Source organism: Carcharhinus amblyrhynchos, chromosome 8, assembly GCF_965287045.1.
Source record: "Carcharhinus amblyrhynchos chromosome 8, sCarAmb.v2.hapA, whole genome shotgun sequence".
NCBI lineage: Eukaryota > Metazoa > Chordata > Chondrichthyes > Carcharhiniformes > Carcharhinidae > Carcharhinus > Carcharhinus amblyrhynchos.
This window is the reverse complement of record NC_137331.1, coordinates 42670533-42814711: the sequence shown is the minus strand read 5'-3', so window position 1 is coordinate 42814711 and position 144179 is coordinate 42670533. Positions and strand designations below refer to the sequence as shown.

The 144179-nt window shown below is 42.5% G+C and overlaps 3 protein-coding genes across 7 annotated transcripts; 1 reads left to right on the top strand and 2 right to left on the bottom strand.

Annotated features, from left to right (window-relative positions):
- Positions 1–8262: 8262 nt before the first annotated feature.
- abhd5a (abhydrolase domain containing 5, lysophosphatidic acid acyltransferase a) lies at positions 8263–35155 on the bottom strand. 2 transcript variants are annotated; one of them, XM_080193962.1, is made up of 7 exons: positions 35137–35155; positions 27713–27798; positions 24581–24953; positions 21518–21669; positions 20689–20803; positions 17359–17545; positions 8263–9933 (listed from the first exon to the last, which is right to left on the bottom strand). In XM_080193962.1, the coding sequence occupies exons 2-7, from the start codon at positions 27720–27722 to the stop codon at positions 9844–9846; spliced, it is 927 nt and encodes a 308-aa protein (XP_080050088.1). In that variant the 5' UTR covers positions 27723–27798; positions 35137–35155; the 3' UTR covers positions 8263–9843. The 2 variants fall into 2 exon arrangements, with proteins under 2 accessions (XP_080050088.1, XP_080050087.1); XM_080193961.1 differs by lacking the exon at positions 35137–35155 and adding an exon at positions 34359–34398.
- An 8266-nt stretch (positions 35156–43421) lies between these two features.
- LOC145346975 (interleukin-17C-like) lies at positions 43422–54346 on the bottom strand. Of its 2 annotated transcripts, XM_080194854.1 has the most exons (4): positions 54156–54346; positions 48650–48894; positions 46610–46780; positions 43422–45963 (listed from the first exon to the last, which is right to left on the bottom strand). In XM_080194854.1, the coding sequence occupies exons 1-4, from the start codon at positions 54171–54173 to the stop codon at positions 45792–45794; spliced, it is 606 nt and encodes a 201-aa protein (XP_080050980.1). In that variant the 5' UTR covers positions 54174–54346; the 3' UTR covers positions 43422–45791. The 2 variants fall into 2 exon arrangements, with proteins under 2 accessions (XP_080050980.1, XP_080050981.1); XM_080194855.1 differs by lacking the exon at positions 43422–45963 and having other exon boundaries at positions 46476–46780.
- A 13047-nt stretch (positions 54347–67393) lies between these two features.
- ano10a (anoctamin 10a) lies at positions 67394–143939 on the top strand. Of its 3 annotated transcripts, none has more exons than XM_080193958.1 (13): positions 67394–67485; positions 71582–71734; positions 75699–75881; positions 79977–80111; positions 82404–82523; positions 86782–87351; positions 90007–90062; positions 95931–96005; positions 98355–98537; positions 112633–112824; positions 116406–116534; positions 126470–126586; positions 143388–143939. In XM_080193958.1, exons 2-13 carry the CDS (start codon positions 71596–71598, stop codon positions 143466–143468), a joined length of 1980 nt encoding a protein of 659 aa, XP_080050084.1. In that variant the 5' UTR covers positions 67394–67485; positions 71582–71595; the 3' UTR covers positions 143469–143939. The 3 variants fall into 3 exon arrangements, with proteins under 3 accessions (XP_080050084.1, XP_080050085.1, XP_080050086.1); XM_080193959.1 differs by having other exon boundaries at positions 67436–67494; XM_080193960.1 differs by lacking the exon at positions 67394–67485 and adding an exon at positions 68046–68100.
- The last annotated feature ends 240 nt before the right edge of the window (positions 143940–144179 follow it).

Sequence of the window (144179 nt, the reverse complement as noted above, 5' to 3'; positions counted from 1 at the left end):
ACTATGTTTTTAATACTGCTACAGAGAGGCGGCACAGTGCTTAGCACTAGTGCCTTACAGTACCAGGCACCCATGTTGAATTCCCAGCTTGGATCACTGTGTGGAGTTTGCATGTTCTCCCTGTGTCTGCATGGGTTTCCTCTGAGTACTCTGGTTTCCTCCCATAGTCCAAAAGATGTGCAGGTTAGGTGAATTGGCCATGCTAAATTCTCCCTCAGAGTACCCGCACATGTGCTGGAATGTGGTGACTAGGGGATTTTCACAGTAACTTCATTGTAGTGTGAATGTAAGCCTACTTATGACTAATAAATAAATAAACTTTAACTTTAGGAAATGCTGCAAAGTGTATACCAGCCTAAATCTAACAGACGAGCAAGGATCACAGACAACAGAGATTTTGAAAGCCTTAATGCACATTTTGAACCCTGAGTGGATGTCACATATGAACGGTATGTATTCAGCACTAGAATTCAGAGTGAAAACAAGAGAATTGAGCAGTACATCATGGCAGGAATGCAGCTGACAGAATCATGGGAATTTGGACAGCTAAAAGGCAGTTAGTTGAAACATAGATTGCTCTTCGGTGTGAGAGACCCTTCAATGAGAACAACTCTGCTGAAGTATGAGAAACTGGTGCTAAAGAAAGCAATAGACAAATGTTGAATTGTAGAAGTTGTCAAACAATAGCTAAAGCATTTGTGTGGCAGAGCAGACCAGGAAATACATTATACACTGAGAGACAGTCCAAGCCAAAAGAGCTGAGGATTGTCAAAGAATAGGATATAAATCCTGCAGAAGATAGCATGCTCTGGAAAAGTAGCATGGGAAAAGCAGTGTTTTAACTGCAAGATGCAACATCATTTTGCACACAAGTGGATGACACAAAAAAGTGAAATAAACTGATACAGATGGCCACTGGAGAGATATCAATAGTTGAGTCTGATGAAGGACTGTACATGATACAACAGGGTAGTTCAGTCAAGTACATAGACAACAAAATGTTTTGTTACAATGAGGACTGAACAGATTTCAGAGAGGGGGAGATAATATTCAAGTAAACCACAAGATGTTACTGACCACATTAGTGCAATGAATTGTACAAGCCAAAGGTAAGTATTTGACAGGAAAATGTTTACATCAGAGCTGAACTGAAAGAGTTGAAGGGCAAGATTCCAGCTGAGTATATACCTTTGCACTATAAACTGAAGTCTTCAATGACCCAAGCTGTGTGAGATCTGACCAAGTAAATTTTAGAGACAACACAAAGGCAGCAAGAGGAAAGAATAATCCATAATTCCACAGCTGACAGCTCAAAACGGGAGTTGAAAAGATGCAACCAGATATACGAACACAGCCACAGGCATTTACGCTCGGAGCGAAGCTGCTCCTTCACAGCATTTGGGTGATCTCACCATCTACACTGAGTACAGAAGTACCATCAATTCCAGAGACCCACGAGTCGCCCAACAACCAAAATGAATAACAATGGTCGCCAAAGCCACAAATGCCATGGGAAAGGCATTCTCCAGTGGCAACATTACCCAAATGTGCAGCCAATGTCAAAGTGCACGTGTTAAGAGACCTGCTGGCTTAAAGACTATGGCCGGAATTTTACTGGCACGCCCGCCCTGATTCCGGAGGTGGACGAGGCTCGGAGAACAGCATTCTTTGTTGGCTTCAGGTGGGATCGTACAAACCACGGCAGATGTGTGCTGGTAAAATTCCACCCTATGTGTGCAGTGCATGTGCAGAGACTGCTCAGTACAACAAACAGTTGCCAGTGCATGAGAGCAGTGGATGTATAGTGGGTAAGTGGGGCAACTCACAGTCACACAGAATTGTGCATGCAAATATGTCTTTAGTTCACTGGGAAGGAAGTGCAATGTTTGTTTTTTTTAATCTGAAAAAAGGAACATTTGGGTTTTGGAAATGTACTAACTAACCGGCTTGCCATAATCATGGATTCTGCCATGAGCACCCTGCCTCAGGTAGCAGGCATCTTCAGATCTTTTCAATAAAGCCTCTCATAGAAACACACATTGAAGAAATACAACTGTTCTTACATTAGTGACACATACTAGCTAAACATTACAAATAGCTTTTCTCCCTTTCAGAACTGCTGACATCACATTCCTCTTCAAAACCCCATCTTTGACCCCTCTCTCTGTGATAACTGTCGACCCTTCTCCAATCTTCCCTTCCACGCCAATATCCTTGTTGTCACCTCCCAAAGTGACACCCATCTTTGTCATTGTTCCATATTTGAATCTGTCCGATCAGGATTTCGCCCAATGCCTCAGCACATGGCCCTGATCAGTCACAAAAGTCATCCTCATGTGACCGTAGTTTCTCTCCTCAGCCTCTGCAATCTTTGACCTCATCATTCTCCTCCAACGCTTGGAACACAGGAATTAGGATCAAAAGTAGGCAAATTCAGCTCTTCGAGCCTGCTCTGCCATTCAATCAGATCATGGCTGATCTCTCCCTGGTCTCAAATCCACCTCTGTACCTGTTCCCCATATCGCCTTATCCTTTTTTTTATTAGAAATATATTTATCTCTTTCTTAAAACCATTCACCGATTCAGACTCTTTTATTGTCCAACTCAGCAATGCTCCTTGTTTCCATTCATTTTTCCAACTGTTGCCACAGTGTCTGTGGCAATCGCTTCTCTTCCCACTCCCTTGCTGTTCCCTCTGGACTTCCCCAAGTATGCATCCTTGGTTCCTTCCTCCTTCTCTTCACTATTTACAGCCTGTGCCTTACAGCATCATCCATAGACTTTGGGTCGTCAGAGTACAGGAAAGAAAGAGAGAATCTGGTGAACTGGTGCGATGACAATAATCTCTCCCTCAATGTCAACAAAACGAAGGAGATAGTCATCAATTTCAGGAAGCGTAGTGGGGGACATGCCCCTGTATACTTCAATGGGGACAAAGTAGAAATGGTCGACAGCTTCAAGTTTTAAGATGCCCAGATCACCAACGACTTGTCCTGGTCCCCCCAGCTTGGCATAGCTCTTGTCCAAGACCACAAGAAACTACAAAGGATCGTGAATGAAGCCCAGTCCATCACTCAAACCAGCCTCCCATCCATTGACTCTGTCTACATTTCCCACTGTCTTGGTAAAGCAGCCAACACAATTAAGGACCCCATCCACCCTGGACATTCTCTCTTCCACCTTCTTCAGGAAAAAGATACAAAAGTCTGAGGACACATACCAAGTGACTCAAGAACAGCTTCTTCCCTGCTGCCGTCAGACTTTTGAATGGACCTACCTTGCATTAAGTTGATCTTTCTCTACACCCTAGCTATGACTGCAACACTGCATTCTGCACTGTCTCCTTTCCTTTTCTATGAACGGTATGCTTTGTCTGTATAGCATGCAAGAAACAACACTTTTCACTGTATGTAAATACATGTGACAATAATAAATCAAAATTTATACTGGCGACAAGCAATTACCTTTGTCCATCACATCATTCAACCTTCCAAAGTGCTGTCATATTTCATGTCCACTCTTTGCCCCACCATTGGTGGCCATGCCTTTAGCTGTCCAAGCCTTGCATTCCAGAATTCTTTCCCTCAACTCCTCTAATTCTCTCCTTTAACGTGCTCCTTAAATCCATCCCCTGCAGTCACCGCTCCTAACCCCTCTTCTGTGACTCAGCATCCATTTTTTTGCCTGATTATAACTCTGTGAAGCGCCTTGGGATGTTTCTCTTTGTTAGAAGCACTAGAAGGGCTCAGGCTGCTGCTGTTGGCCCTTCACACTTTGAAGTGGAGGTGGAAATTCAAGCACAGAGTGGTGAATTCCACTGCCATGATCCCTAGTAGGAATCACAGGAACAAATTAATAATCAGTCATTCCAATGTACAAATATCCCTGTACTAATTTTAAAATTAACATAACTGTCAACTTCAAAGACTAGAAAACATCAATCATCCTGTGATTCTTTTTACTCAGGAATAAAGTCCTTTTTAACCAATCATGTGATGCTACATCATAGTCTCTTGGGGAAGAGGGACAGAATGTAGATGCTAAAAGATGATAATGAACTTCTACAGAGCATCAATCTATGGTACTTTCTATTATTCTATTTGATTTGATTTATTATTGTCACATGTATTAGTATATATTGAAAAGTATTGTCTCTTGCACACTATAAAAAAAATTGTTCATAGAGAAGGAAGGGAGAGAGTACAGAATGTAGTGTTACCGTCATAGTTAGGGCATAGAGAAAGATCAACTTTGTGCGAAGTAGTCCATTCAAAAATCTGACAGCAGCAGAGAAGAAGCTGTTCTTCAGTCCGTTGATACATGTCCTCAGACTTTTGTATCTTTTTTGGCCTGAGTGCTGTACCATAATAAGTACATCTTGCGATAGAAATTGATCTGCATTGGATTGGGTTTTCAGACATAAAACAACCAGTTTAGCAGTGGGATGTCCCACGTTTAATCTACGTGGGTGATAGGTTAACATGGACTTTTACACACATGCTGTCATCTGGGTAGTGATGGTAGAGGCTCCAACATTCTTTCCATCACACAGTTGACCAGGAATCTCACTCACTACCTGCCATTAGCATGTGTTGAAAGAATTTATAGATTGATACACCAACTGTTTGGCCACATTATGAGTGCAGCTTCCTTGGCCATCAAGTCCCTGGGTGGGATTTGTTCCTGGAACTTCTGGTTCTGAGGCAGGCCATGACTCATTGCACCATAAGATCTCTCATGCAGGTATTGGACTCAATTCAAAATACTTGTGACCCATATAGCAGATTTTAGGCCACTTCATATCTTTCTCTTGAAAGAAAGAAGGCTGTTGGGTGACCTAAATTATGCAAAGTTTTGGAAGAGTGGATACAGAGAGAATGTTTCCTCTTGTGGGGAAGAGCATTTCTCGAGGCCATCAACATAAGGTGGTCATTAAGAATCCAAAAGGGAGTTCATATAAAAAAAAGTCTTTAAAAGTGATAAAAATGTGGAAATCACTATCATAGGTTCTAGTGGAAGCATATAGAACAGATACATTTAAGGGAAAGCTTGTAATGGGCTCATAGGTTAGTGTTTCTTAGTGTAAGTTCTTAATTGAATGGAACTGTATGCAAAGAGTTCCTCATGGCAGAGATCCCATGACTAAACTGATTGCATTCCAAAACCCAATCAAAGCTGAATAAGCATTCAAGGTAGAAGGAGATAGAGGGTGCCAGTAGTAGATATAAATGAGAAAAGATGTGAGGAGGGTCAAGTTGGAACAGAAACATCAGCTTGTACTGATTGGGCGGAATAGTCTGTTTTTGTCTTATATAACACGTGTAATCCTCTAAATATGTTTAAGTGGGCCCTAAGGCCTATTGAAGGAATCGTTATGAAATATACTATCGATCAGAGAAGCAGTGGTAAGATCTGCTGCAGCCCCTGGGGATGATAAGCAACAGAGAGGTTTTGAAGTGTAATAAACCTTCCGAGGAGGGGGAAGGGCTGGATGCTTACCTCCAGCACCCAAATTGAGCAATTCTATTAATTGAGGTCTATCCCATCCCACTCAGACCTCTCCCCCACCCTACCCATGTACTCTCCCCCTCCCCATCTGACACTCCCTCAGGCCTCTCTCTAAGGGATAGATGCAGGCCCAGATTAATATTCACAACCTAAGTGGCTTCGGCGAGGGATCAGTGAAAGACACTGGGCTGAGGCACCTGATCCATAAGGCAAGGCAAGCAGCTGGTCGATAATGCTAACTACTCACTTTGTCGACTGGGAAAAAGATCGGAGAGATGTTACTTAAGTGTTGAAGGCCAGCCGAATAATGGGAGAGAGTTTTCCTCCGAGTCCTACAAATAAAAATAAACTGTGAAACAGTTTACGATGGATGTGGGTTGTTGCATTCAATGCTCTGAAGAAATTTATGTTTGATGTAGTCACTGACTGTACAAAGTAAAGCTGATTCAAGGTGAAGGTAGAATCATGGAATGATACAAAACAAGGCCATTTGGCACATCATGCCAATGTTTGTTCTTTGAAATAGCTGTTCAGTTCATGCAATCCCCTGCAGCTTGGTATTCCCCCCCACACCCCCTAGTACTTATCCAGTTCTTCATTGAAAGTTACCATCTGTTTCCACCAGCCTTCCAGGCAGTGCTTTCCAGATCATAATCACTGATTGTGACGAACAATATTTCCTAATCTCTGTTTCTTTTGCACTCACCTTCAATCTGTCTCTCTCCAATTACCAACCCTCCCACCACTGAAAAAGTTTAAAAAGCTTAAATTTAATTGTTTTACACACAGGCTGATGAAGAGCATAATGTATCGTCCAGACAGGTGGATGTTTGTAAGTTAAAGCAGCAACGATAGGCTATTTGGCATGCACTGCTGCCTCGCAGCAACAGGGACCCGGGTTCAATTCCCAGATTGGGTCACTGTCTGTGTGGAGTTTGCGCATTCTCCCTGTGTCTGAGTGGGTTTCCTCCCACAGTCCAAAGACGTGTGGATTAGGGGGATTGGCCATGGGAAATGTATGCTCTCTTTGGGAAAGGGACGGAGCCTGGGTAAAATACTTTGTCAGAGTTGATGCAAACTCGACAGGGTGAATGGCCTTTTCTGTACTTAGGGATTCAATGAAGTGATTGAGAGCTAAAATATTTTCTAGAACCAAAACAGAAAATGCTGGAAAATCTCAGCAGGTCTGGCAGCATCTGTGAGAAAAGAGCTGATGTTTCAAGTCCATATGACCCTTTGTCAAAGTTAAAAGGCATAGCAAATGGGAGATATTTATACTGCAGGGTGAGGAAATGTTCTAGATTTGACTGCTTCTGTCCTGATCTGTACATTCCAATGTCACTGTCATCTTAGGGAAAGCAACTGCTGACAATAATAGTGTTTGATTAAAGTTTGCAGATTATTTGAGGTGACATGCAGATAGAGTAAGGTGCATTATAGCCTTGGTCCAAAGATGAGCAAAGGAACTGAACTCAAGAGATGAGGTGACAGTGACTGCCTTGACATGAAGGCAGCATTTAAGCTAGTGCAGCTTCAAGAACACATATCAAAATTGAAGTCAGTGGGAATTGGGAAAGAGTGTCCACGGTATGGAATCTTACCAAGCTTGGAGGTGGTTGGTGTGGTTACTGAAGGTGAATTATTGAAATCCTGGGACATCATTGCAGAGTTCCTCAAGGTGGTGTTCTAAGTCTAACAATCTCGGAATACTTTCTCATATCTTTACACCTGGTGTTAGCACCAAGCAAGCATTCTGTATAATTGATATTTTCATCTCAAAAATTGCAAAACAAAAAGAAAATCTGAGGGAAAAAAAGACAAAGCACCAGAATACCAAAGCATGAGAAATATATAAATAATGGTAGGTGAAAAAACATGCATTGACAATAGAATAAAAGTATAATGGAAATTGGATTAGTGTAATGTTTTAAAATTTGCTGCTACCAAAGTTGGAGATGTGATAAACAAAGTTGGAATTGATGCTAATGGACAGCAAAAGCACACAGGCTGGCAGCATGGGCAGATAAGTGGCATGTGGAACTTAATTCAGGGAAGTGTGAGATGATGCATTTTGGCAAGAGCCTGAGATTAACAGATGAAAAGGAGCAGTCAGCAACAGTTCATAACATCACATCGAAGTGAGACTCAACTCCATTTTGATTCTGATGCTGGGATCCTTTCTGTGGCTGGTTTTTGCTCAGATCTCCACTGCACCCACACCCAGGTTTTAGAAACATGAACCAAATGACACTTAACCTTAAAGGAAAAATAACACCACGTATAAAATATTAATGCCACAATGTCTTGAAAATTGAACTGCAGGAACATGGCTCCTGCCCTGCCCAAGACTGCAAGAAACTACAGAAGGTTGTGAATGCAGCCCAATTCAACAAACCAGCCTCCCATTCAATGACTCTGTCTACACTCGCCACTGCCTCGGTAAAGCAACCAGCATAATTAAGGGCCCATGCACCCTGGACATTCTCTCTTCCACCTTCTTCCTTTGGGGAAAAAGATACAAAAGTCCAACCGACTTAAGAACAGCTCCTTTCCTACTGCTGTCAGACTTTTGAATGGACTTATCTTGCATTAAGTTTATCTTTCTCTACATCCTAGCTATGACTGTAACACTATTCTGCATTCTTGTTTCCTTCTCTCTGAATGGTATGTTTTGATTGTATAGCGTGCAAGAAACAATACTTTTTACTGTATGTTAATACATGACAATAAATCAAGTCAAAAATCAATACAAGGCAAAAATTTCAGTGTCAAGGTTGGATGCTGAGCAGGTTTATAAATAATTTGATTCTGATAAAGAAACATCTTTAAGAGTTTAACAGGGAATGTGTCATAAACAATTCTCTAAGCATAAACATAGTGGTTAGCACTGTTGCCTCACAGCACCAGGGACCCAAGTTCAATTCCAGCCTTGGGTGATTGTGGATTGCATCCCTGCAATTTTCAACACGTTACTTTCCGAAATGTCCATTAAACACATCAATACAACATTTACACCACGAACCCTTTTGTTACACTTAATAGCTGGCTTACACATTATTGGGATAAAAGCAAAATACAGTGGATGCTGAAATCTGAAACAAAAACGGAAAATGCTGGAAAATCTCAGCAAGTCTGACAGCATCTGTGGAGAGAGAGAATAGAGCCAATGTTTCAAGTCTAGATGACCCTTCATCGCTGATGAAGGTTCATCCAGACTCAAAACATCTCCATAGATTTTCTCTCCACAGATACTGCCAGACCTGCTGAGGTTTTCCAGCGTTTTCTGTTTTGGTTACAAGTTACTGGACTTTTTCTTGTCTACACCGTCAAGCCCAAGGTAATGTCCCTTCATGGTCCCAATCACCTTACATCAATGATTGAGAAGAAACAATAACTACGGATCACTGCCTACAGATTTGCTTGTAGCGATATGAGTGAAGTGCTGTACTGCGACTGAAGATGTCAGTTAATTGTTTTATCTTCACTTCAACTTCATGCTGTGTGTATCGCTGTAATTATTGTATAATTCTGTTTGTTGACTCAGTGTTAGAACTATCGAGAGACCCAACAGATCAAAGTATTGATGCAACTTCATTCTTGCTGTGACTTCTCTAGGGGAGGGGTTTGAGCAGCAATGAGTAACCACAATTTTCAACTAAACATAGAAAGATCTGCACTGACAAAGCAATGCATCATGTTTCTCAGAAATAATTACCTTTTGGAGAGCAATAACTGTGAATATGAGCAAGCAACGTGGAGAAACTGAACAGAAAGCTACTGCCAAACAACTTTAAAAATAACCCATTGTCTAAAGTGGCTGGCTTTAAGTGTCACTTTAAATTTACAAAATTCTTTCAAAAGCACTTACATTTTCAATTAAAACAAAACTCTTTGCTCATAATCATAGTACTAAAATTATACAAACATAATATTAAATAGTTGTGATAGATTGAGATTAATATTGCACAATGAAATACTGTGATGGCAGAGGTAATCAAAAGTAAAACTCAGTATAGTAGTACTAAAAAGCATTTTGTTTAAACAGAGATAGAAGATATTGACACAAGTCTTGCTTTGAATTTCTAAGTTTCAGACAGGAATCATCATTAAATTCATCTTCCAGTGCAAAGCTGATGAGGTTAATATTAACTTTCCTGTTTGCATTCATACATTTTGAATTAAAAATGCAGAGATTAGTTGGCAATGCTGCAGAAATCCAACATTGATGTACATTCTGCAGATTCATGGTACTGTCTGATTGATAATGTACAGTAGTGCAGATTCCCAGTGCTATGATTAAGTACAGTACAGCAAATTCTCAGTACTGTCTGATTATTAGTCTATGGTACTGCAGATTCCCAGTACTGTTCGATTGAAGTCTTCTGGCTGATCAGCATACACATAATGGCCAGCACCTCGAATAGCCTATAAAGCAAAAAAAGACAACTGTGTTAACGCTGACAAAATACATTGAACAATTTCTTGATTTGATTTTTAATACATTTTTACATTAAGTTTTTTTCTGTTCTGGATTATTCAGTTTGTATTTGTGCGTGGGAGGCAGTGACGTAGTGATATTGTCACTGGACTAGTAATGCAGACACCCCAAGCAAGATCTGGGGACCAGAATTCAAATCCCACCACAGCAGTTGGTGAAACTTGAATTCAGCTAAAAAAATCTAGAATTAATGGTCTTAATGATGACCATAAAACCATTGCTAATTGTCATAAAAACCCATCTGGTTCACTAATCTCCTTTAGGGAAGGAAACTGTCATCCTTACTGTCTGGCTGACAGCTTCTTCCCTGCTACTGTCAGACTTTTGAATGGACCTACCTTGCATTAAGTTGATCTTTCTCTACGCTCTAGCTATGACTGTAACACTACATTCTGCACTCTCTCCTTTGTTTCTCTATAAGTAGTATGCCTCGTCTGTATAGCGTGCAAGAAACAATCATTTTCACTGTATGTTAGTTCATGTGACAATAATAAAACAGAGTCCAGATCCACAGGTTGACATTTAAATGCCCTCTGAAATGGAGGGCAGTTAGGGATGGGCAATAAATGCTGGCCCACATCCCATAAATGAATTTTTTATAATCTCAGAATACTCACTGGGTAAATCTTCATCCTCCAAAAAGCTTTTAGAGTGTCCACATCTTTAAGTTTTTGGAGCACTTCCAGATAAACAGTCAGCAAGTTCTGCTTGTTAATTGCTTTTACACAATGAACTGGCCTTATTCCTCTATAAGATTATATTTCAGTCCATTCCAGAAGACTTGATTAGAAGCATTAAAATGCAAAACAAACAACACAACTGTGATCAAATACAGTTATGTATTTTTAGATTTATCTTTCCTCTACCTCCTCAAGCAGACAAAATTAAAAGAACCCAAACTTAAGTGCCAAATTACATTTTTGTAGGTAACTTTTTAACACATGCAGTATTTCTCTTTTCTTTCAAAAAATATCAACTGCCTTCCAAAGTTGTGGAATATAGACAGCAGTCAGTACCACATATCCACTGAGAAAATTGCCACTATTCTGTCAATTTTGTGTAATAATCAGTCAGTCTGCTCAAAATTGGTGTTTGCTAAAAATATGGACTACTGCTACATTTCTTTAGTTTACAAATGTGGACTAAAAGAAAGTAAATAGCAATATCTGTGGCACATTTTCATGTAAGAAGCTGTGATGTTTTATACAATGTGAAATTGTTAATGTGTAATCACTTGTTTCTTCGGTGAGATACAGGGTTACTCACTGAACTCTTGCAAAGTTACTTTTTTCACACACTGCATTTCTGCATGCAGCTTTTTTGTATTATCAACCAACTATCTGTTTCTAGGTGTCAAGTTGGATGGTATTATTAAGGCATTTCTCATGGACCTTTTAAAAATTAAACTCGAGTATCCTTATGCAGCAGTGAGTCTTTCATGAGCTGCTTATACAAGTAGTCGCAGCGAAGTGCAGGATATAGGCTACTTCAAGACAAACGGTCTTTAGAAAGACATCATGTGTCGGCACAGGTTTGGTGGGCCGAAGGGCCTGCTCCTGTGCTGTATTATTCTTTGTCCGAGACTTTGAAACAGTGTCTTAACCTCCTTATGATTTCTGATCAGATTATCTGTATGCTTTAGAAAAATGAAAAACTTTATATTTCTATGGTGCCTTTCACAAACCCCATGATGACCCAAACCACTTACCGGCGAATGGGGAGCTTTTTGAAGTGTAGTTACTGTGATAATGTAGCAAACACACGGCTGCTATTATATACAACAAACTCCTACAAACAGCAATGACCAATCTATTTTGTGAGTTTGCTTAAGGGATAGATATTAGCCAGGACACCAGGGAGAATTCCCCTGCTCATCTTCAGAATGGTGTCGTGAGAACTTTTGCATTCACCCGAGAGGCAAATCGGTTTAATATCTTATGTGGAAGATGGCTTCTCTGGCAGTGCAGCAATCCCTCAGCACTACACTGGGACCATCAATCTAAATCTCATGCTTAGGTTCCTGGAATAGGACTCAGCCTTCTGACTCAGAATGCTACCCACTGAATCACAGGGTATGAGAAATCCAACAAAGAGAAACACACAGTTGATTAAAAGTGATTTCCAGGCAATAGTTCATTCTTAGAAGTGCATTCATTTCATTATTTCATCTATTTAAAGAGAATGTCTTCTGTAAGTGTGTAACCATATTTTGTGATTGTTGCATATTTTAAAATAAATTCACTTAGTATTTTAAACTTAGCCCCAGGATCTCAGATGATGCTCTACCACTCACAAAGACTACACTGAGATCTCATACACAGAATGTCTGCTAGCTAAGAGCAATTACAAGGCTGTGTTTGCTAATAGTTTCCTAAATATATTACCAAGAGCTTACTTGTAACTCAAGCCAAGAATAGATGCTCTCAAAGAAATGGTAAGTTAGTACTTGCCCAAGATTTAAAATATGACATGTCTTAAAAGATTCAAAAACTGTACCTCAGATATTGATAATCTCTCCGATGTTAATTATGTATCAGATATTGATAATAGATTTGAGATATTGATATGGCAAGAGAGAGGGAGGAATTTGGAATGATTATACTGGAGAAAAAGTACTAGGCAAACTAATGGAAGTAAAGGCTGACAAATCCCCTGGACCTGATGGCCTGCATCCCATGGTCCTAAAAACTGGCTGGAGAGATGGGGGATGAATCGGTTATCTTCCAAAATTTCCTAATTCTGGAAAGGGGCTGTGGTCTTAACTATCTATAATCTATATTAATGAATAGGATAAAGGAATTAAGTGAATTGCAGCCAGATTTGCTGATGATACAGAGAGAGGTGTGAAATATTCTCTGTAAAGCACTATAGATAGGTTAAGTGGCTGGACAAAAATTTTGCAGATTGGAGTATAAAATGGGAGAACGTGAGATTATCCAGAAGAATAGAAAACAGAATATCCATTAAATGGACAGTGACGATAAAATGCTGCTGTACAGAGAGGTCTTCGTGCCCTTATATATGAAACACAAAAGGTTAGCATTTAGGCACAGCAAGTAATTAGGAAGGCAAATGGAAAAAAAGAACAAAGAAAGTTAGAGCACAGGAATAGGTCCTTCAGCCTTCCAAGCCTGCACCGACCATGCCGCCTGACTGAACCAAATCCTCCTACCTTTCCAGGGATCATATCCCTCTATTCCCATCCTATTCATGTATTTGTCAAGATGCCCCTTAAAAGTCACTATCCTATCTGCTTCCACTACCTCCCCCTACAGCAAGTTCCAGGCACCCACCACCCTGAGTAAAAAACCTGCCTCGTACATTTCCTTTAAACCTTGTCCCTTGCATCTTAAACCTATGCCCCCTAGTAACTGACTCTTCCACCCTGGGAAAAAGCTTACTATCCATGCCCCTCATAATCTTGTAGATTTCTATCAGGTCGCCCCTCAACCTCTGTCGCTCCAGTAAGAGCAAACCAAGTTTCTTCAACTTCTCCTCACAGTTAATGCCCTCCATACACTGGTAAATCTTTTCTGCACCCTCTCCAAAGCCTCCACCTCTTTCTCCTGGTGACCAGGATTGAAAACTATATTCTAATTGTAGCCTAAGGTTCTATAAAGCTGCAATATGACTTGTCAATGCCCTGGCCGATGAAGGCAAGCGTGTCACATACCTTCTTGACTAACTTTGCCACCTACGTTGCTACTTTCAGTGACCTGTGTACTTGTACACAGGTTGGCCTTTATGTTAGTCTTCACTGCAAAGGGAATGGTGTATAAAAGCAGCGAAGTCTTGTTTAACTGCAAGTCTTGTCACAAGTGTATAGGCATTTCTGAGACAACTCCCAGTGCATTAGTCTCGTACTTACACTGGAGGCAGTTCAGAGAAGGCTCATTCCTGGGATGAGGGATTTGTCTTATGAGGAAAGGTTGAGCAGGTTGTGATAACAACTCATTGGAGTGTGGAAGAAGAATGAGAGGTGATCATGAAAGATTCTGAGGAGGACTGAGAGGATTGGTTCTGAGAGGAAGGTTCTTGCGTGGGACAATCTATAGCTGGGGACAGAGTTTCAAAATAAGGGTTCCCTTATTTAAGATGACAGTAAGAAATCTCACAACACCAGACGAGTGGTTTTTCTGATGATGGTCACCTGATGAAGGAGCAGCATTCTGAAAGCTCATGCTACCAAATAAACCTGTTGGACTTTAACTTGGTGTTGAGATTTCTTACTGTGCCTACCCCAGTCCAAGGCCGGCATCCCCACACCATAACTGAGATGAGATATAGGGGCAGAATTAGGCCATCAGGCCTGCTCCACCATTCAATCATGGCTGATATGCTCTTCATCCCCATTTCCCTGTCTTCTCCCCATAACCTTTCAATCCATTACCAATTAAAAATCTGTCGAACTCCTCCTTAAATTTACTCACTGTCCCAGCATCCACTGCACTTTGTGGGAGTGAATTCCACAGATTCACAACCCTTTGGGGGAAGTAGTTTCTCCTCAACTCTTAAATTTGCTTCCCCTTATCCGAAGACTATGATCTCTCATTCTAGAATGTCCCACCACTCCACATCTACTTTATCCATACCTTTTATCATTTTGTATACCTCCATTTGATTTCCACTTGTTCTTCTAAATTCCAGAGAGTCTCGGTCTAACCTGTTCAATCTCTCTTCATACGACAAACCCCTCATCTCTGGAATCAATCTAGTGAATCTCTGAACTGCCTCCAATGCCACTACATCTTTCCTCAAATAAGGGGACTAAAACCATGTACAACAAAGATGGAGATGAGGAGGAATTTCTTCTCTCAGAGAGCCCTTAATGTTTGGGATTGTCTTCCCCAGACAGCTGGGTGTGATGGTCATTGAATATATTCAAGGCTGAGCAAGGGGAGTCAAAGGTTATGAATAACAGGTGGGGAAGTGGAGGTGAGGCCAAAATCAGGTCAACCATCACCTTATCAAATGGCAGAGCAGGTTCAAAGGGCTGGAAGGCCTATTCTTCCTCTTATTTCTTATGTATCACATATAGTAACTGTGAGAAGTAATGTATCCTTTTAAAAATAATATATTAAGTCAGGTTCTGGGAAAATGCCTGGGATTAAAACAAGACCCGAGAAGTCTAGATCACATCCTTTGAACAAAAGGACTTTTAGAAGTGGCACATGATTCTAATTAATAGCTGGAACTAATGTGTTCAGATCTCCAAGGTCATTTCACTCGGCGATTATGTTTTCTCGAGAGATAAAAGTGTACATGAGAGGATTCCCGAGAAAGGCTGTTGGTAACGAAAACTATCACGTATGCTGATTGGAAAGAAGCACTCCATTTATAGTCCAACAAATCTGAGAGAAACTCTAAAACATCAAACAATCAGGCTGTCCTTGGATGGCTGATTAAAACTTGACCATAAAAATTTTCAAATATGCATCTGTCCAAATGACTGACACTTAAAAAAATTAATCATTGTGACCGCCTAGCGAAGCAAGCTTGGTGATCTGAGCATCTTAGCTCCAGCTGCTAATTAGAATCGTCTACCAATTCTAAAAGTCCTCTTGCTCAAATACTCCAATCTAAACTTTTTCGGTCTAATCAACGTACAAACATACATATTAGGAGCAGGAATGGGCCATTCAGCCTCTCAAGCCCCCTCCATGATCGCGGATGATCTCAGTTCAATATTCCTATCTACCTGTGATACCCTTTAATTCTCTTGTCAATCAAAAAGCTATTAGGACATAGGGGGATTATCTACATTTGGTCTAATGTTAAGCCTTTTGGTTCAATGTACTTAAAGAGCTTGACAGAATCTTTGATGGCCTTGGAGTTTGGGGCATCTGACACTGGGTCTCGCTGACAAAAAGATCAGTGATGTGAGTGGGGAAAGGCTGGGCAATATCCTAACATTTGCAGCATGGAATGTCAGCCTTTTGCTCATGTATTAGTGATAACCTTCCTTCAATAGGAATAGTCATAAAATCATTCTGGAATGTGTACCTATGGAATTCTTGACTTGTTTACTCTGAGTTAAACAGGAAACATTCGGCAAAGCTTGGGACCCTTATCATGCCAGACAACACTCCCATGTTTTATGATTTTAATAAAGCTCTTACCTGTTTCAGGTGGAAGCTTCCTATGTTTGCCCTCCTCACCCTTCACCACCTCCCCCCACCACCCTCAAACACAGACACACCTACCCACAGAAATGACTAAAAATGGAGGTTAGCCACAAATTTCACAGGATACTGTCCCTTTTCTAGTCCAATGCTCGATGAACTGTTGCACATGCGCCTAATAAGCTCTCAAACTGATTTGATTTATTATTGTCACACGTAGAGTGAAAAGTATTGTTTCTTGCGCACGACAGACAAAACATACCATTCATAGAGATGGAAAGAGTGAAGAATGCAGTGTCACAGTCACAGCATAGCACAGGATGATTGATGTTTTGTAATCTTTGAACTTAACAGTTGTGTTAATTTTAAAGTACGGGGTATTTGTACATTGGAATGACTGATTATTAATTTGTTCCTGTGATTCCCACTGGGGATCATGGCAGTGGAATTCACCACTCTGTGCTTGAATTTTCACCTCCACTTCAAAGTGTGAAGGGCCAACAGCAGCAGCTTGAGCCGTTCTAATGCTTCTAACAAAGAGAAACATCCCAAGGCGCTTCACAGAGTTATAATCAGGCAAAAAATGGATGCCGAGTCACAGAAGCGGGGTTAGGATCAGTGACCAAAAGAGATAGATTTTAAGGAGCATCTTAAAGGAGAGCGCTAGAGGGGTTGAGGGAAAGAATTCTGGAATGCAAGGCTTGGACAGGTAAAGGCATGGCCACCAATGGTGGGGCAAAGAGTGGACACAGCATTGTGGAGGGTTGAGAGATGTGATGGACAGAGGTAATTGCCAGTGTAAATTTTGATTTTTTTTATTATTGTCACATGTATAATGAAAAGTATTGCTTCTTGCGTGTTATACAGACAAAGCATACCGTTCACAGAGAAGGAATGGAGAGAGTGCAGAATGTAGTGTTACAGTCATAGCTAGGGTGTAGAGAAAGATCAGCTTGATGCATGAATAAGTCTATTCAAAAGTCTGATGGCAGCAGGGAAGAAGCTGTTCTTGAGTCGGTTGGTACGTGACCTCAGACTTTTGCATCTTTTCCTGACGGAAGAAGGGGGAAGAGAATATGTCCAGGGCAGGTGGGGCTCTTGATTATGCTGGCTGCTTTTCCCGAGGCAGCAGGAAGTGTAGACACAGTCAATCGATAGGAGGCTGATTTGCATGATGTACTGACTCTTGAGTGTGTGGGTTTTCAAAGAAAATTCATATAATTTACTTACTATTATGTTGACTGAAGATTTTGGCCTGAGAGCTTTGATCTGTTTTCCAGAGTAGCCATCAATGCAGGAGCGAGCTCCATAGATTGCTGTGATGGAGATGTCCTCTTGTATCTGACTCATCCTCAATAGCATTGGCTGTTTAGCCCAGCCATAAGGTATGGTCATGTTCTTGAAAGCAACTTCACCACTAAAAACATGGAGAAAAAGAAAACTTGGCAGGATGTTCCCACAATTTTCTTTCCATTCTCATGTAACCCACACAACTGGGATAAACTGAAAAGTCGGCAACACTTTACAATAGCCGCCTGATTGACTGTTGAAAGAGACTTGAGTGGGGTGTTAAGTTCTCTCCATTTTTGAGATGGAGCAATTCATTGCAGAGAGCGCTCTGAGTTCAATCAGCATTTGAATGAAAAAGCGTCAACATTTAACCCAGCACTTCCCAAACTTTTTCCCAATATGATCCTGTTTTAATGTCTCGGACTTTATGGGACACAAGAGTGAAAATTGGGGGTGGGGGGGGGGGGGTGGTTTAATGGTTAGAGAGTTGCAGAGTTGTTTGCTTGGGGTGCGGGGGAGAATGGCTTCAGGCTGGTTTAAAAGCTACTGCATTTGTATAAAAATGAAGGCCCACTGTTTTACATAGTATCATGGAACCCTACAGTGCAGAAAGAGGCCATTCAGCCCATCAAGTGTGCACCAACCACAATCCCACCCAGGCCCTACCCCCACATCACTATATATTTTACCGCTAATCAATGCATCTCAGGACACTAAGGGGCAATTTTAGCATGGCCAATCAACTTAACCTGCACATCTTTGGAATGTGGGAGGAAACCAGGGCACCTGGAGAAAATCCACGCAGACGAGGAGAATGTGCAAACTCCACACAGCCAGGAATTGAACCCAGGTTCCTGGAGCTGTGAAGCAGCAGTGCTAACCACTGTGCGCCCTACTGTAGCTATAGCAATAATCAGAGCAGAAAATTAAGCCTTGCCCAACAACAGGGAGAAAAAAACACCAAAATTTAAAGGGGTCTCACAGAACTCCAGGGCTAGCATTGCTGCCTCGAGCTCATGACCCCAAAATTGTGTCCCTCTGGGGGTTCCAACCCAAAGTTCTGGTGCGCTTGAGGAAAGCATATCAACAATCGAGTTTCCTAAATCGGTCCTGTTAATGGCACCCAAGCTTAATCCTATTATTTTATGTTTCAAGTCATCTTTTTATTGCAAAGACAGCAACAAATTTCAACAGCCAGGATTCATGGCCAGTGGCAAAGCAACAACAATTGCAAAAGACCTTGCAGAAAGCTGCTCACAAAAGTTTAACAATCTGTGCAGCATGGATGTCCCCTTTCCCCATGTTAATTTGAATATGGCACCAAGTGAAGAGGATCACAAGGCAACAAACAGGCAGGATAGACAGCTAATCAGACTGAAGTATTGACAGATGAATATCAGCCACCACCACATCAGGGACAACTCCACTGACTTCTTCAAAATGGTGCCTCATGGTTCCTTACCCCTACCGGGAGGGGGCCTTGGTTTTATGTCTCATCTGAACGACGGTACTTCTAACAGTGCAGCACTCTCTCAGTGCTGCACTAGAGTGTCAGCACAGATTTTTGTGCTCAAGTACTGGAATGGGATTGATCCACTAATTAAATCTGAACCCTCTGGTTCTCAATCCTTCCACCAACAGGAACAGTTTCTCCCTATCTGCTCTGTCCAGACCTCTCATGATTTTGAATACTTCTAAATACTTGGGTGACATGGTGGTTAGCCCTGCTTTTTTTTGTCTGACAGCACCAGGGACCTGGGTTCAGTTCCCCGCTTGGCTCACTGTCTGTGTGGACTTTGCACATTCTCCCTGTGTCTGTGTGGGTTTCCTCCAGGTGCTCTGGTCTCCTCCCACAGTCCAAAGATTTGCAGTGGTGGCACGGTGGCATAGTGGTTAGCACTGCTGCCTCATCAGGGACACTGGGTTCAATTCCCAGCTTGAGTCATTGTCTTCGTGGAATTTATACGTTCTCCCCGTGTCTGTGTGGGTTTCCTCCCACATCCAAAGATTTGCGGGTTAGGTTGACTGGCCGTGCTAAATTGATCCTAATTGTGGCGGGGCGGGGGGGGGTACTAGCAAGATAAATGTGTGCGGTTGTGAGATAGGGTGGGATGGTTGTCAGTGCAGACTCAATAGGCTGAATGGCCTCCTTCTGTACTGTAGGGATTCTATGATTCTATTCTATAAAATTAGCCATTTAGTTGATCGTGGAGAGGATAGCTGTCGACTCCAGAATTATATCAATGGGTTGGCTGAATAGGCAGAAAATTGACAGTTGGAATTCAATTCAGAGCAATGAGCTGATGCATTTGGGGAATGCAGCCGAAGGAAGGAAATACTCAATAAACGGGAAAATATTGAGATGGGTTGAGGAAGTGAGAGACCTTGGAGTGCATGCCCACAGGACAGGTGGAGGAGAAAGCATATGGAATGCTTTCCTTTATTGAACAAAGTATTGAATACAAAAGCAGGGACGTAATGTTGGAATTGTATAAAACGCTGGTTAGGCCACAGTACAGATCTGGTCACCACAGTGCATAAAGGGCATAATTGCTCTAGACAGAGTACAGAGGAGATTTACAGGAATGTTGCCCAGGCTTGAAAACTGCAGCCACGAGGAGAAACTGGAGAGGCTGGGTAGTTTTCCTTATAGTAGAGGAAGCTAAGGGATTACCGAATTGGGGTCTACAAAATTATGAGGGGCCTAGACAAGGAAGATGTTTCCCATAGTGGAGGCATATACTTACATGACACTGCAATGAAGTTACTGTGAAATTCCCTAGTCACCATAATCCGGCACCTGTCACTTAAGATTATTGGTAGAAGGGTTTGAGGGGACATGAGGAAAAACCTTTTCACCCAGAGGGTGGTGGGGTCTGGATTTCACTGTGCGAATTGGTAGTTGAGCCAGAAATGTTCAACTCATTTAAAGATTCCTGGATCTGAATCTGAAGTGCTGGAACCTACAAGGCCACAGACCAGAAGCTGGAAAGTGGGATTAAAATAAAAGGCCAGTTTCTTTTTTCTCTATTTTGGCTGACACAGACACGATGGGCTGAATGGCCTCTCTCTGCACCATAACCTTTCTAGGGTTCTATCAAATCTCCACTCAATCTTCTCTTCCTCAAGGAGAACTGCCCCAGCCTCTCCAACCTATCCAAACAACCCTTCATTGCTGTAATTTATGATTCAGCTCACATAAATGCCAGGAAGCTCCAAGAAACGATCAAGTTGGAAAAAACAAGCAGCAGAGTTACGTCCAGTGCTTACCTGGGGGTTTGGGCATTGCAGTGATAAATGTACTCGGTGACAGTATTTTCATCTTCGCATACCAAAGAGAACTTTTGCTTGAAGTCTGGCCTTAATCGCTGAACCAGAGCTGGTCCTATGATAAACGGAAGAAACATTTCCCCACTGAAAGATGATTCATTGCCACAGACTTTTATTGGAAGAGGGTCTCAAGGGCTATGGAGCAAAGACAGGTAAATGGATTTGAGGTACAGATTAAACAAGATCTTTTTGAACAGTGGAGCAGACTCAAGAGGTTCCTCCTGTTCCAATGTAATCCTTCCCAAGGAGGGTAAATGGGCTGAGTAGAGTCCCTGATAAGGAGGGTCATATGGATACTGTGGGAGGAACAGATCTGAAGGATAGGTGCATTCAAAGAAAAACAGGTGAAGTATTTGACGGTGAAGAGAATAGAGGGTCACGATGGTAGATTTAGATGAAAAAAAACGATGGGAGGATTGAGTGCAGCATAAACACCAATATGGACTGGTGGGCTGAATGGCCTGTTTGAGCTGTATAACCTGTGTGATCGAAACACCATTTCTTTCTCAATCTCTAGGTTGTTAAAGCAACAATCTAGAAGCAGCAAAGCAAGACAATTTTTTTGTTTGTATAGGAGTCCAAAGGCTTAGCATTTATTCCATCCACACGTTATCTGAGAGGTATGACCTCCAGTATGAAAGTTAAAACAGATTTACTTATATTCAGATTACTGTAACACTGTCCACCAGTAGTGTACAATTGAGAATAAATTTGCTGGTGTAACGTTTTTCTGATTGGAATAGAATATAGCGCAGCAATGCTTCCTTACCAAAGGGCCCAGCCAATCTAAGGCCCGCCAATGGGTTGAATGGGCTCAGGACTGCACCCAAGACTTTTATCCAGATCGGCATTGGGCGTTCCTGTTGTGTGTTAAGTCGCTCTGGAAATCCCCATGGTTCAACCAGAATAAGGTGCTTTACCCTGAACAAAGCAGATGCATTCACTATTAGATGTCTCGACAATAGCCACTTATACACCAGTTTTACTCAAGGTATCTGGGGTGAAATTTTCCTGATGAAAAGATTTGCATTTCTGTAGTGCCTTTCACAATCTTTGGATGTCCCAAAGAGCTTTACAGCCAATGAAATACTCAGTGAAGTGGAGTTACTGTTGTAATGTAGGAAATGCAGCAGTCAATTGCACACAACAAGCTACCACACACAGCAATGTGCTTAAAGTACTTTCACTGATGTTGGTTGAGGGATAAATATTGTTCCAGGATATTGCACAGAGCTTCCTGCTCTATTTACAAAATATTGCCCAGGACATTTCATGTTCACCTTAATGAGCAGACTGAGCCTGGGTTTAACATCTCATCCACAGGACAGCATTTCCAACAGTGCCACACTCCTTCACTACCGTCCTGCATGGCATTTTGTCGTCAGGTCTCTGCAGTGGAACTTGGAACCTGGAACCTATGATCTTCTGACCTAGTGCTACCCACTGATCCACAGCCATTAAGAGCAGCAGGTGGCCTTCTGATGCCCTGTGTCGTGGTTCTCTCCTTCCACGGGACACTGAGGACTCAACCGCAGCAGTGTGACAATTCAGAAGAGATAATTCTACAGTTGCAGAATGTTTAGAATGAGAACCGAAAGAATGAGGAAATTGAAATAAAAATAATGGCTGAAATATTAAGTTCTTCTTTGAAAGTGTCAGAAAAATTTCATCAGATAATTTCAATTCAACTATATCATCTGAAGTTGAATTTTAGAGTAAAATTACATGACTAACACGGCTCTAATCTGTAACATATGAAGCTCAGTATATCAATTTTGTTGTGCTTGTCACAAGAAAGGGAGTAATGGAGACACAGGAAAGAGAGGAACATACAGAAAACAGAATAAGAAACACACAAGGAGCCAAGTGAGACAAAAAGAGAAACCCAAAGATAAATTAGCAAAACAGAACAGAAGAAAGAAAAGCAGAAAGGGAAACCGGGAAAAACAACAAAAACGAGAAGTGGAAAAGAGAAAAATGGTGAGAGATACAGCAGGATTAGTGGGCAACAGAGTTAAATGAGGAGAGGCAGTAATAAGAGAGAGAGAAAGCTCCATTGATGGTACAAGAATTGTTTTTTAAAATCTGGGGTTAACCTACCATCAGTCAGGAACCAGATGGGTTTTGGTGCAATGTTGATTTCACACCCTGTCTGATCTTACTTTCCATTCAATTCAATCAGTAATATTGGGCAGGTGTAAGATCCATCTGCCTCAGTGGGTTTCTTGGGGTGGCACAGTGGTTAGCACTGCTGCCTCATAGCGCCGCGGACCTGGGTTCGACTCCCAGTTGGGTCACTGTCTGTGGAGAGTTTGCACATTCTCCGAGTGTCTGCGTGGGTTTCCTCCTATACTCTGAAAGACGTGCTGGTTAGGTGCATTGACCCAAACATGCGCCAGAATATGGCAACTAGAGGAATTTCACAGTAACTTCATTGCAATGTTAATGTAAGCCTTAATTGCGATTAATAAATAAACTTTATTCATCTCAGTGAGATTATAATTCCCTCTAGTATTTCCAGAACCTCAAAGTCAAAAGCTAGGTTTTATAAACAATGCCCAGCCATTTTCTTTAATTGGGATGAATTTTTCTGGCAGATTGGGAGAAAAGGCAAGAACGTGGTTCCTCTTTCTTCACCGCTATTTTATTTCAAGGGTAGATGTGGGGAATCAGTGGGAAGTGATCCTAAGTGCTGAGAGCAACTTGAGAAATGCCATCTATGATTTAACTGGTGGACTTGTACTTTTTGCTGATGGGTTATCAATGCTTATTCATCGGTACATCTTTATTAACAGTACAACTAGGTCAATAATCAGCACCTTTCAGTGATCACTAAATCATTTCATTGAACCAGGATCTTCTCGGTCACAATACTTTCTCTCCACATGACCCTTGAACGAGATAAGACTTTTCTCCATTATTAGATGTGACTCTTGAAAACCTCCATCAAACAAAATTTAGTTAATATGCAAGTTTCTTGTTTACACTTGGCTCCTTCCTCCTTCAAGCTTCAGCCTTGCAGTTATTTCTCATGACCAGATGAGAAATGATTCCCTCCAACCCAACCCTTCTATCTCATGATGGATTTGTAATTCCTCCTGAAGCTGTCACTAGTCAGGAAGTTTCCGCGAGGAATAAACAGGACCTGGAACAGATAGATTGGTCCTTCATTGTGTCCAGCTTTGGTTACAAAGCCACAGACTGCAGATGCAATGTCTAACATCAGCATCAATGCAGCCTGTAAACATTCTCCTCTTGCCTCAAGCCAACACCACTCTGTGAAACTGAAGAACAAGAAAGCCCTTACCCTAAACAGCAGCATCATTATTTAGGAATAAACTTTACAGAACGACAGGAAAATTGATTATTTTTATTCTTTGCGTTCAGCCACCCTCACAGTTGACGGTGGTGACCTTAGGTCTCAGTTCCATATTCACCTCAGTCTTGGAACAGATTTGTCAGGTTATTCACAGCTGGAGTTCTAGTGATAGAGCCTCACAACTAGATGGAAAAAACAGGTATCTGGGTAATAATCACTGAAAGCTCCTCATGAACAATACTGATTGAAAATGAAGGAAAATCCACAGCTCATCAACAGGAGCTGGACGGGAATCTATAGCCCACTGTCTTAAGTAACTGACATTTCCCTGGTTAGTGGAAATCACGAGCAGAAAATATAGGTCAAACAAGAAATTGTTGCATCAACTTTTGAAGTGGTCGTGATAAATGGCAATCAGGGATTTATCAAACCCACTTACTGAAACCCTCCCCTTTTTGCCTCTTCTAGCTGATTCTTCAAAACTGTTATTTATACAAAACGGTTTCTACCTACCTTTGTGGATATTTAATTGTGTATGAAGCAGCCAAAAATGCTCCAAGGTTATGTCCCAATAAAATCATTTTCTCCATCCCCACTGTGGCCCTCCATTCCTCGATAGACTCCACAAACTGGGTTTCTGCCAGTACTGAATCAGTGCTGAAGTGTGGCCTACTACTCTGACCAAATCCCACCAGGTCAAAAGCATACACAGTGCGCTCTAGGCTAAGTGCATCAAAGTTCAAGGTCCAGAGTCCAACTCCCCCTCCAAATCCATGAATCAGAACGAGTGGAGTTTTGTTCTGAGTATTTTGGCTGAATGTTAGTGTCCATATCTTGTTGCCACTCGGTAGCGAGACATATTCTTTCGTAAATTTACTTCTGACACCTGCAAAATATAACGTAGCTATATCATGGACTTGCTTTATTTTCAGTTTCTGAACTTAATGTATTAGCCAAACAATACGCTGATTAATCAGTAATCCAACTTGAATTAGTGGTTCAATCAGACCAGAAACTAAACTGGACCAACCATACAAATACTGTGGCTACAAGAGCTAGTCAGAGGCTGGGAATCCTGCAATGAGTAACTCACCTTCTGTCTTCCTGATGCTTGACCACCATCTATTAGGCACAAGTCAGGAGTGTGATGGAACACTCCCCACTTGCCTGGATGGGTGCAGCTTCAACAACCCTCAAGAAAATCAACACCATCCAGGACAAAGTAGCTCATTTGATTGGCACCCCATCCACCACTTTAAACATTCAATCCCTCCAGCACTGATGCACAGTGGCAGCAGTGTGTACCATCTCCAAAGATATGTTTAGGCGCATTGGCCATGCTAAATTGCATGGGGTTATGGGGTAAGCCTGGGTAAGAGTTGATGCAGACCTGATGGGCCGAATGACCTCCTTCTGCACTAAAGGGAATCTATGATTTAGCTACAAGATGCACTGCAGGAACTCACCAAGGCTCCTTTGATAGCACCATCGAAACCCATGACCTCCACCACCAAGAAGGACAAGAGGATCAGATGCACGAGTACACCCCACAACTGCAAGGTCCCCTCCCAGACACAAATTATCCTGCTTTGGCATTATAATCACCACTCCTGCACTGTCACTCGATCAAAGTTCTGGAACTTCTTTACGAACAGCACCATGGATGCACCTACACCACATGGATTGCAGCATGCAAGAAGGCAGCTCATTCAATCTCAGGCTTGAATATACTCAATAACTGAGCATTCACAAACCCATGGGGTAGAGAATGTCAAAGATTCAAATCCTCCTTATCTTAGATGGTTGATCCCTTAACCTGAGACAGTGACCCCTAGTTCTAAACTCTCCAGCTAGGGGAAACAAACTCTGAGTATCTACCCTTCAAGCCCCAAGAGTTTTAGAACTTAGATCCATTCTACTCAACAGGAGTCACAGCAATGACAACGTTTAGATGTCAGACTGGAAGACAACTTGATGTTTAAGTTTTCAAGGGCTAAAAGAGGATAGACAGAAAAGTCAACTTAAGATTGCAATCAGATCAGCCATGATCTTATTGATGATGTGGAGATGCCAGCATTGGACTGGGATGGGCACAGTAAGAAGTCTCACAACACCAGGTTAAAGTCCAACAGGTTTATTCAGTTATTTGATGAAGGAGCACTGCTCCCAAAGCTCGTGATACCAAATAAACCTGTTGGACTTTAACCAACAGTTAAACAGACTTCTTACTGTGATCTTACTGACTGGTGGAGCAGGCTCAAATGTCAATTTGCCTGCTTCTGCTTCTATTTCTTGTGATCTTATTAACTGCCACAAAACAATCTGGCCTCGTATCTCCCCTTTCCATTTCTGAATTAAAGACCAGTAAGCACTGTTTTCAATGTAGATAGGAGTCTGCAGCAGGGACTATTAAACAAGGTAAAGGATCAATTTCAGCAATAAGTTTGAAATGAATTAGCTCCCCAACTAATACAATCCCTACAGTGCAGGAGGCGGCCATTGGGCCCTTTGAGTCTGCAATTACTCTCTGAGAAAGTACTTTCGAAAGCCCCAACCACATACATTTCCAATGGCTAATCCACCTAACCTAGATATCTTTAGACACGAAGGGACAATGGCCAATCCATAGCTTTGTCCCAGGAATGCCTCCAGTGAACAAATGCATGATCATCTTCCCCTTGTCTGTATATCCATTCTAAGGCAGGATTCCCAAAACTACATACAATATAAATGTAATCACTGCTCCATTTTGTTTTGCTTTTCTTCCAGTCATCAGCACACTTGCCCTGGGTGCATTGCTTGTTTCTGTTCTTGCCCCATCTCCATTCCTTTGGTCTCAGAAAATCTCTCCTTCAATTTCTCTGATCTTTTACTCTATTACTGACCTTGTTCTTGTCCCACCCAACCTTGCTCAGAAACCTATTATAGTTCTAACTTTTCCCAGTTCTAACTGAAAGGTCACAGACCTGAAATGTTAACACTCTATCTCCACAGGTGCTGCAATAACCTAAGTATTTCCAGAGTTTTCTAATTGTATTTCAGATTTCCAGCATCAATCTGGGGTCCTGTTGAAAAAAAAGACGTCAAAGCTTTCTGTCCTGCACTCATCAAGCCACTTCACAAGAATACCTGTATAAGAGGAAAACAAAAATTTATACTATATGAGAATAGAATGCCAATTGTTTGGTAAGTGGACTTTGATTGGTATAGATGTTACCATGGAGAATGCACCAGTTGATGGTGACTGACAGATAACTGCTGAGCAGTGTTTGTAATTTAGACCAGGCGTTGACCCTGGTTGGGGAATGAATCCACAAATAACAAATTTATTTTGTTCAGCTGAAACAGGTGCGATGTGTTTACATGTTCTTTCTGTCTGCAAATGACAGGTCCCTGTTTATTAATATGCGTAACTTCTCATACAGTATAAACTGCTGTTTTCTCCTTACACTGGTATTCCTGCAAAGTGTCTTGATGAGTGCAAGATGAAAAGCTTCAACATGTCTCCTTTCTTTCCCCTAATTATCTGACCAGCACAGTTTTATGAAGTCGCATTTTCTATATCTTCAGTGACGCCAACCCAGGACTCATCAACAATTATAAAGAAAATCCAACAGGCAAATGAGCTAAACGATCTCTCCTTACCTTGTAGCATTTTATTCTCAGCATCCTTGAGAAGAGACAAAGACGTGGGACACCAACTAGGCAGCCAACTAAGAAGCCATCCAAACCTAGAAAGGAAAAAAAATTAAACATTGAGAAACATGTACATTATCATTCACTCAATGGCATTTCTGGGCGATAATAACATTTATCATGGAGGAAAATGCCTCAAGAACACACACTCATCTCACGCAACACTAAACACATCATTATTGTGCCTCAGACAAAGAATATAAATTATTAGTTGATTGTTACTGTTAAACCTTCCAGTGTTTCGAGAGAACACAGCAATTATGAAACCCTGACAGAGGTGTATTCTCAACTTCCTCTGAGAAGACAAGAAGCTGCTAATTGATTTGATTTATTATCACATGTATTAATATACAGTGGAAAATATTGTTTCTTGCGCACTATACAAAGTATACCGTTCATAGAGCACATAGGAGAGAAGGAAAGGAGGATGCAAAATGTAGTGTTACTGTCATAGCTAGGATGTAGAGAAAGATAACTTAATATAACGTAAGTCCATTCAAAAGTCTGATGGCAGCAGGAAATAAGCTGTACTTGAGTCAGTTGGTACATGATCTCAGACTTGTATCTTTTTCCCGATGAAAGAAGGTGGAAGAGAGAACGTCCGGGGTGTGTGGGGTCCTTGATTATGCTGGTTGCTTTTCCAAGGCAGTGGGAAGCGTAGACAGAGTCAATGGATGGGAGACTGGTTTGTGAGATGGATTGGGCTTCGTTCACGATCCTTTGTAGTTTGTTGCAGTCTTGATCAGAGCAGGAGCCATACCAAGCTGTGATACATCCAGAAAGGTTGCTCCCTATGGTGCATCTGTAAAAGTTGGTGAGAGTCATAGCGGACATGCCAAACTTCCTTAACCTCCTGAGAAAGCAGAGACATTGGTGGGCTTTCTTAACTATAGCATCAGCATGGAAGAACTAGGACAGGTTGTTGATGATTTGGACATTTAGAAACTTGAAGCTCTCAACCACGTCTCAAACACTTGCAGTTCCATAAATGCAGCCTTGGTCTTTTCAATACATGTCAATCTACTGGGGGTCCAGATCCCAAGAAGTGCATCTTGGAGCTTGGCCTCCTGTACAAATCTTAATTTCCCATCACAGCAATTTATCAGATCCCCACAAAAGTTCAACAGTAGAGTCTAGAAACATATTAAATGCAAATTGGAAAAAGGCATCTTTCCAAAAATGCTTCAGTGCTCTATGCAAACAGGTGCAGCAAGGAACTCAAAACTGTATTTACAGCAAGATAGATACCAGAGGCTGGGCCACCATCTACACAGGATGAAATGAACCTCTTCTAAAAGCTAGCAGGTAAATTCAAGCCCACATCTATAGAATCATAGAACTCTACAGTGCAGAAAGAGGCCCTTCGGCCCATTGAGTCTGCAGCGACCATAATCCCACCCAAGCCCTACCCACATATCCCTACATATTATTACCCACTAACCCCTCTAATCTAAGCATCTTATGACATTAAGGGCAATTTTAGCATGGCCAATCAACCTAACCTGCACATCTTTGGACTGTGGGAGGAAACCGGAGCACCTGGAGGAAACCCACACAGACACGAGAATGTGCAAACTGCACACAGACAGTGACCTGAGCCAGGAATTGAACCCAGGTCCCTGGAGCTATGAAGCAGCAGTGCTAACCACTGTGCTACCATGCCGCCCAAGGAACATCCTAAGGAAAATACATTGCGATTTTGAATTAAACACTTTTCCCAGACCTATTCCAAAGTTTGAGTGATCAAATTGGAGATGCACAAGAAGCCAGGACAGCGGTGAAAGCTCAGAGGGTAATGATGCTGGGCTGGAGGAGATCAGAGAAGGTGGAGGAAGAGCAAGTCCATGTAGGGATTCAAAAACTAGATTGCGGATTTTATAACCACGCTGTTGTTTAAATGGGAATCAATACAGTTCAGCAAGGACAAGCGGCGATGTGTGAACAGAATGGTGTGGGTTGGGACACACGGTGGCTGTTGTTAATTTCTTCCTCTCATGTCTATAGCAGAGCTTTACATAACCTCAAGTTTATAAAGCATAGAATATGGGAGGTCAGCCATTAGGCACTTGATAAAGTGTCACCAACAGATTTGTGAGCAAAAAGAGAGCTCATGGAATAAAAGGTACAGTAGCAATACAAAAATGACTGAGTGGCAGGAAATAGAGCATGGTTGTTTTTCAGACAAGAGGAAGGCTTATAGTGGATTTCCACAAGTATCGGTATTATAATCCCTGCCTGACCTGATGTATATTAATGATCTAGATCTTGATGTATCGAGCACACTTCAAAATTTTGGATAGAATGAAACATGGAAGTATTGTGAACCATGAGGAGGGGATAGTGTAGGCCTTCAAAAGGAATAGGTTGGTCAAATATGTCAAATGGCAGATGAGAACCAGAAGGCATAAATGTAAGGGTGTTGACAAAAGAAGCACTGAAGACATCAGGGAACATTGTTTCACGGCATGACATTCAAGAGCAAATTGGATCATCTGAAAAGGAAGAAAAATTGCCAAGTTATAGGATGTGGCATCAAATGGACTGTCTGTTCAGAGGGCTAGCAGAGACATGATGAGCAAATGACCTTTTTCTGCGCTGTAACCATTCTATGATTCTACTAGTGCACTGAAATAGTCAACAGACAACAAAGACATGACCAAAGGCTTTAGCGTCCTATGAACAGAGGCTCACCCTGAGAAATGATTAATATACACAGAACATTACAGCGCAGTACAGGCCCTTCGGCCCTCGATGTTCTGCCAACCTGTGAAACCAATCGAATGCCCATCTAACCTACACTATTTCAATATCATCCACACATTTATCCAATGACCATTTAAATGCCCTTAATGTTGGCAAGTCCACTACTGTTGCAGGCAGGGCATTCCATGCCCTTACTAATCTCAGTAAGGGACCTACCTCTGACATCTGTCCTATATCTATCATCCCTCAATTTAAAGCTATGTCCCCTTGTATTAGCCATCATCATCCAAGAAAAAAGGGTCTCACTGTCCACCCTATCTAATCCTCTGATCATCTTGTATGCCTCTATTAAGTCACCTCCTAACCTTCTTCTCTCCAACAAAAACAGCCTCAAGTCTCTCAGCCTTTCCTCATAAGACCTTCTTACCGTACCAGGCAACATCCTGGTAAATCTCCTCTGCACCCTTTCCAATACTTCCATATCCTTCCTATAAGGCGACGACCGGAACTGTACACAATACTCCAAGTACGGCTGCACCAGAGCTTTGTACAGTTGCAACATGACCTCATGGCTCTGAAACTCAATCCCTCTACCAATAAAAGCTAACAGACCTTCTCAACAACCCTATCAACCTGGATGTCAACTTTCAGGGATCTATGCACATGGGTACCGAGATCTCCCTGCTCATCCACACTACCAAGTATCTTATCATTAGCCCAGTAGTCTGCATTCCTGTTACCCCTTACAAAGTGAATCACCTCACTTTTCCCCATCAAACTCCATTTGCCACCTCTCAGCCCAGCTCTGCAGCTTATCTATGTCCCGCTGTAACTTACAACATCCTTCCGCACTGTCCACAAGTCCACCGATTTTATTGTCATCCACAAATTTACTAACTCATCCTTCTACGCCTTCATCCAGGTCATTTATAAAAATGACAAATAGCAGTGGCCCCAAAACAGATCCATGCGGTACACCACTAGTTACTGAACTCCAGGATGAACATTTCCCATCAGCCATCACCCTCTGTCTTCAAGCCAATTTCTGATCCAAACCACTAAATTACCCTCAATCCCATGCCTCCATATTTTCTACAATAGCCTATTGTAAGGAACCTTATCAAACGCTTTACTGAAATCTATATACACCACATCAACTGCTTTACCCTCATCCAGCTCTTTGGTCACCTTCTCAAAGAACTCAATAAGGTTTGCGAGGCACGACCTACCCTTCATAAAACTGTGTTGGCTATCCCTAATCAAATGATTCCTTTCTAGATGATTATAAATCCTATCTCTTGTAATCTTTTCCAAAACGTTGCTCACAACAGAAGTAAGGCTCACTGGTCTATAATTACCAGGGTTGTCGCTACTCCCCTTCTTGAACAAGGGGGCAACATTTGCTATCCTCCAGTCTTCTGGCACTATTTCTGTTGACAATGACGACAAAGATCAAAGCCAAAGGCTCTGCAATCTCCTCCCTAGCTTCCCAGAGAATCCTAAGATAAATCCCACCTGGCCCAGGGGACTTATCTATTTTCACACTTTCCAGAATTGCTAATACCTCCTCCTTATGAACCTCAATCCCGTCTAGTCTAATAGCCTGTATCTCAGTATTCTCCTCGACAACATTGTCTTTTTCTTGCATGAATACTGATGAAGAACATTCATTTAGCGCCTCTTCTATCTCTTTGGGCTCCACGCACAACTTCCTACTACTGTCCTTGACTGGCCCTAATCTTACCCTAGTCATTCTTTTATTCCTGACATACCTATAGAAAGCTTTAGGGTTTTTCTTGATCCTACCTGGCAAAGACTTCTCATGTCCCCTCCTGGCTCTTCTTAGCTCTCTCTTTAGGTCCTTCCTGGCTAACTTGTAACTCTCATGCACCCTAACTGAGCCTTCACGTCTCATCTTCACTTAAGTCTCCTTCTTCCTCTTCACAAAAGATTCAACTTCTTTAGTAAACCACGGTTCCCTTGCTCGACCACTTCCTCCCTGCCTGACAGATACATACTTACCAAGGACATGCACTAGCTGTTCCTTGAACAAGCTCCACATTTCAATTGTGCCCATCCCCTGCAGTTTCCTTCCCCATCCTATACATCCTAAATCTCACCTAATCACATCATAATTTCCTTTCCCCCAGCTATAACACTTCCCCTGCAGTGTATACCTATCCCTTTCCATCGCTAAAGTAAACATAACCAAATTGCCGTCACTATCACCAAAGTGCTCACCTACCTCCAAACCTAACACCTGGCCTGGTTCATTTCCCAGTACCAAATCCAATGTGGTCTCGCCTCTTGTTGGCCTATCTACGTACTGTGTCAGGAAACCCTCCTGCACACATTGGACAAAAACTGACCCATCTAAAGTACTCAAACTATAGTGTTTCCAGTCAATATTTGTAACGTTAAAGTCCCCCATAACAGCTACCCTGTTACTTTCGCTCCTATCTAGAATCATCTTTGCAATCCTTTCCTCTAAATCTCTGGAACTTTTTGGAGGCCTACAGAAAACTCCCAACAGGGTGACCTCTTCTTTCCTGTTTCTAACCTCAGCCTATACTACCTCAATAGACGAGTCCTCATCAAAGGTACTTTTGCCACCTTAATACTGTCCCTTGACTAACCATGCCACACCTCCCCTCTCTTTTACTACCTTCCCTGATCTTACTGAAACATCTAAACCCCAGAACCTGCAACAACCATTCCTGTCCCTGCTCTATCCATGTCTCCGAAATGGCCACAACATCGAAGTCCCAGATACCAAACCATGCTGCAAGTTCACCCACCTTATCCCAGTGCTCCTGCCATTGAATTGGACACACTTCAAACCACTTTCCTGTCTGCCAGTGCACTGCTGCAACCTTGAAACCTTATTTGTGACCTCACTACTCTCAACCTCCTGTACAGTGGAGCTACAATTCAGGTTCCCATCCCCCCGCTGAATTAATTTAAACTCTCCCAAAGAGCATTAGCAAATTTCCTCCCAAGGATATTGGTACCCCTCTGGTTCAGATATAGACCATCCCATTTGTAGAGGTCCCACCTACCCCAGAATGAGCCCTAATTATCCAGATATCTGAATCCCTCCCTCCTGCTCCATCCCTGTAGCCACGTGTTCAACTGCTCTCTCTCCACATTCCTCACCTCGCTCGTACACGGCACGGGTAACAAACCAAAGATAACAACTGTTTGTTCTAGCTCTAAGCTTCCACCCAAGCTCCCTAAATTCCTGCCTTACATCCCCATCCCTTTTCCTATGTCTTTGGTGCCTATGTGGACTACGACTTGGGGCTGATCCCCCTCCCCCTCAAGGATCCCAAAAACACGGTCAGAGAGATTATGGACCTTGGCACCCAGGAGGTAACATATCTCTTGTTCTCACAGAATCTCCTATCTATCTCCCTAACTAGGGAACACCCAATGACTAATGCTCTACTCCTCTCCCCGCCTTCCCTTCTGAGGAACAGGGCCAGACTCAGTGCCAGAGACCCGTACCCCATGGCTTACCCCTGAGTTCCCCCCACCAAAAGTATCCAAAACAGTATACTTGTTATACAGAGAAACAGCCACAGGGGATCGCTGCACTGATTGCTTCTTACCCCTTCTAACAGTCACACAAGTATCTTCATTTCTAGCAGTAACTACCTCCCTGTAGCTTTTACCTACAACTGTTGCTGCCTCCCTAACGATCCTGAGTTCATCCAGCTCCAGATTCCTATCACAGACTTCAAGGAGTTGGAACTGGGGGCACTTCCTGCAGGTGTACTCAGCTGGGAGAGTACTGTCCAGTGTGTGGGGACACTCAGTCACTCTCCGGGATTTGATTGTCTAGCAGGAGTGGTCAGGCACTGCGTGTGAACGGTCACTCTGTTTTACTCACAATCCGGCTCCCGAAGATTCCGCCGCCATGTTGACCCGGATATGACAACTCATCCCCACCTGCTGACGTCACCGTCACGGGGAGAAACAAGGAGGCGGACTGGGCGGCCATCTTAGTGAGGGAGGCTGGATGTCCTGGAATCTTCCTGGGAGGACTGGGCAGCCATCTTAGTGAGGGAGGCTGGAGGCCACCTGGGAGGATCGGGCGGCTATCTGAGCGAGGGAGGCTGGAGGCCCTGGAGGGGGATTCGAGAAGCGGGCAGCAAGGCCGGGCTGGATTTACATTTAAAATTCAGATCATTTGCCAAAAATCGAGGTTTCACTGAAGGGAACTGAGAATAAAACGGGATGAGCAGCTGTTTATCCATCCCTACTGAAGCAACACCGTTACACTCACCTCACCCTCCCTACCCACAGTCACCCTCACAACTCCATAATCACTCACTACTCCACGCCCACCTGAACTCCCCGCCCCACCCTCACTCTCCGTCTACAGTATGCCCCACCTCCTAACAATCCCCCCACTGCAGCAAGCCCCCTCCCAAACCCAACCTGGAACACTGCCCATCCATCCCCTCACAGCACTCCCCACTGCCAGTCCCTCAACAACCCCCAACCCACTCCAAAGGGGATACAATTATTTTGAAGACACATCAAGTATTTTTTGTGCATTTTGGGGAGTTATCCCTAAATGCTGCAGAAAATATTGCTTCTAGCCACTTGGATGAAATTTAATCAACTGTTTTATAATGTTTTCAAGAAAGGATTTAGAATCATACGGTGCAGAAGAGGTTCCTTTGGCCGAGTGCTCTCTCTCGTGTGACCCTGATATTGGTTCGGTATCATCTCACATTCTTCTTCTTGTCAATCTGCTGGCCTGTGGTAACAGTGAATTCTGTTTGTCTTCAGTTACCAATGACCTAAGAGAGCATTGGTGATCAGCTACAGTTATGCTTGGCAAGGGACAGTAGTGGCGTCCTGTTCCCTTCTGCAGGTCTGGCTGGCCAAGAGACTCTCCCACTCTTACTGCCAGCCAGAGACATATTGGAAGGATTTACAAGTTGATGATCACATTATGAACACACATTTTGTGACCATCAAGTCCTGGAGTGGACCTGAACCCAGAGCTTCTCTGTCAGAGGCAGTGGTGCTGCCCATTAAGAACGTAAGAAATAGGAGCAGAAATAGCCCTTCAAGCCTGCCCCGCCATTCAATAAGATCATGGCTGATCTGGACTGGATCAGTTCCACTTACCTGCCTGCTCCCCATAACCCCTAATTCCCTTATCAATCAGAAATCTATCTACCCGTGACTTAAACATATTCAATTAAGTAACCTCCACCCCTTCAATGGACAGAGAATTCCAGAGATTCACCACCCTCTGAGAGAAGAAGTTCCTCCTCAACCCCGTTCTAAGCTGAGGCAGAGAGTGGGGGTTAATGGGTGCTATTCGGATTGGCGGTTGGTGACTAGTGGAGTGCCCCAGAGGTCGGTGCTGGGGCCTCAGCTATTTACCATTTATATAGATGATCTGGAGGAGGGAACCGAGTGTATGGTGTCGAAATTTGCTGATGACACCAAGATTGGTGGAATGGCAAATTGCGCGGAGGGTGTGGAGAGTCTGCAGAAGGATCTAGATAGGCTGGGCGAATGGGCCAGGAACTGGCAAATGGAATTTAATGTTGGCAAGTGCGAGGTGGTCCACTTTGGTAGGAATAATGGTAGGAAGGACTATTACTTACGTGGCGAAAAACTGCAGCAGGCGACGGTGCAGAGGGACCTCGGGGTCCTTGTGCATCAGTCGCAAAAACCCAGCCTGCAGGTGCAGCAGGTGGTCAGGAAAGCTAATGGGATGCTGGCCTTCATAGCGAGGGGGATTGAATATAATAGGAGGGAGGTCTTGCTGTGGCTGTATAGGGCATTGGTGAGGCCGCAGCTGGAGTACTGTGTGCAGTTTTGGTCGCCGTACTTACGCAAGGATATTTTGGCCTTGGAGGGAGTGCAGAGGAGGTTTACTAGGCTGATACCGGAGTTGAAGGGGTTGAGCTATGAGGAGAGGCTGAATAAACTAGGCTTGTACTCGTTAGAGTTTAGAAGAATGAGGGGAGATCTCATTGAGACATATAAGATGATGAATGGGATGGATAGGATAGAGGTGGAGAGACTCTTCCCGCTCAGAAAGGACAGTAGGACTAGGGGGCACAGCCTCAAGATAAAGGGGGGGCGGTTTAGAACAGAGTTGAGGAGGAACTTCTTCACTCAAAGGGTGGTGAATCTCTGGAATTCTCTGCCCGTTGAGGTGGTGGAGGCTGCCTCGCTAAATATTTTTAAGACGCGGGTTGATGGGTTTTTGATAAGCGAGGGGATTAAGGGTTATGGGGAGAGGGCGGGAATGTGGAACTGAGACACGACAGATCAGCCATGATCTTATTGAATGGCGGGGCAGACTTGAAGGGCTAGATGGCCTACTCCTGCTCCTATTTCTTATGTTCTTATGTTCTAAGCTGCCCCCCCTGCCCCTTATTTTGAGGCTGTGCTCTCTAGTTCTGGTTTATTTTCTAAATGGAAAGAATCTCTCTACCTCTACCCTATCTAGCCCCTTCATTATCTTGTAAGTCTCTATAAGATCCCCCCTCAGCCTTCTAAACTCCAACGAGTACAGGCCCAATCTACTCAATCTCTCCTCATAAGCTAACCCCCTCATCTCCAGTATCAGCCTGGTGAACCTACTCTGTACTCCCTCCAAGGCCAATATATCCTTTCGCAAATAAGGGGACCAAAATTGCACACACTACTCCAGTTGCGGCCTCACCAGTGCCTCGTACAGTTGTAGCAAGACCTCCCTCCTTTTATATTCTATCCCCCTCACTATGAAGGCCAACATTCCATTCGCCTTCTTGATCACCTGCTGTACCTGCAGACTGAGTTTTTGATTCTGCTGCAACACTTGGCAATCCTAGCAATACATTACAAAGTAGAATTGTAATCATGATTATTTCTGGTACCAAAATTGACATTCTTTACAACATATTTATTTTAAAATGTCTAACTAGTTCTTCTGTTAGTGTTCTGACAGTGATTCAGAGTCAGTAACTGACAGTGTAGATTTCCAATACATCTTTCAGACATCTCTTGAGCAATAAATAATGGATAACAGTTTTAAGTGCTGAGTAATTCATTTGGCACAAATGTAATTTTATTCAACAACATGCTAAGTGAATTTGGATTTTTCAAATTATTTCACTGTCACTGAGATTAGGTTCTTGCTCATCGAACGGGATTTGTATTATCTATTGTGGTGCTGAGTCAGACACACATCGGGAATGTTCCAGGTTTACAATCAGTCAGTTGATTTCAGCTAGGACACTAAAAATTGGCTTTAAAAAAATCGGCCAGCTAATTTTTGGAGAAAGGCTGCTGGTGAGGGTGGGACATGTCCAAGGGTGACTGGCACTAGTGGAACTATACTCCAGTGTGAGTTATACCTTCAAGGGCTTTGCTGGAATTGTGGCTCCACATGTTGGAAACTTCTGCACTGCCGAGTGCTGCTATATTTCTGACATGAATCAGCATCACCATTACAGGAGGGCAGGAGAAAATTGAAGGGGTAAACTCATAGTGGATCCAGCCAAGACTCCTTTTCTGTTCATATTAATTCTCAAAGTAAAGATTAAAGTTTATTTATTAGCAGTCACAAATAGGATTACATTAACACTGCAGTGAAGTTACTGTGAAAATCCCCGAATCCCCACAGTCCGGCGCCTGTTCGGGTGCACTGAGGGAGAATTTAGCATGGCCAATGCACCTAATCAGCATGTCTTTCAGACTGTGGGAGGAAACTGGAGCACCCGGAAGAAACTCATGCAGACATGTGGAGAATGTGCAGCCTCCTTACAGGCAGCAACCCAAGCTGGGAATCGAAACTGGGTCCTTGGCGCTGTGAGGCTGCAGTACTAACCACTGTGTCCCAGTGCACCTAATTTACTCCCTAGGGAAGTACAGAGCATTGAGAGTGCAGGTTGGGGGTTGGGGGGAGAGGTAGGGGTTCCTTCCAAAGCTACACAAAATTCTAAGAAGAGGCCATTGATCTGAACGTCAACTTTGTACTTCTATCCACAGAGGCTGTATGACTTGCAGACTTCTTCCTGCAGTTTCTGTTTTTACTATACCATATTGCTGTCCCCTAACTATTAACACCATTACTTGGCATGCACACATCAGAATTTCCAGAGACAGATTCAAAGTCTCCATCTGGCACCAGCCCACACAGCACTGGCCGCAGGAATTTCACTCCACACAGTCTGCATTGCACCAGCCTATCTAAAACTCACTTCCTGTAAAGCACATTCTTTAACAACTGTTTTGAAACACGCAATTAAATATTAAAACAAAACCAAATGCAAAATACTGCAGGTGCCAGAGAAATGAAACAGATGGGGTGGTTCAGTGGTTTGCATGGCCTTGGGCCACCGACTGTGTGGAGTTTGCACATTCTCCTTGTGTCTGTATGGGTTTCCTCTGGGTGCTCTGGATTCCTCCCACAGTCCAAAGATGCGTAGGTTCGGTTGATTGGCCATGCTATGTTGTCCCTTAGTGTTCGGGGGATTAGCAGGGTAAATAAGTAAGATTACAGGGATAGGGCTTGGACGAGATTGTGGTCAACACAGACTTGATGAGCCAAATGGCCTCCTTCTGCACTGTGGGGATTCTATGAAAAAATGGTGGTAACATAAGTTTTCCAAAAAAGACTTGGCTTTTCTTTCCTCACAGATGCTGCCAGACTTGCTGAGCTTTTCCAGGAGTTTCTCTTTTTTTACATTTAAAAATTTCTGTCTATATCACTGGCAGACAGGTATCAGCTATAACTCACTGAGCAACACTCTCTCCTCTATGTTAGAAGCTTGTGGTTTCAAGCGTCACTGTAGAAACTTGAACACAGTGCCTGAGGTGCTGTATTTCAGATGAAACATGAAACCGAGGCCCTCGGCTGAATGTATAAGATCTTTAAAGAAGAAGGGAGAGTTCTCCCTGGTATCTGATATTTATCTCTCATGATGTGGATATGCCAGTGTTGGACTGGGGTAAACACAGTAAAAAGTCTGACAACACCAGGTTTAAGTCCAACCGATTTATTTGATAGTAAACTCACTAGCTTTCGAGGGGTTTCCCTCTTCTTCAGGTGAATGGAGAGTTCTGGCCTCAGACAGAGCATAGAAAGCACAGACAGTTTAGAGATTACTGATTAGAATGCGAATCTTTACACCTAACCAGCTGTTCAAGTCCTAAAGTGGTCGACAATGTGAGTGGAAGGAGCACTGATCACAGGTTAAAGAGATGTGTATTGTCTCCAGACAGTACAGTAAGTGAGGTTTTGCAAACCCAGGCAAGTCACGGGGGTTACTGATAGTGCGACATGAACCCAAGGTCCCTGTTGAGACCGTCCTCATGTGTGACTGATAGCCAAGTTCCGCACACATGAGGACGGTCTCAACAGGGATCTTGGGTTCATGTCGCACTATCTGTAACCCCCGTGACTTGCCTGGGTTTGTAAAACCTCACTTACTGTACTGTCTGGAGACAATAAACATCTCTTTAACCTGTGATCAGTGCTCCTTCCACTCACATTGTCGACCACTTTAGGACTTGAACAGCAGGTTAGGTGTAAAGATTCACATTCTAATCAGTATTCTGTAAACTGTCTGTGCTTTATATGCTCTGTCTGAGGCCAGAACTCTCCATTCACCTGAAGAAGAGGGAAACCCCTCAAAAGCTAGTGAGTTTACTATCAAATAAATCGGTTGGACTTAAACCTGGTGTTGTCAGACTTTTTACTGTATTTATCTCTCAACCAGCTCGTAAAAGCATCTGCTCATTATCACAATGCTATTCATGGCGGGGGGGGGGGGGGGTGCGGTGTCTTTCGGGTCAAACCAACTGCTATTCGTGGGAGCTTGTTGTGGGCAAATTAGCTGCCCATTTCCTACATGTCAACACTGACTACGCTTCAGAAGTACCTTTGCTAGATGTAAGATGCTTTGGAATGTCCTGAGGCTGTGAAAGATGCTACATGAACACAAATGTTTTTTTCTATTCGGGTTTATTTCTAGCTGATCATTTTAATATTGTCGCAATAAACTTGGTGAGATAAGTAGGCTTTTTGTAGGTCACACTGTCAACATTCGGTGTTCGACTCAGGTTTTTGAAGACATTGGTCAGGTTTTTTACAGAAACCGTGGAGGACTCTTCATGTAATGTTCCTAATAATGAACAGCAAGGTGCTGAAGGCAGATATCACTGAGAAACTGGTACTTTTTGGTATTAACATCCATAGATTTAGAATTATTATCATAATTATTGGAACTCTTGGACATTAAAGTGAAAATTCATGAAAAATCACTTCTAATTTATAGTCTTTCCTTCAAGTTGTGTTCTGACTTAGGTACATCCAACATCAGGAACACTGATTAGTGATTAGTGCAATCATAGTTTATCATGGATTCTTTTCCCACAACATACTTCACAAAAATTTATGAACTCCTTCTGTAAACAAATAAACAGAACAAGATATGTGGATGTAAACATTTTATTTTTGCACTGAATACATGAGAAACTGCTAACTGCAGGATACATTTTATTACATGGATAAAATTTACTGAATAAGAGATGGCTCCATAAGTAACCCCTTTCTCCGACACACTTTAGTTGTACGTGATTGGTGCAAAACTGGCAATTTAGGATTGCTCACCCATGATAATCTCTCCCGATTGAAGTGCGAGGAAATAAAAATAGGGAAAGATGTATAACTGAAAGCTGAAACAATATTACCCATTTTACATTTTTAACCAAAAGTAAAAGTTTCCCAGAAACAACTCCCAGAACTCAAAGTTACAATAAACTTATAAGCAACATCTTTTACATTCTTCAAAAGTACCAATTTATTCTGAATACTTGAAATTTTCTTAAACTGCTGCATTTCATTGGAAGTTACATCACAGGAGGAGATCGTTTGGCCAGTTGTGCCTGAGCCCACTCTTACAAAAATATACTCAATTAGCAAAATTTATGACCAATATTTCTAAACAATTCATTTTTTTGCCACATTTCATAAATCGGAAATGCATTGTTTAAAAAAAAAATGCTTTAGTCTTTCCGTGCAAAATACACATCATTAATGATCAGGGAGGTCGGTTGGCTCGATGGCTGGTTCGTGACGCAGTACGACACCATCAGCACAAGTTCAGTTCCTGAGCCTTGGAGTGACGATCCTCAGGTTAATAGCACCCTGTCAGCTCTCCCCCTCAAAGGGAACAGCAACCTATCGTCACTTGGGACAATGGCAACTTTCACTAATGATCAGTGTGCCAATTAATTTTCTTTTGCAAACAAGCCCTTTAACTTACTCTGCACTTCAGTTCATGCACAGTAACCTAAAAGGGCTGGCTGGTGTGTTGCCTGCACAAAAACTTTAGAGTTGGCCACGCAGCGTAGAGGGAACATCGGCAGCAACTGGGAATACACGGCCAAGGAGAAAGCCTGATGACAGCCAGTTCAGGATTCTGCTGGGCTTCCCTCACCAAACTAATGGATGTTCGTCGCCAGTTCTCTAACCAGTACGTGGGACCCCCACTGACCTGAACAAATCCTGGCCATAGTGTGCTTAATATAATAAAATGCTTTAAGGCGCTTCACAGGAACAATTAATGATTCTCAAACAAAAAGGTGACACACATACAGTGCATTGCACTTACACAAATTCCCTTTGCAATCGTAACAATTCTTTTGGTCTCCAAAGGATGCAAAATAAAAATAATATTGCACTGCTCAACTCTTTTTGACAGGAAGTATCTTCCATATCTTTGTCAGGAAATGCCTGTAAGGGGCAGCAGTGCTGCCCAGGGGAAGTACTATTTAGATTAAATTTCTTTACTCAGTGTGTGGTGGGCATTTGGAACGTGGAAACCAGTTTGATTGAGGTGAATAACACAGATACATTGAAGATGTTGTAGATCGGTGCATGAGGGAGAAAGGAATGGAAGGTTATGCTGTTAGAATGAGATGAGGCTTATGTGAAGCACAAACTCTGTCACAGACCAACTGGTCTGTTTCTGTGCTGCAAATTCTTTCGTCACAAGAATGCCCAAAATACAATTACTTTTCATTCATTCATAGAATGTGGTATAATTGACGAAGCCAGTATGTATTGCCCATCCCTAATCCTAAAGTTTATTTTCCAGTCTCACAAATACACTTATATTAACACTTCAATGAAGCTACTGTGAGAATCCCTAGTCGCAAACTCCAGTGCCTATCTGAGTACACTGAGGGAGCATTTAGCACAGCCAATACAGCTAACCCCCCAATACAACTTTCAGACTGTGGGAGGAAACTGGAGCACCCGGAGGAAATCCACGCATTCACGGGAACATAGAACATTACAGCGCAGAACAGGTCCTTCGGCCCACGATGTTGCGCCGACCAGTTAAAAAACAATGACCCTCTAACCTAAACCAATCCCTTTTCATCCATAAACCTATCCACGGATCTCTTAAACGCCCCCAAACTAGGCGCATCTACAACTGCAGCAGGCAGGGCATTCCAATCCCTCACCACCCTCTGGGTAAAGAACCTACCCCTGACATCCGTCCTATAACTACCCCCCTTTAATTTAAAGCCATGCCCCCTCATGCTAGCTTTCTCCATCCGAGGAAAAAGGCTATCACTATCCACCCTATCTAAACCTCTAATCATCTTATATGTTTCAATAAGATCCCCTCTTAGCCGCCTTCTTTCTAGCGAAAACAACCCCAAATCCCTCAGTCTCTCCTCATAGGACCTCCCCTCCATACCAGGCGACATCCTGGTAAACCTCCTCTGCACCCTCTCCAAAGCCTCCACATCCTTCCTATAATGTGGGGACCAGAACTGCACACAATACTCCAAGTGCGGCCACACCAGAGTTGTGTACAGTTGCAACATGACGCTGCGACTCCTAAATTCAATCCCCCTACCAATAAACGCCAAGACACCGTATGCCTTCTTAACAACCTTATCTACTTGATTCCCAACTTTCAGGGATCTATGTACACATACACCTAGATCCCTCTGTTCATCCACACTATTCAGAGTCCTCCTGTTAGCCCTATACTCGACACATCTGTTATTCCTACTACACATCTGTTATTCCTACACACATCTGTTATTCCTACGAAGAACGTGCCAACTCCACTTGGGAAGAACGTGCAAACTCCACACGCAGTGAGCCAGACCGGGAATCGAACCCAGATCCTTGGCACTGTGAGGCAGCAGTGCCAATCACTGTGCCACCATACCTCCCTTTGAACTGAGTTGTTAGCAATGCTATTTCAGAGGACAGTTAAAAATCAGCCAAGTTGCTGTGGGTCTGGAGTCACATATAGGCCAGACCAGGTAAAGAAGGCAGATTTCCTTCCCTAAAGGATGTTAGTTTCATGGTTGCCATTATCGAAACAAGTTTTTTACTCCAGATGTAGTTTTTAACTGAATTCACCAGTTGCCTGATCATTAGTCCAGGCTTCTGAATTACTTAACTAGTAGGGTAACAGCTGCGCTACCATCCCTTGGAATTGGAAGCAGGAAAGAGGAGAAAGTTGGGATGTAGTTTGACAGTGCTGTTAATGTCAGGTGAGTCAGTTTATTTGTGGTTTGAAATGAAAATAATGGAGAGAGAAACAGAGTTAACATTTGGAGCCTATGACTTCATCAGAATATTTAAGGTTTTTTACTATGCCTCCAGGTGAATGCCTCTGTAATTGTGCAAGTCACAATCAGCCTTTCCAACAGCTAAACATTTTTCTGGATGTTTTGCTTTTAATGCAAGTACAAACACCACCAAAGTATGGAACTACTTAAAAAAATTGATTCAAGGTGTGCCAGACAAGATAATTGTCAAGGACAAAGTCCACAATGGGTCATTAATATAAAGTTGTATGAAGTCAAGTTGATTGGCAAAGGAATCTGAGGGCATGGGAGAGAGAAAAAATGCTGCCATGGCAAAGGGTGGTTGGTGGAAGCTGACTCAAAAGTAATATCCAAAGGGGAATTCAATAAATACAGAGGAATACATAGGAAAAGGGGGAAAGAGCAGAAGTGGGACAAATTGGATAGCTCAAAGATCCAATACAGGCACAAAGGACTGAATGGCCTTCTGAGCTGCATGGTTCTATGAAAAGTAACTTGGATTTTATTTCTCTTTCTATCAGGTTGTGATTTTCTTCTTCCCCCATTATCTATTAGCTGAAGCAGCCTCTTTCCTTCCCCTCTTCCTTATTCTGTCTGCAAAGGTTATTCAAACTCTCTCAAGAAAAATACACAACCAGTCTGGTATTTTGTTAGGGTATACTTTAAAACAGGCAGCAAAAGAAAATTGTAAAGGTAGAAACGGTTTTTTCTAGGTCTTCTAATTTCCTGCTATCTCTTAGATTTTGACATGGAGTCATAGAGATTTACAACATGGAAAAAGGCCCTTCGCCCAACTTGTCCATGCAGCCCCCTTTTAAACCACTAAGCTAGTTCCAAATGCCCATATTTGGCCCATATCTCTCTATAATTAGACCCACCTCTACTACTACTTTTGGCAGTTGTTTCAGACACTCACCATCTTCTATGTGAAAAAAAATGCCCCTCAGGACCCTTTTGTATATCTCCTCTCTCGCCTTAAACCTATGCCCTCTAGTTTTAGACTCTAAACTTTAGGAAAAGATATTGACTAAATAGCTGATCTGCGCCCCTCATTATTTTACAGACCTCTATAAGATCATCCCTAAGCCTCCTGCTGATATGTTGAAACATTGCCTCCTTTTACTTTGTGCTTTACTCAATTCAAATTGAGTGCACCTTGCATCTTCCTATTCTGGTTCTTTTCCATTTATCAATGCATTGCTCACAACAATAGCTTGTAGTTAAATCATGGAGTCATAGAGATTTACAGTACAGAAACAAGCCCTTTGGCTGAACTTATCCATGCTGCCCCTTTTTTAACCACTAAGCTAGTTCCAATTGCCTGCATTTGGCCCACATCCCTCTAAACCCATGTAACTGTCTAAATGCTTTTTAAAAGACCAAATTGTACCTGCCTCTACTACCACCTCTGGCAGCTTGTTCCAAACACTCACCACCCTCTGTGTGAAAAAATTGTCCCTCTGGACCCTTTTGTATCTCTTCCCTCTCACCTTAAACCTATGCTCTCTAGTTTTAGACTCACCTACCTTTGGGAAAAAATATTGACCATCTAGCTAATCTATGCCCTTCAATATTTTATAGACCTCTATAAGATCACCCCTAAGCTTTCTATGCTCCAGAGAAAAAAGTCCCAATCTATCCAGCATTATTTAAATAGCATCAGTAACTTAATACGATGTCTCAAGGATGCTTCACAGGAGCTTTATAAAAGAAAGTTTTATGCTGAGTCACATAATAAGATATTAAGGACCAGTGGCCAAAAAGTTTGGTCAAAGAGATGGGTTTTAAGGAGCAGCATAAATGAGGTTGGAGAGGAGGAAGGGATTGGGAAGGGAAGTATGAGGCCCAAGCAGCCGAAGACATGTCTGCCAATGATGGAGTACTTCAACCTGGGGTGGCAAAAGAGAGCAGAATTAGAGGAATACAGCTATATCAGCAGGAGTGGAGCTAGCGGAGATTATTCTGAGGGAGGGAGGGTAAAAACACTTCTAGGACTTTCCTTTGGAACCAAAACAAAAATATGAAAAGTACACTGTTTCTCTGAAAAATATAGATCTTTATAAAATGACCAGTTACTATAGAGGGATTTGCAAGTCTGTCCCCTAAGAACAGCCCAATTTGGAACAGTGGAAAATTGCAACATAGCTCAGAGGATTTTGGTGCAATACAATTATTCTGTCAAATACTGATACAATTACAGTAAGATACATTTGCTGTGGACAATGGATTAGTTAATCCAGACAAAAACAAACTGCTGGAGAAACTCAGCAGGTCTGACAGCATCCGTGGAGAGCGAATAGGGCCAATGTTTCAAGTCTGCTTGACTCTTCGTCAGCAGACTAAGAATCATCCAGACTTGAAACGTTGGTTTATTCTCTCTCCATAGATGCTGTCAGACCTGCTGAGTTTCTCCAGCATTTTCTGTTTTTATTTCAGATTCCAGCATCCGCAATATTTTGCCTTTATATTGGTTAGCTCATCTTTGGAGAGATGCATGTACAGGCAACAGCAATGTCAATCCATTTAGTTTCATACCGGAACTTGTGTCCTCCACAGGATGTGCGATAATACACCTGCATGGTTGTTGTGACAGGCACTGAAGCATAATCCAGCGTATGTTTCATTTTACTAAAGCTGATGCAGCCGCGACAGAGACAAACTGCTTCGGGGATCGATTCAGGAATCCGTTTAGGATCTTCATTAATCCTAAACCAGTGGAAGACAGAATTTGTTAAAGTGTAAATATTTTAATTTCAGTTCATGAGCTATATGCATTCTGTAATCTTCCCCACAGACATTTTCTACACATCTGGTGTAAAGCATTTAAATTTAAAACAAAAAGCTAAGAGAGTCTTGGTCAGACCCCACCTAGAGTAACTGTATTTAGCTCTGGGCATCACAGCTCAGGAATAAGTGAGCAGTACAGATTCACTCAAATAAAGGGTTAAGTTATGGGGACAGGTTGCATCGCCTTGGGTTTGGAAGTAGTGATTTACTTGAGATGTTTAACAATGTAAGCTGATTCAGTACAGGAAACTCTTCCTGCTGGTCGAGAGTCCAGAACAACAAGAACATTAAAGTTCAAGCCAGGCTGTTCAGGAAGCACTTCATCACTCAAAGGGGAGTGGGAATCTGGAAAACTCTCCCCCCTAAAGGCTGTAGAGGCTGGGAGCTAATTTAAAATTTCAGAACTGAGATTAAAAGATTCTTGTTGGGAAGGCATGTTAGAGCAGTCCAGATAAGAGTTAAGATACAGGTCAACCTTGATCTAACTGAATGAAGGATATAACAGCATTGAAGGGCTGAATGGCCTATTTTTGTTCCTATGTTTTATATTAATTAAAGCGCATTGACTATTAACTTAAATATACTGGAAATCTTTCAAAATATAAACTGACAACATGACTTCCATGTCTGAATTTCTGGTACGTTTCCACCCTGAAGCTAATACATTTTAGCTAAAATGCAAATGCATAATTCTGTTAACATAAAAAAGTCCCAAGATAATTTATCAAAATGCTATTGGAGAAATAAAGGCAAAACTTGGTTAAAAGACATAGGTTTTCTCTTCTAAAACTCTCTGCTTCTCTTTTACCTCCGTAAGATGCTGTTTAAAACCTCCCTCTTTGACCAAGCTTGTGGTTATTGTCCTAATATCCCCTTATCATAGAATTGTATATGATCATGTCCTAAGTTGTTTAAGGAGGAGAGGGTGGTGCAAAGGCAACAGGTCACTACAGGTATTAATTTATAACTTCCGGTTTAGTCTAACATGCTGCTGCACACAGATCACCAGGTATTAATTTATAACTTCCGGTTTAGTCTAACATGCTGCTGCACACAGATCACCAACGACCCATTTTGGTTCTCCCCACCCCCCACCCCATACTGACACTAAGCCCACCAACACCTCTACTTTCTCAGAAGACTAAGGAAATTTAGTATATCCAATACAACTCTCATCAACATTTACAGGTGCACTATAGAAAGCATTCTTTCTGGTTGTTTCATAGCTTGCTATGGCTCCTGCTCTAACCAAGACTGCAAGGAACTTCAAAAGGCCATGAAAGATGATCAGTCCATCATGCAAACCAGTCTTCTACTCACTGAGACTGTCTACACTTCCTGCTGCCTCGGCAAAGCAGCCAGCATAATTAAGGACCCTATGCACCCTGGACATTCTCTCTTCCACCTCCTTCTGCTGGGAAAAAGATACAAAAGTCTTGAGGGCACATACCAACCGACTCAAGGACAGCTTCTTCTCTGCTGCTGTCAGACTTTTGAATGGACCTAGCTCACACTAAGTTGATCTTTCTTTACACTCCAGCAATGACTGTAACACTACATTCTGCACTCTCTCCTTTCCCTCCCTATGAATGGTATGCTTTGTCTGTATAGTGCGCAAGAAACATTGCTTTTCACTATAGTATTACATTTGACAATAATAAATCAAGTCAAACATTACCTACTTATGTTAGGATCTGGAAACAATGGACTTATCATGCTTTTTGAGGTATGATAATTGCACATAGAGAAAACACAATACTAAATCGCTGTTACCAGCAGATTTCTTACCTGTAGCCCCAAGGTGAGAATGACCTATCCTCAATGTGGGAACTTGCCAGCAGTTGAGGAGACCATGCTGGGCAGTTGTTTTGTTTCTTTTGGTTATGTCTTCCCAACTCTTTCAAAATACTCGAAGGATGTGTAATGCTGATCCTTTTCTTTAGCAAATGAAGTGGAACTTCATCTCTACAATCTGAAGGTAATTCCCTATATGGTTTTGCGTTAACAACTGCAAGGAAAGCAGTTAACACCATCTGGGAAAGAGAGATCAACTCAATGCACAATGAAGTTGTAAAATATATTTACATTACCCCAGAAAGTACTTCACTGTTTGTGAAGTTCTCTGGGATGTCGAGGTCATGAACCACACCATAACAATTTCCTTTCCCCTTTTATTAGAACACAAATTAGGAGAAGGATTAGGCCATTCAACTCTTCAAGGCCACTTCATTCATAAGATCATAGCTGATCTTCTACCCGAACTTCACCTTCCTGTACTACAGGCACGCTCTCAAACCAGCTGGCTCGGGACTGAGGCTGTGGTAGATTTTGGATTTTGCCAGATTTCGGGTCAGGCACTATTTTAATGTTCATGGGATGTAGGTGTCACTGTCTAGGCCAGCATTTACTGGCCATCCCTAATTGCCCTTGGGAAAGTGGTGCTGAGTTGTGTTCTTGAACCGCTGCAGTGCCTGAGGTGTAGGTACACCCACAGTGCTGTTAAGGAGGGAGTTTCAGGATTTTGACCCAGCGAAAGTGAAATAACAGCTATATATGTCCAAGTCAAGATAGTGAGTGGCTTGGAGGGTGAAGTAGGGAAAAGGTGAATGCATTTTGTACCTGAAGGGAAAGGGTTAATGGATTTTGTACCTAGAATATGTAACAAACATAACCCTTCACCATGGCTGATCTTCCCAGGCTTATATTGATCCTAGCATTACTATAAGTTATTTGTTCATGTCTTACATGCTTTAATTCTCATTTTTATAAGGACAGATAGTTTAATGTGGCTGTTATTTTGTAGAGTCTGTAAATCCTACCTATTTGTGTTAGTAGTCATCGTTACACAGATGGTAGTTTATGATACCGGCTTTTGACAGCTGCCGATGGCAGATCAAGATACTGGCTTTTAACAGGAAGAGTCCTGCTGGGACAGCCAGGATCGCACAAGTAACTTCAAAGACAGGGATGCTGGTACTGCTGCATAATGCTGTGTCCTGACTGCAGGACTGTAATTCCTGATTAACTCTGGGGCTGCATCACGACCCAGGAAGGAAGAACTGGAGGTCTGGCAGGAATTGGAACTTTGAATCATGATTCCTGCTGGAGCTCATAATGTATAAATGCCCACTTATGTTTGTGTTCTATGAGAAGTCTGGTAATCCATTGTTAGGAACCAGTTTCTCCCAAAATTCTGGAATAAGACGCCAAAGTTTTGTAATAAAAACCACTGTATTTTGACTCACTGTCTCAGAGGTATTATTTTACCAGCAACAGAGGGGAACTTGAAGGTGGTGGTATTCCTGAGCATTTTCTGCCCTCGTCTTTCTAACTTGTAGAGGTTGTGGGTTTGGAAGTTTTTGTCTGCGGAGTTGCTACAATATATCTGGTAGATGCGACACACTGCTGTCAGTCTGTGTTTGTGGGTGGATTGCCAATCAAGCAGGCTGCTTTGGCCTGGATGGTGTTGAGTTTCTTGAGTGTTGTTGGAACTGCACTCGTCCAGGCAAGTGGAGAGTATTACACAACACTCCTGACTTATGTCAATGTTAAGAACATAAGAACATAAGAAATAGGAGCAAGAGTGGGCCATCTAGCCCTTCGAGCCTGCCTCGCCATTCAATAAGATCATGGCTGATCTGAAGTGGATCAGTTCCACTTTCCTGTTTTCTCCCCATAACCCTTAATTCCCTTGTCTATCAGGAATCTATCTACCCTTGACTTAAATATATTCAACGAGGTAGCCTCCACCACTTCAATGAAGAAGTTCCTCCTCAACTCCGTTCTAAAGTGCCCCCCCCTTATTTTGAGACTGTGCCCTCCAGTTCTGTTTTCCTTTCTAAGCGGGAAGAATCTCTCTATCTCTACCCTACCTAGCCCCTTCATTATCTTATATGTCTCTATAAGATCCCCCCTCAGCCTTCTAAACTCTTAACGAGTATACGCCCAGTCTACTCAATCTCTCCTCATAAGCTAACCCCCTCATCTCTGGTATCAGCCTGGTGAACCTTCTCTGTACTCCCTCCAAGACCAATATATCCTTTCGCAAATACGGGGACCAAAACTGCACACAGTACTCCAGTTGCAGCCTCACCAGTGCCCTGTACAGTTGCAGCATGACCTCCCTGCTTTTATATTCTATCCCCCTCACCTTCTTGATCACCTGCTGCACCTGCAGACTGAGTTTTTGCGATTTGTGCACAGGGACCCCCAGGTCCCTCTGCACTGTAGCATGCTACAGCTTTTCACCCATTAAATAATAATCCCTCCTACTATTATTTCTACCAAAGTGGATAACTGCACATTTGTTAACGTAATACTCCATCTGTCAGGTCCTCGCCCACTCACTCAGCCTATCCAGATCTCTCTGCAGACTTTCTGCTCCCTCCACGCAATTTGCTTTTCCACTCATCTGCATGTCATCAACAAATGTTGGGTAGGCTTTTCAGGGTGAAGGGTGTGGTCAGGTCAAGCGCTGAGTTACTCACCAAGGGTTTCTAGCCTCTATTCTGCTCTTGTAGCCACAATATTTATCTGGATGGTCCAGTTCAGTTTCTGGTCAACAGTAACCCCCAGGATGTTGATAGTGGGGGACTCAGTGATGGTAATGCCATTGAATGTCAAAGGGCAATGGTTAGGTTCTCTCTTGTTGGAGATGGTCATTGCCTGGCACTTGTGTGGCAAGAATGCTACTTTCTACTTGTCAATCCAAGCCTGGATATTGTCCAGGTCTTGATGCATTTGGACATAGACTGCTTCAGTGTCTGTGGAATCACAAATGGTGTTGAACAGGGTAGATCAGGCCAACTTGGATCAGATAGGATTAAGGTTTGGTTGGAGCACTGGATTAGACTGCTGCACAAGTGGTGAAGGGGATGACAAATTCAGCACCATGCGGTGCCTAGCTGAATTGAGCAGGTAAGTTAATTTTAATTCTAAAAAAAATGATGTATGACACATTTTAAAAATGTCCTGATTTTGGATAACTCTGGTTTTTAGAGAGTGTACCACTATCCCCTTATCTCTTAATTCCCTTACTATCCAAAAACCTCTGTCTACAATATACTCAACAACCAAGCTTACATAGCTTTGCTCTAAATGGTTGACCTCTTATCCTGAGAGTGTGATCTCTGGTTGTAGATTCCCCAGTCAGGAGAAACATTCTGGCAGCATCTACCCTGTCGAGCCCTTTACATAATGTAAAGCAAAATACTGCGGATGCTGAAATCTGAAACAAACAGAACTCTGATGAAGGGTCATCCAGACTCGAAACACTGGCTCCATTCTCTCTCCACAGATGCTGTCAGACTTGCTGAGATTTCCAGCATTTTCTGTTTTTTTCCCCTTTACAACATGTGTTTAAAATCACTTCTGATTCATCTAACCTTTAGGGGAAAAGCCTAGTCTACCAATTTCTCTTTATAAGATAGCCCCTCTAATTCCAGGAATCAGTCCAGTGAATGTGCATTGTATCACCTCTATGGTAAGCATAGCTTTTGTTGGATCAAGAGACCAAAACTGTGCACTGTAACCATAGTGTCATCTAACTGGGGATGTGAATGTTACTGTCTGATCCAGCATTTATTGCCCATTCCTAAATATCCTTGAACTGAGTGGTTTTCTAAGCCATTTCAGAGGAACTTTAGGATCTGGAGCCACATGTAGGCCAGACCAGGTAAGGATGGCAGATTTCCTTCCTAGCTCTGACAAAGAATCATTCAGGCTTGAAAAATTAGCTCTATTCTCTCTCCACAGATGCTGTCAAACCTGCTGAGTTTCTCCAGCATTTTCTGTTCTTGTTTCAGATTTCAGCATCCGTAGTAGAGTCATAGAAGTTTACAGCATGGAAATAACTTGTCCATGCTGCCCTTTTTTTTTAACCACTAAACTAGTCCCAATTGCCTGTGTGGGGCCCATGTCCCTCTTACCCATGTAACTGTCGAAATGCTTTTTAAAAGACAAAATAGTACCCGCTTCTACTACTATCTCTGGCAATTTGTTCCAGACACTCACCACCCTCTGTGTGAAAAAATTGCCCCTCTAGACCCTTTTGTATCTTTCTCCTCTCAGCTTAATCCAACACTCTCTAGTTTTAGACTCCCCTACCTTTGGGAAAAGATGTTGACTATCTCGCTGATCTATGCCCCCTCAATATTTTATAAACCTCTATAAGATCACCCCTCAGCCTCCTACGCTCCAGGAAAGAAAGTCCCAGTCTATCCAGCCTCTCCTTATAACTCAAACCATCAACTCCTAGTGGCATCCTAGTAAATCTTTTCTGCACTCTTTCTAATTTAATAATATTCTTTCTATTATGGGTTGACCAGAACTGTACACAGTATTCCAAGTGTGGCCTTACCAATGTCTTGTACAATTACAACAAGACATCCCAACTCCTGTATTCAACATTCTGACCAAATTAACCAAGCATGCTGAATGCCTTTTTCACCACTCTGTCCACCAGTGACTCCACTTTCAAGGAGCTATGAACCTGTACCCTGAGATCCCTTTGTTCTGTAACTCTCCCCAAAGCCCTACCATTAACTGAGTAAGCCCTGCCTTGGTTCAATCTATCAAAATGCATCACCTCAAATTTATCTAAATTAAACTTCATCTGGCATTCATCAGCCCACTGGCCCAACCGATCAAGATTCCGTTGCAATCTTAGATAAGTTTCTTCAGTGTCCACCATGCTGCCAATCTTGGTATCATCTGCAAACGTACTAAACATGCCTCCTAAATTCTTACCCAAGTCATTAATATAAATGACAAATAACAGTGGACCCAGCACTGATCCCTGAGGCACTCCATTGATCACAGGCCTCCCGTTTGAAAAACACCTCTCTACAACCACTCTCTGTCTTCTGTCATCAAGCCAATTTTGTATCCATTTAGCTAGCTGTGAGATTTAGCCTTATTCAACAACCTACCATGCAGTACTTTGTCAAAGTAGATTGTGGATTGACTTTGGTTGAAAAATGTAAATTCTACTAAATATAAATTCTTGCTAAAGTCCATGTAGACAATATCAACTAGACTGGCCTCATCTACCTTCTTGGTTACCCTTCAAAAAAAAGTAATTTGCTTTTATTTTATTATCTTGCAAAATATTGTACTTGCTTAATGTTGCTGTCGTTTCTTATTCCCATTATGATTTCTCTTGTTTCTGCCTCTAATGGACTTTTGTTATTCTTTTCTATTCTTCACATCTGTAAAAACTTTAACTCTCTTCCTTTCATCAATGTGTCTGCTTGGATAAGCTCACAATAGTTAAAGGTAATTGAAATATACTCACCAATGCTTGTGAGCACATTTTTCTATTTGCTCCAGACACCACTACCTTCTCAGTCAGTTTGCTCTCCGTCCCTGCTATTGTTTTCTGTCTGTTTGCTCTTATATTTATTTTGACAATCCTGAAGGAGGAGTTACAAATCCAAAAGAGCAAAATTCTTCCTTTATTCAAATGACGAAGTTTCTTAGGCAAATACTTTTAATCAGAACCTGCAAAAACATGTCTGAATAAATCTGATCAAAGATAGACAAGTGTTCTTGCCCACTCAAGCACTGAAACAACTCAGGACTGCACTGCAGTTTACTAGAACCACAGAACCATAGAACATTACAGCACAGAAACAGGCCTTTTGGCCCTTCTTGGCTGTGCTGAACCATTTTTCTGCCTGGTCCCACTGACCTGCGCCTGGACCATATCCCTCCACACCCCTCTCATCCATGTACCTGTCCAAGTTTTTCTTAAATGTTAAAAGTGAGCCCGCTTTCACCACTTCATCTGGCAGCTCATTCCACACTCCCACCACTTTCTGTGTGAAGAAGCCCCCCCAATATTCCTTTTAAACTTTTCCCCCTTCACTCTTAACCCATGTCTTCTAGTTTTGTTCTCCCCTAGCCTCAGTGGAAAAAGCCTGCTTGCATTCACTCTATCTATACCAATTATAATTTTATACAGCTCTGTCAAATCTCCCCTCATTCTTCTATGCTCCAGGGAATAAAGTCCTAACCTATTCAACCTTCCTCTGTAACTCAGTTTCTCAAGTCCTGGAACATCCTTGTAAACCTTCTCCGCATTCTTTCAACCTTATTAATATCCCTCCTGTAATTAGGTGACCAAAACTGCACACAATACTCTAAATTCAGCCTCACCAATGTCTTATACAACCTCCCCATAATATTCCAACTCTTATACTCAATACTTTGATTTATAAAGGCCAATGTACCAAAAGCACTCTTTATGACCCTATCTACCTGTGACGCCACTTTTAGGGAATTATGTATCTGTATTCCCAGATTCCTCTGTTCTACTACACTCTTCAGTGTCCTACCATTTACCTTGGTTTGTCCTTCCAAAGTGCAATATCTCACACTTGTCTGTATTAAACTCCATCTGCCATTTTTCAGCCCATTTTTCTAGCTGGTCCAAATCCCTCTGCAAGCTTTGAAAACCTTCCTCACAGTCCACTACACCTCCAATCTTTATATCATCAGCAAATTTGCTAATCCAATTTACCACATTATCATCCAGATCATTGATATAGATGACAAACAACAATGGACCCAGCACTGAATTCGGTGGCACACCACTCGTCACAGGCCTCCACTCAGAGAAGCAGTCCTCCATTACCACTCTCTGGCTTCTTCCATTGAGCCAATGTCTAATCCAATTTACTACCTCTCCATGCATACCTAGCGACTAAACCTTCCTAACTAACCTCCCATGCGGGACCTTGTCAAAGGCCTTATTGAATTCTATGTAGACAACATCCACTGCCTTCCCTTCATCACTTTCCTGGTAACCCCCTTGAAAAACTCTAATAGACTGGTTAAACATGACCTACCATGCACAAAGCCATGTTGACTCTCCCTAATAAGTCACTGTCTGTCCAAGTATTTATAGATCCTATCTCTTAGTACTCCTTCCAATAATTTACCTACGACTGATGTCAAACTTACAGGCCTGTAATTTCCCGGATTACTTTTTGAGCCTTTTTTAAACAACGGAACAACATGAGCTATCCTCCAATCATCCGGCACCTCACCCATGGATACCGACATTTTAAATATATCTGCCAGGACCCCTGCAATTTCAACACTAGTCTCCTTCAAGGTCCGAGGGAATACCCTGTCCACTCCTGGGGATTTATCTACTCTGATTTGCCTCAAGACAGCAAGTACCTCCTCCCCTTTAATCTGTACAGATTCCATGACCTCCCTACTTGTTTGCCTTATTTCCATAGACTCCATGCCAGTTTCCTTAGTAAATACGGATGCAAAAAACCCATTTAATATCTCCCCCATTTCTTTTGGTTCCATACATAGCCAACCACTCTGCTCTTCAAGCGGACCAATTTTATCCCTTACTATCCTTTTGCTCTTAATATACCTGTAGAAGTTCTTAGGATTATCCTTCACCTTGACTGCCAAAGCAACTTCATGCCTTCTTTTAGCCCTCCTGATTTCTTTCTTAAGTAGTTTCTTGTACTTTTTATACTCCTCAAGCATCTTATTTGTTCTCTGTTGCCTATACATGTGATACATCTCTCTCTTCTTCTTTATCAGAGTTCCAATATCCCTTGAGAACCAAGGTTCCTTATTCTTATTCACTTTGCTTTTAATCCTGACAGGAACATACAAAATCTGCTCTCTCAAAATTTCTCCTTTGAAGGCCTCCCACTTACCAATCACATCCTTGCCAGAGAACAGCCTGTCCCAATCCACGCTTTTTAGATCCTTTCTCATTTCTTCAAATTTGGCCTTTTTCCAGTTTAAACCTCAACCCAAGGACCAGATCTATCTTTACCCATGATCAAGTTGAAACTAGTGGCATTATGAACGCTGGAACCAAAGTGTTCCCTACACACACTTTCGTCACTTGTCCTAACTCATTTCCCAAAAGGAGATCTAATATTGCATCCACTCTGGTTAGTACCTCTATATATTGATTTAGAAAATTTTCCTGAACACATTTTACAAAATCCAACCCATCTAGACAGTATGTGAGTCCCAATCCAAATGTGAAAAATTAAAATCCCCTGCTATCACAACTTTATGTTTCCTGCAGTTGTCTGCTACATCTCTGCAGATTTGCTCCTCCAATTCTCTCTGACTATTGGGTGGTCTATAATACAACCCCATTAACGTGGTCATACCTTTCCTGTTTCTCAGTTCCACCCATATGGCCTCGGTAGACTAGCCCTCTAATTTGTTCTGCCTGAGTACTGCTGTGACATTTTCCCTGACTAGCAATGCCACCCCCCTACCCCCCCCAACCCTTCATCTCTCTGCCTGAAACATCGGAATCCTGGAACATTGAGCTGCCAGTCCTGCCCCTCCTGTAGCCAAGTTTCGCTAATGGCTATAATGTTGTAATTCCACGTGTCAATCCACACCCTCACCTCATCTGCCTTCCCCACAATACTCCTGGCATTGAAATAGACACACCTCAGAAGATTATCACCACCACAGACAACCATGCTATTTGTGATTTTGCATGACCTATTTACATCATTTATTTTCATCCCCGCTCCACTATCTGCTCTGGCACTCTAATTCCCATCCCCCTGCAAATCTAGTTTAAACCCTCCCCAATAACACTAGCAAACCTCCCTGCAAGTATATTGGTCCCCTCGTAGTTCAGGTGCAACCTGTCTCTCTTGTACAGGTCCCACCTGCCCCAAGAGGTCCCAATGATCTAGAAATCTGAAACCTTGCCCCCTACACCAGTTCCTCAGCCACATATTCATCCACCCGAGCATCCTATTCTTACCCTCACTGGCACGTGGCACAGATAGCAATCCTGAGATTACTACCCGTGGGGTCCTGCTTTTTAACTTCCTACCAAGCTCTCTATCCTCACTCTTCAGGACTTCCTCGCTCTTCCTTCCTCCGTCATTGGTACCAATGTGTATCATGACATCTGACTGATCACCCTCCCACTTCAGAATGCTGTGCATGTGATCAGAGACATCCCTACCCTGGCACCCGGGAGGCAACAAACCATCCAAGAGTCCCTGAGGTGACCACAGAACTAATACAACCAACATAATATAACTAATGTACTAATATAACTAAATTAGATACCCACAAATGCATTGAACATAGCAGAAAACTAACCCAAGCACATGGGTATGTTAAGTCAACAATCCAATCCATAAGAGGCACGGTGGCACAGTGGTTAGTGCTGCTGCCTCACAGCGCCTGAGACCCAGGTTCGATTCGCGGCTTGGGATACTGTCTGTATGGAATCTACATGTTCTCCCATGTCTGCATGGATTTCCACTGGGTGCTCCAGTTCCCTCCCACAGTCCAAAGGGTATGCTGGTTAGGTGGATTGGCCATGCCAAATTGTCCCTCAGTGTACCCGAACAGACACCCGAGTGTGGCAGCCAGTGAATTTTCACAGTGACTTCATTGCAATGTTAATGTAAACCTACATGTGACACTAATAAATAAACCTAATAATAGTGAGCAACTCTAATTTCAGATACAATAAGGAGACTTCCCAATCACACAGTTATAATAGTGAGACACCACATTAAAGATAAAACAGGCGTCTCCCCAATCCCAGATATATCAGGAAGACAAACCAATCCCACAGGAACACATGGCAATTCAACCCCACAAACCTGTTCTAACATTCAACAAAATCATGGCTGATCTGTATCTTAACTCCATCCACCTACACTGGGTCCATATCCTTTTATACATTTGCGTAGCAAAAATATATTGATTTCATATTTAAAATGATTAACTCACTCGCATCTACTGCTTGAGTATGAAGAAAGATTTCCAAACTTCTCTCTGAATGGCTTGGTTCCGATTTGAAGCCTATGGCCATTTGTTTTAGACTCTCCTTATCAGCAGAAAAAGTTTCCATCCACCAGATAAACTCTTTTCTAAATCCTAAAAGCCTTGATTGAATTACATTTTAACCTACTGCATTCCAAGGAATATAAACTTAGTTTAAATGATCGCTCTTCATAATCTAACCTTTGGAACTGTGGTAATGTTCTGATAAGTCTGCACTGCACTCCTAGCAAGGTCAACATGTACTTCCTAGATACTGTGTTCAGATGTGGTCGAATCAGGGCTTTGTACAACTGCAGCAAAAGATCTTCCTAGCTCTCCAGTTATAAAAGCTAATCTTCCATTAGCCTTTTTAATTATTCTTTTGTGGCTGACCATATTTTAGTAACTTATTGAATGGGCCACTAAGTCTCTTTGTTTGCTTGATGTCTGCTGTTTCTGCCTTACTTCCTTATGTAAATAACACTTTGAACTATCTTTTTTGCATTCACAATGGATAACCTCACACTTACCTGCATTGAAATCTTAAACTATCAATGTCTCTTTGTAACTTGACATTTCTATTTACTTGCCAACAAATCTTGCATCATCAGCAGACTTAGATATATGATTCCCTTTATGACTTCCAAGTCATCAATAAATATAGAGGATACAGGCAGCACAGTGGCACAATGATTGGCACTGCTGCCTCCCAGTGCCAAGGATCCAGTTTAAATTCCAGCCTTGGGTGACTCTGTGTGGAGTTTGCACATTCTCCCCATGTCTGCGTGAGTTTCCTCTGGGTGCTCCGGTCTCCCTCCACATTCCAAAGCTGTGCAGCTTAGCTGGATTGGTCACGCTAAATTGACTCTCAGCGTCCAAAGATATGAGGGTTTGATGGATTTGCTTGATGGGGCGAATGACTCCTTCTGCACTGTCGGGATTCTATGAACTAAATAGGCCCCTGTTACTTTCGTTACTTCCTCAAAAATTTCAATTGGGTTTATTTGTCATGACCAGCCCTTTATCCCTTTTAGCTCTTCCTAATGAGGGCTAATTTCTCTAAGTGCTTAGCCATTTTGTCCTTAATTATGGGTTCCAATAACTTTCCACAACATCTGTTAGACCAACAGGTTTATAATTTGCTGTTTTTCTCTCTCTTACTTTTTGTAACCAGTAGAGTTACATTTGCAAATATCCATTTAAAGGCACACTCCTGAATTGTGAGTGCTTTGAAAGATTGTGGCAAAAGAATCTGCAATTTCCTCTCCTATTTCCTTTAAAAGCCTGGGATGGAAACCATCAAACAATGGGGATTTAGCACCAGTGTTTTTCTTTCTAATAGTGTGTTCTTACTGTTTACTGCTTATGTTAATTTTAGTGAGTTCCAGTCCTTGATTTGTTATTAGTTTTCCTTCCTGGAATACCAAGTATATTATCCACTTGCTCTGTTTATAAGATATGGCGTGGAGATGCCGGCGTTGGACTGGGGTAAACACAGTAAGAAGTCTCACAACACCAGGTTAAAGTCCAACAGGTTTATTTGATAGTAAACACCCCAAGCTTTCAGAACGCTGCTCCTTTGTCAGGTGAGTGGAGAGTTCTGATCAGAAACAGGGCAAATAAAGGCACAGAAAGTTTACAGAATACTGATTTGAATGTGAGTCTTTGCAGCTAATCTGCTTTTCAAGTCTTAAAGGTGCAGACAATGTGAGTGGAGACAGCATTAAGCATAGGTTAAAGAGATGTGTATTGTCTCCAGACAGGACAGTAAGTGAGATGTTGCAAGTTCAGGCAAGTCATGGGGGTTACAGATAGTGTGACATAAACCCAAGATCCCAGTTGAGACCGTCCTCATGAGTGTGGAACTTGGTTATCAGTTTCTGTTCAGCGACTCTGCACTGTCATATGTCGTGAAAGCCGCCTTGGAGAATGTTTACCCAAAGATCAAAGGCCGAATGCCCGTGACCACTGACCAATCTGGCACGTTTCTCCAGTGTCTTCAACATGTCATTGATGAAGATGAACATCTCGCCAGGGCCAACCCCACACCCCCACTTCTTGCCTTCAAACAACCGCGCAACCTCAAACAGACCATTGTCTGCAGCAAACTACCCAGTCTTCAGGAAAACAGTGACCACGACACCATACAACCTTGCCACAGCAACCTCTGCAAGACATGCCGGATCATTAACATGGATGCCATCATCTCACGTGAGAACACCATCCACCAGGTACACGGCACATAATCTTGCAACTCAGCCAATGTTGTCCACCTAATACGCTGCAGGAAAGGAAGTCCCGAAGCATGGTACATTGGGGAGACCATGCAGACGCTACGACAGCAGATGAATGAACACCGCTTGACAATCACCTGGCAAAACTGTTCCCTTTCCGCTGGCGAACATTTCAGCAGTCACGAGCATTCGGCCTTTGATCTTTGGGTAAACGTCCTCCAAGGTAACCTTCACAACATACGACAACGCAGGGCTGCTGAGCAGAAACTGATAGCCAAGTTCTGCACACATGAGGATGGCCTCAACCGGGATCTTGGGTTCATGTCACCTATCTGTAACCCCCATGACTTGCCTGAACTTGCAACATTTCACTTACTGTCCTGTCTGGAGACAATACACATCTCTTTAATCTATGCTTAATGCTATCTCCACTCACATTGTCTGCACCTTTAAGACCTGAATAGCAAATTAGCTGTAAAAACTCACATTCTAATCAGTATTCTGTAACAGTGTATAGCTTTATATGCCCTGTTTCTGATCAGAACTCTCTACTCACCTGACGAAGGAACAGCGTTCCGAAAGCTTGTGGCATTTACTATCAAATAAACCTGTTGGACTTTAACCTGGTGTTGTGAGACTTCTTACTGTGTAAGATATGGCACATGGTCATCATTCAACAAGTCTGCCATTTCTTTATTTCCATCTGCAGCATTACCCAGTAGAGGGCCCACATTATCTTTGACCGCACTTCCTCTTCTAATATAACTGTGAAAGTATATTTATGGTCCTCGCAAGTTTATTTTCATATCCCCTTTTTGTAGCTCTTACTATCACTTTTGTCTCCCTTTGCTGCTCTTTACGTCTCTTCAAGTCGCCAGGATCTACACTATTTACATTTTGGTACACTCTTTTCTTTAGTTTGATATCTCTTACCTCTTTTGTCAACATAAGAACATAATGGCTATTTCATTTGGTAAGTAAAATCATTCCTCTTAGGGGTTTTTGCTTGTTCTGTATGAAGCTATTTTTTACCCAAAAATATACATTGTTCATAAAATATCTGACAGAAGTCCAAAGATGTGTAGGCTAGATGGATTGGCTATGCTACATTGCCCATTAGTGCCCCTAAAATGCCCCTTAGTGTCCAAAGATGTGCAGATTCAGAGGATTGGCCATGCTATATTGCCACTTGGTGTCCAAAGGTGTGCCGATTAGGTGAACTGGCCATGCTAAATTGCCCTTATTGTCCAAAGATGTGCGGGTTAGGAGGATTGGCCATGCTAAATTGCCCATTAGTATCCAATGATGTGCAGGTTAGGAGGATTGGCCAAGCTAATTTGCTCATTAGTGTCCAAAGATGTGCAAGTTAGGTGAATTGGCCATGTTAAATTGCGCCTTAGTGTCCAAAGATGTGCAGGTTAGGTGAATTGGTCATGCTAAATTGTCCCTTAGTGTCCAAAGATGTGCAGGTTTGGTGGATTGGCCATGTTAAATTGCCCTGAAGTTAGGTGGATAAATTATGATGGATATGCTGAGTTGGAGGAATAGGTCAGAGGGGTGGGTGTGTTTTGCAGGGTCTCTGCAGTCTTGATGGACCAAACAGCCTCACTTTGCACTGTAGGGTTTCTATGATTCTATGATTACAAAACATTTCAACTTGTCATAACAAGGTGCAGTGATATTCACATTCTCTGCAAAGATCAAGATGCACTCTGAGTCAGCCAATGTGCACCAAAGGGCTAGTAACCATGTGAATGCCCTTGGACTGAAGCTTAATGCCGACTAAATAATAAGTGTAACTGTGTTGAAGCAACTCAGTGTACAACATGACTGATGTATATAATTTGTGATGTGGGTATGCCGGCGTTTGACTGGCGTAAACACAGTAAAAAGTCTGACAACACCAGGTTTTAGTCCAACCGATTTATTTGATAATAGACTCACAAGCTTTCGGGGTTAGCCCCTTCGTCAGGTGAATGGAGAGTTCTGGCCTCAGACAGAGCATATAAAGCACAGACAGTTTAGAGATTACTGATTAGAATGCGAATCCTTATACCTAACCTGCTGTTCAAGACCTGAAGTGGCTGACAATGTCAGTGGAAGGAGCACTGATCACAGGTTACAGAGATGTGTATTGTCTCCAGACAGTACAGTAAGTGAGGTTTTGCAAACCCGGGCAAGTCACGGGGGTTACAGATAGTGCGACACGAACCCAAGATCCCTGTTGAGACCGTCCTCATGTGTGCGGAACTTGGCTATCAGTCTCTGTTCAGCGACTCTGCGCTGTCGTGTGTCGTGAAGGCCGCCTTGGAGAATGCTTACCCGAAGGTCAGAGGCTGAATGCCCGTGACCACTGAAGTGTTCGCCAACAGGAAGGGAACAATCTTGCCTGGTGATTGTCGAGCGATGTTCATTCATCCGTTGTCGTAGTGTCTGCATGGTCTCCCCAATGTACCATGCTTCGGGACATCCTTTCTTGCAAAGAAAGCATTAAGCTTGCAAAGAAAGGATGTCCCGAAGCATGGTACATTGGGGAGACCATGCAGACGCTACGACAACAGATGAATGAACATCGCTCGACAATCACCAGGCAAGACTGTTCCCTTCCTGTTGGCGAACACTTCAGTGGTCACGGGCATTCAGCCTCTGACCTTCGGGTAAGCATTCTCCAAGGCGGTCTTCACGACACACGACAGCGCAGAGTCGCTGAACAGAGACTGATAGCCAAGTTCCGCACACATGAGGACGGTCTCAACAGGGATCTTGGGTTCGTGTCGCACTATCTGTAACCCCCGTGACTTGCCCGGGTTTGCAAAACCTCACTTACTGTACTGTCTGGAGACAATACACATCTCTGTAACTTGTGATCAGTGCTCCTTCCACTCACATTGTCAGCCACTTCAGGTCTTGAACAGCAGGTTAGGTGTAAGGATTCGCATTCCAATCAGTAATCTCTAAACTGTCTGTGCTTTATATGCTCTGTCTGAGGCCAGAACTCTCCATTCACCTGACGAAGGGGCTAACCCCGAAAGCTTGTGAGTCTATTATCAAATAAATCGGTTGGAATAAAACCTGGTGTTGTCAGACTTTTTACTGTATATAATTTGAACAGCATTGTACTCTCTGTAACAAAAATATCAGAATGTTTGTAATGTGCTCATTACTATATTGAAGCATCTGTATGAAGCTAAATACATCTTGTGATCATCTATTGTATTTTTACCCAACGTAGAAAGGATAATAACTAATTTTAGCCAGGAATGTGTTACCTTGCAGAGTTAATGGACCTTTTGTTTATTTATGTTCTCCTGGGATTTTAAATAAGGTATGCAGAGTCGTGAGTTTCAATTAGGTTGATTGACAGGCCAGAGTTAAGTGGTTAATGGGAAGAGCTAAGTTTACAGGAAAAATCAGTTTCATTTTCATTTTTAAAAATCAAGAGCCGTTGCTGCCTAGGGCTACTAGAAGAAAGAAGTATCTCTCTGTCTTTGTCTCTAGAGGCTTTCTAAAAGCTCCAGGACTGTTAACCTTAATGGCAAGCCAAATATGCCTGTGTATTGCTCACTAATTTTAAAGAAAGATTTAAGTCTATTAGAGAAATATTGCTTGATTGGAACTGATAGTGATAGGTTAGCAGCTAAGATTTGTATCTTGTCACGTTTAAATATTGTTTGATCATTAAAAGTTGAGCTAAATCATTTGTTATAATTAAGCTGTGTTGTTAAATAATGTTTGTTTGATAAAAACCCCCTTGGCTTGTCAGTAGATTTGTACCTGGAATGAATCATTTTTTATCCTCACACTAATGCCAAAATTGTTGGGGTCTAGTCTGTCTTCACAATATACCTTGGGGTTTCTAATCTGGTACCCCAATGCCAATAAAAGTTTGAATCAGTTTGTAACTGGCAGTTTTTGTTTCACCCTGCTAAAGGTAGCCTTACCGAAATCTGGAATTTTGGTAACATTCCCCTCCCGGAACTTAAAAATTAAATTCAATCATATTATGATCACTGTTAGATAAATGTTCCCTTGTTGTTAGATTATTAATTAATTCTGTTTCTTTCTTCATGGAGTGTGCTGAGGGCTGCTATTCATTGTTTATGCTGCGATATCATTATGGGAAAGGCCCCAAACACCACCTCTGCTGGTACAGGGATTGAACCTGCACTGTTGGTATTATTGTGTATCACACTGTAGCCATAGTGTTCCTACAGTGCAGAAGGAGGCCATTTGGCCCATTGAGTCTGCAGCAACAACAATCCACACAGGCCCTATCCTATCCCTGTAACTCCATGTATTTACTCTGCTAACTCACCTGACACTAAGGAGCAATTTAGCATGGCCAATCAACCTAACCTGTACTTCTTTAGACAGAGGGAGGAAACTGGAGCATCCAAAGGAAACCCAACAGAAATATTGCTTGATTGGAACTGATAGTGATAGGGTAGGTTTCCTCCCACAGTCTGAAAGACATGCTGGTTAGATTGATTGACCACACTAAATTCTCCCTCGGCATACCTGAACAGATGCCAGAGTGTGGCAACTAGGGGAATTTCATAGTAACTTCATTGTGGCGTTAATGTAAGCCTTACTTGTGACTAATGAATAAACTTTATAATAAAGATAAAGCTTTGTTATTTTAAAATATTGCCAATTCTAAAAACACTGAGCTTATCAGTTCTGATTATGTGGGAAAGCTTTACCCCTCTGTGTTTTTACTTGAAGATATGCAGAACTGTTATTATTGACACACTGATAAACTTGACCTTTCTACTGTTGCTAAAATGTTGCACTGCCCAAGGCTTTCCAGTCATCATGTCCAATTTATGCTTGATTATATGCATTGATTCTCTAGCTAGACATGTATCCTGGACAGCAAGCTAGGTGCTTCCATTGCTTGGAAACTGAGTAATCTTCAAGTAAATAGCACAAATATGATTTGACATGGACCATAAAGAGTTGGGGGAGGGGAATGAAAATTAAGACTGCAAAATCAAAATGTAAAAAGGTACACTGAAGGAGAATTTAGCATGGCCAATGCACCTAATCAGCACATCTTTCGGACTGTGTGGAGAAACTGGAGCATCCAGAGGAAAGCCCTGCAGACACAGGGAGAATGTGCAATCTCCGCACAGTCACCCAAACCGGGAATCAAACCTAGGTCCCGGGCACTGTGAGGCGGCAGTGCTAACCACTGTGCCACCATGCTGTCCTTAGTGTCCAAAGATGTGCAGGTTAGGGGGATTAGGGATTACAGGGATGGAAATGTTGTGGGAGAATCACCACTTAGAGTCAGACTTAAAGATTCAACATGCGGTTTATTGGACAAAGCTTTGGGAGAAGTGCTGGGCTCTCCGCAGCGCTCGCAGTCACCTTCTCAACTTTAAAATGGCAGCTGCGCTTCTTTTATACATTTTCAAATAGTGGACAAGTAGGGACATTAGCAGTTAGCACATCGTTATATGTAGAGTAGACAAGTATGGACATTAGCAGTTATCACATTGTTGTACATTTCAGAGAGTAGACAATTAGCAGTTAGCACATTGTTATACATTAATGCCATTCTTTCAACGACTGATCTTGTTAACAAAACTCATTGTTTTGGTTCTGCCTTATCTCAAGCTAAGGTGATCATCTGGACCTCAAGGTCTGATTTATTTCCTTTAGTAATTAACTAACAGGATTTAACTTGTTGTGCAATGTCTGTGCCTAAGTCAGCACATCTTAATATCTTTCACAGAGTCCATTTTGTGCCAGGTAACCATCTTGTATCTTTTAATTTCAGGTTTATTCCAACAGAAGATACTGAGTTGGTGCAGATTTAATTGGCTGAATGGTTGCCTTCTGCACTAGAGGGATTCTGTGATTCTCATGCACTGGAAGCTTTGATGAGTCTTGGCTCCAAAGGTACAGATATAAATTGAGATGCTGAAATGGCATACTGATAGAATTGGTGCATTAGCAACTGGAACACTTTTATCTATATATCCAATCAAGTCCAATTTAGAGTCTCAACAATTTGAGACATTCCTGATCCTATCAGACAAGATGCGGGTACGCCGGCGTTGGACTGGCATAAACACATAAAGTCTGACAACACCAGGTTTTAGTCCTGGTTGGACTAAATAAATAGGTTGGACTAAAACCTGGTGTTGTCAGACTTTTTCCTATCAGACAAATCTGGGCTCTCACCTCCTGCCTTGGGCTTGACCTATATGATCCAAGCTGATTGGAGTACGCAAAGCTCCTCCTCCAAGGCTTGATCTCATTTGCATCTTAGCCAAAAGGCCGAGATGCCTCTTTTAAAAATTGCTTCAAATGCAGCCTCAGGGTAATCTCGTGACTTCAACCAAGTTCAGTACGTGGAGATTATACTTCATCTTAGCCAAAACACACGGTGCAGCCAGTGAAACTGCAGCGAACGGAGTCTGCGCACTGGCCGCAGCGAACCGAGTCTGCGCATTGGCTGCCTGCTGGCCACGGCAACCCCGGGGAGGGGCCGGGATTGAATGATTGACAGCCGGCTCGGATACCCCGCCCACATTCCCCGGGCAGGCGGTGGCTGAGGGCGGCGGAGGCGGCCGCGAGCTGGTGAGTGAGGTAGGCGGTTGTGCTGAAGGGCTGGGTGGCTTGAAGCTCCGGATAGTGGCCTGCGGTTCCTCGGGCCCTCCTGCAGGGAACGCCAGCCCAACCCAGGGAGACAATGCAGCAGGGTCTTGCTAACTGGACAGGGCAGTGGGGTGGAGTAGCCTGGGCTGGGGAATAATGGCTCAAGGCAGCAGTGTTGTCAGGTGATGGTGTGGGATTTGTCATCTCAAACACCAGAGTATTCTAAAACCCAGACTTGGAACACCCTTTCTTAGTGGTACATAATAATGTGAGAAGGGATATACAAACCAGTGAGGAACAGCACAGCCTTGTTGTAATCAATTAGTAAAGAATGTTTATTAAACTTAAGAGAAAACACACAGTAGTTAGCACTTACTATGCCAACGATGTTTGTGTCATCAGCAAACTTGAATATAAAGCTCCCTATTATGATTTGATCTGACTTTGATGTGATTTATTCTTGTCACATGTATTAACCTACAGTGAAAAGTATTGTTTCTTGTGTGTTATACAGATAAAGCATACTGTTCATAGAGAAGGAAAGAGAGTGCAGAGAGTCATTAGCTAGGATGTAGAGAAACATCAACTTAATATAAGGTGGGTCCATTCAAAGGTCTGTCAGCAGTAGGGAAGAAGCTGTTCTTGGGTTGGTTGGTATGTGACCTCAGACTTTCATATTTTTTTCCCGACGGAAGAAAGTGGAAGAGAGAATGTCTGGTTTCCGAGCTGTCAGTAAATATAGGAAATATGGATAGCATAGTGGGCACAGTGGTTAGCACTGCTGCCTCACAGCAACAGGGACCTGTTTTCAATTCTGGCCTTGGGTGACTGTGTGGAGTCTGCACGTTTACCCTGTGTTGGCATGAATTTCCTCTGGGTACTCATGTTTCCTCCCATAGTTCAAAGATATACAGGTTAGGTGGAATGGCCCTGGTAAATGCGCAGGGCTATGGGGAAGGGAATGGATAAGATGCTCTTTCAGAGAGTCAGTGCAGAGTTAATGGGCCAAATGACCTCCTTCTGCAGTTTAGGCATTCTATAGTACCGTACACAGCAACAGCGCAGTTAATTCTGAGCTCTGATGTAGACTTGAAAACCTTGGTTCTGTTTTCCCTCCATGGATGAATCATAGAATCCCTACAATGCAGAAGAAGACCACTTGACCCATTAAGCCTGCACCGATGATAATTCCACCCAGCACCCATTCTCGTAATTCCATGTATTTATCCTATTAGTCCCCCAATACTAATGGACAATTTAGCATGGCAGTGCACCCTGATTGGCACACCTTTGCACTGTGGGAGGAAACAGAAGCACATGGAGGGAACCCCCACCCAGACAGAGGGAGAATGTGCAAACTCTACACAGACAGTGACCCAAGGCCAGAATTGAACCTGGGTCCCTAGTGCCATGCGGTAGCAGTTTTTTATTTGCTGCCCAATGCTGTCAGACCTGCTGAGATATTCCAACATTTTCTGTTTGTTTTTCAGATTCCAGCATCTGTAGTGATTTATTTCATTTCACTTAACTAGAATAATGGCTGTACCCAGTATCTCATGAAGTTAACCCTTATTCCCAAATACCTATTCTCAAATACCTCTGAGAAATGCCCCTTTTCCCAAACAGTATCCTATACCATATACCCCTGAGCTGAATCCAGCCTGGGATTACAATTTGCAGGTTATTGTTCATGTTGGGGAAGATCCCATTCCCACTGAACTCTTCATTCTCCCCTTCCCTGACTTCTCTGTGACAGGTCATTGAATTGAAAGGCTAACACTGTTTCTACCTCCTCAGCTGCTGCCAGATATTCCCAGCATTTTATGTTCTTGTTTTGCTTCAGTTCATTCAAAAGTCTGGTGCCTGCATCCTATCCTGTACTTCTAGACTAAAATCTTGATAGTTCCCAGCCTCCCAACAACTCTAATTTGAAACTCATGGCTTTGTGCATGATTCCCTTTTGAGATTTTGCCTCTTCCTAACTCTGAAACCAAATGCATTCCCACAAAATCTCAATAACTCTGGCTTCCAGTATTCACAAGTTGGCTGCTGCATTTTCTACAACAATGTCTACCCTTGTAAAGTGAACTGTGAAGTGATTAAACTGAGGCCATGAAAGTGCAATATCAATGCAAATCTTTTGACTTGTCTGTCTTATAGATTTAATATTTCCTGTTTCAATTTTAATTTCAGAATCATAACTTGGCATTTTAAATTAATGTTTCATTAATGTGCACATAATGTGTAATTTCCACACAAGTTATTTTCTAAGATTTGTAAACAAATATCACATTGAAGTTGTTTATTTTTGTTTGGTGAGTGTACAAGTGGAATGATGACAGGTAAACCATGATTTAACTGAAGGGCAGAATAGACCTGAAGGCCTGAATAGTTTTTTTTTGTTCTGTTGCTCCCCCTGAAAAGTTACAATGGCTTCTATCCTTTGAGCACAGCAGTAGACATTGTTGTATGAGAGGGATTTCCCTTTTTAAACCCTCAATTTTGACTGGTGTTTCTTATAAAATAAGCACGATGGCACATTGGTTAGCACTGCTGCTTCAGAGCGCCAGGGGCCCGGTTCAATTCTCAGCCTGAGTCACTGTCTGGACAGAGTATGCATGTTCTCCCTGTGTCTGCGTGGGTTTCCTCTGGGTGCTCTGGTTTTCTTCCACGCTACGAAAGACATGCTGGTTAGGTGCATTGGCCATGCTAAATTCATGCTGTACCCGAACAGGCGCCAGAGTGTGGCGAATAGGGGATTTTCACAGTAACTTCATTGTAGTGTTAAAATGTAAGCCTACTTAGAATAGAATCGCTATACAATGCAGAAGGAGGCCATTCAGCCCATCAAGTCTGCACCAACCACAATCCCACCTAGGCCCTATCCCTGTAACCTCGTGTGTTTACCCGAGTTAATCCTCCTGACACTAAGGGGCAATTTGTCATGGCCAATCAACCTAACCCGCACATCTTTGGACTGTGGGAGGAAACCCACACAGACACAGGGAGAATGTGCAAACTCCACACACACACTGACCCAAGCCAGGTATCGAACCCGGGTCCCTGGCGCTATGAGGCAGCAGTGCTAACCACTGTGCCACTGTACTTTTGACTAATAAATAAAATTAAGTTTTTTTTATAAGTCAATCCTTTTTACACGGGTTGGCAATAAACTTCTCTTTCTCTTTATGGGGAATACAGCAGGTCTGTAGCCAGTTTGAGTTTCTAACAATCAGAGAGAGAGTTAAGTTTTACCAGTACTGACCAGTAAGATGAGTGTGGTTTGTATTGAGAGGATAATTAGTTGCTTTAAAATTAATCTAAGCTCAGTCTTGATCACTCCATCTTCTGACTGATAGAAAAACTGTGTGTGGGGTACATGTGAGATTACAAGTGAGGAGTTCTAATGTTACAGCTCCAGGCACACTAGATATTGAGGGTATATATAACAGAGGAGGGGACAACTGGTTGTACATATGGTAGTGATTGGTGATGCTGAACCTGAAAGACAGAATGGCTGGCCATTGCCATTTTAGAGGGCAGTTAAGAGTCAACCACATTTGACTGAATCTGAAATCACAAATGGACCGGACCAGACCAGGGGATGATGGCAGATTTCCTCTGTTACTGAATCAGATGAGTTGTTACAACAATTGTTGATTGCTGTCTCGGCCCATTACTGAGATTATACTTTCGGATTAATGAATTGAATTTTAAATTCCACCAGTGGCTGTGGTGAGATTTGAAGCTGTGTTCCCAGAGCATTAGCCTGAGTGTCTGCATTGCTTGTCCAGTGACATTACTGCTATGCCACCCTGCTCCTTTTCTGCCATAGTGAGGGAGCGCTGCCCTGGCCGAGGTACTGTCTTTTGGACGAGCATTAAATTGAGGCCCCTATCTGCCCTCTCAGATGGACACTTGTGATCCAACAGCAGGGGAGATTTCTTGTAGCACATAATGGATTTAGCAGATTGGTTTTGACAGTTGGTATTGTGCTCTCGACATTGTATTCTTGTTAACTTGGCCCAGCTACAACAGTTCTGTTAATCTATCTAATGTCACTAATTACCTGTTTCAGAAAGTGCTGCAAGGATGAAAAGAAACAGCTCCATTTCTGAGGATACTGAATTTACTTTTACACCATTAGTGATACTAGAACTTGCCAAAGAAACCCAGGCAGAGACAATAGAATGGCTTGTTCAAAAAATCAAAGGCAGAAAGCACTTGGGCGGTGAGTATGATGCACTTGTCTATCTATTAATGGTCTGAATTGATTAGTGTATTTCGTTACTACTAAACACGTATATTTTGATTGTTGTTGTTGTTCATCTATCGTTGTCAACGAGGACCTCGACACTGTTAGTCATTTTGAGGCTGGATGCGGTGTGTCTGAAGATGACTGATCAGATCAGTTCAGGCGCGGAATGTCCTGGCACATACTGGACAGACTTGTGGATGATGATGATGATGATGGTGTTGAGACTAGCGCTTGATTTGGATTAAACTGAGGGAGAGCTGTGCAGCATCAGCCTCAGTCTCTCTTCCCAATTCCCATCTGGATCCAGTGGCAAGACAAGAGTCAAGATGGCTGGAGATGGGACTAGGCGCAGTGGATGACCAGGACGTCTTCTGTATCTTGTCCTGCTCTTTGCATTCCACGATGCTTGCAGAGACCACCTTCTTGACCATTGGACCTTCCATTGGTCTCGTCTGCACAATCTGCCGGAGTCTGTCTGTCGCATGGTGGGATAGATATCGCCCTATCTCACCAAGGGTTGAGACCTGTCGGCTACCCTTACCTGGTTTAGTCGGCTTATCGGGCAACAGCTTTGACATGTGGCCAATGTCACATGCAAACAACTACAGGGAGCCACAGATGAGAGCTGAGTGTCAGGTGGGGACAAAGGGTGGACAAACTGCCCTGAAAAGGATGTGACATGTCCCCCCACCAGAGGTACTACCCCTCCCTGACAGCCCATACACCACCATATTTTGATACTGCATAGCTGTAGGGCATTTTGGTCTGGAATGTACTTTTTTGATTGAAATAAAAAGAGCTCAAGCAAAGTTGGAGCCAACTATAAAAACCTCAAGGTCATCAATCTTGTTATTAAAGGAGAAAATGTTGGAAATACTCTTGAGATTTATTTGTTGGAACAGAACTGAGGTGTGGAAATTTTCCTTTATGAATCACGGCTGTGCAATGTCCAGGTGCATTTTACTATTTTAAGGGTGCAGTAGATATAAATGCAATAGAAAATATAAATGCAATAGAAACAGAAAATGCTGGAAATACTCAGCAGGTCTGGCAGCATCAATGGGGAGAGAAAGTGAGTTAATGTTTCAGACTGGCAACCTTTCATCAGAACTGATCTGAAATGTTGGGTGAGATTTTATATTGCTCAAAGTCAATTCACTTACACATAAGTCCATTAACTTGGTAAACAAGCCCGTTAGTCACTGCTGCCAAATATTTCCAGAATTCTCGGTCTTTATTTCAGATTTCCAGCAAGTGGAGTATTTTGCTTTTATATTAAAGAAAAAAGATACTGGAGGGAAACTCTCATTTAGTACATTTTACAGGGGGAAAGGAAAGAACTCAACTGACTCAGAAAATGGTGATAGGACCAAAGACCTTATAAAAAGGATAAGGAATAGGTTATTCGGCCCCTCGAGCCTGCTCCGCTATTCAATAGGATTGTGGCTGATCTGACATTCTTTACATCGGCTTTCCTGTAACCCTCGATTCCCTTAGTGATCAAAAATCTATCTATAAAATACAAAGATAAGAAAATTATAGCACAGGAGCAGGCCCTTTGGCCCTCCAAACCTGCACCGACCATGCTGCCCAACTGAACTAAAACCCCCTACCCTTCTGGGGACCATATCCTTCTATTTCCATCCTATTCATGTATTTGTCCAGTCGCCTCTTAAAATTCATTATCGTATCCGCTTCCACTAACTCCCCTGGCAGCGAGTTCCAGGCATCCACCACCCTCTATGTAAAAAAACTTGCCTTGTACATCTCCTTTAAACCTTGCCCCTCGCCTCTTAAACCTATGCCCCCTGGTAATTGACTCTTCCACACCGGGAAAAAGCTTCTGACTATTCACTCTGTCCATGCCCCTCATAGTTTTGTAGACTTCTATCCAGTTGCCCCTCAACCTGCGCCATTCCAGTGAGAACAAACCAAGTTTCTCCAACCTCTCCTTATAACAAATGTCCTCAATACCAGGCAATGTCCTGATAAATCTTTTTTGTACCCTCTCCAATGCCTCCACGTCCTTCTGGTAGTATAGCGGCCAGAATTGGACACTATGTTCCAAGTGCAGCCTAACTAAGATTCTATAAAGCTGCAACATGACTTGCCAATTTTTAAACTCAGTGCCCCAGCTGTTGAAGGCAAGCATGCCATTAATGGATGGCATGGCACAGTGGTTAGCATTGCTGCCTCACAGTTCCAGGGACCCGGGTTCGATGCCCAGCTTGGGTCACTGTCAGTGTTGAGTTTGCACATTCTCCCCATGTCTGTGTGGGTTTCTTCCGGGTACTCCGGCTTCCTCCCACAGTCCAAAGATATGCGGGTTACTTGGATTGGCTGTGCTACGTTGACCTTTAGTGTCCTGGGATGCATGTATTAGAGGGATTAGCAGGCTAAATATGGGAGGTTACGGCATAGGGCCTGGCTGGAATTGTTGGTGCAGACTTGATGAGCTGAATGGCCTCCTTCTGCACTGCAGGGTTTCTATGATTCTATATGCCTTCTTGACTACTTTCTCCATCTGTGTTGCCACTTTCAGTGACCCTGTGTACCTGTACACACAGATCCCTCTGCCTATCAGTACTCTTAAGGGTTCTGCTGTTTACTGTATATTTCCCAACTATATTAGATCTTCCAAAATGCATTACCTCACATATGCCATCTCTCCACCCAAGTCTCCAACCAATCTATATCCTGCTGTATTCTTTGACTGTCCTCTCACTATCTGCAAATCCACCAACCTTTGTGTCATCTGCAAACTTACTAATCAAACCAGTTACATTTTCCTCCAGATCATGTAAAGATACATAAAAATAGCAAGGGTCCTTGCACTGATCCCTGAGGAATGCCATTTATCACAGCCCTCCTTTCAGAAATGCACTCTTACACTGCTACCCTCTATCTTCTATGACCGAGTAAGAAGCCTCACAGCACCAGGTTAAAGTCCAACAGGTTTATTCAGTAGCAAATGCCACTAGCTTTCGGAGCACTGCTCCTTCGTCAGGTGAGTGGGAGTTCTGATCACAAACGGAGCATTATAAAGGCACAAACTCAATTTACATGAATAATGATTGGAATGCAAATCTTTACAGCTAATTAAGTCTTAAAAGAGTGGAGTGAGCTTTAAGCACAGGTTAAAGAGATGTGTATTGTCTCCAGACAGGACAGTTAGTGAGATTTTGCAAGTCTAGGCAAGTTGTGGAGGTTACAGATAGTGTGACATGAACCCAAGATCTCGATTGAGGGATCTTGGGTTTGGAACTTGGCTATCAGTCTCTGCTCAGTGACTCTGTGTTCTCCAAGGCGGCCTTCACTACACAGGACAGCGCAGAGACAACCTCGAGTAATTGTAGGGGCGATCCGGCAATTGTACATAAATTCATTTCATGCTTCACGGTAATGTGCTCTTGTCTGCATAATTAAAGCATAGCAACCTGTTATGTGCTGTGCCAGGATTGCGTGTGTGTCTGTAATTTTACATTGAAATCAAATAAAGCATAATTAGTATGTTGCACCTATCACAGGTGACACAGTGGTTAACACTACTGCCTCATACTGCGCGGGATTTGGGTTCATTTCCGGCCTTGGGCACTATCTGTGTGAAGCCTGCATGTTCTCCCCATGTCTCCAAGGGTTTCCTCTGGGTGCTCTAGTTTCCTCCCACAGTCCAAAGATGTGAGGGGTAAGTGGATTGGCCATGCTAAATTGACCCTTAGTGTCAGGTGATTAGCAGGCTAGACATGATGGGTTACAGGAATAGGGCCTGGGTGGGATTATGATCAGTGCAGACATGATGGGCTGAATGGCCTCCTTCTGCACTGCAGTGATTGTATTGTATGATCACCAATAAAGTGACGATGATGGAATCAGAGATAGTTGGCTGGTTACCCTAAGGACTGTAACATATTAAAGAGTGCATCCATTTATTTCAAAGGAGCCCACTTAAGTATTCGACCTCTGGCGGACCAAGGTGAAAACTCCAAAATCTATCTTATTGGAGCATCTTGGAGAAGGTTGCTGCTGGGAGCTGAAAGCTTGGGTTTCATTAAAGAGTATCAAGATGGATCAATGAGAGCCTTTACTTATCACAACAAGGAATATTACAAAAATTTTACAAGTAAGTTTGTCATGAAATGTTTTATTTATTAGTGTCACATGTACTAATATACAGTGAATAGTGTATATACATATACACCATGCAGACAAAGCATACCGTTCATAGAGAAGGAAAGGAGAATGTAGTGTTACAATCATAGCCAGGATGTAGAGAAAGATCAACTTAATGCAGGACAAGTTCATTCAAAAGTCTGATGGTAGCGGGGAAGAAGCTGTTTTTGAGTCGGTTGGTACGTGACCTCAGACTTTTATATCTTTTTCCCAAAGGAAGAAGGTGGAACAGTGTGTTTGGGGTGCGTGAGGTCCTTGATTGTGCTGGCTGCTTTTCCGAGGCAGCGGGAAGTGTAGACAGAGTCAGTGGATGGGAGGCTGGTTTGTGTGATGGATTGGGCTACAATCATGACCTTTTGTAGTTCCTTGTTAGTAACAAATATTTTAGAATGTTGAAGTGCACTTCATCCACCTTGAGGATTTCAAAAGCATATTCTATAGCAAGATATTTAATATTATCAGTTCCTGCATTCCAGTGTGGCTATACTATTGCAGTGAATTGATGACAAAGCAAATAGTGTGAATTAATTTTAATGGAGTTGTTAATTACTGAAATAGATTAATAAAATGAAATACTTGTTAGCTGTTTTTAGGGGTGACATTTCTGCTACAGACTGAGATTTAATGTAACGTAGATGTCTTGTACATGAGCATAAAAAGAAGCAAGTGACTGGAATTATGAAAGGTGGGACGGAGATTAGTTTTGGCAACTTCTGCTAATGTGGCAAACTTCCCTGCTGTTGAAACTGGTCTGAACCACAGCCAATTCTTTGTATGTACAGTCAGCAATTGTTGGAATCAGCTATATTTCATCCAAAGCCAGGCTTCCATTTGAGTTTGTTTTGAAACTGAGAACCAAAAGTATAATTTTGTATATGGTCAGTATGCTGAGCACGCATTGTCGTCCTGTTGGAACACCTTTCATAATTGCAGAGCATCCTGTAAGGCTAGGCAGTAGTTTTCTATATAACCAGAGTCAGTACACTTTAAGCAAGTACTTCATTGGCTGTAAAGCACTTTGAGGTGTCCAGTAATCATAAAAAATGCTTTATCAATGCACGTCTGTTGTATTCTTTTATTTCCGTGTCTTTTTGCTGTTTTTTTAATATAAGCTCATTGCCGATTGCACAATTTGCCTGTCAGGTTTCCACTAATCTCTCCAAATACATTCAGGAAAGAAAATTCCTCTGCCCTTCACAGTAACTTCATTGCAGTATTAATGTAAGCTTACTCTTGTTAATGTAAGCTTATTAAATGTTAATTTGTTAATTAAATGTTAAATGTTATTAAGTGTTAATGTAAGCTTATTCTTTTCCCAAAGATAGGGGAGTCTAAAACTAGAGGCCATAGGTTTAAGGTGAGAGGGGAGAGATACAGATGTCCAGAGGGGCAATTTTTTCTCAGAGGGTGTTTAGTGTCTGGAACAATCTGTCAGAGGTAATAGTAGAGGCAGATACAATTTTGTCTTTTAAAATGCATTTAGACAGTTACATGAGTAAGATGTATATAGAGGGATATGGACCAAATGCGGGCAATTGGAATTAGCTTAAGGGTTTTAAAAAAGAAAGAGTGGCATGGACAAGTTGGGCTGAAGGGCCTGTTTCCATGCTGTAAACCTCTACTTGTTTCAGTAGTAAATAAGCTTTAAACAATGTAATTAAAATTTCAACTGCCTAAATAAGGGGTCAAACAAATTAAAGTGTCAAGAAGACTAATGTATTAAGATAACCTGTTTTAAAGTTAATCCATAAATTGCCTTTTGTGTCTTTTTAATGCCTCACTTAAAGGTTTAACATTGAAGACTTCAACTTCACCCAGAGTACTGAGTTTGAGATCAGTATGGATTATGCAGTGTTTGTTTGTACTGTGCCTTATAACTCAGGCTAATCAATATCGTTCAGTTAGTGACATTGATACAAAAAAATGATATTTTTCTGTAGCTTCTAAATGTTTTCCTTCAAATATTTTGCAAAATTATTCAAAGCGAGATTGTAAATTTGACGACCTTATTATTTTGATGCTTTTTCTGAAGTGGTAGATGTTAAGTTGAAAGAGAATGTCTTTCCTCATGGTAATTGAATAAATGTCAATTTTTAACTGTTGAATTTTGATCCATACAGGCTGTAATAATTCCACAATAAAGGTTAGAATAATCTGATTATTGCTTGTTTTGTGTTGATGGTTAGAAAATGGAAACTTCCTAATGCCAAAATATTTGTACTACCCAGACTTAGAGTTGCTAACCTGGTACAGACCAGTCTATACATCCACTCCTGAACTATTTTGCTTTGACTCCAGCTATTTCAACATTCTCCTGCCCTGCCTTCCACCTTGTACATTTTATAAATTATAACTCATCCAAAACTCTACTGCCTGTCACACCAAGTCTCATTCACCCATCAGCTCATCTATTCGCTGAATTATATTGGCTGCTGGTCTGACAAGACTTTGCTTTTTGTAATTGTCATCCTTGTTTTCAACCTCTCTATGGTCTCACCCCTTCCCCATTTTTGCAATCTTCTCCAGTCCTATAGCCCTTTGAGATCTATACGGTCCTCCGATTTTACGAACATCATAGAATACTAGAATCCTGTAATGTGGAAAGAGGCCATTTGGCCCATTGAGCCTTCACCGACAACATTTCCACCCAGGCCCTATCCTGTAACCCCACATATTTACCTTCTGACACTAACGGATAATTTAACATGACCAATCCATCTAACCCGCGTTGGTGGGTTTGACTGATGGTGGAAACTGGAACACCCAAAGGAAATCCACACAGGCACGGAGGGTGCAAACGGAAGAGGAGGGTGAAAACTCCACACTGGCAGTCACCTGAGGCCAGAATTGAACCTAGGTCCCTAGTACTGTGAGGCGGCAGTGCTAACCACTGTGCCACCATGTTGCCTGACGTAACATGTACAAGAGCAGAATATGTAAGGAATAGACCATGCAGCACCTCAGACCTGTTTCACTGTTCAATAAAATCATGGCTGATCTTTCCCTTTATAACTCTTGATTCCCTTCATGTCCAAAAATCTATCAATCTCAGCCTTGAGTGTATTCATCAATGGAGCATGCTCAATAGAGCAATCCAAAGGTTAACAGCACCCTGAGTGAAGAAATTTCTCAGCATCTTAGTCCTACTTGGTCAACCTGTTATTCTGAGACCATGACAGTTCCTGGTTTTAGTTGGCCAGGATAAGCTGCCTCTTCTCATTAACCCTGCTTCAATGAATTACTTCTCATTTTTCGAAACTCTGTAGAGTATAAGCCTAGTCTATTCAATTTGTTCCCATAGGGCAATCCACTCATCCCAGAAATCACTATAGTGATTTCATTGCACTTTATCCAAGGCAAGTTATGTCCTTCCTTCGACACAGAGACCAAAACTGTACCCTGCATGCAATCTCACTAAAGTCCAGTATAATTACAGTAACACTACTTTATCACAGGTCTCTTGTACATCTGATTTTGGGGTGGCATGGTGACACGGTGGTTAGCGCTGCTGCCTCACAGATCCAGGGACCTGGGTTTGATTTCTAGCGTGGGTCAGAGTCACTGTCTCTGCGGAGTCTGCATGTTCTCCCCTTGTCTACGGTGGGTTTCCTCCGGGTGCTCCAGCTTCCTTCCACAATCCGAAAGACATGCTGGTTCAGTGCATCAGCATGCTAAATTCTCCCTCGGTGTACCCAAACAGGCGCTGGAATGTTCTGACTAGGGGGTTTTTACAGTAACTTCATTGCAGTGTTAATGTGAGCCTACTTGTGACAATGATAAATAGACTTTAATGGCTCCACCATTAACTGCAGTTCTGTCAGCAGCCAAGGCTCTAAGCTCTGGAATTTGCTCCCTAAACCTTTCTGCCCCTCTGTCTTCCTTTTAAGACAGTCTCTTTCTCTTTGATCAAGTTTTTCATCACTTGTTCAAATATCTCTGCTTGGCTTATCATCAAATTTTGCTTGATGATGCTCTTGAGAATACCCAAGGGTGGGTCACTATGTTAAAAGCGCCATGTTAATTAATGCCTGTTGATTGTTTCCAGATGATGACAGTGATTTTCTCACGATGGCAGAAAAGCAGTTCATCATTAAGCGTGAGTTAGAGAATCTGAGGGCAGGGAATGAGACCATGGTACCTGGTCACCCACCAGCCAAACTCTACCCTGGGAAATCAATCTGTGAGTAGCTCATATTCCTGTATTTCAGCTTCCATTGTTTCTTAAAGATGAGAAAAACGGGAGAGAAAGAGTGCGTTAGGGTACAAAACCCAGGCTGACACAAGGCATGAACAAGGTTGGGTGGGTTGGGTTTAAAGAACATTGGTAAAGTCATGGAATGCGTTCTGCAAGACACTTGTGCAAATGTCACAAAACCCATACAACAACGCCACTTGTTCACTCTTTCTGACCAGAGCCACTGGTTTAAAATGTTTTTGGGAAGAATTAGAGTATGAAATAAAACTGGAAAATGTTGGAAACACTCAAGCAGCATCTGTGGAGAGAGAAAGTTTAATTTTCAGGCCAATGACAGGAAAAATGCTTATGAAATTAGCCAAATAACTTTGTGGGACAATTTAGCTAGCTGGTGGTGCATTGGGTGCTGTTCTTTTCCCATGCTCAGAGCTGTCCAGACAACTCTTGACCCCATCTAAGCATGTGAATCAGCTTATTAATTTTTGTTTCAGATGTTATTTCTTCACTATTAGGTTTTTTAAACTTCAATAAGAAACTTATTTGATTTCACATGTCTCCTATTAACTGAATTAAGGTTCCTATTTTGCTTTTCTTGTAAACCAGCAAGATCTGATATTTAGCACAGATTCTATCCTGAGGTTGGCAGTTTGGAGTCGTGCTATTTGGTCTAATGCTTTAGCTGTTTATAATGCCTATACTTCTAGTTATCAGAACAGGAAGGCACTGAAGGCATGCTGTGAACAGAAGAGCGCACAGTATGATCTTGACTTCCTTTGTACTCTGCCCCTGATGAAGGAGTAGCGCTCCAAAAGCTTGTGCTACCAAATAAACCTATAGGACTTTAACCTGATGTTATGAGACTTCTTACTGTGGGTATTTTGTTCAGGCCCTCTATTGAGATTACAGATTGTTGCTCTTCTGGAAAGGACCAGTACAGACGTGATGGGCTGAATGGCTTGCTCCTGTTCTGTATTACCTTGTGAAAAAGTACTGACAACATCTTTGGATGGAAAAGTTTCCTAGCCACTCTTTGTTCTTTGAGTTCTTAAACTTACATCCCCCAGTAGTAATCAATTGGAATGTTCTTCTGTCAAATCTTCCCCTGGAAAAACCCAAGTTTGTGTCATCGTCATTCTTGGCTTAAAGGTGTACTGAGGGTTTGTCTGTAAGTGATAGCTGCTGTGGTGTTTGAAGGCAGCAGGTAGAGTTGGTTCCTTGAGCTGCAGAATGACAATGTCCAATGCAGTATTGCACCATACAATTGACCCAATGTTTTGTGTCAATTGATTTTGCTCTTTTTTGTTTGGATTGTGGCTGACGCTGTGTAAAATTGGTGATATTGATTGAGGCCTTGTGTGACTTCTAATTTTAGCTTCTTCAACATGAAGGTTTTTTTTAAACTTCCTTACACAGAGATGCATACAGCAGTGATCTGTTGGAAGTAATTTCATTTGTTCTCACACAGTAATATGGAACTGTTAGTTTTCACCACAACCATGGTGACACAGTGGTTAGCACTGCTGCCTCACAGCGCCAGGGACCTGGGTTCAATTCCTGGTTTGGGTCACTGTCTGTGTGGAGTTTGTATGCGCTGTCCATGTCTGTGTGAGTTTCCTCTGGGTGCTCTGGTTTCCTTCTAACTCCAAAAGATGTGCTGGTTAGGGTGCATTGACCATGCTAAATTCTCCCTCAGTGCATCCGAACAAACAGGCACTGGAGTGTGGCGACTAGAGGATTTTCACGGTAACTTCATTGCAGTGTTAACATATGTCTACTTGTGACATGAATAAATAAACTTTAAAACTTTGAACAACCAACCTTGAATATTACCCTTTTTTCTCTCTATTTTGTATATGTGCAACATTTTTCTCTCACAGTAACTTCATTGCAGTATTAATGTAAGCCAAAGAGAAAAGCAAATTACTGCAGATGCTGGAATCTGAAACCAAAAGAGAAAATGCTGGAAAATTTCAGCAGGTCTGGCTGCATCTGTAAGGAGAGAAAAGAGCTGACGTTTCGAGTCCAGATGACCCTTTGTCAAAGCTCACTACAGCTTTGACAAAGAGCCATGTGGACTCAAAACATCAGCTCTTTTCTCTCCTTACAATGCTGCCAGACCTGCTGATATTTTCCAGCATTTTATCTTTTGGTCAATGAAAGCCTACTTTTGACTCTAATAAAATTTCAATTAAAGTTTTTATACCTCGTTTATTTGGCTGACAGTTTGTGAAAGAGATGATTATTTATCTATTATGAACAACATACGTTTTCATCTAGTTCGCCGTTTGCAAACCAGCGGACTTCTAATTCAACTTTACCCACTACATGACCCAGCAGAACTGAAAAAGCTCAGCTTCCTCTGGTATCGGCGAGTGAAGTTTTCCTTTCAGCCTCTTGGTAAGTCAACAAATTAGATAATTCATCAGTCAGATTTGCATAAAACCTCAGCTCAGTCCCAGCCAGAAAAACTTGTAGCTGTACGTGCGAAATTTGTTCCCTTGAGGAAAGAATTAACCTTCATAACTGTGTTGCAACAGCTCATTTAGGGTCCCATGGCATCTAGCCAGGAATCGTTACGCCCTAAACAATGATCTGCTTTCTCCTGATCTTTTGGCTCAGTGGTATAGTCCCTATCTCTGAGCCAGAAGCTCAAGGTTTTGGTCCCATGCTGGGATCTTTAGGCCACAGAAGGAGTGCTCATGACATGATAATCAGACTTGGGTTATCACCACCTCCCCAATATTCCCTAAAGGGAAGAAAGTGCCTATAAAGATTTTTTTAAAGAAAGCTTATCTGCAAATGCTGACGCCACTTTTCCCAGGTGGAGTTGAAATGATTGGTTAATAACCCTGTCAATCATGTTTGGAAGTCTGTATTTCTGTCAGTGACTGGGATTGAGTTAAAGCACATAGTTTGTAATATGTAATTTCCTCCACTTACCTGCATTTTACTGGGGAATTTGCCCTGTTATTAAGCAGAAGGTATCGCTAGCATTGTTGCCTCACAACGTCAAGAACTCAGATTCGATTCCCGGAATTGGTCACTGTCTGTACAAAGTCTGCACGTTCTCCCCGTGTCTGTGTTTCGTCCGGGTGCTCCGGTTTCCTCCCACAGTCCAACAGATGTGCTGGTTAGGTGCATTGACCATGCTAAATTCTCCCTCAGTGTACCTGAACAGGTACTGGCAAATGGCAACTAGGAGATTTTCACAGTAACTATTGCAGTGTTGTTGTAAGCCTACTTGTGCCACTAATAAATAAACTTTAAAAAAACTTTAAAACTTTATACTTGCAGTCATGAGTTCTATTTGTTTAAATCAAATAATAATGATACACCACAGGAGGGGGTGCTTTTTGCTTTATTATGCCTTTGAAAGAGCTGTCAATTAGTCCCACTGCCCTCAGTTCTTTCCTAGTAGTCATGTACCCAACACACCCACCCACACACCCCCCATTCATGTACTTGTACAAATGGGACAGTCTACATCTGAACCAGAGCAGGACTACATTCTTGCAGGACGTTTTGCCAGTGCTGTTGGGAGGAGCACTGTTGTATACTGTGATGTTGTAGCCATCACAGAGATATTGGTAACTCAGCATTCCGGGATAAAGAATCTTCAGGCGAGACAGGTCAAACAGGAAGAGACATTGCATTATTTGTTAAAGAGTCAGTTAGTGGAGTAAAGAGCTATGATATATTGGAGGAGGCATCAAATGAAGCTTTGTGGGTAGAGTTTAGGAATAATAAAGGGGCAGCCACGTTGTTAGGTGTTTATTACAGACCTCCAGATAGTCAGAGGGATATTGAGGAGCAAATATGTGCTCAGTTTGTGGAGGTGTGTAAAAACAGTAGGTTTATTATCTTTGGTGATTTCAACTTTCCCAACATTAACTGGAATATACATAATGTTAAGGGCTTGGATGGAGTAGATTTATTGAGATTTGTACTGGAAAACTTCTTTAAAGTCAGTATGTGGAGGGTCCAACAAGATAGAGTTGTGCTGGGCCTGATTCTGGGGAATGAAACTGGATAGGCGGTTGAGGTGATGCTGGGGAGCATTTTATTGATAACGATCACAACATAGTACAATTTAAGTTTGTTATGGAAAGGAAATAGACAAGCTGCAAGAAAAGGTTTTGGATTGAGAGAGAGTGAATTTTAGTAAAAAAGACAGGATCTGGCCAAGGTAGATTGGGAACAGCTACTAATGGGAAAATCTAGACAACAGCAGTGGGGTACATCCAAAAAGGAAATGGGGAGGGTGCAAGCCCAGCATGTTCCCTCCAGGATGATAGACAGGAATAGCAAGCCCAGAGAACCATGAATGACCAGTGATATTCAGCATACAATGAGAAGAGAAAGAGAGCCTTTTAAAAAGTACAAGGGGAGCAAATCAATGGGGGCATTAGAGAGGCATAGAAAGTGCAGGGTACAGCTTAAGAAAGCAATTAAGAATGCAGAGGGAGATTTGAGAAAGCTTTGGCTGATGAAAGTAGAGAAACTACCAAGATATTCTATAAATAAGTCAATGGGAAGAGGATAACCAGGGAAAGAGGAGGGCCCATTCGGGATGAAGGAGACAGTCTGTAGATGGAGCCAGAGGACATTGGTCTTCACCCAAGAGAACGAGGACGATGGTATGGAATTCAGGCAGAGAGACTGTGAGGTTCTTGAGCAAATTGACATAGTGAAGGACAAGGTATTGGCGACCTTAAAAGTGGGTAAATCTCCAGGACCAGGCGATTTGTGCCTGAGGCTGCCCCTATTTGGCATGCTCCTGAAAGAGAACAATGTTGGAAAAAGCACAGCAGATGAATTTGGTATTGTGGCAGGAACAAGCTGTTGTTGTCATGATTGCAAGTTATTTCACGTCTTTAATATACAAAGCACCCGAAGCACTTCACAAAGGCATGCTGAATACATAAAGATGTTGTGTCAAAGAATGAATTTGAGAGTGTTGATGCAATTGCTCCACATTTTAGCAGATCTACTCAAGCTATTGTAGGCTTTTCTTGTAAGGGTTCCCACCTCTCCTGATTAGTGACAATTGGTCAGTCTATTATAGGATGTGAAGAATGCCAAGAGTGAAGAAAAGAGAATATTTGTGTGCTATTGTCGCATTTAGTTCCTGAACTGAGGGATGCTGTATTCGCCAAGTAGGCAGACTGCCTTTCTCTCAGGTCTTGCTGTTCCCATTGTTTGGAGCAGAAGGCCGATGAGTGTGGTGCATCCTTTATAAATGGCACATGCCTACTTTTCAATAAATAGCTCACTGTGCTTTTGCGAGTCTTAAAGCCTCCCCACAACGTGCCACTTCTGACGCGCATCAGTCCCCTACACTCACCAGAGAACTGTGTTATTAGCTGATTGTAGTTGATGTGGGAATCATAGAATCCCTAAAGTGCAGAAATAGACATTCAGCCCATTGAATCTACACTGACTCTGATAGAACATCTTACCCAGGCCCACCCCACGCATTTACCTCTCTTATCCCCCAGTGGCGCAATTTAGTTTGGTCAATCCACCTAACCTGCACATTTTGGACTATGAGAGGAAACCCACACGGACTCTGGGAGAACATGTAAACTCCGCACAGAGTCACCTGGGTCTCTGGCATGGAGGCAGCAGCGGTACCCGTGCCGGAAGCAAGTAAGGTTACGTTGCAAGTCATTCAGTATGGTTAAGCAACAGCATATCCTTCAACCAAATGTCAAAGAGGATCTGCTAGTGTAACTGAAATCATCTACAAATGGCATTGCTTTTCATGTGTTTCAAATCTAATAACAAGCAAAAAATTGCACATTTCTATGATGCACGTCGCAGAAGAAAGTAAAAGATGGCTGATTTGATTTGAGTACCAGTATTGTTCAATAAGGCACTGATAAGTCAATGGTCCTTTAATAAGACCATGAGATAGATGAGCAGAATTAGCCCATCAAGATTGCTCCGCCATGCTGTCAGGCTGGTAAGTCTCTCAACTCCAGCTTCCCACTTATTCCCCGTAACCTTTGATCTCTTTACCAGTCAAGAACCTATCCGCGTCAGTCTTAAGTACACTCAATGACTTGGCCTCTAAGCTTCTGTGACAATGAAATCCATCGATTCACTGCCCTCTGGCTGAAGAAGTTCTTCCCTGTCTCAGTTCTAAAGTGTCACCCCTTTAATCTGAGATTGTGCCCTCGGATCCTAGTCTCTCCTACAAATGGAAACATCTTCCCCATGTCCACTCTATCCAAGCCTCTCATTATTCCGTAATAATGAAAGGCCCAGATAGAGTGGATGTGAGTAAGATTTCAATGAGAGTTTCAATGAGATTCCACCCCCCACCCCAAACCCCACCATCCTTCTAAACTCCATTGATTTCAGATCCAGAGTCCTCAAACACCCCTCACGTGTCAAGCTCTTCATATCTTCTAATTTAAATGGCACATCATCCCTGTTGTTCGGAAACAAGTGACTGCCTACGAGAAATACAATAAAAGATATGCTGGTGGATGTTTACGAACATACATGTGTTGGTGACCAGTGAGTCTGTTGGAACTTCAATAGTGGGGCTGAACCTCAAATACTTGAAACCAGTCTTGGCTCCTATCAGTTTAAAACTTGTGCCTGTTTCTCATGGTTAGCTATTCTATTTTCTTTTTCTCTTTTGCAGATGAGATCCAGAGATACTTTGGACAGAGCATTGCTCTCTATTTTGCTTTTTTGGAGTATTTCACCTTTGCCTTGTTTCCCATGGCTGTAATTGGCATGCCTTACTATTTATTTGCATGGGAAGATTACGATAAGTACATAGTGTTTGCCACCTTCAACCTGGTGTGGTCGACCATTGTCCTTGAAGTCTGGAAGCGTTGGTGCGCTAAACTTTCCTATAAGTGGGGGACTCTGACAAAGAAGAAAGAGTTTGAAGAACCTCGGCCCGGTTTTCATGGAACATTGGGAGTGAACCCAGCAACCGGCAGGAAAGAACCCATTTATCCTTCTTTTAAGAGACAGTTGCGCATATACCTGGTTTCTGTTCCATTTGTCTGCTTCAGCCTCTACATCTGCCTTATTGTCATGATGATCTACTTTTATATGGAGGAACTTGTCTTATCTTATAATGAAGAATCTCCGTCAATGTTCAGCTCTGTTGTGCTGTTTGTCCCCAGTATTGTTTATGCTTTAGTTATTGAAATTATGAATCGTATTTACAGATGTGCTGCCGAGTTTTTAACATCATGGGGTAAGTGCAGACTGCTCTCAATGACTACTCACCTTTGAGTTAAAGTCCTGGTGTAAAATTTCCTCATTTGCAGTTAAAGGTGACCAGTTTCCACAGCAAGTGCAATCATTCGTTCCGTTCAGGTAATTAGCAAATGAATGAGAGGTGAGATAAGGAAACTTCTTTTTGCACACTTGTGATCTGGATACATTGCCTGCAAAGGTAGTGAATGCGGATTCAATAGTAAATTTCCAAAGGGTAATTTGGGATGAATGCTGGAAAGGGAACCATTTACAGGACTATAAAAGGATTGTCAGATTAGTCCCATTCCCCTGTGATCTTTCTCCAAACAAAAACCATGATATGGAGATGCCAGTGTTGGATTGGGATGGGCGCAGTAAGAAGTCTCATAACACTAGGTTAAAGTCCAACAGGTTTATTTGGTAGCGTGAGCTTTCGGAGCTGAATGCTGCACCTTCATCAGGTGAGTGACTCCAAAAGCTCGTGATGCCAAGTAAACCTGTTTGACTTTAACCTGGTGTTGTGAGACCACTTATTGTGTCCAAAAAAACCAGCACAGACCCAATGGGTCAAATGGTCTTCTGTGCTGTATCATTTTATGATTCTGTGATTCTTTGGAGAGAGATGCACGTTTGCCTCCCTACTGATTGAATGTTGTATGACTGTTTTTCACTGCCTGCGGATTGGGAAGAGAAGTGTACATAAAAACATTAGACACGAAAGTCAGATACCAATTCTGCAATCACTGAGATTCTGAACATCTGACCAATGTAGTGGTCAAGACTTTGAGCTGGTCAGTTTTGTTGTGGTATCAATTGTAGCTTAATAAAAGCTGAGAATAACAACATTTTCCAGAGTAAACCCAATCATAGAAATTATCGTACAAGAGGAGATGAATCATTCCATTGTGCCTATGTCGGTTCTCAACATGAGTTCAAATTGTACTTTGCTGCCCTTAGTCTTGGATATTCTCTTTGAGAGACCTATCTAATTCAGTTTTTAAGTGACTCCTGTCTCTGTCACAATAGCTATTTCCTGTAGAGCATTCAATGTTGTAATCACCCTGTGTGTGGAAACATTTATCCAAAATTTTCCTTTTGTTTTGGTGACAATTGTTAGTCTCAGCAGCTAGTTAAAAACAATCATCCAAACCTTTTCATTATTTTGAATGTTCCTTTCAAATCCCTATTAATGTTCATTCTTTATTGATCATATTTTAGTACAGTAGAATCATAATTCATTGTTGTACCCCTTTTAATTATTTTACCATCCTTCCTGGGAATGCACCAACTATTCCAAATATGGTCAAACCTATTTCCCTTTATAAGGCCAGGACACAATGTTCCATCTGTGGAGAGAAATAGAGTTACCCTTTCTGATCAATGACCTTGCATTAGAACTGTCAACTTGATCTGAAATGTTAACTCTCTTTCTCTCCACGGGTTGCCTGACCAGCATTTTTGGTTTATTGTTTTTGGATTTCCAGCATCTGGAATACTTTTATCGAGATTTTTGTATTTGTGATGCCTGTTCTATGATGCTATTTAGATATATTTTTGCTTTCCCCAAAATATGCTACTTCACATTTAATGCCCAAGAGTACCATTCGACATATAGGCTAAACTGTTAGATCAGATTTATTTACACTGTAACTAATGCGTTGAAGCAGGAAGTTAGAGCGAGATACTCAATCTGCATTAAACTGAAAATAAGTCAATCTAGTCTTCCGCAAGAATTTTAAAACATGTTTCTTTGCTAAAGTGCAGAATGGAATGAATTAATATGTAACAGAGTAAACACATTTCACACACAAATCAGACTGAATTATTTAACTATGAAGGAGTCTCAGCAATCATTTTAAATTCAGCAAAGTTGCAACCTCCAATTAAAACTCGCTGCTGCTTGAATAAATTAACAGTTGATATTTTCATAGTGAACAATCTCACTCACTGTCTCCAACAGCAACTCGACACTAGTGTACAGTGATCAAAGTCTTTAAGATCCTGTTCGTTTTCAAAAATTTCTCCTTGGCCGTTTTGCTGGGGTGTTGCTGCTCTGTTGGGAGTTGCTATGCATTAACTGGTGCAATGGTAATGTCACTGAACTAGTAATCTAGAATCCCAGGCTAATGTTCTGTGGTTGCTGGTTCAAATCCCATCACAGCAGTTGGTGGACTTTAAATTCGCTTAATAGAATCTCAGTAATGGTGACTATGACAGCTAACATCAATTGTTGTAAAAACCCATCTTGTTCCCTAAGGTCCTTTAAGAGAAGGAAGTCCACCATCCTTGTCTGGTCTGGCCTACATGTGACTCCAGACCCACAGCAATGGCCTAGCAAGCCAGTCTGCTGCAAACTGCTACAGGTGATAAATGAATTGTAGCAGTTCAAGAAGGCAGCTCACCATCACTTTCTCAGGGGAACTTGGGGTTGGGCAACAAATGCTGGCCTTGCCAGTGATGTCCATATCCCATGAAAAGATTAAATATTTTTGCAGTGGTGGTAAAACCAATAAAAATTCTATATTTTACTCATTGAAATTCTATGGTATTTATTTCTTGAATAAATATGTTTTAGCAGTTTTCTACTTCTCTCTTTAAGGGTGACCCTTATTTAACTTGCCATTTGTTTTTTTTTGTGTATTTTGTATTGTAGAAAACCACAGGCTTGAATCATCTTTTCAGAATCATTTAGTTCTGAAAGTTTTAGTGGTAAGTACGTTCATCTGTAAATCAGTTTAAATAACATTATTTGATTTTGATTTGATTTATTGTTGTCACGTATTAACATACAGTGCAGATTGTTTCTTATGCACTATACAGACAAAGCATACCATTTATAGAGAAGAAAACGAGAGCCGAGTGCAGAATGTAGTGTTGCAGTCATAGCTAGGGTGTAGAGAAAGACCAACTTAATGCAAGGTAGGTCCATTCAGAAGTCTGATGACAGTAGGAAAGAAGCTGTTCTTGAGTCGGGTATGTGACCTCAGACTTTTGTACCTTTTTCCCAATGAAAGAAAGTGGAAGAGAGAACATAGAGTACGTGGGGTCCTTAATTATGCTGGCTGCTTTTCTGAGGCAGCGGGAAATGTAAACAGAGTCAATGGATGGGAGGCTGGTTTGCGTGATGGATTGTGCAACATTCACGACCTTTTGTAGTTTCTTGCGGTCTTGGGCAGAGCAATAGAAAATTTAAGAAAATTGTCCAAGAGTATGGTGGAGGCAGATTTAATAGTGACTTTCAAAACAGAACTGGATGATTATCCTGAGAAAAATACCTACTTTTAACCTGACTTAACACACAGTGCACAGAGGATCCAGACTTCCTTGAGGTGTATTTTGAGAAGAGGCTTATATCTTCTAAAATGTGAAAGGGTGGAATGATTGAGGTTTTCAATTTTAGAAAGGAATTAATAAGAGTAGATAGAGGGAATCTTTTTCCATTGGTGGGGTGGCTTGGACAAGGGGCATAACCTCAAAATCAGAGGCACGTCATTCAGGAGAGAAGTTAGGAAACACATCTTCGCATATTATGGAAGCGTAGAAGTCTGCCCCACATAATGCACTAGATGTTGGGGTTCATTAATGATTTTAAATTTGAGATTTTTTTTGCCATCTGAAAATGTGAAAAGATATTTGGATACAGTTAAAACGCAGGTCAATGTACTTCCATGGATCGATAGGATTTGCGAGAATAGTTCCGGGGATCAATTATGTGGATAAGTTGGCAAAGTTAAGTGTTGTCTTCATTAGAGGAGAAAGTAAAGAGGAGACTTGATAAAGCTGTTCAAAGTCACTTAGCACTGCTGCCTCACAGAGCCAGGGAACCGGGTTAGATTCCTGGCTTGGGTCACTGTCTTTGTGAAGTCTGCATGTTTTCCCCAAATCTGCGTGGGTTTCCTCCCACACAAAGATGTGCTGGTTAGGTGGATTGGCCATGCTAAATTGTCTCTCAGTGTCGGAGGGTTGGGGGTAAATATATGTGGGGTTACGGGAATAGGGTCTGGGTGGAATTGTGGATCACTGCACAAGCAAAGGGCCGAATGGCCCCCTTCTGCACTGTAAGGATTCTATGAAGATTTTAGGATGGGAGAAATTATATTTAACGGCCAGAGGATACCAGTTGAATGTGAATGACAAATCAACCAAGGTGACATTGGGGAAAGCTTCTTTACGCAGCATGTGGTTAGGAGCTAAAATGCCTCACCCAAGCCTATTGTAGAGGCCAATTCACTTAGGGCTTTCAAAACAGAATTGAATGAAGATCTGAAGAGAAAAAGAAATTGGAGGGTTACAGGAAGAGATGGGTGCAGGGGATTAGCTGAGTTGCTTTTGCAGAAAACCAGCAGAGACATGAAGGGTCAATTGGCTTCCTCCTAGGTTGTAACTATTCCGTGATTCCATTCTGTGGTCATGCCTGGTATTTGTGCTCCACACAAACCTCTTCCCACCAATCTTCATCTCACTCCATTGTACTTTTACATTCCCCCTCATGTCTATATCTGGGTTCCTCTTAAATGCATCTATATTATTTGCTTCAGCAACTTAATGTAGTGGTGAGTTCCCCATTCCAGCTGCTCAGAGTCGTGGTATTGATACAAAAGCAGGGAATTCTGATGAATCTTTATAAAACTGGTTGGGCCACAATGAGAGTGTTGATTCCACTTCTAATCACCACAGTTAATGACGATTGTGAGCATTTATGAGAAGGTGCCGGGATAAGGGGCTTTAACTATAATGTTAGATTGGGGAAACTTGGAGCAAAGGCAGTTGAGGGGAGATCTTGAATAACTTTTTTGTTTCTGTCTTCACGGAGGAGGACGTGAATAATTTGCCGGGTGTTAGCGATGGAAAGGTGGTAGGACTGGAGGGTCTTAATGACATTACTGTTACTAGAGAGGTGGTGCGCGACAGACTGGAGGGGCTGATTGTGGACAAGTCCCCAGGACCGGATGGAATGCATCCGAGGGTTCTGAAAGAAATGGCGGAGGTTATAGTGGATGCCTTGGTGGTTATTTTCCAGACGTCGCTGGATTCCGGGGAAGTGCCGGAAGATTGGAAAACGGCTAATGTTACGCCGTTGTTTAAGAAGGGTGCCAGGCAAAAGGCGGGGAATTATAGGCCGGTTAGTTTAACGTCTGTGGTAGGTAAAATGTTAGAATCCATCATTAAGGAGGAAATTGCGAGGCATCTTGAAGGGAATTGCTTGATAGGGCAGACGCAACACGGTTTCATTAAAGGGAAGTCGTGTCTGACAAATTTACTGGAGTTCCATGAGGATGTGTCTAGGGCAGTGGATAGAGGAGAGCCGGTGGATGTGGTCTTTCTGGATTTTCAGAAGGCGTTTGACAAGGTACCTCACAAGAGGTTAAGAGGTTATTGCAGAAGGTCAGGGGACATGGAGTTGGGGGTAGGGTGTTAGCGTGGATAGAGGATTGGTTGTCAAATAGGAGGCAGAGAGTGGGGGTCAATGGGTGCTATTCGGATTGGCGGTTGGTGACTACTGGGGTGCCCCAGGGGTTGGTGCTGGGGCCTCAGCTATTTACCATTTATATAGATGATCTGGAGGAGGGAACCGAGTGCAGGGTGTCGAAATTTGCTGATGACACCAAGATTGGGGGAAAGGCAAATTGTGCGGAGGGTGTGGAGAGTCTGCAGAAGGATCTAGATAGGCTGGGCGAATGGGCCAGGAAATGGCAAATGGAATTTAATGTTGGCAAGTGTGAGGTGGTCCACTTTGGTAGGAAGAATGGTAGGAAGGACTATTACTTACGGGGCGAAAAACTGCAGCAGGCGACGGTGCAGAGGGACCTCGGGGTCCTTGTGCATGAGTCGCAAAAACCCAGCTTGCAGGTGCAGCAGGTGGTCAGGAAGGCGAATGGGATGCTGGCCTTCATAGCGAGGGGGATTGAATATAAAAGTAGGGAGGTCTTGCTGCAGCTGTATAGGGCATTGGTGAGGCCGCAGCTGGAGTACTGTGTGCAGTTTTGGGCGCCGCATCTGCGCAAGGATATTTTGGCCCTGGAGGGAGTGCAGAGGAGGTTTACTAGGCTGATACCGGAGTTGAGGGGATTGAGCTATGAGGAGAGGCTGAATAAACTAGGCTTGTACTCGTTAGAGTTTAGAAGAATGAGGGGAGATCTCATTGAGACATATAAGATGATGAATGGGATGGATAGGATAGAGGTGGAGAGACTCTTCCCGCTCAAAAAAGACAGTAGGACTAGGGGGCACAGCCTCAAGATAAAGGGGAGGCGGTTTAGAACGGAGTTGAGGAGGAACTTCTTCACTCAAAGGGTGGTGAATCTCTGGAATTCTCTGCCCGTTGAAGTGGTGGAGGCTGCCTCGCTAAATATTTTTAAGAAGCGGGTTGATGGGTTCTTGATAAGTGAGGGGATTAAGGGTTATGGGGAGAGGGCGGGAAAGTGGAACTGAGCCACGACAGATCAGCCATGATCTTATTGAATGGTGGGGCAGGCTCGAAGGGCTAGTTGGCCTACTCCTGCTCCTATTTCTTATGTTCTTATGTTCTTATCTGATAGACGAGTGGATGATGGTGGCTGTGATTCAGATAAGAAGTCCTAAAGCACATCAAGGTGGATAAATCCACAAGATCTGATGAGGTGTATCCCAGGATGTTGTGGAAGGCTAGGGAGGAAATTGCAGGTCCCCTAACTGAGATATTTGAATCATCAGTCGTCACGGGTGAGGTGCCTGAAGATTGGAGATTGGCAGATGTGCCTTTGTTTAAAAAGGGCTGCAGGGAAAAGCCTGGGAACTACAAGCCAGTTAGCCTCACATCTGTGGTGGGTAAATTGTTGGAAGATATTTTGAGAGACAGGATCTACAGGCATTTAGAGATGCAAGGACTGATTAGAAACAGTCAGCATGGCTTTGTGAGTGGAAAATCATGTCTCACAAATTTAATTGAGTATTTTCAAGGGGTAACCAAGAAGGTAGATGAGGGCAGTGCAGTTGATGTCTATATGGACTTTAGCAAGGCCTTTGACAACGTACCACATGGTAGGTTGTTGCATAAGGTTAAATCTCACAGAATCCAGGGTGAGATATCTAAATGGATACAAAATTGGCTTCTTGACAGAAACCAGAGAGTCGTTGTAGAGTGTTGTTTTTCAAATTGGAGGCCTGCGACCAGTGTTGTGCCTCAGGGATCAGTGCTGGGCCCATGGTTATTTGTCATTTATATTAATGATTTGGATGAAAATATAGGGGGCACAGTTAGTAAGTTTGCAGATGACACCAAGATTGGTGACATAGTGGACAGTGAAGAAAATTATCTCCAATTGCAGCGGGATGTTGATCAATTGGGCTAGTGGGCTGATGAATGGCGGATGGAGTTTAATTTAGACAAATGTGAGATAATGCATTTTGGTAGATTGAACCAGGCAGGATTTACTCAGTTAATGGTAGGGCATTGGGGAGAGTTACAGAACAAAGAGACCTAGGGGTACTAGAGTCAGAGGTGGACAGAGCAGTGAAGAAGGCATTCAGCCTGCTTGGTTTCATTGGTCAGAACATTGGGACGTCTTGTTGAAGTTGTACAAGACATTGGTAAGGCCACACTTGGAATATGTGCAACTCTGGTCACCCTGTTATAGAAAGGATATTATTAAACTAGAAAGAGTGCAGAAAAGATTTGCTAGTGAGCTACGGGGACTTGATAGACTGAGTTATAAGAGAGGCTGAATAGACTGGGACTTTTGCCTCTGGTGCGTAGGAGGCTGAGGGGTGTCCTTATAGAGGTCTATAAAATAATGAGGGGCATAGACAAGGTAGTTAGTCACTAATTTTTCCCAAAGGTAGGGGAGTCTAAAACTAGAGGGCACACATTTAAGGTGAAAGGGAAGAGATACAAAAGTGTACAGAAGGGCAATTTTTTCTCACAGGTGATAAGTGTCTGGAACAAGCTGCCAGAAGTAGTAGTAGAGGTGGGTACAATTTTATTTTTTAAAAAGCATGTAGAAAGTTACATGGGTATGATGGGTGTGGTGGGATGTGGGCCAAGTGCAGGCAATTGGGATTAGCTTAGGGGTTTTAAGAAAAATAAGGGCGGCATGGACAAGTTGGGCCGAAGGGCCTGTTTCCATGCTGTAAACCTCTATGACTCTAAGATGGGCAATCAAAAGTTGTTTCCAGAAGCTACAAGGATGAGGGGCACTCAGATTTAAGGTTTTGGGCACATGATAGAAGGGGGCAAGAAATGTTTTAACGGTGAGGTAATGATTGAGATCTGCTGTTTATCAGGGTGATGGAAGCAGAAATGGCCAATTTCAAAAAGAAATTGGTTGAGGGAAATAAACTTGCCGAGATATAGGATTACTCTACAGAGTTGGCATGAATTTGGTGGGCCAAATGGCCTTTATGATTCTGACACTATACCATTTATAATTGTATTTGAAATTTATTATTTGAAAAATAATTACAGCAATGTAAACACCAGAAGAACCAAACTCAACTGTGAAGAGCGTTTGCTTCGGACTCTGACTTTGAATTTTTGTCATCCATTTGAAATCTTGTCTTAACTATTTCCTTACACATATATTAATTCCTGTTTTCCAGTTCAATTTCATAAACTGTTTTGCATCCCTCTTCTATATCGCATTTATTCTTCAGGATATGAAGCTTCTAAGACAGGTAAATGTTTTGAAATTGGAATGGTTTAATTAAATTGTCTTGTTGACTGTCACTGAGGGAAGAAGACTTTCAAAATGGCACCTTAGTTCTGGAGCGTGGCATGTTCTTGTTTTGCATTTGTTATTTCAGATATTATAATACCTGATGGCTTTTCCCCCAGGGCAGCTTCCGATTCCTTAACTATATGCCACAAATATGGGGGAGTCAAATTAGCATGAAAACTGGAGTAAATCCTGCTTTTTTTTTCAGTAGGAGTTAGGAGTTTAAAAAAGAATCTCCCACACTGCACTGCAGAGTGCTCTAGCACTAATTACGCTGGAAAGCTGGGGCTGGGACCTAGACCTGTGGAAGGAGCCAGCAGCATAGCACTGAGTGGGCCACTGCGCATGCACCAATCAGTCATTTGATTAAAATTAGAAGCTGCATAATACAGCTCCATGTCTTTGGAGCTGACAGCATCAGAAATCCAGTGCTGGGAGATGTGCTCGGGCCCAGTCACCCAGTGTGGATTGCATTAATCCGGTGCTGCCTAAATATCCTGGCTCGCTGCGCTGGGAGATGGGAGAATCACCCCATGATCACTATTTTCTCTGTGTGTGTGTGTCACTAATGTCCAAATTCACTATCGCACTTAGAGACCTTGATCCAAAATGTTGCCTCGTTGTTTGACCAGATGAAAGACATGTACTTATGGATGATCACTTTGAGTTCACTGCTGACAAGATCAAGCTGAAATTTTGTACCTCAGATGTCATCTTGAATTCCCATCCAGCAGCAGCTGGTGTCTCACTCCTGCCTTTGCTCCTCTTCCCCCCCACTCCTCATTCTTATTGTCTTCTCTTCCACACCTTCCCCTGTAAAGCAATATGGGACATCTCTGTGAAGGGTGCTATGGAAATGCACGTCTGCATTCAACCAATGCTGAACTTCAGGCCTGTCACGCAGCCCCCTGTCCCACCGTGAAACTTCGATCTGAAGTACACCTCATTCTTCTGCTACAGAACCATGCTCACACTTGCAGCCATTGCTCTGAAATTTTTCCCCAAAACCCTTTTGCTCTCTCACCCTCCAGCCTTTCAAAAAAATAATCCAGTCAAAAGATACTTTTTTGATCGTTCTTTCACCTGCTTCCTGCTCACACGAACAATGTCCTGGAACATGTAATCACATGAAAGGGTGCTGTATCAGTTTTCCTGTTCCTGCAGCAGCCCTTGATGTTTGCACTGGCTAGCACACCACTATCATTAAAAGTACAGTCGTAAATCTAATCTCTAACTTAAACAGTAAGAACATGAGGGCAAGCAATTTACTATTTAAGAGTGTAATGTTAAATCTTTCTTGAAGGCTCAGTAAATAAGCTTTATAGAACAGAAAGTTCTTAGGTTCAAGTCAAGAGTTAAACCAATTTAGCCGAACCTAGCTGGGTAACTTCAGTACCTCTGCATTAGAAGAAAAAATATTGGATAACGTTTCAGCTTCTGATAGCCAATTTGTGCTTGATGTCTGTTTGGTACGATTCTAACGGGGATACAAGAGCAGAGAGACCTGGGGCTTCTATATACCTCTTTGAAGTTGGAAGGGTAAAAATAAGAAATCATATGCAATTGTAAGTTTTTTAGGTAGAGGCACAGGGGTACAAATGTAAGGAAGTTGAGCTAAATATCTTTTGGATCCAATGTCTATGTCCAAATCTGCCACTGTACTTTTGTCAGGGTGACAAAGCCTTAGAGAGGGTGCTGAAGAGATTTGCTAGAATTCTGGTTGCCATGAGTTAGCTTATTTAACTAGGAAAGGAAGTGAGGTTTAATATTTGAAACTCGTGAAGAGTTTTGATTAAGTCGCTAGGGAGATGCTATTTCCGATCTAACAGGAGGGTTGGTAACCAGAGGAGATGAGTTTTTTTCATAGCAATGAGGTATCATGATCAGGAATGCACCACCTGAAAGAGTGGTGAAAACAGATTCAATACTAACTTTCAATGGGGAATTGGAAAAATACTTGAAATGGGAAGAATTGCAGGGTTTGGGGGAATGGACCAAATTGGATAGCTGTTGGCTCAGGCACAATGGGCTGAATAACTTCCTTCAGTGATGTGTGATTCTGTGAAGAAGTCTGTACAGGGTAGTGGAGTGAAACCATCTGTGCAGTCGGAGCTTTCAGGCACTCATTGCTAAAGCTCCAATGAATAATGGCCACTTGAACAAGATACACAGGTTATCAATGATTTTTGAATGGACCTTTAAGATTGAAGGGAGAAAGCTTAGTGAGAACAAATGAAAATCTTAGACTTGCACATTTTTTAAACCAAAGAAATAACCTACAGCATGTCTGATTTATTTTGTCTTCTAGAACCTGGCTGCCTTACTCATCACGTCACAAATAATCAACCAGTTTGTGGAATCCTGGATTCCATACTGCCTTCAACGTTTTCGTAAAAAAGCTATCAAGCAGAGGCATAGTACAGTGAGCCCAGAAAAAGAACTTCCCTTAATTGATCAAATCGAGTTGGAAGGAAAAATGGAAACATATTTGGTGAGTTTGAGTCACAGTATTCAGGGTGAGCAGAGTGAAATGAACCAGATCACAATGCTTCTACATAAGACCAGTTTGAACAGATTTCCTTCGGTCTCAGAATGGCGGTGGAATTTTAAGATTGGATTCCAACTGGGGAACTCAGCAAGGCTGGGTTTTGTACACCTGGGCATGGAGCAATCCCTCAAATATTATGCTGTTGGTTATTAATTACTAGAATTATTACCCACTATCGACGTATGTTTGGCAAACAGTGGCAGCACTGTAAAAGACTTTAGATGGAGATGTTTCAGTGGGATCAGCAGATGAGTACAAAATAATCACGTCGAGGAGGAAAATTTGCTGGACTCTGAGGTGGTTCCCACTGATTGGAAAACAGCAAATGTCACGCCACTGTTTAAAAAAGGAGGTAGACAAAATGCAGGTACCTATAGGCTGGTTAGCCTAACATCTGTAGTAGGGAAATGCTTGAATCTATCATCAAGGAAGAAATAGCAAGACATCGGGATATAAATTGTCCCATTGGTAAGACGCAGCATGGGTCCATAAAGGGAAGGTCGTGTTTGACTAATTTGGTTCAATTCTTTGAAAACATTACGTGTGCAGTAGACAATGGGGGAGCCTGTGGATGTGGTGTATCTGGATTTCCAGAAGGCATTTGACAAGGTGCTGCACCAAAGACTGCTACATAAGATAAAGGTGCACAGTGTTACGGATAATGTATTAGCATGGATACAGGACTATCAGAAAGCAAAAAATGGGGATAAATGGAAGTTTTTCTGGTTGGCGATCAGTGTTGGTGGTGTGCTTCAGGGATCAGTGTTGGGACTGCAATTGTTTATGATTTACATAGATAATTTGAAGTTGGGGACTAAGTGTAGTGTGTCAAAATTTGCAGTTGACACTAGGATGGGTGGAAGATCAAAGTGTGCAGAGGACGCTGAAAGTTTGCAAAGGGATATAGATAATCTAATTGAGTGGGCGTGGGTCTGGCAGATGGAGTACAATGTTGGTAAATGTGAGGTCATCCACTTTGGTAGGAATAACAGCAAAATGGACTATTATTTAAATGGTAAAAAAATTGCATCATGCTGCTGTGCAGAGAGACCTGGGTGTCCTTGTGCAGGAATCTCAAGGAGTTGGTTTGCAGGTGCAGCAGATAATTAAGAACGTAAATGGAATTTTGTCCTTCATTGCTAGAGGGATGGAGTTTAAAAACAGTGAGAGTATGTTGCAGCTGTATAAGATGCTGGTGAGGCCACATCTGGAGTGTTATGTACAGTTTTGGTCTCCTTACTTGAGAAAGCATATACTGGTACTGGAGGGAGTGCAGAGAAGATTCGCTCGGTTGATTGTGGAGTTGAGAGGGTTGGCTTATGAAGAGAGACTGAGTAGACTGGGGCTATACTCATTGGAATTCAGAAGAATGAGGGGAGATCTTATAGAAACATATAACATTACGAAAGGAATAGATAAGATAAAAGCAGGGAAGTTGTTTCCACTGGCGGGTGAAACTAGACTAGGAGACATAGCCTCAAAATAAGGGGAAGCAGATTTAGGACTGAGTTAAGGAGGAACTTCTTCACACAAAGGGTTGTGAATCTGTGGAATTCCCTGGCCAACGAAGCAGTTGAGGCTACCTCATTAAATGTCTTTAAGGCAAGGATAGATAAATGTTTGAACAGTAAAGGAATTAAGGGTTATGGTGAGTGTGTGGTAAGTGGAACTGAGTCCACAAAAGGATCAGCCATGATCTTAACGAATGGTGGAGCAAGCTCGAGGGGCCGGATGGCTGACTCCTGTTCCTAGTTCTTATGTTCTTAAGAAAAATGAGGAATGAGAATAAACACTCAGTGCAAAGATGCTGAAAGACTAGAGACATTTATACTGCAAAGACATCATTTCCTGGAAGAGTGAGTTTAGTTAGAAATGAGCTTATAAAAAGGCCAGAGGATTTTTGGGTTTTATGAATAGGAGGTGTACAAATAATTTGGTCATACCATTTTGGAAAAAAGCTATTTTCACCTGAGCAAGGGTAGTTTAAGAGACATTTAATGGATAATTATGAAATTAAATTTTCATAGGGCATGAAGTGAGGGACTGGTTTCTGAAATGATGAGAAAATTATTGATGGGGCAATCATCAATTTAAAGTTGTACTAATAGAGTAAAGAAATGGTGAAGAGAAATTTCCTTGCACAGGATTGTTGGAGCGAGGAATACTTTACCACAGAAAGTAGCTGAGGGAAAACCATTTCATTCTTTTAAAGGAAATATTGGACAAATAATTGAATATTGGAGGAGGATACATGGGAGAAAAAATGGTTCTGTATGATGTAATACAGAGTGCTCTAACAAAATTGTACTGAAACAATGAGGCAAATGATTTCCTTCCACATTGTAAGTCTCTTTGATGTTCATTTTTGCAGCATTAACTCTGATTTTCCTACATTAAGTGAGTATCAAAATAATTAACTAGAGATAGTTAGTGTTCGCAAGGTAATTACTGCAGCTTAGATACATCTTGGGAACAGACATTTATTGTAACCTTAAGATAATTTGCATTTATGCAGCACCTTTAACAACCTCAGGACATCCCAAAGTACCCTCAAGGCCAATAAATTGTAGTTGAGCATAATGAGCACTTGAGCAGTGAGATCCAGTTTGTGGTTGTACAAGGGATATTGGTCAGCTTAGCAGGCTGGGAAAACACCCCTTCCATAAATAAAACCTCATATATTCCCCCTGAAATGGCAAGCAGGACTAGGTTTAATGTCTGCACTTTGTCAAGGAAGCACCAACTTAGTGCTACCTTAATTAAAATAGCACATGAAGCCCCTCTCAAATTACAACAAAAAAAAACCCATTGACAGACAGACTATTTTTATTTGAAGGTTTCAAGTTCTCACTCAATGGACCAGAGCACAAAAATCAAAGCTGACATTCCAGTGTAGTTCTGGGGCAGTGCTGCAATGTTGGAGGCGCTGTCATTCAGACAGGAGGTGCCTATTAAATCTGTCGGTTTGGGTGGATGTAAAAGACCCCATGGCACTTTTCAAACATGGGGAAGGAAATTTATCCATGGTGTCCTGGCTAATATTTGTTCCTCAATCAACACAACAAAAACAGAATAGCTTGGTCGTTAGCTCATCGATGTTTTGTGGGATCTTGCTGTATGTAAATTGGCTGCCGTGTTTCCTTCATTAAAATAGTGACCACACTTCAAATAAAGTACCTAATTGGCTGTAAAGCACTCTGAAACATGTAGTGAAAAGCACTATATGAATGCAAGTCCTTTTTTTAAACTGTGGTTAATCTTTGCTTGCTACTAGCAGAGTGATATGTTCCCTGCTTGTTCGGTTTTGTTTGTATTGCTGTTATAAATATGACGTTTGAGCCTGTTAGCTTCAGTATTGTGCAAAAATTTGCATGTGATAAATGTAATGCCTGAGGTGTTACAGACACAGGCATGTACATTGTGTAAGATTTGAAAAAATTTACATCTGGATTTGGGTTGCTATATGATGTTTCTTGTTGGAAGAAGCATATTGCAATATGGAGTTGTTGAATATCAGGTGCCTTGGTGGTAATTGGTTAGCAATGCTGCCCCGGGTCCGGTTGCAGCCTTGGGTGACTGGAGTTTTGCATGTTAGAGCCATAAAGGTTTCCAGCATAGAAACAGGCCCTTCGGCCCAACTTGTCCATGCCACACTTTTTATTTAAACCCCTAAGCTAGTCCCAATTTCCCACGTTTAGCCCGTATCACTCTATACTCATCTTACCCATGTAACTGTCTAAATGCTTTTTAAAAGCCAAAATTGTACCCACCTCTACTACTACCTCTGACAGCTTGTTCCAGACACTCACCACCCTCTGTGTGAAAAAATTGTCCCTCTGGGCCCTTTTGTATCTCTTCCCTTTCACCTTAAACCTATGCCCTCTAGTTTTAGACTCCCCTACTTTTGGGAAAAGATATTGACTATCTAGCTGAACTATCCCCTCATTATTTAATAGACCTCTGTAAGATCACCCCTCAGCCCTCTATGCTCCAGAGAAAATGTTCCAGTCTACCCACCCTCTCCTTATAACTCAAACCATTAGTCCTGGTAGCACCCTAGTACTAGGATGCTACCGGGACTTGATGCAGTCTTCCTAGTTTAATCATATTCTTTCTATAATGTTGTCCCTGTGTCTGCATGGGCTTCCGCCGGGTGATCTGTTTTCCTCTCACACTCCAAAGATGTACCAGATAGGTGGATAAATTCCCCCTTAATGTTCCAAGATATGTAGGTTGGAGGAATTAGCAGAGTAAGTACATGGGATTACGGGGATAGGCCTGGGTAAGAAGCTCTGATGTGGAGATGCTGATGTTGGACTGGGGTAAGCACAGTAAGAAGTCTCACAACACCAGATTAAAGTCCAACAGGTTTATTTGGTAGCACAAGCCACAAGCTTTCAGAGTGCTGCCCCTTCATCAGCTGAGTCACCTGATAAAGGTCAGTGCAAATGTGCACAGACAATAGCCTCCAAGACTCACTAATGACATATAAATTACGTTATTAATATTGAAATTGGCTTTGCACCCTTTGGGCACTAAGCTGATTTTGTTGGCAAAAGAGGGCTGGAACAATTGAAGGAGACAAAAAAATCAGGCATGAACCTGATTTCTTACCTCTCGCACAATCTTAACACGTCACCTCGCTAGACAACAGGTGGGATGAGGTTGTGAGATCACGCCCTTTGTCTTTGGCTCCTGCAGCAAACTTTTCACTAGCCAACAGCTCCACTCCTCTTCCTGAGACCGGCCAACACAGTTTGCGACCTTGCCTATTGTATTATACCCTGCAATGAGCTTTCGATCACACAGTCACACTGTCCCTAAGACCATCTCTCTCACATTATACGCCTGCATCGCATCATCAGTTGCTTAAACCCTCATCTTGTTACCTCAGACCGGACCGTTATCAGTTTACGCTGGGCCAACCTCCCTCATTCTACCCTCCATAAAACACTGTTGCCTCTCGCTAATGCACACTAAAGTCTACTCACCCATCATCCCAGAGCTTGTAAGCTTGTTAAAATTCTTAGATCCCTAGATAACCTTGTCCCTTCCCCATTTCTGCAGTCTCCTTCAACACCATGATCCTCTGAGGTAACTGCACTCACCTAATTCTGGTTCTTGCACGTCCCTGAACCTCTCCATGTCTCTACCTGCCTTTTCTGCTAAGGAAGGCTTCTCGAAAGCACTTTGTGGCTTAGTGCCCAATTCTGACTGATAATGCTCCTATGAAACACCTTGAGACACATTATTACATTAAAAGGCATTCTGTATGATCTACGATTAGGCATGGCTTGATGAATGTCATCTCGTGTGGCCAAATGACTTGGTTGCTTTTACTGAGGTATCATAATTCAGATAACATTGCTCTTACAAACTGGCTATTTATCCCACTGAAATTCTTTCCTTAATTCTTACCACACCTCTTCTCACCTTTGTCTAAGACCCCACCCCACTCCCCAAAACCCACACCGCTAACCAAAGCTTTGGTCATCTTTCTCTAACCTCTCCTCCTTTGGCTTGGCGATTATTGAGTGAGGGAGCAGGCTCAAAGGGCTGAATGGCCTAATCCTGCATTAACTGCGGTTTTGCTTAAGCACATAGGAACAGATACAGATTAAAACTGTGGTTGTTGGTTCTGGAGATTGATGTTTGTAAGGTGTAAGGTTGTAAATATAAAAGTGTAAAGATAGCCTCCAGCTCTATCCTTCATCAACTGGATTTCTAGAACAGAACTACTTACCGTGTGCTCTGTTAAACTAATTGGGACCTTTGTGTTAAAAGTACTACATAAATGCTAGTCAGTGTAATCTTGTCTTAGTGTAAGCTAGTGTATAGTTTTTTAATATTATTTCTCAGAGGATCTGGTCATGCTCGTGAGGCCATCATTTATCACAAATTGTCCTCAGTGTTGTTAAAGAAGGAGGTCCAACGTTTGGACAAAGAAATTGCTGTATATTGCCAAGTCAGATTATTGTATGACTTGGATGGAAGCTTGCAGGTAATAGAGTTCCATGTGTCTGCTGCTCTTGTTCTAGGTGTAGAAGTTTGGAATAAAAACAAATTACTGCAGATGCTGGAATCTGATATCTCCCACTTTCTATGCCTTTTGGATTTTACAAAGGGTCATCTGCACTCAAAGTCAGCTCTTTTTTTCTCCCCTTCCAGATGCTGCCAGACCTGCTGAGATTTTCCAACACTTTCTCTTTTGGTAGAAGTTTGGAAGGTGCTGTTGAAGGAGCCTCGGCAAGTTGCTGCAGTGCAGCTTGGAGAGGTCACACTATTGCTCACCTGTGCCTGTAGTGGAGGAAGTGAAGTTTGGGTAGATGGGGTATTAATCAAGAGAGCTGCTTTGTCCAGGATAGTGTTGAGCTTCTTGAGTGTTGTTGGAGTGTGCTTATCCTGGCAAGAGGAGTGTATTCCATCACACTTCTGGCTTGTGTACTTGCTGAACAGGCTTCGGGGGAGTGGGTTACAGGCTCAGGAAGTAGGTTACTCTCCACAGAATTGCCAGCCTCTGACCTCTTATGGCCTTGGTATTTATATGGCTAGTCCAGTTCAGATTCTGGTCAGTGGTAACCCCCAGGATGTTGATAGCAGAGGATTCAGTGATAGTAACCACCAGGATATTGATAGTGGAGGATTCGGCGATGGTAATGCCATTGGAGATCAAGGCAAGAATTAAAGAAAGATTTCCATTTAAGTAGTGCTTTTCATGACTGCAGAACATCTCAAAGGGAGTTAAATACTTATGAAATGTAGTCACTGTTGGAATGCAGGAAATGCGGAAGTCAGTTTGTGCACAGCAAACTCGTGCATACAGCAGCCTGATGATGACTAGATAATTTGTTTTTGTGATGTTGATTGAGGGTTAAAATTTTTAAGGGCACTGGGGAGAATCTCCCACTCACCAATATAAATGCCATGGGATCTTTTACATCCACCTGAGCTGTCAATGTCACATTGAAAAGAGAGCAGCTGTGCCAGTGCAGCATTCACCACAGCACTGCATTGTCAGCCTTGATTTTTGTGCTCCAGTACTGGAGTGGGCCTTGAATGCAGAACCTTGTGATTCAGAAGCAAGAGTGTTACCAGGGATGTCACAACTGACCTGCTCTTAGACCGTCTCTTGTTTGAACTAGTCGCTGTCTGGCATTTGTGTGAAGAAAATGTTATTCGCCACTTCTCAAATCAAGTTTGCACCTGAATGATGTTGATCCAGGACACTCAACTCCATTAGTAATTCAAATAATGTTATCTATTAAACGGCATCAATACCATAACCATATCATATTGCTGGTACGATTTTCTCTTTGGCATTCTCCTTATTCTTCTTAGATGCAAATCTTCTCTGACTCAGATCCATACCATAATTGTTGGAGCATGTCTGCGATCACACTGGAGTCTGCCTGCAGTCTTTCATCGTACATATTCAGTTAGAACAGCTGCAAAAATGATCACCTGAACCTGAGGTGAACTTTGATGGTTTGTGACTCAGAATTATTGAAAGGAGATCATTCAGCCCTCCCTCACCATTGAATTAGATCATGGATGATTGCATCTTTTCATTTACCCACTTTGTTTCTGTTACCACTAATACCCTTAGCTAACAGACACTTATCAATATCAGTTTTGGAACAGGAGCATTTTGCAGTTATGCCTTTTGTTTCAGGTTTCTATTACGTGTAGATTTCTTCCTTTATGGGGCAGTTTTGGGTTAGTTCTGTTGTAAAACGAAGATTCAAGAGAGCTGTTATATACTCTATATTTATAATTAAATATGTTTCTCATTCCCTCTTTCTGCTTCCCGGGCATGCTTCAGATAAGTGCAAGCTGTTCATTGGTTTCTCTTTTCCATTTCTTGCACTGTCTCTGCTTCACGTTGGATAGTTACAGTAAAAGATCTCTATCCTGTAGCCCTGTCAGCTCCACTCTAATCAGTAACATATTGCAATGATGCTCGTCAGCAACTCGTAGTATAGTTTGGCCTTTTTCTCAAAACGCTGTTATGACAATTCAATTTATTTTTAAAAAATTAAAAAGGAATGTGAGACTATAGATGTTTAAAACCTGTTATTTAAATTCCCTCTTCACAAGCTCAATATAGCTGAGGAAAAGCTTATCATAGAATCTCTATAGTGCAGAAGGAGGCCATTCGGCCCATCGAGTCTGCACTGACCACAACCCCACCCCGTAACCTCACATATTTACTCTTCTATCCCCTTTGACACTAGGGTCAATTTATCGTGGCTAATCCATCTAACACAGACATCTTTGAAGTGTGGGTGGAAACCGGAGCACCCGGAGGAAACCCACGCAGACACAGGGAGAACATGCAATCTCCACACAAGTGACCCGAGGCCGGAATTGAACCCGGGTCCCTGGCGCTGTGAGACAGCAGTACTAACTACTGTGCCATCATGTCGCACTGCTTAGAGGCTATCCCAGATAATCTATCCAGCAAGGTTATGAGGATAGACTAGCCTTGCATTCCCTTAGGTATATAAGATTGAAGGGTCTGAAAGATTTGATAGTTTCCCTCTGCCTACCATATGCGTTCAGAACACAGGGGCACAAACTTAATTGGAGTTTGGCTGTTCAGCGGGTGTTATCTGGAAGTACTTTGCACAAAGGATAGTGGAAATTTAGAACACCCCTAAAAATATCAGAATTGATATTGATAAATGTCTGTTAGCTAAGGGTATTAGTGGTAACGGAAACAAAGTGGATAAATGAAAAGATGCAATCATCCATGATCTAATTCAGTGGTGAGGGAGGGCTGAATGATCTCCTTTCAATAATTCTGCGTCATCATGTTGCAAGGGATATGCTGTTTATTTCACATTTACAATTAAAAAACATTCCTGTTCTTCTAAGACATGTTTATTCAGGCACATGGATACACAGTTCTTTAAAGGTATCAGTATATGTAGATAAAACCATAAAAATGCTAAATTATTTATTTTCCTTTGAATTAAATGTGTTTTAATAAGATCGTATCATTTTTAATTTTAAGAAATGTCAGCAGAGGGGTGGAGTAAGCCACAGACACACACTGTTCAACAGAGATTCTCCCCATATTTCCCCCTCAAGCGTAACCCACATCATGTACAGTAGGTTTGGATACTGGTAGTATCAGAATCCCTACACTGCAGAAGAAGACCATTTGGGCCATTGAACCCACATGACAACAATCCTTCCGAGACCCTATCCTTGTAACCCGATGTGGGTACTCTGCTCATCCACCTGATACTAAGGGGTAATTTAGCATGGCCAGTCAACATCTTTGGGTGGAAACTGGAGCACTTGGAAGAAACCCACGCAGACACGGGGAGAACGTGCAGACTCCACACAGACAATGACCTGAGTCTGGAATTGAACCGTGATCCCTGGCTGTGTGAACCAGCAATGCTAATCACTATGCCACCATGCCGCCCAAGGACAGAAGCCTGTCATCAAGCGCTGTTACAACATGCCCTGCCTCGATCACATACGTTGAGAATCTGATGCCGAGTAAAACCTTTTATCCACGCTGCATCAGGCATCCCCATTGTCAGATGCAGCACTGGTTGGACTGAAGTTAAATCTACTCTGGCTCAACTCCAATTTTAGGTCAGTCATTATCCAATTGCTCCCACATCCACCCCATTTACACACCAGCTGCCCAACCCCATCTCACCAGCTGGTGTCAGATTTGGTGGTGACTTTGCCAATGGTCCACAGACCATTGAGAACTGCATTTGAGATTGATGACTAGATTCCCTTTACATAAACCTGGCACCCAGCAAATAGAGGAGATAAGTTTACATTTTCTGAGCTGAAAAGAGCAATGTGTGCCAATATTGAATATTTTAGCCTCTGTCTCTGACAAGCACCATCATTTTGATTTGATTTATTATCAAATCTTACCTTAGTTACAAAGAGAACAAAGAACAACACAACACAGGAAATAGGCCCTTTGGCCCAACGAGCCCGCGCCGCCATTTTAACATTGAGTGCCCTCCTCTACCTATGACCTTTGTCTACGCCTATTGGGGAAGATTGAGGGAAGACTAATTTAGGGGTAATTTGTTACACCAATCAGCCTAAGAGCACGTTTTTGGGGTGTGGGAGGAAACCGGAGCACCTGGAGAAAACCCATGCAATCACGGGGAGAACGTGCAAACTCCTGCAGACACTGACCCAAATCCATGTATCTGCACAGCAAACAGTGATAGTCACTGAGCTGTCGTGTTGCCTGTCAGATGGTCCAGTTTAAGCATACACTAACGATGTGAAGCACTAGGCAAATCTCGAAGCAACATCCAAGAGCAGCCCTTGCATGACTCACCGCGTGTATGCCCCTTGTTGGACAACGAGGCGGACCGAATCACCTGTGAAGTAAAAGAAAAGACATCAATAAACATGCAAAACTTTGACAGACATTTATGGAATCCCCAGAAGCTCAGAAGTAAGACAAGTGAGGCATACAATATGTTGGAAGGTCTGTAGGAATCAGTTGATTCCCAGGGATGTCCCAAGGCGCTTGATCTTTATTTAGATCAGTCTCCTGTATCCCTCCATCTCTAGTCTGCTCATGTGCCTATCTAAGTAAGCCTTAAACAACTTTAGCGTGCCTGCGTCCACACCATACTTGGCAGTGCGTTCCAGGCCCCCACCACCCTCTGTGTGAAAAACCTCCCTCTGACTTCTGAATTATACCCCCCCGCTCACCCTGAGCCCGTGGCCCCTGGTAATTTTTGTTTCCAACCTAGGAAAAAGCTTACCTCTGTTCACTCTATCTATACCCTTCAAAATTTTATACACCCCTATTAGATCTAGTAGATTAGTTGGTAGAAGTTTTTAATTAAGCCTTGTTGAAAAGAAGTTGCAGCCTGATTAAATCTCAAGGGTCCTTAGTCATCTGCAAAAGGAAATATTTAACAGTTCACCTAAACTCTAGAATAAATATTATTATAATATTGAGCAATTCAGGTTATACAAGCACCTCTTGTAATAATGGTATAGTTTCTGAAAAATATTTGTAAGAATTTCTTCCTTCAGTGTTGTTTGTATAAAGATGTCAAAGCCAAAGATAACTATAAATCCTCTTTTCATGCAGCTAGCTGCCCACGACTCTTACCTCTAGGCATTGAAATGGTTTGACTCCATAATTTATGTTTTACATTGAGCAGTTCATTCATAAAGTTTACAGCTGGTGATAGATTTAGTGCTGGGGGTGAAAACTGAATTGAATTGCTTTTGTGTTACAATTTAAATGTCACAATTCCTTGGCATTAGAAACAGTGCTACAAGAAAGGTAGCAAATTGTTTTCCCTGTGTTGTCTGGTAATTCTTCAGAATCCAAGCTTTTAACCCCATGGGCCTTGTGTAGAGTTCAAATCCAGATTCCCACTACTTTGCAATTCTGTTACTGAAATGAAAACTTGTTTGAATTTTTTGAGGTTGACTATTTGAAAAGGCATTTAAGTTAAAAAGTTAAAGTTTATTTATTAGTCAGATGTAAGGCTCACATTAACACTGCAATGAAGTAATTGTGAAATTCCCTTAGTCTTCACAGTCCGGCGCCTGTTCAGGTCAATGCACTTAACCACATCTTTCAGAATGTGGGAGGAACCTGGAGGAAACCCACACAGACACAGGGAGAATGTGCAAACGCACAGTGACCCAAGCCAGGAATTGAACTTGGGTCCCTAGTGCTGTGAAGCAGCACTGCTAACCACTGTGCTACCATGCTGCTCACTTTTCAAGCTTGAAATGCCAATCAATTCAAACTGGACAAGCCAGCAAATAATACAATAGGTATGGGGAGGCAATGGCCTAGTGGTATTACCACTAGAGTATTAATCCAGAAACTCAGCTCATGTTCTGGGGATCTGGGCTCAAATCCTACCATGACAGCTGGTGGAATCTGAAATAAATGAAAAATATCTGGAATTAAGAATCTACCGGTAACCACAGAACCATTGCCGGAAAAACTCATCTGGTTCACTAATGTGCTTAAGGGAAGGAAATCGGCCATCCTTACCTGGTCTGGCTACGTGTGACTCCAGAGCTCCAGCAATGTGGTTGACTCTCAACAGCCCTCGGCAGCTAGGGATGGGCAATAAATGCTGGCTAGCCAGCAATGCCTATGTCTCAAGAATGAATTTTTAAAGAAGTAGAGTACTAAGGGCTGAATGGCCTCCTTTTGGGCTGTAACTATTCTGTCATTTAATTCTAAAGTCATGCTGATATTTATACTTCACACAAACCTTCTCCCACCAATCCTCATCTCACTCCATCCATGTAACCTTCGCCATTATTCCTCCTATGTTTGTCTGGCTTCCTTTGAAATGTATCAAAATTATTTGCTTCATTAGTGGCAAGTTCACATTCTAAACACCTCAAGTTAAGGTGTTGATGTAAAAGCAGGAAATTCTGATGAATGAATCATTATAAAACTGTTTAGGGGGCAACTAGAGTGTTGATTCCATTTCTGGTCATAGTTAGATTTCAGCTGGAGCAATCCGGATAATTCTGGTCACCACATATCAGGGGAATTGTGAGAAAGGGTACGGGGGTAAGTTCACCAGCTATGAGGGTCCTTTATTTTAATTCTTTCATGAGATATGACCGTCACTGGCTAGGACAGAATTTTCATCGCCTATCTCTAATTGCCCTTGAAGTAGTAATCCACCTTCTTGAATCACTGCAGTCTATTTGGTGTAGGTGCATGCAGAGCTCTGACATAAGGTTGGAAAAATTGGGACAGTTCTTTAGAACAGAGAGGTGACTGATTCGAGACTTTCGAGGTGCTGGGGTTTTGAAAGAGAAAAATTCCATCTCGCAAATGAATTGATAACCAGGAGTTAAAATCATTGGCCAAAAGATCTAGAGGGAAGATGAGTTGTTTTCTTTTTCTTGGTTGGATCCTGTTGGCTGGATGGCCGTTAAGGATCAGGTCAGTGTGAACAGCATGGAGTTCAATCCCTGATATGCCTGGAATGGATTTGGGACCTGCGTCTTTGCTCTACCCCTGGTGGAGGTCTTGGCTGTGGATTGGACTTGTCTTTTGGCAGAGAACTTAAGAAGAAGAAAACCTCTAAGCTCAGTAATCCCATGTTGTTCACCCAGCACTACTGCATTCTTGCTAAGATCACACTTTTAAGAGATTTTCTTTGCCACTTCAAGGGCAATTAGAGATGGGCAATAAAAATTCTGGCCTAGCCAGTGACAATCATAGCCCATGAAAGAATTAAAGGACTCTCATAGCTGGTAAACTTCCCTTGTACCCTTTCTCACAATCCCCCGATATGTGGTGACCAGAATTACCTGGATCGCTCCAGCTGAGATCTAACCATGACGGGAAATGGAATCAACACTCTAGTTGCGGCCTAAACAGTTTTATAGTGATTCATTCATCAGAATTTCCTGCTTTTGCATCAACACCTTGACTCGGAGTGTTTAGAATGCGAACTTGCCACTGTTGAAGCAAATAATTTTGATGCATTTCAGAGGAAGCCAGACAAACATAGAAGGAATAATGGCGAAAGTTACATGGATGGATGAAGCCTGGGTCAAAGGATAGCACTCTTGCCTCAGAGTCAGGGAATCATTGCTCGAATTTCTGGAGTGGGATTTGAAGCACAAGGTCTAGGTTGAGGGAGTACTGCACTGCAAAAGGTCTCACCTTTTGGATGAGACGTTAAATCGAAAACCCTATGTCCTCTTTGGTTGATGTTAAAGATCCAACTGCAGTAGTTTGAAGAAGGTGTCTGGTTCATTATTTGTCAGTTGACTAATGAGTTCTTCTGGCTGTAAAGCACTTTCATATGTCCTAACGCCACCTATACCTCCAATAGTGTTGTACTTCCTCTGTAATGTACTGGGAGAGTCAGCCTGGAATTACGTGCTCAAACTTCTGGAGTGGGATTGGGATCCTTCTGACTTTGTAGCAGCTGTGTTACCCACTGAAAGACAGCCAGCAGTTCATTCTTTGTGTTTAGTTTTAAAGAGTGTGCTTTTAAATTTATTTATCTTTATCTCCTTCTCATAGGGAACCTTTGATGATTACTTGGAACTTTTTCAGCAGTTTGGTTACGTCAGCCTTTTCTCCTGTGTTTACCCTCTGGCCGCAATATTGGCAATTTTGAACAATGTCACAGAGGTGTTTTCCGATGCCCTGAAAATGTGTCGTGTCTTCAAGCGGCCGTTCTCCCAGCCTGCAGCAGACATGGGAGTCTGGCTGGTAAGTATGGCTTGTGCCTGTTCTGTTCATCTTTCAACTGGAGAGAACCTTCATATTTAACTGGGAAATATGATTATTACTGCTGATGACAACTTATTATCTTTTGGTTCAATGTACATACTTGTATATGACCTGTTTTTAACCATAGGACAATCTCATTATCTTTTGAAGAACATGTGCCTGGATTAGGTAGTGCTTATCCTCATGATTATACTTTTAGTTTGACATTAACTTGATATTTTTAGTTCCTTTTATCTCTCCTATTCAGTGGTCTCTTCAGTATTTAAGAAAACATTCCTCCAATATGTTCCTAAAAGTTGTTTCTCTAATTCTATTGCATTATTGTGACTAGATCCTTTTGATAGTTTCTGTGCAGGCAACATGGGCGAAACTATCAATTTTAGTCTTGAATCTAATCATTGACTTGGCAAAGGGGTGGAGAATTCCAACAATTCACACCCTCTGAGTGAAGATGTTTCTCCTGATCAGATCCTAAATGCCCGATCCCTCATCCTGGGACTACCATAAGATATAGGAGCAGAATTAGGCCATTCAGCCCATCGAGTCAGCTTCGCCATTCAATCATAGCTGATAGGATTCTCATTTCCATTCTCCTGCCTTCTCCCCATAACCCTTGATCCCCTTATTGATCAAGAACATATCTATCTCCGTCTCAAACAGACTCATTCTTGTGAATGTCCTGTTGACCCACTCCTAGGCCAGCACATCCTTCCTTAGGTATGGAGCCCAAAACTGCTCACAGTACTCCAAATGGGGTCTGACCAGAGCCTTATATAGCCTCAGCTGTACATCCCTAAGCTCCTAGTTTTTGACTCTCCAGCTAGGGAAAATGACCTCTCGGCCCTTACAGAATCTTAAAGATTTTAATTAGATCATCTCTCGTTCTTCTCAACTCCAAAGAATTCGTTCCACTAAATTACTCCTCGTTGGACAATCTTCTCATTCTAGGAATGAATAGTGCAGTAGCAGAGTTATTATTTTGGATGTACTTATCCAAACTAAATGCTTGGTTTAGTTTGGAATGTTGGCCCAGGTTTTGCGGTCAGGAAGGAATGGAGCTTACTGTTCACCTTGCTGTCGGTTGCCCCTACTGGGCTTTAGGGAGGAGATTGGTCTGATCTAGCATGGTGCCCTTTACTGGGTATCTGTGAGCAGGGCAAGTGTCCACAAGGCCCTTCAACCAGTTAGATTAAAGAATCCTTTCTGAAACTCACCAAGTCCAGACCGGAAGTTTAAATTTGTTTTAAATAATGTGCTGAAAGTGAAATGAAGTTTGGGAAAGAGAGGAAAAAGTGATAGGAAAAGTTTTAAAAAAAATGTTTTTTGAAATCCCAAACACTGATTTAACATCTGAAGGAATGAGATTCCACACTTTTGAAATTTTTTAGGGCACATTTGCTTACTTTTCTAGCATGCACCAGTGCCAACTTTTAATAATCTTTAATAAGGATCTCGTGGGCAAATACCCCGAGTTCATTCCGTTGCATGGTTTTCGATGTGAAGTTTGATAGTGAGTAGTGTTACAGGGCAACCTATGGATTAGTGGACTATGTCTGACAACAGTTTCCACATTTGCGCTTCTGAATGCGTAAGCCTAAATGCCACGAATTGCTGTCCAATGTATTCTGGAGCAATGGTATAAAACCTGGACCTTGTATTCTAATATAGGGTTGAAATCAGACCTATGTACTGTTGCATTTACTTTGGACAAGAGTCAACTTCAGGAAGTAAGTGCAGTATGATGACAAGGTGCACTGAGGCAGCACCTTTTTAATGCGGCAAAGCTCCTTCAGAGACCCATACATTGTTTTAGGGTTGGTGACCAAAAGCTTGGTCAAAGAGGTAAGTTTTAAAGGAGGATCTCAAAGGAGGAGAGAGAGGTAAGGACTAAAGTTATAGAAATTAGTAATGGTTATGATGAAAATAGTGTGTGCCGCACTCCAAGCTATGGGCATAGATTTACTAGTACATTTCCAACTGGAAAACAATCGCCATTTTTTTGACCCATGTCCAATACTATTTACACAGAAACCCTCTACTATTTTGAGTGTATAGAAGCAGGGACACTGCATAGCCCAATTTGGGATCGAAGTTGGGACAGCTGCCTGCAGCAACAAGCAATCGAAAATAAGCACAAACGTGATAAATAACCAAACTGCGCCTCCTGCAGCAAGCTCTTAAACAGTATTTTTCATAAGTTCTTGTGCCATTCAGAATAACATCCATGCCTAAATGCAAATGATGCTGCATAACATGATAGCGCCACCAGCAGGAACCTTATGGGTGGCACAGTGGTTAGTACCGATGCCTCACAGCACCAGGGACCCAGGTTCAATCCCCACCTTGGGTCACTGTCTGTGTGGAGTTTGCATATTCTCCCTGTGTGTGCGTGGGTTTCCTCCCACAGTCCAAAGATGTGCTGGTTACGTGCATTGGACATGTTAAATTGTTCCTTAGAGTCAGTGGGAACTAGATAGGATAAATGCATGGGGTTATGGAGATGGGCCTGGGTGGGATTGTGGTCAGTGCAGACTCAATGGGCCAAATGTGGCCTCCTGCACTGTAAGTTCTATGATTCTAATGTCTGATTATTGTGTAAACTGAGATCCTATGTACAAGCTACAAATCAATCTAGTAATTTTAGCTTTGCTTTGAATCTTTGAAACCTTGGAGATTAAAAACATTGCTTTGTGCCTTGTGTTTTGGGGCTGGAGAATTTTCACAGAAGCTTCTGTTTGCATTCAAAATTATAAAAAATGTTTGTGATCTGTTAGTTCCTTTAGCGTCATTGATTATCTTTCTCCATAATATAAATAACACTGATCAAATCTTTGTGTGTGTGGGATTCACTTTTGGGTAAATAATTCCAATCCTAATAGCATTGGTGAGACCAAATGTGGAGTACTGTCTGCATAATGGCCTCCTTATTTAAGGAAAGATGTTAGAAGCAGTTCAGAGAAGGTTTACTAGCTGAATACTGGAATGGGTGAGTTGTTTTATTTGGACTTGTATCCACTGGAGTTTAGAGGTGTTAGAGGCAACTTGACTGAAACATATAAGCTCCTGAGGGGTATTAACAGAGTGGATGTGGTGAGAATGTTTCCTCATGTGGGAAAATCTAGAACTGGGGGGGAGGTTATTGTTAAAATAAGGGGCCACACTTAAGACAGAAGAGGGAAAACAATTTTCTCCAAGTGTTGTGAGACCTTTGAATTCTCTTCCATAAAAGGTGGTGGAAGCAGAGACTTTGGATATGAATAAGGCAGAAGTAGACAGATTCCTGATAAGCAAGGAGGTGGAATGTTATCTGGGGTAGCAGGAATGGAGTTGAGGTTAAAATCCGATCAGCCAGGATCTCATTGAAGGTTGCATCAAGCTCAAGAGGTTGAGCGGCTTACTCCTGCTAATTTGTATGTATGTGTGTAGAATGTTCATTTAAAAAAAACATTTTGGTGATTAGTGTGGGGCTGTGTAGTGTCAAAATAACCTGAATGTGTGTTTTTCTAATTTTAATATGATGAACTTCCATTAAGCAAAACCCCATGTACTTTTGTTTATAGCTGGCCTTTGAAACAATGGGAGTTATTTCAGTGATGACCAACTGTGCACTGATTGGGATATCGCCCCAAGTGCAAGGAATGTTTCAGCGAAGTGATATTGAGCTTGTCCTGTTAATTGTGGGTATAGAGGTAAGTTAATTTGATTTATTATTGTAGCATGTATTGGTGTACAGGGAAAAGTATTGTTTCTTGTGTGCTATACGGACAAGACATGCCATACGAAGATTACATAGAAGAGAAGGAAAGGAGAGAGTAGTGTTACAGAATGTAGTGTTACAGTCATGGCTAGTGTGTAGAGAAAGATCAACTTAATGCAAGGTAAGTCCATTCGAAAGTCTGACAGCAACAAGGAAAGAAGCTGTTCTTGATTCAGCTGGTGCATTACCTCAGCCTTTTGCATCCTTTTCCCGATGGAAGGAAGTGGAAGAGAGCATGTCCAGTCTTCATGGGGTCCTTGATAATGCTGGCTGCTTTCCCGAGGCGGCGGGAAATGTAGACGGAGTCAGTGGATGGATGTTAAAATAATTTGCATTATTTACGTCTTTTGAAGTTTCAAGGGATTGAATATCCATTACTCATTAAATGAGGAATCCACCTCCCACCCCCTCACTCAACATGTTAACTCTTGTTGTATGATTGTGTAATTATTTAGTCTCTGTATTGAACAATTAGCTTTATTTGATATACAACAACTTGTCAGCAAGAATCATAACATTTCATTCACGTATAGTCAGAATATACTGCCTATATCTGATCCATTTCATTTGCAAAATTGATGAAGAAAAGGTTTCAGATGCTGAGTGGTAGGTTTTATGTAGGTTTCTGTTAAGCAAATTAAACAATCTAGCTATGATTTATTTTCATTTTGATTAGTTATTTTGACTTGGGGGAACATTAGTTGAAAATTAAACATGCAGTCCTTTGTTATTGTGACAAAAAAAATTTTGCCCCATGCTTTTTAGATGCACAGTGACATAGAAAATATCAAGTTACCAACTTCCTGGGAACAATAGATAATAATGCTTATTTCCAGAGGCCTGGAGGAATGATTCAGAGACATGAGTTCAAATTCCACCCTGGGGAGTTTAAATTCAGCTAAGAAAATAAATCTGTAATTAAAATTAAAAGCTAGAATCAATAGTGGAGATCATGAAAGTAGTGGATTCTCATTAAAAACCCATCTAGTTCCTAAAATCTTTTCGGGAAGGAAACCTGCTGTCCTTGCTCAGCCTGACCTACCTATGATGTCAGTCCCACAGCAATGTGGTTGACTCTGAAATATCACATCAGGTGACATGAAATTACACAAACAGCAAGTTGCAAAAGGGCATAGACAGTTTAAGTGAATGGATAAAACTGGCATGTGGAGATCCTCACGTGTGGATCCAAGAAGGACAAATGGAAATATTTTCTTGATGGTGAAAAGGGCGTGGAAGAGTAAAGGGATTTGGGTGCACAAATCACAAAAAGTCAATGCACAGGTATCAGCAGTAATTCAGAAGGCTAATGGACAATGTTCATCTCTTTTTCAAGAGTGTCAGAAAACAATGAGGAGGAAATTCTGCATCAGTTGTATACAGCCATGGCCAGGGCTAAAGTATTATGTTCAGTTCTGGAAACTACTTTACTTTAGGAAGGATATTGATATAGAATCATAGAATCCTTACAGTGCAGAAGGAGGCCCGTTGGCCCATCGAATCTGCACCGATCACAATCCCACCCTGGCCCTATCCCTATAACCCCATATATTTATCCTACTAATCCCCTGACATTAAGGGACAATTTGGCACAGCTAATCAACCTAATCTGCGCGTGTTAGGAGGACTTTAAAACTAGAAGCTATAACCAATGCTAAATACATAACATATAATAACTATGCATAACAAATATATTAGTCATCAATAAATCCAGTGGGAAATTCAAGAGAAAGATTTTTTACTTGAGTCTTGAGAACGTGGAGCCACAAGGAATAATTGAAATGACTCAGGTGTAATGGAAGGGAAACGAGATAAGGAGATGAGGAGAAAGAATGAATGGACGGGTGTGCTGATGGGGTGAAATGAAGTGTGGGATGTGATTCATGTTGAGCATCGACACTGATGTAGCTTTGGTCTGATTCTGTGCTGTAAATACTGTTAAAACTACTTTAGACAACAGTGAAAATTCACCAGGATTAAGTTTAAAGTGAAAGTTTAATTATTAGTCACAAGTGGTTTACATTAGCCACTGTGACAATCCCCTAGTCGCCGTACTCTGGCGCCTGTTCGGATACACTGAGGACAAATTTAGCATGGCCAATTCAACCCAACCAGCATGTCTTTCAGACGGTGGGAGGAAACCGGAACACCTGGAGGAAACCCTTGCAGACACGAGGAGAAAGTGCAAACTCTGCACAGTGACCCAAGCCAGGAATCAAACGCAGATCCCTGGTTCTGTAAGGCAGCCATGCTAACCTCCGTGCCACCCTACGTGGACTTGAGTGTTAAGGTATGAGGATAGATTATGTAAGTCATAGTTCATAGATTCCTACAGTGCAGAAGGAGGCCATTCAGCTCATCGAGTCTGCACTGACCATAATCCCACCCAGGACCTATCCCCCCTAACCCCACATACCAACACTGCTAATCCCCCTGACAAAAAGGGGCAATTTAGTGTGGCCAATCCACCTAACTTGCAGATCTTTGGATTAACTTGGAAATTTGGGTGATTATCCCTCAAAGTGATCTAATCAAGTAATTTAAAATAACATGGTTCATTAGGTTAGATAAAAAAGCTAGCCCCTCTGGTGGGGAAATCCACAATCATTACGTTAGAACTAGGACTGAAATTTTCTTCACACAAGTAGTACTGGAATTATGGAGTTCTTGTGCTTGCTCTCTGTCTCTGTCTCCCCTAAAAGGCTGTGGATATTGAGAGTCAACTTACATTTTTGAGAATGTGATTGGCAGATTTTTATCGGATTAGCTGATATCAAGGAGCGCGCATCAGAGGCGGGCTAATGGAGTTAAAGTGCAGGTCGCCTGTGATCTAATTGAATGGTGAATTTGGCTTGAGGGGCTGAATGGCCTCCTGTCCCTTCACAACTAACTTTACCCCTCTTTCTGGTCTGAACAAAAATGTTCACCACCTCAGTCAGGCATTAAACAGGCGGATGTAGAAGATCCCATGCCACTATTCAACAGAAGAATGCCCTCTCTACTGTCCTGACCAATCTTTAAACCTCAACCAGCTATCCGTGTGTGGTCATTAATCTCTTTACTGTTTATGGGAGCTTAAGTGCAAGTTGGCTGCCCCGTTAGAACAGTAACTACACTTTACATTATTTAATGAATCACTTCAGGGCATTTTGCAATCATGAGTGCTATAGCAATGCACCTGCTTTCATTTTAAATAGATGTAAACCTATAGTGAGCTGAATTGCTCATACAATTAAGCAGACTAGAACCTCCATGAGAATGGCATCTTGACGGGAATTGCTTGATAGAGCAGACGCAGCACGGTTTTGTTAAGGGGAAGTCGTGTCTGACAAATTTATTGGAGTTCTATGAGGATGTGTCTAGGGCGGTGGATAGAGGAGAGCCGGTGGATGTGGTCTTGATTTTCAGAAGGCGTTTGACAAGGTACCTCAAGAGGTTATTGCAGAAGGTAAGGGGGCATGGAGTTGGGGGTAGGGTGTTAGCGTGGATAGAGGATGGTTGTCAAATAGGAGACAGAGTGGGGGTTAATGGGTGCTATTCGGATTGGCAGTTGGTGACTAGTGGAGTGCCCCAGGGGTCGGTGCTGGGGCCTCAGCTATTTACCATTTATATAGATGATCTGGAGGAGGGAACCGAGTGTATGGTGTCGAAATTTGCTGATGACACCAAGATTGGTGGAACGGCAAATTGCGCGGAGGGTGTGGAGAGTCTGCAGAAGGATCTAGATAGGCTGGGCGAATGGGCCAGGAAATGGCAAATGGAATTTAATGTTGGCAAGTGCGAGGTGGTCCACTTTGGCAGGAATAATGGTAGGAAGGACTATTACTTATGGGGCGAAAAACTGCAGCAGGCGACGGTGCAGAGGGACCTCGGGGTCCTTGTGCATGAGTCGCAAAAACCCAGCCTGCAGGTGCAGCAGGTGGTCAGGAAGGCTAATGGGATGCTGGCCTTCATAGCGAGGGGGATTGAATATAAAAGTAGGGAGGTCTTGCTGCGGCTGTATAGGGCATTGGTGAGGCCGCAGCTGGAGTACTGTGTGCAGTTTTGGTCGCCGTACTTACGCAAGGATATTTTGGCCTTGGAGGGAGTGCATAGGAGGTTTACTAGGCTGATACCGGAGTTGAGGGGGTTGAACTATGAGGAGAGGCTGAATAAACTAGGCTTGTACTCGTTAGAGTTTAGAAGAATGAGGGGAGATCTCACTGAGACGTATAAGATGATGAATGGGATGGATAGGATAGAGGTGGAGAGGCTCTTCCCGCTCAGAAAGGACAGTAGGACTAGGGGGCACAGCCTCAAGATAAAGTGGGGGGCGGTTTAGAACGGAGTTGAGGAGGAACTTCTTCACTCAAAGGGTGGTGAATCTCTGGAATTCTCTGCCCGTTGAGGTGGTGGAGGCTGCCTCGCTAAATATTTTTAAGACACGGGTTGATGGGTTTTTGATAAGCGAGGGGATTAAGGGTTATGGGGAGAGGGCGGGAATGTGGAACTGAGCCACGACAGATCAGCCATGATCTTATTGAATGGCGGGGCAGACTTGAAGGGCTAGATGGCCTACTCCTGCTCCTATTTCTTATGTTCTTATATAATGATTTTTAAAAAAAAGCACAACTTACTCAAATCTATCAATTCCTGGTATTGTCTACTCAGTAGCTTGTTAATTCCAGCAGAGGGCAGAGTGGGTCTGTGTTGTAAAAAAAAATCATTAATTGACCATGTTTTGTTGTAACAGCATTGGACTTGCCCCTGTAGGCTTTTACACTTGTGTGGGGAGTTGCTGTAAGTGTGGGTAAAATTGCAGTGAACATAAGGATTACATGTCATGTACTTGCAGACTGCACCTGACCAGGACAATCTGTGATTGCCCATTAGAAGCCTTCGAACATAGAACATTACAGCGCAGTACAGGCCCTTCGGTCCTTGATGTTACGCTGACCTGTGAAACCCATCTAATGTACACTCTCCGTATGTTTATCCAATGACCATTTAAATGCCCTTAATGTTGGCGAATCCACTACTGTTGCAGGCAGGGTGTTCCACGCTCTTACTACTCTCTGAGTAAGGGACCTATCTCTGACATCTGTCCTGTATCTATCACCCCTCAGTTTAAATCTATGTCCCCTCGTGTTAGCCATCTCCATCTGAGGATAAAGGCCGTCACTGTCCACCCTATCTAATCCTCTGATCATCTTACATGCCTCTATTGAATCACCTCTTAACTTTCTTCTCTCTAATGAAAACAGCCTCAAATCCTTCAGCCTTCCCTCATAAGACCTTCCCACCATACCAGGCCAGAATGTCCTTCACTTGACTGGTTGGAATGTTTCATCTAACATCTTCATATCCACGTAAATGCAATTGCAATAAAAATTAAACTACAACAGCCCTACCAGCAATGACGAGGTTGCCAATTAGCCAACCCATGTATGGGCAAATGTGGTTAGACATTGTGGAAATAAATAACACTTCTGCATTTTCTTTTAACTATTCCAAATCATTGTTGACTGGTGCACCCTTCGCAGACACTGCTGCCCGTCTCCCCGCTTGGACCAACCACCTCTCCGACCAACTCCGCCTGCTGGCCTCCCAGTTAAGCAACATCACGATGTTAAAATTGTTATAGAATCATAGAATCACTGTGGTGCAGAAGGCGGCCATTTGGCCCATCAAGTCTGCACCGACCACAATCCCACCCAGCCTTATCCCCATAACCCCATGCATTTACCGTAGCTAGTCCTTCTGACTTTCACTGTCAGCTTAACCTGGCCAATCTGCTTATCCCGCGCATCTTTGGATTGTGGGAGAAAAACAGAGCACTGGAGGAAACCCATGCAGACACGGGGAGAACATGCAAACTCTACACAGACAGTGACCCGAGACTGGAATTGAACCAGGGTCCCTGGCACTGTGAGGCAGCAGTGCTAACCACTGTGCCACCATGCTGCCCTCGTTTTCAAATCCCCCCCGTGGCCTTGCCCCCTCTACCTCTGTAATCTCCTCCAGCTTCCTCTGAGATACGTCCGCTCCTTTTATTCTAACCTTTTGAACATCCCCGATTTTTTAAATTGTTCCGATGTTGGTGGCAGTGCTTTTACCTGCCTCGATCCTAAGCTCTGGAATTCCTTTCCTAAACTTCTCCACTTTACTTTGCTCCTTAAAGATGCTCCTATAAGACCCAACCCTCTGACCAAGTCACCTGTCCTAATATCTCCTAAAATGTCTCAAAAGTGTATTCTCATGTTCCTGGAACGTGCCTTGGAATGTCCTATGATGTAAGACATGTTTTATAAGCACAAATTGTTGATGTGTCAGAGGAATCTGGAAACACGGCTGATAACTTTATGCATAATGACAGGTTGACCTTTTAAAAAAAATTCAGATTTTCACTAATGTGGAAAGTAAATAAGATAGGAACGTTATAGTTAGCACTGTTTGTAGATGGTGTTCGTGGGCGATGCTTATAGTCAGAGAACTGGAGCTATCATAATTTACTTTTGAAATTCTTCATATACAGACCCAGAGTCCTTCAAACTGTTGAGGACACTGGGTCTGTACTCATTGGAGTTTAGAAGGATGAGGGGGGATCTTATTGACACTGCGAGGCCTGAATAGATGTGGAGAGGATGTTTCCATTAGTAGGAAGAACTAGAATCAAAGGGCGCAACCTCAGGCTAAAGGGACGATTCTTTAAAACAGAGATAAGGAGGAATTTCTTCTGCCAGAGAGTGGTAAATCTGTGGAACTCTTTGCTGCAGAGGATTGTAGAGGCCAGGTCATTGAGTGTCTTTAAGATAGAGAGGTTCTTGATTAATAAAGGGATCAGGGGTTATTCGGAAAAGGCAGGAGAATGGGGATGAAAAAATATCAGCCAAGATTGAATGGCAGAGCAGACTTGATGGGCCGAGTGGCCTAATTCTGCTCCTATGTCTTATGATCTTATGTCGCTGAAGACCTTGGGCAGGACTTTCCCACCCTGTTGCGGGTGGAATGGCAACATCTGGAAAGCTGTTGACCTTTAATGGCTCTCCAGATTTTCCTGTCCTTGCGCAGATACCTGTCAGTGTAGAGGTGGGAAAAGCTCGCCTATTGAAATGACATAGGAATCAGCACAGGAATATCTTTCGGACCTGAGGAAGCTCCTTATGATGAGATCCTGTTAGATACACAGACAAACTGCAGGTCCTTTCACTGGAACAAAAGATCGAGGAAATCTTAACAGCTGTGCTAACAATGGGAGAGAATCCACTCCCATTGATCAGGTACTTGAAAGGATCAATTTAAAATCGATAAGATAATTTATTTTTCAGAAGAGGGTCAGAGGATCCATGGAAGGAGCAGTGAAAATAGAATCCATAATAGTTTGTAAAAGGGAAGTGGATAAATATTTGTCAAATAAAAGATTCAACTGCTCTGAGGAAATGGCAAGGTGATCACTGGAATGGGACAGAGGCCCAGTCAAGTAGTTCCTGGACCCATGCCTCAACTCTCTTTACCTGTCCTTACTTCATGATCCTCCCTCCAGAACAGCCAGGCTGAATGGCCTCCTTAAGGGTCTTAACTTTGCTATGGCTTTTTGACGCCCTCACCCAAAAAACATCTATTAATCTTGTTCTTGACAAGTTGTAACTCCCAGTAACCATGGCTTCTTTTGGGAGAGAGTTTCAAATTTCCACTAACACTTACTCTTCCTGAGTTTACAACCATGAACATCCTAGTTGCAAATTTAAGATAATTCTGTTTTTTCCTAAGTTCATCCCACGAGATAGAATAATTTCTCTTCATCAATCCTGTGAAATCCCTTTAGCATCTTGATTGGGACATTCCTCAACACAAAGCTCTTTTTGAATCCCAGTTCAGGTGTAATTGGCTGACCTGTCTGGGTCAGATTCCATTGAGGAGAGGATTGTGAATACACTGTACTCTTGGATCCTGATGGCCCAAGGATCGAAGGCCCTGTTTCATTCCAGAGGAAAGATCTGGAACGTAAACTGATAGCACTTTATCTGCTCTAACAAGGAGATAAAAGATTCAATTTCAGTTTGAGTTTCAGTGAGTGGAGATTTGGGGATAGTTGGTGCAGGAAATGTGAAAGTGAAGCGAGGAGAGAGGGAAATTTCTTACACTTGGTTCCATTAACACTGAATTTCGAGCAGTGGTTTTCACCCAGTGTTCCACGGCGCAACGGTGTGCCTTGCGAATTCTCTAAGTGTACTGTGAGATTTTGTCCCAAATCCTAGCATTTATCAAATTGGCTTTCATCAAAAATGTGCCGATAAGAAAAACTATTGGAAAAAAATCCTCTCTGTGATTGGTCTGTTTTATTTTGTGCTTTACAACACACACTTGCACCAACACAGACAGACACACACCCCAATGCAGACATGTCCACATGACACATATACGCACACAAACACCGATGCCGATAGACACGTACTAAGACACATGCGCGCGCGCGCACACACACACACACACACACACACACACACGTCTTTTGGCAGGTGTCTGCTTTCTGAAAACAGAATCCCTGGCTGGCAGCTTGAACAGAGGATTATTTGTTCAGCGATTTGTGTGTGTGATTTAAAGCAGATTTTTTCATGCATTGGTGGGATACGGGTGTCGCTAGCTGGCCAGCATTTATTGTCCTTCTCTTCCTCACCATAATTTAAGATGGGCATTTAAAAAATATTGAAATAAATTTAATTTGAGATTTGTTGCTGGTTGTGACATCACCTTTCCAAACCCTTTTTTCCAAATTGCCTGAAATGGCAAGTATCCATGCAGACCCCACCAAAAATGTAGCAGGTGCCAGCATTCTGTCTCCATGGAAACCGGACATGGGTGGCTCTGACCCTTCTATATGATTGGCTGCTGTTGGTTTGCTACTACATTGTGGAGCGTTTATGAGCAATGGAAAAGTGGGTGTGCCGCAGACTTGTTGATCTCATTGAAGTGTGCCGTGTTACTGAAAAGGTTGGGAACCACTGATTTAGAGCATGGTTACAGGCCACTTGGCTGAACTGCTCCACACTGGGGTTTATGCTCCACACACATCTCCTCCCATCCTCTTTTCATCTCACTCCAGCATATCCTTCTATTCTTTTCTGTCTCGGGTATTTACCTAACATCGCCTTAAATCTGTCTCTACTACTTGTTTCAACCAGTCTCTTCTAACCACGGTAGCACAGTGGTTAGCACTGCTATCTCTCAGCGCCAAGAACGTGGGTTCAATTCACTGTCTGTACGGAGTCTGCACATTCTCCCCATGTCTGTGTGGGTTTCCTCCAGATGTTCCGGTTTCCTCCCACAGTCCAAAGATGTGCTGGTTCGGGTGCATTGGCCACGCTAAATTCTCCCTCGGTGTACCCGAACAGGCGCCAGAGTGTGGCGATGAGGGGATTTTCATAGTAACTTCATTGCGATGTTAATGTCAGCTTACTTGTGACACAAAGAAATAAACTTTAAACACTCTGGGTGAAGAAGCTTCTCCTGGATTCTTGTTTGGATTTTCTAGTGACTGTTTTGCACTTACTCCTGTTTTGGACTCTGCCGTAGGTGGACACATCTTCTCTCCGCCTGCTGTACCCATCCCTTTTGCAATTTTGAAGATATTTGTCAGGACATATTGGCGGACTGCAATGAGTAAACTGTACATGTTGAGAGTATTGGATCCTTTGGGTTTAAGTGTCCTGCTCCCCTTACAACCTTTGTATCTCCCAAATATTATGACTGCATAAAACATTTCCTCCAAGATAAACGCTATGGGAGATGCCGTGTGTAATATCTGCACAACATTTTGCGAAATATGAAATAATCTCCATTAATCAATGTGATGTTGGATAATCTGATATTCTGTTACATGTTTCACAGCATATCCTATTGGGTCTGAAATTTATCCTGGCCTTTGCCATCTCTGATATACCAATGGAAATTCGGAATAAAATAGCCAAGTTGGAGTTTGAGTCACTGGAGGCTCTGAAACACAAGGTAAAAACTGGGGGCTTGTTTAAGTTTGATGTTTGCAATGTGATAAGTACTGGGGGCTTGTTTAAGTTTGCGATGGGATGGTTCATCCTGGTGATTTTTGTAAAGCATGGTGAGAGACACTTTGAGGAATTTTTTTTTGCATTTTCTTTCTGCTATACATCCAATAGCCAACCAGAGGGCTTTTCCATATTAAGCACCACCTGTTGACTTTGTGTGTTGTGATTTAACTGACTGTCAGGCAAGCAAAATAGTACAGATGCTGGAGATCTGAAATAAGAGCAAAACATTTGCTGGAAAGACGCAAACAGGTCTGGCAAGGTCTGTGGGAGGGGGGGGTGGAGAGAGAGAGAGAGAGGGTGTTCATGTTTTGGACCAATGTTAACTTTAGTCTGATCAAGGGTCATCAATCTGAGACACTGGGCAGGATTTTCTGCCCAGCCGTGGCAGGTATGGCAAGCTAGCCGAAAATCCACAAGCTCTGACAGCACCGGAAAATCCTGCCGGTTATCCCAGTTTCTCTTCACAGGTGCTGCCTGACCTGTTGAGCATTTGCAGCATTTCTCTGTTCTTACAATGCCAGGATAGTCAAAACCTTTACTAGAATAATTTCCAAATAATATTGAGGAACATTTCAATTTGTGCAAAGATGTGTGGGTTAGATGGATTAACCATGGGGAAATTTGTGGGGTTGTGGGGAGAGGGCTTGGATGAGATAAGTCAGAGAGTCGGTGCAGACTGGATGGACCACTGTAGAGATTCTAAGTTCTTTCATTATTTTACTTCCCCGTGGTTTAACAAACTATTTATATATACAGTGGATTTATCACGTAAAGAGTTGCTCATTTGTTTTAATGATTAAGAAACAAAAACATGCCTCTTATAACACCCACCACCTCCTTATGGTCCAAAGTGCCTTAAAGCAGCGCTCTAATGGAAGAAAGGCAGCAGACAATTTGCATGCAGCAAGCTCCCATAAACAATAAGCAGAGAATCTGTTTCACTGATGCTGCCTGAGGGATCAGTGCACTGTGTAGAAATCTCCTGTTCTTGGGCACGGTGGGTAGGTAGTTGTGGGATCTTTAGCATCTGCCTGCCAGGGCCTCGGGCTAATACCTGATCTATAAGATGTAAGCCAATGTAACTTATCATTTGGAAGCACTGATACAGATCACTGTGTGCACAGATCCTGGCGACATTGGTTGTGATCTTTATTAAATGGATGAAAATTGAGGAGTGGATAACCCGGTATTCGGCAGACATTGATGCAAGCAGCTTAAATTTCATAAAAAGCCCGGCCAGCGACACCATACCTTAGTGCTCAGAGCCAGAATTTGAAAGAACTCCGAAGCTAAGAGCAAATTTCAGTTTTGTGATATCCAAAGCATTCATTTTGTAACATCTTACAAAGAGAAATATATTAGATAACAGCATCCGAAATGTTACATAGAATTTGCAGCACAGAAATGGGCCATTCAGCCCAACTAATGATTGCTGGGGAAATCCTCGAGTCAAGCTCCTTCTTCATCTCACCCTATCAGCATTACGTTCTATCTCTTCCTCCCTCATTTATTGGTGTTGCTTCACTTCAATGTATTTAAAGTGAAATACATTGATGCTGTTTGCCTCAACTTCTCCATTTAGTAGTGAATTAGGGGAGAGAGTGGGGAGCAGCACAGTGGTTAGCACTGCTGCTTCACAGCGCCAGGGACCTGGGTTCGATTCTTGGCTTGGGTCACTGTCTATATGGAGTTTGCATATTCTCCTCATGTCTGTATGGGTTTACTCCGGGTGCTCCGGTTTCCTCCAACATTTTGAAAGGCGTGCTGGTTATGTGCATTGACCCGACCAGGCACCAGTGTGTGATGACTGGGGGAATTTCACAGTAACTTTATTGCAGTGAGAGTGTAAGCCTTGTGACTAATAAATAAACTTTAACTTAACTTAATTCCACGTTATCTCTACTCTCTGGGTCAAAATCCGCTCCTAAATTCCCTGTTGGATTTGGTAATAACTACTGTATATTTGTGACCCTTAGTCCTGCTTTCTCTCTCAATGGGAACACTTTCTTTGATTTGATTTATTATTGTCTCATGTAGTAACATACAGTGAAAAGTATTGTTTCTTGCACACTATACAGAGCATACTGTTCATAGAAAAGGAAATGAGAATGTGCAGAATGTAATGTTACGGTCATAGCTAGGGTGTAGAGAAAGAACAACTTAATGCAAGGTAAATCCAGTCAAAAGTCCGACAGCAGCAGAGAAGAAGCAGTTCTTGAGTCGGTTGGTGTGTGACCTCAGACTTTTGTATCTTTTTCCTGATGGAAGAAGGTGGAAGACAGAATGTCTGGGGAGTATGGGGTCCTTAATTATGCTGGCTGCTTTGCCGAGGCAGTGGGAAACGTAGTCAGAATGAATGGATGGGAGGCTGGTTTGCGTGATGGACTGGGCTATGTTCACCACCTGTTGTAGCTCTTTGCGGTCTTGGGCAGAGCAGGAGCCATACTAAATCTCCTTTTCTACTTCCTTAAGGATGTCCCTTAGGTCATCTTTCAACTTCCTCTTTTCCAATGCCCAGCCTCTTCCGTCAGAGGGTTTACAAAATAGAGTCTTCAATACTGAGAGAAGAACAAAGGAGAGAGATGTTGTGGAAACTTTTTGTCTTGCATTCATCAGGACAAATACAAGAATGCCCAATTTCCGCTGATCACAATTTATAATGTAAAAGATAATAGACTGGTTAGCAAGCCTGACTCCTCAATTTGGGGAGCTTATAGTTCCGTGCTGCTTTCTCCGTGGCAATGCCTCAACCAATTAGCAACCTTACCTCCTGCAGTATAATTGAGATCTCTCTCTCTCTCTCTCTTTCTCTCTCTGCATCTGAAATTCAATTGTCTGAATATCTGTTAGTTTTACACAAAAGAATTCTGAACTGGAAACTGTCTTCCACCAGTGAGGGGCTAGGCTGATATTTCCGCAGAATCTATCTGTTGTGTTTTACATTCGGCCATTTTCTTTCAAAGCTGACAGAAGTAGGTCATTCCATTGAGCGCGCTCAGTGCAGGGTCGGAGATACACAGCATCAGTTGTACTTGAAGTGATGTTTAGTACCTCGAGCAGCGACTCAGCTAATTCAGTTACACACACAATCCTACTGAAAGTAGGGGGGGGATGATCACCATACCCTTTTTAATGTTGCAGCTGTCTGTTATTTTGGGTGAAAGTCGATCTTGCCTTCGTAAAATGTTCCTTCCAACCCCAAATTATTCCCTATCCATAGTTTATCTCGATCGGAATACATGAAAATCAATAGTACAATTTAGTGGCTAGACACCCTTTTGGAAACATTAACCTTTTATCATTTGCCCTCAGTGCAATCAAAAACATTCACTGAGATAAAGTTGAAGTTTAAACTTTATTTATTATTGTCACAAGTTGGCTTACATTCACACTGCAATAAAGCTACTGTGAAAATCCCCTAGTCACCGCACTCAGGCGCCTGTTTGGGTACACTGAGGGAGAATTTATCATGACCAATGCACCTAATCTGCACATCTTTGGACTATGGGAGGGGAAACTGGAGCACCCAGAGGAAACTCACGCAGACATGGGGAGAATGTGCAAACTCCACACAGACAGTTACCCAAGCTGGGAATTGAACCTGGGTTCCTGGCATTGTGAGGCAGCAGTGCTAACCACTGTGTTGCTGTGCCACCTTTGGAGGGCAGGGAATTTGCGGAGTTATATGTTGCCTCACATTCAGGTTTTTTTTTAAGTCTAGCAGCAAAATGCCCTCCATTTAGCAATGAACTGACACCTGGTTAGGAACTTAAGGGCCCAGTTCCTTGAGCCCTCAGTCAGATCATCACTGACCCGCAGCTCAGCCCCGTTTGTTCCACAGCCCTTGATAACCTTATCCACAGAAATATCGGTTTCATTGCTAAAAGTTTCAGTTGACCCTTCAGCCTCAGCAGCATTTGAGGGGAGAGAGGAAGCTCGAGATTTTCACTCTGTGTGAAGATCTGCTTCCTGACGCCACTCCTGAACAAACTGTCTCCAGTTTTAAGGTTCTGCCCCCGCCCCCTTGTTCTGGATTGCCCCTATCAAAGGAAGTAGTTTCTCTACATCCACCCCTATCAAATCCCTTCATTGCTGGTCAGTTTACAAAAGCATCGCATTTTGCTTTGCAAACTCTGTGTTCACCAAAGTCCTCCTTCGAATTATATCTACAAAAGGCTGGAAATACATAGCAGGTCAGCGAGCAGTGTGGAAAGAGAGGTTTAAATGTCTCAGATCAATGACAATGTTTCGATTCAATCCTGCCTGAAGCCTTTGATCTGAAACTTTAACTCTTGTTTCTCCCTCCATAGATGTCGCCAGACCTGCTGAGTATTTCCTGCGCTTTCTATTTCAGGCTTTCTGCATCTGTAGTGTTTTGCCTCTGTATTTGGAGGTGCAACACCACATTCCAAACCATCAGCGTTGTGTTGGTGATGGGGCTGAAAAGGATAAATTGCCATTGTGGAAGTAACCACTTGTAAAACTGCAAGGGGCTGGACTCCTGGCTAGACTATTGATGGCTGAATAAATAAAGCTGTATCAAGTTTTTCAGTATTTTCAAACTGGCTATTTATTATTGGTAGCAATTACTCTAGAAAGTGATGTTCCCAGACTACAGGGAGACATGTACTTCCATGAAAACAAGCCAGGAATCAGCCTGGCATTTGCTGCCATGACCATCCTACCAAAGGGAGGATTGTCAGACTTGGGAATAAAAGCAAATGTCCAGATAGGCCACGCATTCAAAGCAGGTATTTTCTTAAACATTGGGCAAAACATTCCCAAGAAATGACTGTGTCATTGCAGGTGATTCATGGCAGTCTGTCCGATGCAAATCCGATTGCAATCGTCCCACACTTGGTCATTTTTTGGGAGAGTGGTGAGTTTCCTGCTGGTTCTGGGAAAACTGGCTGCAAAGAGAGAGTGCCATTTTGAAAGGGTGGCCTGGTCTCTCAGTGCACTGGAGTATCTCCCCGCCCCTCCCCACCCCCCTGCCCCACATCGGCAGCACGTTTCACCAACCCCTCTCCGATACCGATTGCTGGCTTCGCTGCCCTGCCAATGGGTGTCACCCTTCATAAGCCCTGATATATGTATCCCCCTCATCCCCAACCTGTGTGCAGCTGGTGGAGACCAGTGGTGATTCTTGCTGGGTTCCTGCAGCCGTCGAGGTCAGAGAATTGCAGGAATTGGGTCCAGCCTCAAATGGGCTAAACGCTTCTTTAATGTGTTAATCGGCCTTGTGCCATTTCTGGATGAGATCCAGTTTGTGCCAGGATAAAGGAACCGGGGCAATTGCAAACCGTTTAATGTCTGACCCGCACGCAATTTTCCTGGATTGTCGCAATTCACACCAGCCACGGCATGGTAGGAAAATTGTGGCCATCATTGTGATTGTCAGAGTCCAGACTTGCAGTAACCCACATTCACAAACCACTAACCCAATCACTTTCATGTGGTGTATGTAGATTGAGCCCAGTGTAATTGTATAAAGAGCCAGTCATAGATATTGGAGAGAGTGGTAAGGTCACTGCACCCTTAATCCAGAGGCCCAGGCTAATGCTCTGGGGGACATGGCTTCAAATCCCAGCCATGCCAGCTGATGGAATTTAAATTAATTTAATAACACCTGGAATTGAAAGCTAGTCTTGATAACGGCGACCATCAGTGATTATTGGGAAAAACCCACCTGATTCACTAATGTCTTTTAGGGAAGGAAATCTGCTGTCCTTACCTGGTCTGGCCTACGTGTGACTCCAGAGCCACAGCAATGTGGTTGGTTCTTAACTGCCCTCTGAAATGACCTAGCAAAACACTCAGTTTAGGGGCAATTAGGAATGGGCAACAAATGCTGACCAGTCAGTGATGCCCAAATTCCGTGAAAGAATAAAGGAAAAAAGTGTACCCACAGTCAACATTAATTTATAATTAGGGGCTGCTTGGAAATTGGAATTCTTGTATTGAAATTTTCTTAAAACAGTGGTTCTCTAACTTTTTGAAGGACCCTTTTTACAAATAAACTCCCCCACCCAGCAAAAAGATAATGTCACACAATATTAGTAATATGACATTGCTGGATGAGGAGTGTATGTTAACAGTGCTTTTAAGAACATAGGTATTTATGTACAGATGGAGTGAAGTGGACCTGCCTGCTTTTTGCTGCAGAATCTGTCAAGCACAGAATCACAAAACCCTACAGTGCAGGAGAGACCCTTCGGCCCATTGAGTCTGTGCCTAACAAGAAAGGTCCTGACCTGCCCACCTAATCCCGTTTGCCAGCACTTGACCCATTGCCTTGAATATTATAATATGCCAAGTACTCATCCAGGTACTTTTTAAAAGATGTGAGACATCCCGTCTCCACCACCCTCCCAGGCAGTGCATCCCAGACCATCACCACCCTCTGAGTTTTAAAAAAAAAAAAGTTTTTTCTCAAATCTGCCCTCTAAACCTATCACTCTTAACTTGTGTCCCCTCGTAACTGACCCTTCAGCTAAGGGGAACAGCTGCTCTTAACCGCTCTGTCCATGCCCCTCATAATCTTGAATACCTCAATTAGATCAATCCTTGATGTGATGTTGGATAATGGCACTTGTGAATCATTCTATACTTCCAGTCTGGGCCCACACACTCACTTGGTGCCCTTTTCTTTTGGTTTTGTATTTAATATTTGAAAAAAACCTCTCCTCTTTTAGACAAAACTGAATGCACCTGGTGCTCATCAACAGCTATTCCAGCCACACTGAGCTCCACCACATGCACTGCTTTCTGAGACAGGACAGTCAGTCCACTCTGTGCTACACATGGTGGCTGCACTCTGCTCCACAATGTCACCAGTCATTAGCTTACTCTGACCTGACTGCCCTCCTGTACGCCCTATCCCCCCTTCCTGACCAAAGTACCCTTGACAGTCACCCAAGTTACTGTTTGGTAAGCACTACTGTGCCATTTTATGGACCCTCCAGAAAGTGTTAAGTCTGCCACTCCTTTACTGCCCCATTTGAGGAAGGATGTGGTGGCATTGGAGGCAGTTCAGAGGTGGTTTACCAGATTGATTCTAGGGATGAAAGGGTTGACATATGAGGAGAGATTAAAATTTTGGGCTGGAGTTTAGAAGGATGAGAGGGGATCCGATTGAGATATGTAAAATTTTAAAAGGGATTGATAAATGTAGACAAAATGCCCCATAACAGGAAACAATCTTGAACAAGAGATCACAGGTATAGGTTGAGAGACAATAGATTTAAAATTGAAATGAGGAGGAACTACTCCTCACAGAGGGTGGTGGATTTGTGGAACTCACAGGCCCATATCCCAGTGGAGTCCAAATCGCTGAATGGTTTCAAAAAGGAGATAGATATATTTTTAATTTAAAACAGTGATAAGGGGAACAGATGGGGAGGTGGATTTGAGACCAGGGAGAGATCAGCCATCTGATTAAATGGCGGAGTAGGCTCGAAGGGCTGAATTTGCTGCCTCCTGCTCCTGTGTTCCTGTAGGATGAGCTTTAAACTGTCAGTTTGCTGTTGTTTCTGGAAACTGGATTAAAAAGTGAAGTGCCAACTATTGACTGAAAGGCCCAAATGCAGTGTTTGGAAATAATTAAAAGTGCTTGAAAAGCTCAGCAGGTTTGGGAGAAGCAGACTTAATGTTTCAAGCCCAACCCGGGTTCTGAAGAAAAGTCTTATCAAATTTGAGGTTAACTCAGTTTTTCTCTCCCCAGACATGATCAGACCTGAATATTTCCAGCATTTTCTGTTTTTATTGCCGATTTCCAGTATCTGCTGTATTTTGCATGTATCTGAAAGGAACTCCTCAAACTTCTGACCGGAAATGCTGCTTTTTGTTGCTGGCTTGTAGGAACAGCCCTGGCCACTGACAGAATATAACTCCTCCTTATTTTGTTTCTCAATCATGATAGGTCTGAGATGACAGATACTTATTTAAAGCATATTTCTGAATGAACAGGATCAGGTTTTTAAATTGAAGTCCAGCTGCAGGACGTCTCCAGATTTAAAAATAACACAAGACCACACTGCATATCTCCTCTGACCTTTAAGTAAGTCAGAGACGTACCATTTTATTTCAGCTGGGAATACTAGTGTGGCACACGCTGTTGTATATTACCCACAGCCTTGTAAATGAAAATTGTACAATATAGTTACTTTATAATTGCAGGGGTTTCATGGTTATCATTAGACATTTGATTCCAGATTTTTATTGTATTCAAATTTGATCATCTGCTGTGGTGGGATTCATTCCTGGGTCCCTTAAGCATTACCTTGGGTCTCTGGATTACTAGTCCAGTGACAATGTGCTCTGTAAAGAAAGGTCATGAAAGATGCTGTAGAAATGCAATTTCTTTTTAATTATCTGTGCAGTTGTGAATTAATTTAAACATTTCCTATCCAAGTTTTCTTATTTGTAGCTGCATCAATGCACTCATTAATTAGATTTTGTTCAAACCCCGTTGGCTCTGTCAGTCCAAATCCAATATTGCCTTGGGGAAGTTGGTTAGTGAATGTGATTTTAGCGGTATATTTTTCAGTTTGTTGTAAAACGCCAACCCGTGTCCTTTAGGAGAGGAAATCCTGAGCCTATTGGACTACGGACCCACATGCAGTGCAGCTGATTGTTAAATGTCCTCTGAATAGCCATGCATGGCACTCTGTGAGGAGAGTAATAAATGCCGACCTTACCAGAAATGTTCACATTTCTGAGAATGAACTTAAAATTATTCATTCTCTGTCTGTATTTCTCTCTTGTCTCTCTTGCAGTCTCTATCCCTTGCGCGCTCTCTCTTTCTCTAAATGCACAGAGACAAGAGATTGAATTGTGTGTGTCAATTTAGCCTCCAAGTTAGAAATGGAGCTACAGCTGCTGGTAAGATTTCACTTTTGCAAGAGGTGCCCCACTACATAGATCCCCAACAGCCTGAATCATAGAATTCCTACAGTGCAGGAGGAGGCCATTCAGCCCAGCAAGCCTGCACTGGCAACAATCCCATTTGGGCCCTACCCTGTAAACCTCTGTATTTACCCTGCTAATCCCCCTGACACGAAGGGGCAATTTAGCATGGCCAATCAACCTAACCCGCACAACTTTGGAGTGTGGGAGGAAACCAGAGCACCCAGAGGAAATCCACGCAGACATGGAGAGAACATGCAAACAGCACACAGACAGTGACCCAAGCTGGAAATTGAACCCAGTTGCCTGGCGCTGAGAGGTAGCAGTGCTAACCACTCTGCCACTGTACTGCCCCACTCCTCTCCAGAGAGCATCCAAGATATGCTGGTATTGCCTGGGCAGCCTATGAAAACACAATAGAGAGACCACAGTCGCCCTGGGTACTCAAGGATTTTGTTTATTGTTTATGGAAAAAATGAAGCTGCGAACTGGAAGTTATTTGTGCTCTGGGATATAGCTGTCAAAATGCATTGTCCCTCAGGGGAGTGAATTAAAATTGCAGCTGTTATATATCCCAGAGTCTATTACTATCAGAAACTACTTGACATTGTTCAAAAGACAATGAATGAAAGGCTCCAAATTGCCTGATTGATTTATTTTAATATCTCTGTTGAAATACATGTACAGCTTGCAGTCTGATCTGAATGTACAGACGAACCCTTTCAGTATGTTGTTGCATCCTTTGTAGATGGCTGTTCAATAACTTTTTAACAAAACTAAGCAATAGGTGAATCTATTTTAGCCAAATATATTTAGTCACAAAGACAAATACAGTCCCAACATTCGCACAGGATTTGATTACTCAGTGAGCTTAGCTATATCTGCTGTTTTTGTTGATCTGAAGTTAAATTCTCATTTGGCAAGGGATCAGCAGTGACCGAGCTTTCACTGGTGAAGCATAATTTTCAAACAGTTCTATTCACAACATCTCAACTTTTTCAAATCAAGGCTTTTTAATAAGCTTTGGCAGTGAACGTGACACACACATCAGTCATACAGGATGGAGTTTAAAATAGACAAACAGCCTGTTTCGCACCTCAAGAGGCTCTGAGTAAACTGTGGGCTGAATTTTTATTATTACGGCAGGCTGTTAGTGGATTGACCTCCTGTTTTTCACCCAGTTTGATATTGATTTCTAGACAGGGATTAGATCAGGCCCTTGATTAATCTTCACCTGTCCTATAGTGAACAGTAAAAGTGAAAACTTATGCCCCAATGTTAAATCATTGAATCGCTTTTGAATGGTATTTTTAAAAAATCCCTGTGATATGTCAAGTGTGGGAGAGTAATACTTTAAGTTGTAGAATCATAGAATTATACAATCCTGACAGTGAAGAAGGAGGTCATTCTGGCTTTCATAGCGAAGGGGATTGAATATAGAAGTAGGGAGGTCTTGCTGCAGCTGTATAGGGCATTGGTGAGGCCGCAACTGGAGTACTGTGTGCATTTTTGGGCGCCGCACCTGTGCAAAGATATTTTGGCCTTGGAGGGAGTGCAGAGGAGGTTTACTAGGCTGATACCGGAGTTGAGGGGGTTGAGCTATGAGGAGAGGCTGAATAAACTGGGCTTGTACTCGTTAGAGTTTAGAAGAATGAGGGGAGATCTCATTGAGACGTATAAGATGATGAATGGGATGGATAGGATAGAGGTGGAAAGACTCTTCCCTCTCAAAAAAGACAATAGGACTAGGGGGCACAGCCTCAAGATAAAAGGGGGGCGGTTTAGAACGGAGTTGAGGAGGAACTTCTTCACTCAAAGGGTGGTGAATCTCTGGAATTCTCTGCCCATTGAAGTGGTGGAGGCTGCCTCGCTAAATATTTTTAAGACGCGGGTTGATGGGTTTTTGATAGGAGAGGGGATTAAGGGTTATGGGGAGAGGGCGGGAAAGTGGAACTGAGCAGCGACAGATCAGCCATGATCTTATTGAATGGCGGGGCAGGCTCGAAGGGCTGGATGGCCTACTCCTGCTCCTATTTCTTATGTTCTTATTCGGCCCATTGAGTCTACACCAACCACAATCCCACCCAGGCCCTATTCCTGTAACCCCACATATGACTGTATTTCATGTATATAGATCTGAGAATCTGCCCATTTAATCCATTTAGTTCAAGCATTTATCTATTTTGGAACAACTGTTGTAGGTTCTGCACGCTTAAAAATTCATTCATTCATGGGCTGTTGACATTACTGGCAAGGCCAGCACAGCAGGTGTACTTCCCTAAAGGATATTAGCGAACCAGATGGATTTTTACAGTAATCTGGTAGTCACGTGGACACTTATTTAAAGTAGCTTTGTATTATTATCTTATTATTTTATTAAAATCTAAACATTAGATCCTAAGTATAGACGCGCAGAGGGACTTGGGTGTGCAAGTCCACAGATCCTTGAAGGTGGCAGCGCAGGTGGAGAAGGTGGTGAAGAAGGCATATGGCATGCTTGCCTTTATAGGACGGGGTATAGAGTATAAAAACTGGCATCTGACGTTACAGCTGTATAGAACGTTGGTTAGGCCACATTTGGAGTACTGCATCCAGTTCTGGTCACCACACTACCAGAAGGACGTGGATGCTTTGGAGAGAGTGCAGAGAAAGTTTATCAGGATGTTGCCTGGTATGGTGGGTCTTGGCTATGAGGAGAGTTTGGGTAAACTGGGGTTGTTCTCCCTGGAAAGATGGAGAGGGGGAGACCTAATAGAGGTGTATAAAATTATGAAGGGCATAGGGTGAACAGTGGGAAGCTTTTTCCCAGGTCAGAGGTGACAAACACAAGGGGTCACAGGTTCAAGGTGAGGGGGGCGAGATTTAACTCAGATATCTGAGGGGGCGTATTTTACATAGAGGGTGGTGGGGGCCTGGAATGCATTGCCAAGCAGGGTGGTGGAGGCGTACATGCTGGGATCGTTTGACTTACCTGGATAGTCACAAAAGCAGACTGGGAATGGAGGGATACAGAAAAATGGTCTAGTTGGACCAATGAGCGGCGCAGGCTTAGAGGGCCCAAGGGCCTGTTTCCTGTCCTGTATTGTTCTTTGAATTGAATTTCCCCATTAACTGTGGGAATTTCTCAGAACTCAGCTCCTTGGAATGGTATTTCAGTTCTCTGCATTTTAACACAACCAAGAGTGCATAGCCTGTGTGGAGTTTGTATGTTCTCCCTGTGTCTGGGTGTGTTTCCTCCAGGTGCTCCAGATTCCTCCTCACTCCAAAGATGTGCAGGTTAGGTTAATTGGCCATCCTAAATTGTCCCTTAGTGTCCTGGGATACTTAAGTTGGAGGGAATGGCAGGGTAAATATGTAGGGTTATGGGAATAGGGCCTGTGTGGGTTGTCAGTGCTAGCTCAATGGGTTTCATGACCTCCTTCTGCACTGTAGAGATTCTATGAAAAAATTACAATAGCATTGGAGAGAGATAGGATCAGATAAGTTAGGAAAGTGTTTAATTGGTGTAAGGGGAATTGTGAGGCTATCAGGCAGGAAATTGGAGGCTTAAATTGGAAAGAGGTTTTTTCAGGGAAATGTACAGAAGAAATGTGGCAAATTTTCAGGGAATATTTGTCTGGAGTTCTGCATAGCAATGTTCCAATGAGACAGAGAAGTAATGGTAGGTTACAGGAACCGTGGTGTACAAAGACTGTAATAAAACATAGAAAAAGAAACTACAGCACAATACAGGCCCTTCGGCGCTCAAAGTTGTGCTGAACATGTTCCTACCTTAGAGATTACTAGGCTTACTTATAATCCTCTATTCTACTAAGTTCTATGTACTTATCTAAAAGTCTCTTAAAAGACCCTATTGAATCCACCTCCACCACTGTTGCCGGCAGTCCATTCCATGCACCCACCATTCTCTGAGTGAAAAACTTAACCTGACATCTCCTCTGTACCTACTCCCCAGCACCTTAAACCTGTGTCCACTTGTGGCAACCATTTCAGATCTGGGGAAAAGCCTCTGACTATCCACTCAATCAATACCTCTCAACATCTTATACACCTCTATCAGGTCACCCCTCATCCTTCGTCTTTCCAAGGAGAAAAGGCTGAGCTCCCTCAAGCTATCCTCATAAGGCATGCTCCCCAATCCAAGCAACGTCCTTGTAAATCTCCTCTGCACCCTTTCAATGACATCCTTCCTGTAATGAGGTGACCAGAACTGAACACAGTACTCCAAGTGAGGTCTGACCAGTGTCCTATATAGCTGCAATATTATCTCTCGATTCCTAAATTCAGTTCCTCGATTGATGAAGGCCAGTACACCATATGCCTTCTTAACCACAGCTTCAACATGCGTAGCTGCTTTGAGCGTCCTATGAACTCAGACCCCAAGATCTTTCTGATCTTCTACATTGCCAAGAGCCCTACTATTTAATATTATATTCTGTCATCCTATTTGACCTGCCAAAATGAACCACTTCACACTTATCTGGGTTGAACTCCATCTGTCATTTCTCCACCCAGTCTTGCATCCTATAATATATCTAGTCAAGAAAAGAAAAGCTTACAAAAGGTTCAAAGAGCTGAGTAATGTTAGAGATCTAGAAGAGTATCTGGCTAATTGGAAGGATCTTGAGAAAGAAATTAGGAGAGCCAGAAAGGGTCATGAGAGGGCCTTGGCAGGCAGGATTAAGGAAAACCCCAGGGCATTCTACATGTATGTCAAGAGCAAGAGGATAAGACGTGAACGAATAGGACCTATCAAGTGTGACGATGGGAAAGTTTGCATGGAACCGGAAGAAATAGCAGAGATACTTAATGAATACTTCAGTATTCACTACGGAAAAGGATCTTAGTGGTTGTAGTGCAGACTTGCAGCGGACTGAAAAGCTTGAGCATGTTGGTAGTAAGAAAGAGGATGTGTTGGAGCTTTTGAAAAACATCAAGTTAGATAAGCCGCCGGGACCAGATGGGATGTACCCCAGGCTACTTTGGGAGATGAGGGAGGAGATTGCTGAACCTCTGGTGATGATCTTTGCATCATCAATGGAGATGGGAGACGTTCTGGAGGATTGCAGACGTTATTCCTTTATTCAAGAAAGGGAGTAGAGATAGCCTTGAAGTTATAGACCAGTGAGTTGGTAAGTTGATGGGGAAGATCCTGAGAGGCAGGATTTATGAACATTTGATTATGATTAAGAGTCAGCATGGCTTTGTCAAAGACAGATCATGCCTTACGAGCCTGATTGAATTTTTTGAAGATGTGACTAAACACATTGATGAAGGAAGAGCAGTAGATGTAGTATATATGGACTTCAGCAAGGCATTTGATAAGGTGCCCCATGCAAGACTTATGGAGAAAGTGAGAGGGCATGGGATCCAAGGGGACATTCTGTGGGCAAGCTAGTTCTGAATCCACAAAGCAGAGTGGTTATAGATGGGTCACCAGTTGAGTGCCCCAGGAATCTGTTCTGGGACCCTTACTCTTTGTGATTTCTATAAATGACCTGGATGAGGAAGTGGAGGGATAGGTGGGTAAGTTTGCTGATGACACAAAGGTTGGAGGTGTTGTGGATAGTGTGGAGAGAGGTCAGAAGTTGCAGCGAGACATAAATAGGATGCAAGACTGGGCGGAGAAGTGGCAGATGGCGTTCAACCCAGATAAGTGTGAAGTGGTTCATTTTGGCAAGTCAGATAGGACGGCAGAATATAGTATTAATGGTAGGACTCTTGGCAGTGTGGAAAATCAGAAGGATCTTGGGGTCTGAGTTCAGAGGACGCTCAAAGCAGCTGCGCAAGTTGAAGCTGTGGTTAAGGCGGCATATGGTGTACTGGCCTTCATCAATTGAGGAATTGAGTTTAGGAGTCGAGAGATAATGTTGCAGCTATATAGGACCCTGGTCACACCCCACTTGGAGTGCTGTGCTCAGATCTGGTTGCCTCATTGCAGGAAGAATGTGGAAGCCATTGAAAGGGTGCGGAGGAGATTTACAAGTATGTTGCCTGGATTGGGGAGTATGCCTTATAAGGATAGGCTGAGGGAGCTCGGCCTTTTCTCCTTGGAGAGACGAAGGATGAGGGGTGACCTGATAGAGGTGTGTAAGATGTTGAGAGGTATTGATCAAGTGGATAGTCAGAGGCTTTTTCCCATGGCTGAAATGGCTGCCACAAGAGGACACCGGTTTAAGGTGGTGGGGTATAGGTACAGAAGAGATATCGAAGGTAAGTTTTTCATTCAGAGAATGGTGGGTGCTTGGAATGGGCTGCTGGCAGCGGTGGTGGAGGTGGATTTGATAGGGCCTTTTAAGAGACTTTTAGATAAGTACATGGACCTTAGTAAGATGGAGGGTTTTAGGTAAACCTAGTAAACTCTAAGGTAGGGACATGTTTGGCACAGCTTTGTGGGCCGAAGGGCCTGTAATGTGCTGTAGTTTTTCTATGTTCCTATCTCCTCCTGATCCACTGCTGTTCACTTCACTTTGAATTTTGCCACTGTGTACTTTCTTTTCCTACTCTTCCTGCTAAAGTGTCATAGAGCACCTTGTCTCTGTGTCTGTAACCTGTCTGCCCATCTTTGGTAGTCTGCCCATATCTTTCATAAACTGTCATGGTTTGCTGCTTTCACAATTCAAGTGTCCAAGGACCAAATCCCCATTCTTTTTCCTTAATTCCCAGTCCTGGAGCATTTAAACATGTGAACAGCCTCAACACAAACTTGTGCAGAAACTGGTACTGTGTTGTGTATCAAGCTGACTTCTGTTTTATAGTGCATAGCCAGCTACAGAGTAAACCTCCATCTCATCAATGTGGACTACCCCAACCTGGGAGTCACATCCTCCAGAACCTTTGTGATCCTGACACCAGTTGTCTGTTCAGCTTGTGCTGAGTGAAATTTCCACAAGGAAGGGCAGTTTTATTTCACGAGTCTTTGTTGTTCAGGTGTGAGTTCCAAGACTTAACAGCTAGTGGAGAGAAGTAGTTTTCAATCTGAAGGGAACATTAATGCAATAATGTAATTACTGTGTTATTAAAGTGGTATGCACATTTTCTGGAATAAAAACAAAATGCTGGATAAACTCAGGTCTGGCAGCATCTGTGGATGCTTTTGCTGTTCGATTTTGCTATCTTACTTTAGTGCCACTATTAGCACCTTCACTCCTTAACTAGACTGATTCCTGGAATGGCAGGACTGACATATGAGGACAGACTGGATCAACTGGGCTTGTATTCATTGGAATTTAAAAGAATGAAAGGGGCCCTCATAGAAACATACAAAATCCTGATGGGACTGGACAGGTTAAATGTGGTAAGAATGTTTCCAATGTTGTGGAAGTCCAGGACTAAAGGGTAAGCCATTCAGGACCGTGATGAGGAAGAACTCAGTTGTGAACCTGTGGAATTCTCTACCACAAAAAGCTGTTGGGGCCAATTCATTAGATATGTTCAAGAGAGAACTGGATGTGGCCCTCGTGGCTAAAGAGATCAAGGGGTATAGAGAGAAAGCGGGAATGGGATACTGAAACTGCATGATCAGCCATGATCATATTAGTGTAGGCTCAAAGTGCTGAATGGCCTACTCCTGGACCTATTTTCTATGTCTAATGCTACCATTAACACTCCCTTTGCCTAAGATGTCATGAACAAGACAATCTGCTCCACTTCCTTTCCAACTACATAATTCATCACATTGCTATTCCTCTTCAGTACTGAAGAAGTCAAGACTCAAAGCCTCAACTCTGGTTCTCATTCCACAAGTGCTGCCAAACCTGCTGAGTTTATCCAACATTTTTTGTTTTTATTTTGTTTTCTGGATTTTTTTGGTTAACATTTGTCTGTTCCCACAGCAAATGAAGGAAGCTGATGAGTCACTGATAAAGGACCAGCAAGATGCTGAAATGAAGACCAAAGAAAAGAAAACTTTGTGAGAAGTGACACAGTACTGACCTTAATCAGATTAAGCCATATATCAAGATGTGTAATAGACATGTAGTGGGTGTGAAAAATATGCATTGCATGAAAATTCTTCACAACAGTGGTGCTACATGTATTCAATTTCTTTTGTAAATTTATCCATTAATGCTTTTGTATGATGTTGTCACTGTGTGGGTTATCTGAAACAAGGATAAATCAGTTATTGCTGATGAAGCTGGTCCAGAACGCACATGGGTGGATGCTGAAAGATGAGGAAGATTTATTCTAAGAGGTGAACACTGAGCTGCAACTTCCAAATGAGCAAGCAGGTAGCTAGAAGTGTTCTGTCATTGGCTTGGTGTTCAGGATGGGAGTGGGTTTAAAAAAAATTCCACTGGTCTGTGTCTTGAATTTAGTAAAAGGTGGAATGTTCAAGTTTTAAAAAGCCTTGTATTAATCACAATAAATGAAATTGCACTCCTTGACCTGCTAGCGTCTTTGCAAAGTGTTTAGAGCATGTGACTTTGGAATCCAAACTGCTGATAATGAAGTCACTAAGTAACAACTTTTTTATTCTGCATCATGGCACAGTGGTTAGCCCTGCTGCCTCTCAGTGCCAGGGATCCAGGTTCAAGTCCAGTCTCGGGTTACTGTGTTGAGTTTGTACATTGTGTCTGTGTGGGTTTTCTCCCACACTCCAAAGATGTGGGACCATGCTAAATTGT

Excerpts from the sequence above, each read along its gene's own strand:
- LOC145346975 (XM_080194854.1), bottom strand. Across the intron at positions 46,781-48,649 it reads TTCTCACCTTGGGGCTACAG|GATTAATGAAGATCCTAAAC; the intron begins GTAAGAAATCTG and ends CCACTGGTTTAG. Across the intron at positions 45,964-46,609 it reads TGTGGAGGACACAAGTTCCG|GTTGAAGTACTCCATCATTG; the intron begins GTATGAAACTAA and ends TTGCCACCCCAG.
- ano10a (XM_080193958.1), top strand. The coding sequence starts at position 71,596 with ATGAAAAGAAACAGCTCCATTTCTGAGGATACTGAATTTACTTTTACA. Across the intron at positions 80,112-82,403 it reads CTACCCTGGGAAATCAATCT|TTCGCCGTTTGCAAACCAGC; the intron begins GTGAGTAGCTCA and ends GTTTTCATCTAG. Across the intron at positions 112,825-116,405 it reads CAGACATGGGAGTCTGGCTG|CTGGCCTTTGAAACAATGGG; the intron begins GTAAGTATGGCT and ends TTTTGTTTATAG.
- abhd5a (XM_080193961.1), bottom strand. The coding sequence starts at position 34,387 with ATGGCGGCGGAATCTTCGGGAGCCGGATT. Across the intron at positions 24,954-27,712 it reads TGAGAATAAAATGCTACAAG|GTGTCAGAAGTAAATTTACG; the intron begins GTAAGGAGAGAT and ends TATATTTTGCAG. Across the intron at positions 21,670-24,580 it reads ACAATTAAATATCCACAAAG|GGTAAAGCACCTTATTCTGG; the intron begins GTAGGTAGAAAC and ends TGCTTTGTTCAG.